The 101,796-nt window shown below is 39.5% G+C and overlaps 2 protein-coding genes across 5 annotated transcripts; one reads left to right on the forward strand and one right to left on the reverse strand.

Annotated features, from left to right (window-relative positions):
* Nucleotides 1-27,281: 27,281 nt before the first annotated feature.
* On the reverse strand, nucleotides 27,282-33,825 carry LOC131138139 (putative fibroblast growth factor 1). Of its 3 annotated transcripts, none has more exons than XM_078787601.1 (4): nucleotides 33,356-33,825; nucleotides 30,863-31,123; nucleotides 29,039-29,142; nucleotides 27,282-28,201 (listed from the first exon to the last, which is right to left on the reverse strand). In XM_078787601.1, exons 2-4 carry the CDS (start codon nucleotides 31,116-31,118, stop codon nucleotides 27,926-27,928), a joined length of 636 nt encoding a protein of 211 aa, XP_078643727.1. In that variant the 5' UTR covers nucleotides 31,119-31,123; nucleotides 33,356-33,825; the 3' UTR covers nucleotides 27,282-27,925. The 3 variants fall into 3 exon arrangements, with proteins under 3 accessions (XP_078643727.1, XP_057942789.2, XP_057942786.2); XM_058086806.2 differs by having other exon boundaries at nucleotides 27,283-28,201; nucleotides 33,255-33,374; XM_058086803.2 differs by lacking the exon at nucleotides 33,356-33,825 and having other exon boundaries at nucleotides 27,283-28,201; nucleotides 30,863-31,189.
* Nucleotides 33,826-35,664: 1,839 nt separating this feature from the next.
* Nucleotides 35,665-89,263, forward strand: LOC131138138 (rho GTPase-activating protein 26-like). Of its 2 annotated transcripts, none has more exons than XM_058086801.2 (25): nucleotides 35,665-35,931; nucleotides 36,006-36,260; nucleotides 61,706-61,801; nucleotides 63,279-63,340; nucleotides 63,441-63,512; nucleotides 68,397-68,498; nucleotides 68,561-68,671; nucleotides 68,801-68,905; nucleotides 70,466-70,595; nucleotides 70,706-70,806; nucleotides 72,351-72,445; nucleotides 72,617-72,695; nucleotides 73,175-73,211; nucleotides 74,321-74,386; nucleotides 74,592-74,666; nucleotides 75,228-75,312; nucleotides 75,593-75,651; nucleotides 79,552-79,657; nucleotides 80,657-80,816; nucleotides 81,352-81,496; nucleotides 82,972-83,197; nucleotides 86,531-86,566; nucleotides 86,640-86,750; nucleotides 87,857-87,948; nucleotides 88,029-89,263. In XM_058086801.2, exons 2-25 carry the CDS (start codon nucleotides 36,101-36,103, stop codon nucleotides 88,115-88,117), a joined length of 2,400 nt encoding a protein of 799 aa, XP_057942784.2. In that variant the 5' UTR covers nucleotides 35,665-35,931; nucleotides 36,006-36,100; the 3' UTR covers nucleotides 88,118-89,263. The 2 variants fall into 2 exon arrangements, with proteins under 2 accessions (XP_057942784.2, XP_057942785.2); XM_058086802.2 differs by having other exon boundaries at nucleotides 36,009-36,260.
* The last annotated feature ends 12,533 nt before the right edge of the window (nucleotides 89,264-101,796 follow it).

A 101,796-nucleotide genomic window follows, 5' to 3' on the forward strand; every position in this document is an offset into this window, starting at 1 on the left:
GCCAATCACAGGGCACATATAGACAAACAACCATTCACACTCGCATTCATACCTTTGGACAATTTGGAGTAAAAAAAAATTGGAGTCAAAAATTGTCAACCCATCGAAAATCTCAAGAGGTCAACAGTCTGACACGCTGTGTCATTATTCAAAGAACACATTACTAACAGCACTAAATTCATCACACAGCAACTTAACACTCAAATGATTCATTCATACATTCATTCATTTTCCACCGCTTATCCTCACGAGGGTCGCAGGTTGCCTATCCCAGCTGTCTTCGGGCGAGAGGCGGGATACACCCTGGACTGGTGGCCAGCCAATCACAGGGCACATATAGACAAACAACCATTCACACTCGCATTCATACCTTTGGACAATTTGGAGTAAAAAAAATTGGAGTCAAAAATTGTCAACCCATCGAAAATCTCAAGAAGTCAACAGTCTGACACACTGTATCATCATTCAAAGAACACATTACTAACAGCACTAAATTCATCACACAGCAACTTAACACTCAAATGATTCATTCATACATTCATTCATTTTCTACCGCTTATCCTCACGAGGGTCGCAGGGGGTGCTGGAGCCTATCCCAGCTGTCTTCAGGCGTGAGGCGGGATACACCCTGGACTGGTGGCCAGCCAATCACAGGGCACATATAGACAAACAACCATTCACACTCACATTCATACCTATGGACAATTTGGAGTCGTATATACTATTTAGCGGCATAAGAGTGTCATAATATGAGCACCTCCCAGTAAGATTCAATGCATGTAGAGTCATTGTGGACGTGTACAGAATATGTGATGATATATGACATGCGTATGCAGTATCATGTTCTGTTCTCAGAGTACTTGACAGCCCATAAGAGCCATAGCTCTTCGCAAGAAGACATCACGGATCTCTCCATTGGGGTCTCTCCGGGTGTCCCACTGAAGCAAACCAGTCGGTCATCCTGACATAGCTCGCGCGGCGCCTCAAACGTCTAAAAAGCAACCGAAAGGAATTCTCCAGAAGCGGAGAGAGTTTTCATTCCCTTCCTTCCTCTCCTCTACCTTTTTCTCCATATGGCAGCCATTTGTCTGGAGGAGGTCTGTCAGACATAAATAATAGGTTATGAAAAAACAGAAGGATGACGGTGGGGAGGGAGGTAGTGATGGGGGGTTCAGTGCTCTTCCTGAGGGACAGGGGTTCTCCGGAGGCCTGGTGTCCTTCAGAAGACAGACAGCAAGATGGCGGCAAGGGTGGAGAGATCAGGTCATTGTTGTCCAATGAAAAGCAAGGAATGTATAAGGATGTATATGTGCAGTCTTCAACAATAAGTTCCATCCATTTGTCATTTATAAACGCATTTATAAACTTTTAAACTCATATTGGGATATGATTATATATTTAACTGTGAGTGTTAAGTTGCCGTGTGATGAGCTTAGCGCCGTCTGTATAATGACACCGTGAGTCAGACTGTTATATTGAGTCACGACCACCCGCCATTTCCAAATAAGTCAATGACCATTTGTGGAATGATTAGACCAGGGGTCTCAAACACGCGGCCCACGGGCCAAATGTGGCCCGCAGGACACTAGTTTGAGGCCCCCGCCTTGATATGAAAGTTTAATGTTGATATGGATGCTGTATGGTATCATGTACCCGGAAAAAATTATTACGTTTGATTAATGTTCATGTTAAAGGTTAAATAACTGTTAATAGTTATCCTCCCTATCTGTGTGGAAGTGGTAAGTTTTTGGCTATTGAAGTTTAAAAGAAATAACTTGAAGGCTACCGTTTAGGTCGCTAGCTCTCTAGTTTGCGAGTTAGCATGTGTCTCAAGACCCTGCAGTTGCGCAATATGTTGTAAATAAAAAGAGTATAAATGTGACTATAGTCGTGTTTTGTCATGTCTACAGGGCTCTAATAATGCTTTGTTCATTTTAATATGAAAAAATAATTTGTCTACCCACCAACAGGTTTTATTTTGAAAACCTGATGCGGCCCAAGTAAATTGAGTTTGAGACCCCTGGATTAGACAATTTTAATGGTGTCTGTATTGGAAAAATGCTGGAATGTCCTCCAAAACATTTTGACCACAACTCATAGGGGACACCATAGGGGGTGTCCTCATATTTTTTTCACATACTTTTTTATGACTACTGACAAAATGCAAGCTCGTCCCTTTCCATGCAATCCCATTGACCTCCATGTAGCACTTCATTAAACGATCAGGAGGCCAGGCAGAGCCAGGAGGAATCGGGAGAGCAGAAGGAAGGACAAAAAAGGGGACGAGTGCTGAGCCAAGAAGACGAAAAACAACACATTAGGGTCTTCTCAAGTTTGCGTGCGTTGATTTTCATCTGAAACCAATTAGTTCCAAACCACGAAGACAACACGAGTTTTTACAAAACATCCTCGTCCTTCCTCTTCCCATCCATCCATTCATGTGTCAGCCTCTGCAGATCTCCGCATGCTCCCGATTCCCTGTGTGCCGTGCATGCTAGCACATGTGTGTGTGTGTGTGTGTGTGTGTGTGTGCACTTAAAGGCATTGTGATTAACATTCGCTCCAATTCGCTGAGGGACACGCATTCTAAGCCCTTCCTTCCTGCTTCGAGTGGAATTCTCATTAGTTGATAACTACTTTTCAAGAGACCGCTGCATTCCTCTGCTGGATACCAGGGGCCTTGCAGGACCCCACAACACACACACACACACACACACACACACACAAACATGCATCAGAGCGCTGACAGGCAGCGATACAAATGGATTCAGATACACTTTGCAAGGCTTGTAAATGTGATTTGGGACGTTTTTTTTTTTTTTTTTTTGGAGGTTCATGGTCCCTGTTGCCAATAAGCAGACCCAAAGTCGCAAATAATGTCAGCTGAAATCAGTCCCTTACTCCATCGTTTCCAAAAGAGAAAAAGTAAGGTCCTTACATGATAAAGGAGCGGAATTGACGGCCTCCTGTGTGACTTTTTAACTCATTCAATCCCAGACATTTTTAAAAAGCCGTGCGTCTCAGCACTGGACTTTTTTTTTTTTTTTTATGATTTTGACAGATTTTTTAAGGCACACAGAATATTGTGTTCTTGGGCTTTTTAGACATGAAAGTTTAATGTTAGTGCGGCCCGCGCAAGTTTGATATGGATGCTGTATGGTATCATGTACCCAGAAAAAATTATTACGTTTGATTAATGTTCATGTTAAAGGTTAAATAACTGTTAATAGTTATCCTCCCTATTAGTGTGGAAGTGGTAAGTTTTTGGCTATTGAAGTTTAAAGGAAATAACTTGAAGGCTACCGTTTAGGTCGCTAGCTCTCTAGTTTGCGAGTTAGCATGTGTCTCAAGACCCTGCAGTTGCGCAATATGTTGTAAATAAAAAGAGTATAAATGTGACTATAGTCGTGTTTTGTCATGTCTACAGGGCTCTAATAATGCTTTGTTCATTTTAATCTGAAAAAAATAATTTGTCTACCCACCAACTATATGTGGTTACAGAATATTGTGTTCTTGGGCTTTTTAGACATTGTATATACCAAAAGAAAGGTTCGACTTTCAGCCAATCACAGGGCAGATATAGACAAACAACCATTCACACTCACATTCATACCTATGGACAATTTGGAGTAAAAAAAATTGGAGTCAAAAATTGTCAACCCATCGAAAATCTCAAGAAGTCAACAGTCTGACACACTGTATCATCATTCAAAGAACACATTACTAACAGCACTAAATTCATCACACAGCAACTTAATGATTCATTCATACATTCATTCATTTTCTACCGCTTATCCTCACGAGGGTCGCAGGGGGTGCTGGAGCCTATCCCAGCTGTCTTCGGGCATGAGGCGGGATACACCCTGGACTGGTGGCCAACCATTCACACTCACATTCATACCTATGGACAATTTTGGAGTCGCTAATTAACCTAGCATGTTTTTGGAATGTGGGAGGAAACCGGAGTACTGGGGATGATATTGGTCCGATAATTATCGGTACCAATAATTATTGGACCGTTATCAGCATAAAAATGTAATACCAATAATTATCAGTACCAATAATTATCAGACCGATATCTGCATAAAAACACAACCTCAATAATTATCAGTACCAATAATTACCGGAGTTGAATTGTTGTTTTCAATAATTTGTCACACTCCCCCCTTCTTGCTTTTGCATATTGTAACTCATATTAAAACCGGTCATAAGATTTTGATCAGGTCTACATGTCCAATTAAAGTGATCCAACCTATACACCGCGCAGTGGAAGCCACATCATAGTTAGCGACCCAGACCATGAGCCTTGACTTTCCCCGTCATCTTCAGCACACCTCATTGGCCGTCGTCTGATGTTGACCTTGGTATCATAGCTGGATTAGACATCAAGTCTTCTGAGACTTCCAAAGAAGTGAAGAAATCTGAAAATACGCCAATGGCTGACAGAGAACAAAAGACATGCAAGTGGAAAAAAACGGAAGATAAGTGACTTTGGGATCTGGATGCAATGTCCCCCTTGTGCAAATATGAAAAAAGGTGCCGGGTGAGAGATTAGTCCATAAATGACCATCTGGGTCATATTGGTCTACTTCCTGTTCATATTGTACAGTCACCTCTGGGCCGCACCATCTGCCTTTATATGATAGATCGTGCTGGCTCTCGAATCTTTGGAATTCTCCAACAAACTCCAACAAATGTGCTCAAAGCGCACATTGACATTTTTCATGTGAGCACATGGAAATATTATTATTTACTTTAATAGTACACAATCAGTGTCCTGGTTATTATTACAGAGACTGATGTTGAAGGATCTGTGCAAAGGAAGCCAAGAGTGTTCAATGCTCCCAAGATTTCCCGGAAAAACCATCACCGGGGATGAATTAAAGCATCCCAAAAACAGGGGTGTTCAAAGTCCGGCCTGGGGGCCATTTGCGTCTCGCAGCTTGTGTTTTATTTTTTATTGTCCTGCAGCATATTCTACTCAAAAAAAGCAAATGAACGTTATGAAAACTTTGGACTCCACCGATACTACAAATGGTAGTATCGGTCTGATATGGTCTGATACTAAGTACTGAGCTACTATTGCTGATACCCATATATTTATCAACCTTTATTTGTGAACAATATTTAACACAATAGGCACATGAGTGATTAGCATGGTTAGCACAGTCAGGTGATCGGGAAGAAAAATTGTCCATAGGTATGAATGTGAGTGTGAATGGTTGTTTGTCTACATGTGCCCTGTGATTGGCTGGCCACCAGTCCAGGGTGTACCCAAAGATAGTGAGGATCATTCATTCATTCATTTTCTACCGCTTTTTCCTCACGAGGGTCACGGGGGTGCTCAAGCCTATCCCAGGTACACCCTGGATTGGTCACCAGCCAATCACAGAGCACATATAGACAAACAACCATTCACACTCACATTCATACCTATGGACAATTTGGAGTCGCTAATTAACCTAGCATGTTTTTGGAATGTGGGAGGAAACCGGAGTACCCGGAGAAAACCCACGGGGAGAACATGCTAACTCAACACAGAAATGGCCAAAGGTGGGATTGAACTTGAGTCTCCAAGCTGCGTGGCCAGTGCACTAACCACTCCTCCACTGTGCAGCCTGACAATGAAACAGTATCAACATTCATTCATTTTCTCCGGCTTTTTCCTCATGAGGGTCGCGGGGGTGCTGGAGCCTATCCCAGCTGTCTTGGCGTGGGAGACGTGGTACACCCTGGACAGGTCGCCAGCCAGCCAATCACAGGGCACATATAGACAAACAACCATTCACACTCACATTCATACCTATGGACAATTTGGAGTTGCTAATTAACCTAGCATGTTTTTTGGAATGTGGGAGGAAACCGGAGTACCCGGAGAAAACCCACGCATGCACGGGGAGAACATGCAAACCCCACACAGAGATGGCCGAGGGAATTGGAATTGAACCCTGGTCTCCTAGCTGTGAGGTCTACGCGCTAACCACTCGACCACCGTGCCGCCGACAGTATCAACAAAATAATCCAATTACAGTCGTCCCTCACTACTTTACAGTTCAATTTTTCCGACTTCACCAAAGATGACGTTCCTGTTTGTCTGTCCATCCATGTACCTGTGATTATGGCGTGGAGCCTCGCAGGGCTTTAATGGGCCACAGTGCTACCACCCACTTAGCTCTCATTCACTCATTTGTCTGGCTCCTTTCCCTCTCCAGGAACACTTCCTCTCAGCCTGTAAAATGATCACCGGACGGACGTACGACTGCTTGATTTGCCCCCCCCCCCCTGCTTTCCTTTCCATTCGTCTATTCCCCTCGTATTTTTCATTTGCTCCACCAGCTTCCGTCCCACCGCTAGTCAGTTGGTCAGTAGAACCCAAGTGTTCAAACTGATATCCCAAAGTGTCCACATTCTATGCTTTTTTGTGGGCCTGATCCATAAAGTTTATAAAGCTCCACATTACATTAGCACCTGTGACAAAAGCCCAAGTTATCAGCATAAAAACACGACATCAATAATTATCAGTACCAATAATTATTGGACCGATATCAGCATAAAAATGCAATATCAATAATTATTGGACCGATATCAGCATAAAAATGCAATATCAATAATTATCGGACCGATATCAGCATAAAAATGCAATATCAATAATTATTGGACCGATATCAGCATAAAAATGCAATATCAATAATTATCGGACCGATATCAGCATAAAAACACGACATCAATAATTATCAGTACCAATAATTATTGGACCGATATCAGCATAAAAATGCAATATCAATAATTATTGGACCGATATCAGCATAAAAATGCAATATCAATAATTATCGGACCGATATCAGCATAAAAACACGACATCAATAATTATCAGTACCAATAATTATTGGACCGATATCAGCATAAAAATGCAATATCAATAATTATTGGACCGATATCAGCATAAAAATGCAATATCAATAATTATCGGACCGATATCAGCATAAAAATGCAATATCAGTAATTATTGGACCGATATCAGCATAAAAATGCAATATCAATAATTATCGGACCGATATCAGCATAAAAACATGACATCAATTATTATCAGTACCAATAATTATTGGACCGATATCAGCATAAAAATGCAATATCAATAATTATTGGACCGATATCAGCATAAAAATGCAATATCAATAATTATCGGACCGATATCAGCATAAAAACATGACATCAATAATTATCAGTACCAATAATTATTGGACCGATATCAGCATAAAAATGCAATATCAATAATTATTGGACCGATATCAGCATAAAAATTCAATATCAATAATTATCGGACCGATATCAGCATAAAAATGCAATATCAATAATTATTGGACCGATATCAGCATAAAAATGCAATATCAATAATTATCGGACCGATATCAGCATAAAAACATGACATCAATTATTATCAGTACCAATAATTATTGGACCGATATCAGCATAAAAATGCAATATCAATAATTATTGGACCGATATCAGCATAAAAATGCAATATCAATAATTATCGGACCGATATCAGCATAAAAACACGACATCAATAATTATCAGTACCAATAATTATTGGACCGATATCAGCATAAAAATGCAATATCAATAATTATTGGACCGATATCAGCATAAAAATGCAATATCAATAATTATCGGACCGATATCAGCATAAAAATGCAATATCAATAATTATTGGACCGATATCAGCATAAAAATGCAATATCAATAATTATCGGACCGATATCAGCATAAAAACATGACATCAATTATTATCAGTACCAATAATTATTGGACCGATATCAGCATAAAAATGCAATATCAATAATTATTGGACCGATATCAGCATAAAAATGCAATATCAATAATTATCGGACCGATATCAGCATAAAAACATGACATCAATAATTATCAGTACCAATAATTATTGGACCGATATCAGCATAAAAATGCAATATCAATAATTATTGGACCGATATGAGCATAAAAATTCAATATCAATAATTATCGGGCCGATATCAGCATAAAAACACGACATCAATAATTATCAGTACCAATAATTATTGGACCGATATCAGCATAAAAATGCAATATCAATAATTATTGGACCGATATCAGCATAAAAATTCAATATCAATAATTATCGGACCGATATCAGCATAAAAACACGACATCAATAATTATCAGTACCAATAATTATTGGACCGATATCAGCATAAAAATGCAATATCAATAATTATTGGACCGATATCAGCATAAAAATGCAATATCAATAATTATCGGACCGATATCAGCATAAAAATGCAATATCAATAATTATTGGACCGATATCAGCATAAAAATGCAATATCAATAATTATCGGACCGATATCAGCATAAAAACATGACATCAATTATTATCAGTACCAATAATTATTGGACCGATATCAGCATAAAAATGCAATATCAATAATTATTGGACCGATATCAGCATAAAAATGCAATATCAATAATTATCGGACCGATATCAGCATAAAAACATGACATCAATAATTATCAGTACCAATAATTATTGGACCGATATCAGCATAAAAATGCAATATCAATAATTATTGGACCGATATCAGCATAAAAATTCAATATCAATAATTATCGGGCCGATATCAGCATAAAAACACGACATCAATAATTATCAGTACCAATAATTATTGGACCGATATCAGCATAAAAATGCAATATCAATAATTATCGGACCGATATCAGCATAAAAACACGACATCAATAATTATCAGTACCAATAATTATTGGACCGATATCGGCATAAAAATGTTATGCTTGGCTGAACCCCCCCACCCCCTTTTGCCACTCAGAAGCTGAAATCATGTTTACAGTAAAGTCTCATTATATCGATATCGGTTATAACGAATTACTACTTATTACGATACTATTTTCATTTCCCTGCAAATTTCTAGTCTTTTATGATATAATTAGCTCCGTTAGTACGATACCCGGTTATTATGATAATCCGGTTACTACGATGCCCTTTTCATCTCCCGCCAGCCAATTTGGTCTGCTTATATCGATACAAAAGCAGCTTAAATCAATCTTTGCTTAAGGATTTCAATACCAGGCATGTGTTTGGCCAGCTATGTGGGGCGGGTTGAGCATGACCTGTGAACCAGGAAGTGCGGGAATCGGTGTGTGTGCTGCGCTCTGGTGGTGGAAGTGTGAAAAATAAAGTTGACTGGAAGCAGCCGTTCGCCGTGTTCTTTTTTTGGTATTGAAATCCTTAAGCAAAGATTGATTTAAGCTGCTCGACATTGTTCTATAGTATAGAGTGCATTAGAGTGCATTATTGCCCACTTTTAATGCAGTTCGGCGCAGGATCGGATATATGGATAGTCTGGTTATATCGGTATTTTTTCCGACTCCCGAGAATATCGATATAACGAGACTTTACTGTATTTTATGTATTTTTGGGAGCTCGCATTGCTTGAAGAGAGAGCCCCCTTAAGACTAGAAATGAAATAATGTAATATTCATTCATCAGTGTGTGTGTTTTCATTGAGAAAAATACCCATGGAGCTAACACGCTAACACTATTACTATGATCTTCAGGCGTTACCAGGGAAACAAAGCTATATTTAGCTAAACACTGACATAATCTCCCCCATCTCTTCCACACACGCAGATAAATACACGCCCTCTCCAGCGTCGTCTTATTGAATATTCCATTTTTTTACTGTACACTATGTGCAGTTTGGGTCATTCCTGGTAATTAGGGTAGTGTACATTTTGGGGTCAAGAACTCTCTGAGAGATTTATAAGCCCCCCCTTCCCATCCATCCATCCATCCATCCATCCATCCATATCGGGAAACATGCTTCACTGTGTCAGGCGGCCAGTGCTTTCCGCCCGCCCACCATCCGATCCGACGATGCTATAAATAGACATGCATCCATTTATAGCCTGGTGACACGTTGTGATGCCGAGTGTGGATGACATGTCTCAGTCAATAGCTGTCACTGGAAATAGGATTATGTCTCCCAGAAACGGTGATTCAACCTTGGATGTTTTTACACAATCTCCTTATACTCAACTGAGGCTCAAAAGCAAGGAATTTATAGGATAGGATAGGTTTTCCTTTTTGGGGCCGCACGGCGGTCTAGTGGTTAGCGTGCAGACCTCACAGCTAGGAGACCTAGGGTTCAATTCCACCCTTCACCCTCGGCCATCTCTGTGTGGAGTTTGCATGTTCTCCCCGTTCTTATATATTTAATTTTTATGTTTTTTTTATGTTTTATGTTTATATCTTGGGCGGCATGGAGGTCTAGTGGTTAGCGCGCAGACCTCACAGCTAGGAGACCTAGGGTTCAATTCCACCCTTCACCCTCGGCCATCTCTGTGTGGAGTTTGCATGTTCTCCCCATTCTTATATATTTAATTTTTATGTTTTTTTTATGTTTTATGTTTATATCTTGGGCAGCACGGAGGTCTAGTGGTTAGCGCGCAGACCTCACAGCTAGGAGACCTAGGGTTCAATTCCACCCTTCACCCTCGGCCATCTTTGTGTGGAGTTTGCATGTTCTCCCCGTTTTTATATATTTCATTTTTATGTTTTTTTTATGTTTTACGTTTATATCTAGGGCGGCACGGTGGTCTAGTGGTTAGCGCGCAGACCTCACAGCTCGGAGACCTAGGGTTCAATTCCACCCTTCACCCTCGGCCATCTCTGTGTGGAGTTTGCATGTTCTCCCTGTTCTTATATATTTCATTTTTATGTTTTTTTTATGTTTTACGTTTATATCTAGGGCGGCACGGCGGTCTAGTGGTTAGCGCGCAGACCTTACAGCTAGGAGACCAGGGTTCAATTTCACCCTTCACCCTCGGCCATCTCTGTGTGGAGTTTGCATGTTCTCCCCGTTCTTATATATTTAATTTTTATGTTTTTTTTATGTTTTACGTTTATATCTAGGGCGGCACGGTGGTCTAGTGGTTAGCGCGCAGACCCCACAGCTAGGAGACCTAGGGTTCAATTCCACCCTTCACCCTCGGCCATCTCTGTGTGGAGTTTGCATGTTCTCCCCGTGCATGCGTGGGTTTTCTCAGGGTACTCCGGTTTCCTCCCACATTCCAAAAACATGCTAGGTTAAGTTGCTGTGTGATGAATTTAGTGCTGTTAGTAATGTGTTCTTTGAATGGTGACACAGTGTGACCTCTTGAGATTTTGGATGGGTTGACAATTTTTGACTCCAATTTTTTTTGACTCCAAATTGTCCATAGGTATGAATGTGAGTGTGAATGGTTGTTTGTCTATATGTGCCCTATGATTGGCTGGCCACCAGTCCAGGGTGTACCGATATCATCATACAAATGTGATATCAATAATTATCAGTATCAATCTGTACCAATAATTATTGGACCGATATTAGCATAAAAATGTAATACCAATAATTATCGGTACCAATAATTATCGGACCGATATCAGCATAAAAATGCGATTTTGATCATTATCGGTACATTTGTCATATCGGTGTTGGCTGATATTGGTATCGGAAATAGAGAATTTGACAATATCGGTATATCAGTTTTTGTCCAAAAAGCTTACATCGGATATCCTTTGGTATCCCAAATTTTTCCACTTTGAATCCACCTTAAATTTTCTTAGCATCCTCAGAACATTCTGACGGACCACATGAATGGGCCCTAATATTTGGAATGCACTCAGAATCTTTAGAATGCACTTAAAATGTCCAGAAATAATCTTTATTTACACAACATTCCGGCAAGAAGAAACAAAAAACACGGAAATTCAACTTAGCTCCAATAAAGATGTCTTTTTGGAACAGGTTGCTTATTTTCCCAGTGCTACTTTTTGGAAGTGCGCTAGCGCCTTCCTGTCCTGCGCCCTTGTGACCTCTGATGACTCTTTATGATGTGTGCATTGATGCATATGTTCCTATACATCAACAATTGTACGCTGTGGGAAGAAACATAGGCATCCGTTCACAGCTTTATTGTGATATGAAATAACACATCCAGCTTGTTTCATGTCACTTCCTGTGCAGACACACAGGCTACCTGGCGCCGGTGTGTGTTTTCGTACTTGAGCGCTGCAGTGATATAGTGCCATTAACTCTGACAACATAGAATGTGGATTATTATTTTAGGAAATATTGGGGAAATAAAATCTAAATTTTTCAAGGGGATATAATACAAATGAATGAAGTCCGTCTTGGTATTGGGTGATTTGTCGGGATAGGTATTGGTAGCATAAAACCTTGATTGGGGTTATGTTGATAATAATAATAATAATAATAATAATAATAATAATAATAATAATAATAATAATAATAATAATAATAATAATAATAATAATAATAATAATAATAATAATAATTTGTAATATAATCATGTAAACCAGGGGTCTCAAACTCAATTTACTTGGGGGTCACGAGCTTGGGTCTGGGTGAGACTGGGCCGCATCAGGTTTTCCCAAAAAAAAAAAAAAAATTTAAACGTCACTTTGGTTCCAAATTTCTACAATAAAAGCTCTGATAAAACGTTCCACTGTTCTCAAATATCTTAATTTTTATTTTTCTACACAAAAATAAGATGAAAAATAAATAAATCAAGAATAAAGAAAATCAATCAATCAGTAATAAATAAATATAATAATAATAATAATACAACAGCAAATAATAAAAACTTAAGAAACCACATATAGTTGGTGGGTAGACAAATTATTTTTTTCAGATTAAAATGAACAAAGCATTATTAGAGCCCTGTAGACATGACAAAACACGACTATAGTCACATTTATACTCTTTTTATTTACAACATATTGCGCAACTGCAGGGTCTTGAGACACATGCTAACTCGCAAACTAGAGAGCTAGCGACCTAAACGGTAGCCTTCAAGTTATTTCCTTTAAACTTAAATAGCCAAAAACTTACCACTTCCACACGGATAGGGAGGATAACTATTAACAGTTATTTAACCTTTAACATGAACATTAATCAAACGTAATAATTTTTTCTGGGTACATGATACCATACAGCATCCATATCAAACTTGCGCGGGCCGCACTAACATTAAACTTTCATATCAAGGCGGGGGCCTCAAACTAGTGTCCTGCGGGCCACATTTGGCCCGCGTGTTTGAGACCCCTGAGCTAAATGCTATAAACCTCAATATTTAACAAAGATTTTAAAAAATTAATTTGATGTGCCGCGGCACGGCGGTCGAGTGGTTAGCGCGCAGACCTCACACCTAGGAGACCAGGGTTCAATTCCACCCTCGGCCATCTCTGTGTGGAGTTTGCATGTTCTCCCCCGTGCATGCGTGGGTTTTCACCGGGTACTCCGGTTTCCTCCCACGTTCCAAAAACATGCTAGGTTAATTAGCGACTCTTACCACTTCCACACGGATAGGGAGGATAACTATTAACAGTTATTTAACCTTTAACATGAACGTTAATCAAACGTAATAATTTTTTCTGGGTACATGATACCATACAGCATCCATATCAAACTTGCGCGGGCCGCACTAACATTAAACTTTCATATCAAGGCGGGGGCCTCAAACGTAGTGTCCTGCGGGCCACATTTGGCCCACGGGCCGCATGTTTAAGACCCTTAATGTAAACCATGCAAACTTTTAACGACGAATTGAAAATCGGATTTGAATAAGAAGTCGGAATCCTGACCCTAGTGAAGGCGTATTTTCCGATCATTGAAGGATTCCCAATTTACATAGTCACTTGTATATTTATCCTAATGTTATCAACAGCTTATCAATATCTGCATCCAGTATGAGTTTTTACGGTCTGTCAGTCATTTTAGTGTGACCAGCGAGAGTGTGACTGACTCAACACTCAAACATCCTCATTTCCTCCCATTGTTTCCCCCCCAGCCAGCAAACACGCAATTGTCATTGAAACACAATTCACTCCGGCTGATGAATTTTCCTGTGAACATGTACTGTATTTCTATTTCCACCCCAAGTGACGTGAATAAGAGTTATTTTCTGCTCTTTGTGTTGTGTGTGACGTGTATAGCTTTTTGTTACACAACGTGGGCGGCTCATAAATAGTAATACAGAAGTACATTTGTCATTCAAGGACTTTTCACAAGTTTTTTTTTTACGTTGATTATTTACTTTGATTCAGCTTATGTCGTGTAAATATTTCATTCTTTATTTTTTTACAGGCCAAATGTGGCCCGCAGGACACTAGTTTGAGGCCCCCGCCTTGATATGAAAGTTTAATGTTAGTGCGGCCCGCGCGAGTTTGATATGGATGCTGTATGGTATCATGTACCCAGAAAAAATTATTACGTTTTATTAATGTTCATGTTAAAGGTTAAATAACTGTTAATAGTTATCCTCCCTATCCGTGTGGAAGTGGTAAGTTTTTGGCTATTTAAGTTTAAAGGAAATAACTTGACGGCTACCGTTTAGGTCGCTAGCTCTCTAGTTTGCGAGTTAGCATGTGTCTCAAGACCCTGCAGTTGCGCAATATGTTGTAAATAAAAAGAGTATAAATGTGACTATAGTCGTGTTTTGGTTAGGTTGCTAGCTCTCTAGTCAAAAACTTACCACTTCCACACGGATAGGGAGGATAACTATTAACAGTTATTTAACCTTTAACATGAACATTAATCAAACATAATTTTTTTCTGGGTACATGATACCATACAGCATCCATATCAATTCAGGGTTCAATTCCACCCTCGGCCATATCTGTGTGGAGTTTGCATGTTCTCCCCGTGCATGCGTGGGTTTTCTCCGGGTACTCCGGTTTCTTCCCACATTCCAAAAACATGCTAGGTTAATTAGCGACTCCAAATTGTCCATAGGTATGAATGTGAGTGTGAATGGTTGTTTGTCTATATGTGCCCTGTGATTGGCTGGCGACCGGTCCAGGGTGTACGCCGCCTCTCGCCCGAATCCTGACAGCTGGGATAGGCTCCATCACGGCCGTGACCCTCGTGAGGATAAGCGGTAGAAAATGAATGAATGAAATGAATGAATAGTGATTAGCACGCAGGCTTCACAGCTAGAAAACCCGAGTTCGATTCCACCCTCGGCCATCTATGTGTGGAGTTTGCATGTTCTCCGTGACCTCTGTGCATGATTGTCTTTACAAAGGACCGATTTTGAATACGTGTATTGTCTGATGGCGTGTCACTCCCACTAAGAATCGATCGTCGCTCATGTGTGCATAATAAAAACGCCAGCACAGCGTATATTTCCTCAGCCTGACCTCCTTTTCCGAGAGTCGGCCTAACGGGATTAAAAACACCCACCGCGGTGAAGGTCTGTTTCTAACGCACGCCATGTTAACAGAGTGTGTGTATGTGAGTGTGAGTGACAGCCACAGCTTGTGTGTGTGTGTGTGTGTGTGTGTGTGTCACAGGAAGTGATGTGATGTCATCATCTTATTCTCTCCTATCTTTTTTTTTTCATTCTTTCCCTCCTCCCTCTCTCACAGCAAGCACCCCCCCACCCTCCTCACCCTCCTCACCCTCCAGTCTTCCCATGGGCCCACAGGAGATGATAAGGTGATGTCATACCTCCGCTTCCTGGGGATGTGAGTAACTGTACACTGTGTGCCTTGGCCATTTTGGCCATAACAGTGACTGTTGTGTGTGTGTGTGTGTGTTGTAACAAGTGTTTTTATGATAAATATTACAAGAAAAAACATCAGAATATTCCAAGTATTAAGTTGAAGCCGTAATTGTGCAAAGAATAAGGTTGAAATATACTTAAGAAAACACATATAGTTGGTGGGTAGACAAATTATTTTTTCACATTAAAATGAACAAAGCATTATTAGAGCCCTGTAGACATGACAAAACACGACTATAGTCACATTTATACTCTTTTTATTTACAACATATTGCGCAACTGCGATGTCTTGAGACACATGCTAACTCGCAAACTAGAGAGCCAGCGACCTAAACGGTAGCCTTCAAGTTATTTCCTTTAAACTTAAATAGCCAAAAACTTACCACTTCCACACGGATAGGGAGGATAACTATTAACAGTTATTTAACCTTTAACATGAACGTTAATCAAACGTAATAATTTTTTCTGGGTACATGATACCATACAGCATCCATATCAAACATTAAACTTTCATATCAAGGCGGGGGCCTCAAACTAGTATCCGGCGGGCCGCATTTGGCCCGCGGGCCGCGTGTTTGAGACCCACTTTATAAGTTATAAGGGGCACTCGTAATTTTGAGTGTTAAGCGGTAATTGTTTTTCATTTTTATTCACGTACCCCCTATGGCAGTTGATGTACCCCTGGGGGTACACGTAATCCTACCTATACTATTATACTACTGTACTACCGTAATACTACCTCTCAAAAGTGAGCATTCCTATCTAGTGTATATAAAATACGTTATTAGAATGAATAAATTGACACGGGCCGCGTGTTTGAGACCCCTGATTTAAGGTAAGCTAGCTACCAACTCTATGCATTTGCGTGAAGTTGTCGTTGGTGCTCATGGGAAATGTAGTCCTCTATTTAGGGATCAACAAATAACAGATACATAGTCTTCACTTGTTATGTTATCGTCCATCAAAAGTGTGTGATTTGTGTCTAAAATGATAAATAACAGGAAAACTGTGCTGTTTTCTTTGTGTTTTCATTGAGTGGGCGACGGTCCCACTGCTGTGTTACGGCACAAGACGTGTTATTTCATTTGAGCGGAAGTTTGTGGCATTCATTTTTAGTCAAATTACAGAACATACTGGAACATGGAGTCTGAAAATAACTAAATCCCCGGGACAAAAAAAAGAAAGGGGGCAGATTTCCTCCTCCTGTTGTCCATGTAAGACCCGCCTGTACCCTCAGCCCCCGGGGGGGGGGGGGGGGGGGTGGAAGCAGCATGAAGCCGTAAAATAACATTGAGAGTGTGCCCGGAGCGGTTCCCTTATAAATCAAACATAATAGCATGCTGGCGCTGCAGTCCCGAGCCTCGGAGCTGCACTTTGAAGCGCCATCATGTGGAGCTGTCCCCTCCAACAAGAATAAAGCCGTGTTCGGCATGGATGCTTCACTTTAAAGGACAAACTCCGAGTTGTTTTAAGCTGGTTTGCTCTGCTCGGGCCGTCCGGCTTGTGCAGTGGAAAACTTGTGGAATTTCAAAACAACCAGAACCCCGTGTTTTCCTTATGTTGCTTTTTTTTTAAATACATTTGCAAAGGAGGTCAAGTTAAAGCTCCCACTTTCCATCACGCATGGGCGCGCACACCATATACACCACGGGTGTCCAAAGTGCTGCCACAGCTCATTTTTCATTAGCTCTATTAACGATAACTGCCACCTTTCATAATTGAAATGAATGGAAAAACGTAAAATAATCCACAGAAGCAGAAATATGGTTGTGCACACAAAACGTGTCATATAATGCGTGCAATCCCTCCTCCTGACACTTACTAGTGATAACTGCCGCCTTTCATAATTGAAATGAATGGAAAGACGTAAAATAATCCACAGAAGCAGAAATACGGTTGTGCACACAACACGCGTCATATAATGCGTGCAATCCCTCCTCCTGACACTTACTAGTGATAACTGCCACCTTTTATAATAGAAATGAACTGCCATCTAATAACTGCCACCTTTCATAGTAGAAATTAATGGAAAGACATAAAATAACACACAGAAGCTCACAGTATGGTTGGGTAGGCGACGCAAATGTCATATAATGAATGCAATCCCTCCTCCTGCCACTTACTAGTGATAACTGCCACCTTTCATAATTGAAATGAATGGAAAGAAGTAAAATAATCCACAGAAGCAGAAATATGGTTGTGCACACAAAACGCGTCATATAATGCGTGCAATCCCTCCTCCTGACACTTACTAGTGATAACTGCCGCCTTTCATAATTGAAATGAATGGAAAGACGTAAAATAATCCACAGAAGCAGAAATACGGTTGTGCACACAACACGCGTCATATAATGCGTGCAATCCCTCCTCCTGACACTTACTAGTGATAACTGCCACCTTTTATAATAGAAATGAACTGCCATCTAATAACTGCCACCTTTCATAGTAGAAATTAATGGAAAGACATAAAATAACACACAGAAGCTCACAGTATGGTTGGGTAGGCGACGCAAATGTCATATAATGAATGCAATCCCTCCTCCTGCCACTTACTAGTGATAACTGCCACCTTTCATAATTGAAATGAATGGAAAGAAGTAAAATAATCCACAGAAGCAGAAATATGGTTGTGCACACAAAACGCGTCATATAATGCGTGCAATCCCTCCTCCTGACACTTACTAGTGATAACTGCCACCTTTCATAATTAAAATGAATGGAAAGACGTAAAATAATCCACAGAAGCAGAAATACGGTTGTGCACACAACACGCGTTATATAATGCGTGCAATCCCTCCTCCTGACACTTACTAGTGATAACTGCCACCTTTTATAATAGAAATGAACTGCCATCTAATAACTGCCACCTTTCATAGTAGAAATTAATGGAAAGACATAAAATAACACACAGAAGCTCACAGTATGGTTGGGTAGGCGACGCAAATGTCATATAATGAATGCAATCCCTCCTCCTGCCACTTACTAGTGATAACTGCCACCTTTCATAATTGAAATGAATGGAAAGAAGTAAAATAATCCACAGAAGCAGAAATATGGTTGTGCACACAAAACGCGTCATATAATGCGTGCAATCCCTCCTCCTGACACTTACTAGTGATAACTGCCACCTTTCATAATTGAAATGAATGGAAAGACGTAAAATAATCCACAGAAGCAGAAATACGGTTGTGCACACAACACGCGTTATATAATGCGTGCAATCCCTCCTCCTGACACTTACTAGTGATAACTGCCACCTTTTATAATAGAAATGAACTGCCATCTAATAACTGCCACCTTTCATAGTAGAAATTAATGGAAAAACATAAAATAACACACAGAAGCTCACAGTATGGTTGGGTAGGCGACGCAAATGTCATATAATGAATGCAATCCCTCCTCCTGCCACTTACTAGTGATAACTGCCACCTTTCATAATTGAAATGAATGGAAAGAAGTAAAATAATCCACAGAAGCAGAAATATGGTTGTGCACACAAAACGCGTCATATAATGCGTGCAATCCCTCCTCCTGACACTTACTAGTGATAACTGCCGCCTTTCATAATTGAAATGAATGGAAAGACGTAAAATAATCCACAGAAGCAGAAATACGGTTGTGCACACAACACGCGTCATATAATGCGTGCAATCCCTCCTCCTGACACTTACTAGTGATAACTGCCACCTTTTATAATAGAAATGAACTGCCATCTAATAACTGCCACCTTTCATAGTAGAAATTAATGGAAAGACATAAAATAACACACAGAAGCTCACAGTATGGTTGGGTAGGCGACGCAAATGTCATATAATGAATGCAATCCCTCCTCCTGCCACTTACTAGTGATAACTGCCACCTTTCATAATTGAAATGAATGGAAAGAAGTAAAATAATCCACAGAAGCAGAAATATGGTTGTGCACACAACACGCGTCATATAGTGCGTGCAGTCCCTCCTCCTGACACTTACTAGTGATAACTGCCGCCTTTCATAATTGAAATGAATGGAAAGACGTAAAATAATCCACAGAAGCAGAAATACGGTTGTGCACACAACACGCGTCATATAATGCGTGCAATCCCTCCTCCTGACACTTACTAGTGATAACTGCCACCTTTTATAATAGAAATGAACTGCCATCTAATAACTGCCACCTTTCATAGTAGAAATTAATGGAAAGACATAAAATAACACACAGAAGCTCACAGTATGGTTGGGTAGGCGACGCAAATGTCATATAATGAATGCAATCCCTCCTCCTGCCACTTACTAGTGATAACTGCCACCTTTCATAATTGAAATGAATGGAAAGAAGTAAAATAATCCACAGAAGCAGAAATATGGTTGTGCACACAACACGCGTCATATAGTGCGTGCAGTCCCTCCTCCTGACACTTACTAATGATAACTGCCACCTTTTATAATAGAAATTAATAGAAAACCCCCAAATAATCCACTAAATCAAAGGTTCACAGTATGGTTGTTCAAGCATGCACTCAACATACATGTCATATAATGAATACAATCCCCCCTCCTGCCACTTACTAATGATAACTGCCACCTTTTATAATAGAAATTAATGCAAAGACGTAAAATAATACACAGAACCTTACAGTATGGTTGGGTACGCTACGCAAATGTCATAATGAATGCAATCCCTCCTCCTGCCACTTACTGATGATAACTGCCACCTTTTATAATAGAAATGAATAGAAAAAACTAAATAATACACTAAATCAAAGGTTCACAGTATGGTTGTTCAAGCATGCACTCAACATACATGTCATATAATGAATGTAATCCCTCCTCCTGCCACTTACTAATGATAACTGCCACCTTTTATAATAGAAATTAATGGAAAGACGTAAAATAATAAACAGAACCTTACAGTATGGTTGGGTACGCTACGCAAATGTCATAATGAATGCAATCCCTCCTCCTGCCACTTACTAATGATAACTGCCACCTTTTATATTAGAAATGAATTAAAAAAAAACAAAATAATCCACTAAATCAAAGGTTCACAGTATGGTTGCTCGAGCACGCACTCAACATACATACTAAATCAAAGGTCAAAGTATGGTCGCTCCTCTTGCCGTTTGCTAATGATAATTGCCGCTTTTCATATTAGAAATTAATAGAAAGACCCAAAATATTCCACTAAATGAAAGTATACCGTATGGTTGCTTATGCATGCATGTGACATCCACAACCACCACCTTGCATAACTGGGGACTGACCATTTCTGAGCCTGGTGACATCACAATGCGAAGTAGATGAGGGAATTTACTCTCATCACAAACTTTGGGTCATACTGAAGATTTTTCTCATTTACAGTCAGCCTTCATCTATTACCGTTTTCAAGCTACAATCTTTAGAAATTGAAGGGTTAACAATGAAGCGTGTTCATGTTAGTGCCGGGCCGCCCCCTAGGAGGCGCGTCCCCAGTTTGAAAACCCCTGCTTTAGAGTGAACCAGATGTTTGACTTTGAGCACATGGCACTCATTCAGGCACCGCTGCCATTCCACAGTGGCATCAAATGGACATGCAAGCCTGTGAGCCAAGCGCTGGCTGAACAAAGCAAAACAAAGCAAAAGGGCCAAAAACAACCGAGAGCAGATTCACGTCTCCATTGTGCTTCCATTTGCTGATGAAGAGCAGCTTTGCTAACCCTTTATGTCTTGATTGGGAGGCTGGTGTGGGTTAAACCTGTTGGCTCGGCTGAAATAGTAAACATGGCGGCATTGTATGGATTCAAAGTCTCGGGACACATGATCATCAGTTATCAATTAAGAGATGGACTCGGACCATCAAATCCCAGCCCATAACCAAAAAAATAACCAATTATTATGAATAGTATCATTTTTGCATTGCTTTGATAATACTAGTGGTAGTAATATCATTAGTTGTATTATAGTATATATATTGTAATATTGTATAGTATGGTATAGTATTGTGTTGTGTCGTATAGTATAGTGTATATATAATATAGTATTATAAAATAAAAATGTATTCATAAATAAAATGATATAATCCTTGCTGCTGAAAACAGCAATGAAGGTAATAGTCATCATAAATAATAATAATAATAATAATGATGATAATGATGATGATAATAATAATGAAGATAATAATAATAATGATAATTATTATTATGATTATATAATAATCATAATAATACCGATATAATAATCATAATAATAATGATGTTATTATTATTATTTATGATGACTATAACTATATGATGACTATAATTATTATTATGATTATTATTATCCAAATAAAAAACAATCTCACCATATAATAAAAAATAAACCTAAAAATGACTCATAGAAGAAGAACTATTTGGGGATTATTGTAATTATTATAATTATCATAATTATATTTATTATATATAGCATTATATTTAATGCAATATTTTACAACACATAAAAACAGCAATGGATTTTTATATTATACTTCATCTTTTAGATGATATATTGTATTAAGTAGTTTTCGAAAAATATTTTTATAGAACTATATATTGTTAATATAATAATTAATATAATTGTTATAATTATAACACTAATTATATTATTCTAAAATATTGTAATATTTTTAGAATGATGATATATTATTCATTACAGTAACACCATAATTACTTACTTACAATGTACTTAACTAATATTGTTTATATTATACTATTATTTATGTTCATGTATTTCTAGTATTACTTTTTGAACAAAGTTTGAAAAAAAGTTTCTTGATTGAAAACATATTTTTATATTGTATATTGTATATAATCAGTCATTATTTTATTTTTCTTGTGTGTCGAGCAGGGTCTGCTTATAGTGATAAATTTTATATTATTATATTATATATATTATTATAATATAATTATTATTATATATTTTATTATTTTATTATTATATAATACATATATGATTATATAATAATATATTATTATATTAACCATAGCCGTCTAAGTTGTTCATAACAGTTGATGTGTTGGCAAGATGCGTTTACATAACACTTAACATACAAGACAGATCTGTCATCTTGTAAAACACAATTCCGACCGTGACCCCTCTTTGGGGAAAGGATGTGATTCTCTTTCCATGGAATAAAGTCCTATTTTGGCCTCATGACGACGTCAGCAAAGCCCTGACACATAGTCCACTCCCCGCCATCTTTCTGTCTTGTAGTCTCCTTTATAAGGTGAAAAAAAAAGAAAGGTCCAGGTTTAACCTCTTATCTCTTCCTCTTGCTTTTCCTCTTCCTGTCATTCAGAAGATGAAAATAAAAAAGGAAGTAGAAGGGAAACATAGATCACTAAACAAACAGTGTGGACGACTATTTTAAGGCCAATAGCTCTCATTCCAGGCATCCCCAGATAGGACGCACTGTTTGACTTGTGGCCCTGAATGTGTCACTGCTCCACTTCCTGGCTCTTTTAGGCCACATCCTCCTCCTATGAGTGTGTGTGTGTGTGTGTGTGTGTGTGTGTGTGTGTGTGTAGACTAGAGGAGCAGCTATAATTGTAAAGCGGAATGTCTGATGCAAAGTGGCCTTTTCAAGTGGCCCATTGTCTGTTGACCTCTGGGGGTGACGCAGTGGAACAGCCAAGGTGATAAAAATAAAAAAAAGGAACACAAGACGTAAGATTCCTGCAAAGTACAAAGTGTGTCCACCCCTTAAAAATATAGAAAAAAATAATATAATATAAAAAAAATATTAATAATATAAAAATAGTATACCTAAATAGATAAAAAACAATCAAGCAGCATAACATAATTGTCTTTATCTAGCTCTGCATGCACTTTATGCACGGTCATACATGTTAAATACACATGTTGTGTTCAAGGAACTCATTCACGGTATTCATACTGGCTGAAGTGTTTACTTCTTACCGCTGTTACAACATCGGTTCTCTTGCTGCTGTGTTGTGCAATACAGTCATCCCTCGTTTATCACCAGATCTGGCAGTGATAGGTGAATATTTGTGTAGCCAGGGCAGAGAAAACCTTTTAAATAAGTTTTTTTTTAACATTATTACAGTCACCACTAAGCTCATATTACCTAATATAGTACATACAATATTATCTAATATAGTACATACAATATTACCTAATATAGTACATGCAATAACAGTAAATAAGACATATTGGACAGCAATGAGATACAACATAGACTCACATGTTAGCATTGGGAGAGTTTTCCAGACTGTGGCTATTGTCTCATCAATGTCACATTACTGACATTACATATGTCTTTGAATGCATCATCATTTTTACGTTTGAAAATGCTTAATTTAGGCTAAGAATATGTCACATTTGCTTTAAAATGTATATTGTTTTGGTTAATAATAGGTCAGCGTCAAGTGAAGGCACTAAATTTGAACGCTTAATTAATACAGTTGTGTTTTCCTTTAAATTGACACTATCGACTGCACGGTAATAAAGTGGTTAGCACGCAGGCCTCACAGCTAGGAGACCCGAGTTCGATTCCACCCTCGACCATCTCTGTGTGGAGTTTGCATGTTCTCCCCGTGCATGCGTGGGTTTTCTCCGGGTACTCCGGTTTCCTCCCACATTCCAAAAACATGCTAGGTTAATTAGCGACTCCAAATTGTCCATAGGTATGAATGTGAGTGTGAATGGTTGTTTGTCTATATGTGCCTTGTGATTGGCTGGCCACCAGTCCAGGGTGTACACCGCCTCTCGCCTGATGACAGCTGGGATAGGCTCCAGCACCCCGCGCGACCCTCGTGAGGATAAACGGTAGAAAATGGATGGATGGATGTTCATACTTGGCTGCACTGCGGTCTAGTGGTTAGCGCGCAGACGTCACAGCTAGGACACCATGATTCAATTCCACTCTCGGCCATCTCTGTGTGGAGTCTATGTTCTCCCTGTGCATGCGTGGGTTTTCTCCGCGTACTCCAGTTTCCTCCCACATTCCAAAAACATGCTAGGTTAATTAGCATAGGTATGAATGTGAGTGTGAATGGTTGTTTGTCTATATGTGCCCTGTGATTGGCTGGCCACCAGTCCAGGGTATACACCGCCTTTCGCCGGATGACAGCTGGGATAGGCTCCAGCACGCCCGCGACCCAAGTAGACAGGTGCAAAGATTTGGTAGTGGATTGCTGAGAGGAGCAAAAAGGAGTAAAGCAAAAAGACAGACGGATGTTTGAGAAGGCAGCGAGACAGACAGACAGACAGACAGGAAGGGCGAATAAAGAAAGATGGAAATGAGGAAAGAAAGAGCAGTAACAGATGAGAGAATGTCTCTTTGTGTGTGTGTGTGTGTGTGTGTGTGTGTGTGTGTGTGTGTGTGTGTGTGCATGCATGTGCGTGTCTGTTAGAGTGGTTGCAGTTGCCTGGTTCTTGGCTGCCGTCAGGCTACGGGACTCCCAGAGGAAGTCGGCCCTTGTTCAGTTTACAGTGTATGATTCCCTTCCTGCCCTGCACAGACCCACAGGCCAACGGCCAACCTACATTTGTGTGTGTGTGTGTGTGTGTGTGTGTGTTGGGGCCCTGTCTTCTAAGGGAGAGGTCACAGGTTGCATAACAGTCAATGTTTGTCAACCAACATCAGCATGTCGGCACAGTGTCCTCATATAGGATGGATTCACCTTGTACTTGTTGGCTAATCATATCCAATGTCCACATTCATAATTATTGGCTCGGGAGGTAGAACCGGAAGGTTGGCGGTTCGATGCTCGCCCGTTCCAGCCAGTGACTTTTGATGTGTCCACTTCTCCTCCGGTGCTGCCCACAATGGTGTATGAATAGGTGTTTCCGTCAGGGCAGCTGTGACTACAGGTGTAGTTTACCACCACCGGTGTGAGGCTGAGTAGCAGTTCATTTATTCATTCATTCATTTTGTACCGCTTATCCTCACGAGGGTCGCAGGGGGTGCTGGAGCCTATCCCAGCTGTCTTCAGGCGAGAGGCGGGGTACACCCTGGACTGGTGGCCAGCCAATCACAGGGCACATATAGACAAACAACCATTCACACTCACATTCATACCTATGGACCAGTGGCTAATAGTCTAAAAATAAAGAATTCATTTCAAGAAATGCTGCAAATGTTTGACAGACAGTATGAACGGCCTGCAAGAAAATACGTGTCACAAACGGCAATTCCACAACTTCACAGAGTGAACGATGATTGAGTGCAATATTTCCTTTACTATATCATGATATGGTATCATAATTTTTGGATTATTAATATTAATATATTTTTTGGTCGTATTCAACCACAAAACAGTAATTCATTCATTCATTTTCTACCGCTTATCCTCACGAGGGTCGTGGGGGGTGCTGGAGCCTATCCCAGCTGTCTTCGTGCAAGAGAGGCGGGAATAACCCTGGACTGGTGGCCAGCCAATCACAGGGCACATATAGACAAACAACCATTCACACTCACATTCATACCTATGGACAATTTGGAGTAAAAAAAATTGGAGTAAAAAATTGTCAAAGAGGTCAACAGTCTGACACACTGTGTCATCTTTCAAAGAACACATTACTAACAGCACTAAATTCATCACACAGCAACTTAACACTCAGATGATTCATTCATACATTCATTCATTTTCTACCGCTTATCCTCACGAGGGTCACGGGCGGGGATGCTGGAGCCTATCCCAGCTGTCTTTGTGCAAGAGAGGTGGGGTACACCCTGGACAATTTGGAGTCGCCAATTAACCTAGCATGTTTTTGGAATGTGGGAGGAAACCGCAGTACCCGGAGAAAACCCACGCATGCACGGGGAGAACATGCACACAGACATGGGCGAGGGTGGAATTGAACCCTGGTCTCCTAGCTGTGAGGTCTGCGCGCTAACCACTCGCCCACCGTGCAGCCCTAGGAGGGGTTCACTTCATTGTAAAGTACTTTAGGTGCCTTATGTAAATAATCAAATCCAACAAACTGCATGTACTTGTATAAAATATCTATGACAAATTTATATATATGTGTATGTTTTATATAGATATATATATGTTATATGCTAAAGTGCATATAACCTCCAACCATCTCTAAACAACGTCACAGCATTTCCTCCTCAGTCTTTTTCCTGGCAGTTTGAGGCCGTGTTCTCTTTCAGCTGTTCCACATTAAGTGTGGATTCGATGAAAAAAGGCTGTGCTTCCAAAAAGCGCTGTGAAGAATTCCTAGCAGGGGTGAACAGAGGTCACTTGTTTGTCTCTTAGCAGGCAATCATCTGTAATAAGTTTACATGACCGATATTATATATGATATTATATATTATGTACAAAAACGCATAAAAGAAGCCATCTTTCACGAGCTGATCCTTAAAGCTACATAAAACCTTATAATGTGTTTGTCCTGTTTATAACGATCAATTCCATCGTGTATCGGTTTCATTTTTAACCTACATACCTTAAGTGTGTGGTACTGCTGCGAGTATTATGTATGATTGTGTGTTTACCACCGCAAACAACACATTAGTGTAAATCTTTTCATGAGTATAAAAGATAAAAGTTAGAAGTTTCGTAACAGGTTGAAATGGGGCACTTGCAATTTAAGGTAAAGCAATGCTGCCCTCTGGTGGTCAGCGGAAAAAAACAGGAAACTCGCTGCACTCATATAGATTTTATTAATGTATTCAAGTACTACACTACAGCACAATATAAGTTAAATAAAAACGTGTACAGTGGAAAAAATAAACGTATAAACTTTTATTAGTCACGAATTAATATTATAAATAAAACACATTTTTATAATGTCACAGTAAAGTACTATTCAAGATTCTTTTTGGAGCCTTTTGGACACTTTTAAATAAATGCTGCACATCTGTATATCATAAAATATTATTGTAATATCATTATCTATTATTGTATAATTGTGTTGAAACGAATACAGAAGAAGCAGCTGTATGTAGCAGATGTACACTTACAGTAATGCTGTATTTTGAAACATTAAAGAGTGGGTATATTGTTAACTAACACAAAAGCAGTAAAACCACATGAAGTTGTGAAGTTCAGCACTACATAAGAAAATCAAACTAACATATATTTTGCATATATTTTAGCCATCGTTAGCCATAATGCTAAATGCTATTCACATTACTTTTTGCTTGGGTCAAAACAATGTATGATTGTTATTTGTACTAAGTCGCCAGGACCTTTCCTGTGTCTGCTTTAGTTCAAGTAATGGTTCTGTGGTTATCATCACATTTTGTGCAAAAAGACCACAAATACGTCGAAATTGTACCACTTCTGCTGTGTTTTGACTTATTTTTGTGGGTTAAAAAGAAACATGACTGTCAAAATACTTTGAATTTATCTTATGTTGACTCTTTATCTGACTGACCCTGAGGGTCTTTTCCGTGGAACATGGGCGGCGAGCAGACACAGACGCCGCCGTCATTGACGTCATTACTCGCGTCCGCCGACAAGGGCAAGAACAAGATGGCCTTCTGACCCTGGTCGGTGTTCGGTCCCAGTTTCGGTTTGCCGTTCCTCTTCAGCGCCACGTACCAGTTGTATTTCTTGGAGCAGTACGTGTTGTAATTGTTCTCCTCGTATTTCTCGTGAAAGTAACACTCATCGTTGAGGGTGAGCTGCAATCACCACACAGGGAGGATAAACATCACTGATTATTACTATACTTGTCATCAAGTTACTCACAGTGTATACAGAAATGGATGACTTAGTATGAACTTGGAAAATAGCATCCTGTTGGCGTCATACTAGTTTATGTACTCTATGATATACAGTAAACACATATCACCAAATACTACATTTAAATATTAGTCAACGACATCCAACATCCAAACCTACATGGCCCTGAGTGGAAAAGTCAACCAGAATAGTCAATGGGTCATTTGCGGTAAAACGTAAACATCAACATCACGTGATACCGACTTTTTTCCGAAGTTTTTCTTTCATTTGTTGGAATAACTCCATATTGCCAGTTTTTCATCTGTCCAGTCTTGAAATTTAGTTTGAATCAAAAACAAACTTTGCTTAGTCCAGTGCCGATTCACTGGCCTCCATTTTTAAAAGTGAAGAACGTCTGGATCTGCGTGTTACGTCATATCTGAGCATGCGCTGAAAGAACGCAAGTAGCTTTCTCTTACACACAAAGAAACACTATCAGGCCTACAGCACACGCCCATATAAGGAAGCCCGTCAATCTGTGACATCACAAATCGCCAATTTTCGAACCCCCTCTGAAACCGAGCGTTTTGAGCCATCCCAATCTACAAACTTCACTTAGGACTACATTTATAGGTCCAAAAAGTGGAAAAAAAAGCATAATAGATCCGCTTTAAAAAGTGCATTATGAGTTCAGTTGTGTTGGCACTGACTAATATTTAAATGAGTTTGATGATATGAAATATTGAAGTGTGACAACCATGCAAAAAGATAAGAAGTCAACACTTTGTTTGACTTACTGATCCATAGAGGCTCCCTTTAGTGTTCATGGCCAGGTACCTTCCCGTGTTTTCACCTGTCACCACCACCACTCCGGCACTCACAGCCTTCAGCCTCAGGATGTCTGAACAACAGGTAGAATATTTGACATATGACATTTGACATTTTTAAAAATAGGCTCAAGACCCACTTATTTAATTTAGCTTTTAACTCTTGCTCCTAGTATACTCTTTTGAACTTGACTTTTATCTAATGATTATTTTATACCCTATACCTTTTATTTTGGATCTTAACCAAATGTTTTTTATAGTTTTACACATGCTTATTTTAGTTTTTATTAATGTTCTTATATATTTCATTTTTATGTTTTTTTAAATGTTTTATGTTTATATCTAGGGCGGCACGGATAGCTTAGTTTCAGGGAAATATCAGTACCCAACTAAAAGGGAGAAAACCAACTTTTTGTGAAAAGATAAATTTCAAGTATAATCTCCACTTTAGGGCGGCACGGCGGTTGAGTGGTTAGCGCGCAGACATCACAGCTAGCAGACCAGGGTTCAATTCCACCCTTGGGCCATCTCTGTGTGGAGTTTGCATGTTCTCCCCGTGCATGCGTGGGTTTTCTCCGGGTACTCCGGTTTCCTCCCACATTCCAAAAACATGCTAGGTTAATTAGCGACTCCAAATTGTCCATAGGTATGAATGTGAGTGTGAATGGTTGTTTGTCTATATGTGCCCTGTGATTGGCTGGCCACCAGTCCAGGGTGTACGCCGCCTCTCGCCCGAAGACAGCTGGGATAGGCTCCAGGATAGGCTCCAGCACACCCCCGCGACCCTCATAATTTTTGGATTATTAATATTAATATATTTTGTGGCCGTATTCAACCACAAAATATATTAATATTAATAATCCAAAAATTATGATACCATATCATGATGTAGTAAAGGAAATATTGTTCACTCTGTGAAGTTGTGGAATTGCCGTTTGTGACACGTATTTTCTTGCAGGCCGTTCATACTGTCTGTCAAACATTTGCAGCATTTCTTGAAATGAATTCTTTATTTTAGAAAATGAATGAATGAATGTTTATTTCTATATATACTTTCTATAATCTTATTTTACGTTTTTATATTTCTTATCCCATATATCCAGTGTTTTTCCTCAGTGGGGGCTCTATGCGCTTGGGGGCTGTCCTCGGTTGGGGGCTGGGGTTTGTCTCCTCTCGTGGGGGCTTACCGACTTGGGGTGGCTGGGAGCTCTGTGGCGGTGCCCCACTGCAGCGCTGCGGGTCCCCTGCCTACCTGTTGTGTGGTGCCCCCCCCCCTGAGTTGCGGCATCATGGTCTGGGCCGTGGGCAGCCCCCGGCGCAGATGGGAGCGCTTCCTGAACTAGTTCCTCTGTACTCGGGCAAACAAACTTTGTGTGTGTGTGTGTGTGTGTATATGTCTTGTTGTTGTCTTTCTCTTTTTTTAAACATGTAAAGCACTTTGTGCTCTACAAATAAAGTTTGATTGATTGAAGTTTGATGGTGTCTCTGCCGTATGACTCGCTTTCTGGGGAAAATCTACTTTGACGCAAAAGTTAATACTCACACTGGAAGTAAATCGACACCATTATTATTGTCGAAATAAATAATTGCGATGACATCATGGTCTAGAGCCGCAATGCGGATTCATTGAGGGAAAACATTCCGATATGTACTGTCACAAACTAACTTTTGTGGAAAAAGTATTGGGACACCTAAAATAGGGATGTCTAAAGTGTGTCCCATGGGCCATTAGTGTACATTAGTACAGATATAACTACCTAACAATACAAATACATAACAAATAATGAACGTTACCATAGGGGTCATTGTCCTGCCGGCCTCCATTCACACTCCCATCAGGCAAGATCCTCAGTTGGTGCCCTCCGCTCCTACAGTACAGCCTGGTCAGGGTCCGGGTCCCTTGCCGGGACATGTCGAGAGAAGGTTTAGGCAGCGCTATCACGTCCTTGTCAGACATCCTCTCCAGGCTTCGTGGCTCAGTCGAGACACAGTGGTGCTCCTGCGGCTGAGATGTTGCCAGAGTAGACGCACACCCTCCAACGGCGCTCATGTCACCTGGGGGCGCGTTTGAGACAAAACAGGAAGTTAGGATAAACACCTCCTTTTTTATGCAGCAGTACTCTCCCCCTTTTTGCCCTCCTGGATGAACATTCCGCAGATAAATAAATAACTAAACAAATAGAACAGTTCCAGATGGGAGTGATGTAACTTTCACATAAAGTTAGTTAAAAGAGCCAGACACGACACCACAAAGTGAAAATGTTGTAACGTTGTGCAATCTTTTTCTTTTTTTTTTAATTCTGAGCAAACATGACAAGGCATTACACTCCATTGAGTTTTCAGCTAGCAGTCAAAAGTTCTGACACATCTTCTCATTGAATAACATTAGAAAGTGTCTACAAACTTTTGACTCATAATGCATGTCAAAGGTTTTGACACATTTTCCCATTGAATAACATTAGTGTCTCCAAGTGAATAAATTACTTGGATGTAAAACAACCTCTTTTGTGATGTTTATGTTGTAGTATAGTTCATTCATTCATTTTCTACCGCTTTTCCTCACGAGGGTCGCGGGGGGTGCTGGAGCCTATCCCAGCTGTCTTTGGGCGAGAGGCGGGGTACACCCTGGACTGGTCGACAGCCAATCACAGGGCACATATAGAGAAACAACCATTCACACTCACATTCATACCTATGGACCAGTGGCTAATAGTGTAAAAATAAAGAATTCATTTCAAGAAATGCTGCAAATGTTTGACAGACAGTATGAATGGCCTGCAAGAAAATACGTGTCACAAACATCAATTCCACAACTTCACAGAGTGAACGATGATTGAGTGCAATATTTCCTTTACTATATCATGATATGGTATCATATTTTTTGGATTATTAATATTAATATATTTTGTGGGCGTATTCAACCACAAAACAGTAATTCATTCATTCATTTTCTACCGCTTATCCTCACGAGGGTCGCGGGGGGGGGGGTGCTGGAGCCTATCCCAGCTGTCGTTGGGCGAGAGGAGGGGTACACCCTGGACTGGTGGCCAGCCAATCACAGGGCACATATAGACAAACAACCATTCACACTCACATTCATACCTATGGACAATTTGGAGTGGCCAATTAACCTAGCATGTTTTTGGAATGTGGGAGGAAACCGGAGTACCCGGAGAAAACCCACGCATACACGGGGAGAACATGCAAACTCCACACAGAGACGGCCGAGGGTGGAATTGAACCCTGGTCTCCTAGCTGTGAGGTCTGCACGCTAACCACTCAACCGCTGTGCCGCCCTAAAGTGGAGATTATACTTGAAATTGCTTTTCTCCCTTTTAGTTGGGTACTGATATTTTTTTATTATGTTCTTCCTAAAGAACAGAAAACAAAGTGTTTTTTTTTGTGACGTAAGATGAGAGTCTAATCTTTCTTTTGGTAGGTTCCATGTTGCTGTAGCCACAGAACACAAGTATTCTGCGTGCCTTGAAAAGTCAGTCCAAATCATCTAAAATGGCCGATACTGGAGGTATTGTCTTTTGAACAATGGCTGGGATTGAATGAGTTAATGAGTTAAACAGGGTGTGGTTTTTTTTTAAGCCAATCTTCCTCAAAATTTTCATGAGTTCTATCAATTTTGGATAATATCCTAACCAAAAGTCAGTTCTTTGGAAAATGTTCAATTCCATTGGCTCCAAAAAAAAACTTCTGAGTTATAGTTGAGCTGAGGTATGTTTTATTTTTGAGTGTGAATGGTTGTTTGTCTATATGTGCCCTGTAATTGGCTGGCCACCAGTCCAGGGTGTACCCCGCCTCTCGCCCGAAGACAGCTGGGATAGGCTCCAGCACCCCCCGCGACCCTCGTGAGGAAAAAGCGGTAGAAAATGAATGAATGAATTAATGAATTTTTTGTTGTGTTTTGTGATAGCTATAACCCGAGAATCCTACTTCTGGTAGCTTAGGTCAAAGGTCAGTTGCTACTTGGTGACTGCTGATTTTGAACAACATCCGGTCTTGGATCTTGAAGCATCAGGGTCTACTTCTTTTCTACTTACGTCCAATTTGTCGGGTCCCATTATGAGTATTGTGTATTTTTAAGCGGCTGAGCTTTTAAAAAACTGTGTTTTTTAATTTGATACAAATTAGCACAAGCTAACAAAAGCGCCACATCCATGCAAATATGTCCTACCTGTGAGAAAGTTACACAATGGAGCTCCAGGTGAGCCAGCATTGTAACGATAATAGTCCTTCTACATGACAGAAATGAAGCGTCTGGAGTGGACACCTCACCTTCTTCTTACGTTGCAAGCGCTCAGTTTAACAGGTCCACGTCAAAGACTAAAAATGACCACGGCAGAAGAGAGAGAGGCACTCTGACATGGCGTACGTGACTCAAGCAGGCCAGTGCAGCGCCGCCTGTCTGACTGGGTGCTGCCACATTCTTTCTGCCCTTAGTGAGCAGTCACAATATAAAACATTTGGCACTAGGACTTTGACTCCATTTCCCACAATTCCTCCCCCCCAGAACACCAACAATGCCTTTGTCACCGCATACTTTGGAGCAGAATCCCGTCAACAGCTGCTGTGATCATATTGGATATCGGTGTAGGAGGATTAGTTTCATTAATCCGAAAATAAATGTTGGTGCTTAATGCGTAACTCACCTCACGTCCTTTCTCGTGATTAGTCATCATTCTAACTAAGAGGTGCTTGAAAATCGTCAAAAAGGGTGGGAAGTCGGTGCAAGAATGCAACGCCAGTCATTTGCTACAAATAGATACTAAGCTAATACTTATCTTGTGTAGCTGTAAACACTACAATAAAGGGAGGAATAAAAAAACCCAATACATATTAATATTTTTTTAAAGGATAAAATCAATCCAGAAGGTCCACTTTTATGTAGGTTTGTTGCAATGGATCTATTTTTTTTTTGGGGCATTTTTTGGTTTTGTTAAATGTTTTTGCTAGCAAGATATGTTTGGATGAATGGTATTTCTATTTTTTGAAGAAAATCCTCTATATTAATACAGTATTGCTGTTTGATTATAGTTGTTAATATTCAAATATCACTGTCCTCCGTGTTTTCATGTTTATAGTTTATTGTATTTGTATTTATTAATGCACGTATCTTATACTTAACCGGATATGACGTTTATGACTGTGGCACATCTGCGCATGCGTTACGTGTATTGCGTCGGTTTTTACGTAGGGTCACACTTGGTGAATAAAGACGCTATTAGCCTATTAGCCTGCTATGCTAGCGACATCTTTTAGTAATATATGTAAGTCACCCAATATATTACATTTATGAAGCGTGGTTATCCAACATTTATGTTCATTTAAAAAATAGATACAGCACATTATGTTTCAGAGTATTACGTAGGTCTCGGACATGCTAAGAACCGATCAAGCATCGCTTAGTGTCAAACGTAACAATATTGATTGACACACCAGATAGACATCCTCTCAGTGTAGGTGAGCAAAGCTCTTCCTTTATCCCCAATTTATTGACCAAAAGCCGAAATAATCACTCAAAAGTAAAAATACTTTTTTTTTAAATTTCAGTAATTTATGCCGTAAATCCGTGTGTGTCACTGTTATGGAATGAATAATATTAAAAGCGTTTTGTCGTCTTATTGCCAACAGATGGTGCCACTTAGCTGTAAAGACGCTCAAGCCCGAACCTGTTAGCTTTGGCTATTATGACGTCATCACTGCCTTCCCATAACAAGTGGATTTCCCACTGTGGGCAGAGATTGTCTCTGCATAAGAAGCTGGAATTACCATGAAATGGATGATTATTATTTTTTTTGCTACTGTGCATCGTAACAAACCCAGTATATAATATTGTTACTTACTTGTGGTTGTTTTGATTGCAATTGTTATTTAGCAACAATGACAAAAATAGACCCGATGTTTACTGTTTCAGACAGAATGGACGTTGGGGGCAAACAACAATAAAATGTTAGCCCTTTTAAGAGAGAAAAATACTGTTTAGTGTTTTATATTTAGGCAATGAAATAATGTTATTTTAAAGCCCAGAATAATTGAGGAGGTCTTCAACTGTGTGACAGTGACAAGGACACCGGGTTCAGGGATGGTACAGCTTGAGAAAAATTAAGAAAAACATAAAAAAAAACTGTTCAGCAAAACATACATTGAGTGAATAAAGAAAGTCAGCAGTCGAGTGTAGGGTCTCGGGAAGCCCCCCATTCTTATTATTCCCTTTAAAAAACCCTGGTCTAGAATGATGATCGTCATGAGGATGATGAGTCAAAGCTCTCGTTTGATCGAGTTGACTTTTGAATAGTTCTTTATATTACACTGTATAGCCATATGTCGCGAATTGTAGCATATACTTTTGTCATTCTGACAAACACCAGGCTAAAATAGGCTGTTGAGAAAAATTAATATATATTATTATAACAGTATAATTGCGGAAATACTAGAAAAGTGTAATCAGAGTGAGAGTTCTTCACGTGCTTTGCATCTCTTGTCACAAGCAACCCCTCCCCCGCCAGCTTGTCAAAGCTATCCGATTGGACACGAGAGACGTCAATCAAACGATTTGCAGCGTAGCGGTAGGTTGACCGCGATGTGTTGAAGCAAAGCCTGCAAGGAGCACTTCTCCACATTGACGGGTCCCAGTCTTGTCGTGTTAGTGGCAGCCTCCCTCCCCGCCCTCGTCGCCTCTATCGGACTGTCCGGTCCAAAATGACTCGATCGAGAGGACTGCACCACCGGTTTACATGAGCATCTGGACTCTATTTTGCCCAACAGAAACTTAACTTTTGCATGTGCTTTAACTGGATGTTGGACCATCAAGGATCTTGAATCGTCTATCTTGGGGATAAAAGGTTATGCAGGTAGGCTCCCCCCCACCTCATTGGATAACATTCCCCTCGCCACGTTGTTTAATCGGATTTTACATCACTCCCAGCAGCCCCTATAGCAAGCCCACGGCAAGGGATCACTCCTCCTTGTTCCTCCCGGTCCCCATCGCTCTGAGCTTTTCTAGCCGGCCTCACCAAGCAAATGAAGATGGGACTGCCCGCCCTGGAGTTCAGCGACTGCTACCTGGATAGTCCACAGTTCAGGGAGAGACTCAAATCCCACGAACTGGAGCTGGACAAGACCAACAAGTTCATAAAGGAGCTCATCAAGGACGGCAAAGCGCTCATCCAGGCCCTGAAAAGTAAGTGATGATCGCAGTTAGAAGCCATGAATCATTTACATCCTCATTACTTTGTGGGCAGGTGGTGTTTACATTCATTAGCACAATATTAGGTACACCATCCAATCCACAAGTGCTGTTTTTTTTCTACAAATATGTCAATAATGTAAAAAAAACAAGTACCGGAACCTGAGGCTCAGAGCTAAACCTCTTCACATTCAATGTCCAGCAGTGGTGTAGGCAAGTTCATATACTGAACTACATTATAATAGAGCTTTTATTAAGTAAAAACAAACAGCAAGACAGTGGACGTATCTGAGGCTCAGAGCTAACATCTTAACATTCAGAGACAAAATCCAACCAAATAATGTAGATGTTACTCTGCGATTGTTGTGAAGAAAAATAAGCACAACATCGTGTAAAAGTAGATGATGGGGATCCGTTGGTATCGTTTGGTATGCTAGCTTTGCCAGTCGGGGGGGGGGGGGGGGGGGTGTTTCTCAATTCTTGCTACCAATTCTGGAGAAACTTGAGGCTCAAAGCTATAAACGTCTTTATGTTCAGGGGCACACCCAAGCTTCCCACCAACTTCCCAGAGTCGATACACATAATACACTCATTTGGATAAGGGTTCTTTGTTTTCTGGTAGAAACCTGAGGTTCAGAGCTAACATCATAACATTCAAAGACAAAATCCAACCAATTAATGTAGATGTTACACTGCGATTGTTGTGAAGAAAAATAAGCACAACATCATATTACATGTACCATACAACATATACAACATATACCGTTGGTATCGTTTGGTATGCTAGCTTTGCCAGTCGGGGGGGGGGGGGGGTTTCTCAATTCTTGCTACCAATTCTGGAGAAACTTGAGGCTCAAAGCTATAAACGTCTTTATGTTCAGGGGCACATCCAAGCTTCCCACCAACTTCCCAGAGTCGATACACATAATACACTCATTTGGATAAGGGTTCATTGTTTTCTGGTAGAAACCTGAGGTTCAGAGCTAACATCATAACATTCAAAGACAAAATCCAACCAATTAATGTAGATGTTACACTGCGATTGTTGTGAAGAAAAATAAGCACAACATCATATTACATATACAATACAACATATACAACATATACCGTTGGTATCGTTTAGTATGCTAGCTTTGCCAGTCGGGGGGGGGGTGTTAATTCTTGCTACCAATTCTGGAGAAACTTGAGGCTCTAAGCTATAAACGTCTTTATGTTCAACGTCCCACAGTTGATACACATAATACACTCATTTGGATGAGGGTTCTTTGTCTTTTGGTAGAAACCTGAGGTTCAGAGCTCAATCGTTTCATGTTGAAGAATGAGCATGACATCATGTACAAAATACACATCATGATTGCTAACTACACTCAAACCCAATACTAGTTTCTGCTGTAGGTGTATAGAGTATTTGAATATTTCTAACCACGGGTTCTCTCTTCTTGGGGACTTCCTATTCAGTCAGAAGGTGCAGTCTTTGGACTGTATCTCATGTTGTGGCCAGTGAGAGTACATTATAAGGCAGATGGGATGCCACAGTGTCCGCTCATGTGAGTGTGGGAGTTTGTCTTAAGTGCTCTTGCAAGCATCGAAGGTGTCAGAATGCGAGCGATCGCTGTGTCTCTTTGACGAGCTGTCGGCGTGTACTGTATGTGTTCCCATCAGCTTCTCCACGGAGACATCGGCTCTGTGGATATCAGATGTTCATGAGTGCTTGGTATGTGCGGGAGAGTGTAAAAAGCCTGACTTTCTGTCAGATGTCAATAGAGTTTGAGCCGCAAACGAGCTGCTAATTGCTCTTCGAAGTGGATTTCGATGTCGACTTGTCAATTTGTAGAGCGGTGTAAATGTCTTGCATGTATATTGTGAACCCCACATGCTAACTTTGCTATCCAAGGGGAACCTCACTCCATTCAAAAATACAAACTGACATAAAACTGAACTTTCCAGCTGTGTTCTTTCTTTCCTGTTTGTTCAATTGGTGAGATCTGGAAAATCCAGAATGAGTAGCCATTGTGGTTTTTCTGTTTCTCTGGCAGGGTCAGCAAACATGTTGTGTATCATTTCCCACCATGGGATTACATAGTAGCCTCAGCCTTAGCTTTTCCACATACTTTATGGCCACTACATCTTTAAATTGTGTTTTCTGGACCCAATCTAGGTCAGTGCTGCTTTGTCTTCATCTGGGACTGCACGTGTTTGTAATGCCGTGCACATTCATGCACACATGTTGTAAATATGACTAGAGTGCATTCCTAAGGCCTTTCTTATGAGTGCTAAGGCTGTGTGTGTGTGTGTGTGTGTTGACCCTCTGTGAAGTAAATGGAACAACGCCTTAAGATGGATAATAATGTTTATTGTGGTTAATTGGTTCCATACCTGATCGTGATAAATGAATAACTGTGAAGTAGGAAATCATACATCAAATATGTTTGTAGTTAGAGCAAAGGGAAACCTTTTTACAACCTTTGTCAGGAGTTTTTAAAAATATTATTAGAGCCCTCTAGACCAGGGGTCTGAAACACGCAGCCCGCGGGCCAAATGTGGCCCGCAGGACACTAGTTTGAGGCCCCCGCCTTGATATGAAAGTTTAATGTTAGTGCGGCCCGCGCAAGTTTGATATGGATGCTGTATGGTATCATGTACCCAGAAAAAATTATTACGTTTGATTCATGTTCATGTTAAAGGTTAAATAACTGTTAATAGTTATCCTCCCTATCCGTGTGGAAGTGGTAAGTTTTTGGCTATTTAAGTTTAAAGGAAATAACTTGAAGGCTACCGTTTAGGTCGCTAGCTCTCTAGTTTGCGAGTTAGCATGTGTCTCAAGACCCTGCAGTTGCGCAATATGTTGTAAATAAAAAGAGTATAAATGTGACTATAGTCGTGTTTTGTCATGTCTACAGGGCTCTAATAATGCTTTGTTCATTTTAATCTGAAAAAAATAATTTGTCTACCCACCAACTATATGTGGTTTCTTAATTTTTTATTATTTGCCGTTTTAAAAATAATAATAAAATAAATAAATAAAATAATAAAAAATAAAAATTACGATATTTGAGAACAGTGGAATGTTTTTATTGTAGAAAATTGGAACCAAAGCACTGAAAAAGTTTGTATATTTTTCTGTTTTTAATAAATGCGTTTTTTTTTTTTGGAAAACCTGATGCGACCCAGCCTTGCCCAGACCCTAGCTCCAGTGGCCCCCGGGTAAATTGAGTTTGAGACCCCTGCTCTAGACATTAACTAACACCCCTATAGTCAGTTTTACACTGGTACTATCGAATATAACAGACAGAATAAGAGTAAATACGGCATTTAGGCCTGAGGGGAACTGTACTCTTCCACTGTGTACCACCTCCGTCATTGATGTAGTGACCTGGGTTCGAGTCCCAGGGTGGTGCAACTTGTTTTTTTTTTGTGAGGCTCATTGGTCAGCATACAAACCAGCTACTTGTTGCACCACATTTTTCTTCAAGAGTTGAAGCTACTGTCAGAATAGTTGACATTTGCGAAATGTATACACCAGGACCTTTAATTACAAGAACCTCAATTACAGCATACAGCGTTTCTGTGCACACATTTTTGCGGCACTTGTGCACCTTCGCTTGCGGGCCAGTTTAAAAACAGCCCTCCAGCCGACCATTAACACTGTCTTGATAATGGCTTTGCCTTGTTGGCCCGTACTCTTGACTTCAAACTGAACCTTTTAAGAACTTCTGAGCAAGGGTTGACTTGAGTGTAAATGACGAAGGTAAGAAAGAAGGAGGTGGGGAATTCTGTGCCCTTGTTGCACTCCTCGTGCACCACCTCTCACCTTCCCTCTGGACTTTTAGACCTTTGTTTCTCAGCAGCCACCCACTGAGCTAGTTGGTGAGTTATATGGAGGCTAATAGCAACCAATGAGTAGTGCAACTGTCAACCGTGGTGATGGATGTGGGCCTTGCACACTCGTGCACACTGCACCATACCCAATTCTTAATTATGGCGGTCTTTTTTTTAAAGGTCCTCCCCAGCAAAATAGTACACCCTGTGGGGCAAATGTAAGAAAGAATACAAGGATAACATGGATTTATTTTTCATCCTTTGAGGGAATAAGGAATCTAGGCTGCTGTGGAGGAAAGAAAAGGAAAGGGTGTGTGTATCTACAGAATGTTTGTGTGTGTGTGTGTGGGTTTAAAGAGTAATATTCCGCATTTCAAGCAAGATCTTACATTTTCTTCCCACTGTATGTGCATTTATTATAATAAAAGTGCAGTCACTGTAGGCATGCATGTGTTTTTCATATGTGTGTGTGTGTCGTCACTGCAGTGGGGGGTTGGTGGTCTTCCTCAATGTGACGTAGTCTGCAGGAGAAAGAAAATAGGGCACTACTAAGCCCTGAGCTGGTGCTATTGTTGTCTTGTATTTGTGAACACACACACACACACACACATAATGTGATGAAATGAACTCATTATGGTGCACATGCAAATAATAGTGGGAAAAAAATGGCCGATTCTGAATGGTGATTTATTCCCAAAAGAATAATAAATGATTTAAAATGACCAGCATCAATAGAAAGACTTGCACATATTTCCCTAATTGATATTATAGCTGCAAAGAAGGCACTCACAGGCGTTTGGTTGCATGATCAATTATTTAAATGTGGTATGATACCTCCCGTGATGTTGGTGTAGTGGTATTATGCTTGTGTTCTCGGTTTGATTCCTGATGTGCATTGAGTTTGAGTATGCTCCGTACCCAAAGTCTTGATTTGTTGGACTCCTTGTGTTAGCACTCCCATCTGGGCTGGAGTGTTGAAACGGGTTGGACTGGGGCTTGGCGTGATTGCAAGCACAATATTAGCAAGCCTATCGCCTGTTTTGAATGCATGTAATATGAATCCACTTAAACTGGGGTCCCAAAAACTACTATAAAAACATAACAGATTTGTATTTTTTTCCAACTTTATTTGCTTAGATCTCTCAGTCAACTTGAATTCTAATAAAAAAAAATAAAACAAACATAATAATTGTATGATTTTAACCCTCTAAATGCCAATTTGATGCAGTGATGCCACTGTTTTTATTGTGAAAAATACATACAAAATGAAAAAATATTAACTAAAGGTACCTTTATTTGGACAAAATATAATGATGACAACAGAAATAGCTCATAATAGTTAAATTTTTTGGCAGTACAATGCTGATGATGTATTATAAAAAAAAACATTGGAAGTTGCTGGATATCAACTTTTAAACAAAACTCTTATTAGCTATCATGATTATATCTGTCCAAACAAATTCATCAGGCATTAAAATTGATCAATAAACTGAATAAATAAGGCTGGTCTAATATTGTTTTCCATGACTGTATATACAAATTTGGCCTGGTGACCTTAGAGATTAAAAAATTATAATAAAAAATATTTTATTAAATTATTTTTTTTGTAGCAAAACTTAAGTTATGAGCAAAAATGGACAAATAAGTCCTTGGGGACCCCCATCTTGCCGTTATATCATCTTGTTAGTAAATATTTCAGTCTGTGGGCTCATATTCAATTCCAAAAGCCTAGTGCTGTGACAGTGACTCAGCCACTTACACATGCTCTCATTTCAGTGCACCTAATCATGCCTACCTTGTTACCACAGCAACCATATAGCGATGTCAGCACTTTAGTCATTTTTAATTGGTGGTCCCTAGTCAGCTGATGGCTACAGTTTAGTCATAAAAACATTCAGCTGCACTTTTATTGCAGGTGCTTCTTGTTAAATTGGTGGTTGGTAAAATGAGTGTACGTAGTGTACTTTACTAACATGATAGTATTTTCAGCTGTTTCTGCGTTTTACCACAAGTGAGACAACAGAGAACCTGGTAAAAGGATTATACGTATGTACACGACATGCTTTTCCCTTTGCTTCCACTTTCTGTCTATTTATGTTTGCCATTTGTGTGAGGTTTTTTTTTGAACCACTGGTAGGGTCAAAGGTTACTGCAAAGTGCAGGAGCATGTGTGTTTGGTTTTACCTTCCATCCGTATGTTGTCACAAGACTTTGTTTTCTGGATAATTTTATACATGACTGATTTACGACAGGGCTGCGCGGTGGAGAAGTGGTCAGCGTATAGGCCTCACAGCTAGGAGACCCGAGTTCGATTCCACCCTCGGCCATCTCTGTGTGGAGTTTGCATGTTCTCCCCCGTGCATGCGTGGGTTTTCTCCTTGTACTCCGGTTTCCTCCCACATTCCAAAAACATGCTAGGTTAATTAGCGACTCCAAATTGTCCATAGGTATGAATGTGAGTGTGAATGGTTGTTTGTCTATATGTGCCCTGTGATTGGCTGGCCACCAGTCCAAGGGTGTACCCCGCCTTTTGCCCGAAGACAGCTGGGATAGGCTCCAGCACCCCCTGCGACCCTCGTGAGGATAAGCAGTAGAAAATGAATGAATGAATGAATGAATGAATGATTTGAGTGTTAAGTTGCTGTGTGATAAATTTAGTGCTGTTAGTAATGTGTTTTTTGAATGATGATACAGTGTGTCAGACTGTTGACCTCTTGAGATTTTCGATGGGTTGACAATTTTTGACTCCAATTTTTTTGACTCCAAAATTGTCCATAGGTATGAATGTGAGTGTGAATGGTTGTTTGTCTATATGTGCCCTGTGATTGGCTGGTGACCAGTCCAGGGTGTACCCCGCCTCTCGCCCGAAGACAGCTGGGATAGGCTCCAGCACCCCCGCGACCCTTGTGAGGAAAAAGCGGTAGAAAATGAATGAATGAATGAATTACTGTTTTGTGGTTCAATACGGCCACAAAATATATTAATATTAATAATCCAAAAATTATAATACCATATCATGATATAGTAAAGGAAATATTGCACTCAATCATCGTTCACTCTGTGAAGTTGTGGAATTGCCGTTTGTGACAGGTATTTTCTTGCAGGCCATTCATACTGTCTGTCAAACATTTGCAGCATTTCTTGAAATGAATTCTTTATTTTTAGACTATTAGCCACTGGTTAATTGGCGACTCCAAATTGTCCATAGGTATGAATGTGAGTGTGAATGGTTGTTTGTCTATATGTGCCCTGTGATTGGCTGGCCACCAGTCCAGGGTGTACCCCGCCTCTCGCCCAAAGACAGCTGGGATAGGCTCCAGCACCCCCGCGACCCTCGTGAGGATAAGCGGTAGAAAATGAATGAATGAATGAATGATTTACGATATAGTTTAGCACCGTATTACCTGGAGTGTGATGACTACCAAAGAATCAGAAATAGTATTTATTGAAAACGTCACTGTTTTAGCTTTGCTAGCTTTAACAAATTCCAGTCACACTCAAGTCTGCAATCATGGACATATTGATACTGTTACTCTTGATTTGCACCCAAAAACTAAAATTGTAATACTGTATAACAAATACAGGGGAAATGTTGAGATATTTTTAATTGTGTCATAGAAAATAATTGGAATCGCATCAATTCAATCCTGAATCACAGAACTTTTTAACATTCTTAAGCAGTGTTTACACTAGCACGCATTTTTGCCACCACATTGTGCCGCAATATTGTTTGCACGACAATAAGGGACAATCAAAATGTGGAACTCCAGAGAAGAAGCTCAGAAAGGAAGTGCAGAAAGAGCAGGAAGGAGGCATAAACTAGAAAAAAAGGAGGCACAGACAGTGTGGGAAAGAAGATTTCGGCATTATGATTACTTGTTGCTCCAAGAGTGGTGGATAAAATTAACCTATTCACATGAGTCACACTTTGACACGCATGCGTTCACCTTGCGTTCACGACTATGAGTAGACTCGCTTACTTTACTATAGCTTGTAAAAAGACAGCAGAGGAAGCCGAGGTGATTTATCCGGACCTCTCACCCTTTGATTTTGCTGCTTTGCCCGTCAAAGCCCGGAGGTGCAAAGAGAAAATGAGAAAACTCTCAGCCTTCAGTGAAGAAGCGAGAAGGTGCGGCTCTCATCTGCATGCAAGGAAAGAAAACCTCAGGCCAGTTTGAGAGCTGATGGCCCAGACTTGCAACAAGAGTATCTCTAACCTGCATACATTCCCATGAAAGCTCTGCAGGTGGGGCTTGGATGGAACACAAATACTGCACAACAAGTACTCACATGCAAACAATAATAATCATTTTCCATCCACATCAAAGTAGAGCCGCTTTGACGTGGACTGTAAAATGCTTCAAATTTGCGTGGGAACGGTTTTCTTTTATGGCAATTTTGCAGGATCTTTATGCTGCAATTCAGCAAAAAATGCTTTCACGACTTATCGCCGTGGTAACTAAAGTGTACAATCTTAAACCCGCTCTTAATGGTAACAAAAGTTCACCCAAGTCAGTGAAAAAACAAACGATTACAACAACATTTTGGATTTTTAGAAGGTGTGTCCAAACCTTCTTTGACAGTTGTGAATGACTTCTTCATTGGTGAGCATCATAACCCCTTAGTTTGCTAACATGCTAACAACTTTGAGACACTTTTGTATTTGTGTGTGAGTGACAGGGAGAAAAGCTCAACTCGCGTTTTACCTTCCCGAAAGTTGTTGGCTGACTCTGCTTCATTGGCCACCATGATCTTAATATTAGCATTGAGATTCCTCCTTTGAAACACATTTTTCAAGTGGGTCGGGTCACTAGTGTGTGTGAGTGAGAGGAAGAAAAGATCCGACTGAGTTTCTTAACTCTGCTTCATTGATCACCATTATCTTAAAATTAGCCTCTGTTTTTTTTTGCTAACTTGCTTAAAACCTTCAAGACATGTTCAAATTGATTCAGGTCATTGGTCTGTGTGAGTGGCAGGGCGAAAAGCTCTGATTCGGTTTCTTATAACTGGTTCGTTGATCACCATTATCTTAAAATTTGCCACTGTTTTTTTTTTGCTAACTTGCTTAAAACCTTCAAGACATGTTCAAATTGATTCGGGTCACTGGTCTGTGTGAGTGGCAGGGCTAAAAGCTCTGACTCTGAAGCTTCTCGCCAATTGTTTGCTAACTGCGTCATTGCTCACCGTAACCCCTTTGTTGTTTGCTAACAACCTTTGAGACACTTTTTTCAAGTGGGTGGAGTCATTCGTTTGTGGGAGTGACAAGAAGAAAAGCTCTTGTTTGGTTTCTTATAACTGGTTCGTTGATCACCATTATCTTAAAATTAGCCTCTCTGTTTTCTTTTTGCTAACTTGCTTAAAACCTTCAAGACACGTTCAAATTGATTCAGGTCACTGATCTCTGTGAGTGGAAGGGCGAAAAGCTCTGACTCTGAAGCTTCTCGCCAATTGTTTGCTAACTGCGTCATTGCTCAATGTAACCCCTCTGTTGTTTGCTAACAACCTTTGAGACACTTTTTTTCAAGTGGGTGGAGTCATTTGTTTGTGTGAGTGACAGGAAGAAAAGCTCTGATTCGGTTTCTTATAACTGGTTCGTTGATCATCATTATCTTAAATTTAGCCTCTCTGTTTTTTGCTAACTTGCTTATAACCTTTGAGGCACGCTCAACGTGATTCAGGCCACTGGTCTGTGTGAGTGGCAGGGCGAAAAGCTCTGACTCTGAAGCTTCTGGACAATTGCGGCATTGATCACTGTAACTCACTGTAACTCCAATGTTGTTTGCTAACTTGCTAACAACCTTTGAGACACTTTAAAAAAAAAAAGTGGGTCACGTCGCGAGGTTGTGTGAACAACCGGAAGAAAAGCTTGGAGAAGTTTGACACCATTTGTTGAATTACGTGTATACATCTCTAGACAAAGAATGTAAGACCTTAATGCTGCCTTGAATTAGTGCCAATGGGTTGTTTATGTTGTATTTTTTGTGGAAAAAAACATGGACATGCATGTTTTTCATTAGACGGCAGTAATATAAGTATTTATAAGTGTTTATAAATACTTATAAGTGTTTTTGCTTATTTTCTCCCCTTGACAGGCTTTGTGTTGGTAGTGGTAGCAAATAACACGCGTTTGACTGTGACTAAATCAGACTGAGCACGTGCCCGCCGGGTGGGCTTGAAGGGAAGACGCGTCCCCGCTGCTGCCAGAGGCCAACCCAAACAAACCGCAACCCACTGGCATGGAGGCCTACATTGTGTGCATGCGTGCATGTGCGTGTGTGTGTGTGTCCATCCGTTTTGTCCCGCCTGCTCCTAAAATAACGCCTGCTAAGAATATTTAATCCCCATTTTACCACACCATCTACTTTGCCTTATCACACCCCCACACATTCACACACACACACATAAATATATGTACGTTCATGCAGGGTTCATTTCAGGGTGGTGATGTAAATCCAGACAGCTCAGTTTTAATGGTGTAATCTGGTGGAAGTGTGTGGTGATGTTGGGGGCGGGGGGCAAAGCTGCATTGCTTTGATGGAGTACGGGTGGGGATCTTTTAATAATGCGTAGGGGGAGGTTTGTGCTATTATTTATTCATATAAATGAATGATTTGCATATATATATTTCCCCCCTTGGAATTTATCAGGTTGTTTTTGATACACCAATCCAGGGCTGGAACATAACTTAAGAGTTTTGTGGTTTTAGGCAGCAAATCAAATGATGGCACAGGTGAGTGAATCACATTGAATCACCCAATAACTTGTGTTGTCATTTATTATTTAATAAGCACAATGTTTATTCAAATATGAATGTACTTTTATTTATCAAGTCTCTTGACAAACAACCACAAGAAATGATAACAATTTAATCTTTCTTTGAGATTCTCATGTGATGCCACAAAAATTAGATGATATCATTATGGCGGTCTTTTCATTTTACATGGGGCAAGTAGTTCTCATCTTAAGGATTCCCCATGGGCAAGTCATTTTTGTTTTTAATGTAGAGCCCTGTTTTTGTTAAATTCACTAAGTTGTACTGCTAACATGTCCCACTCAGGGTTTCCCGAAACATGCTGGACTTTGTATCTCCTGGTGCTTTCTGAAAGGACCTCATTGCACAGACTTGAGCCAGCAAGCAGCAGCTCCTGGTCCAGACGCCCTCGGGGGTTGCAGTGATTTAAAGTGACACAGTTACAGCTAATGGCGCTATGGGGAGATAGACTATGCAGCATAGTCTTGTACAATACGCTTGTATGGTGACTGCATCCTAACTAAGCGTGCGATGGTGCCTTCAGGGCAGCTTTGAGCCTCCCTCTGAGAGCATGAATTAGAGGAGGGGGGTGGTTGGAGTGCTGTACATGTCATAAATTTGATGTAGTAATAAAACCAGCTAATTAATAGTAGTTTAATCGTCTCCTGTTGGGCTCTTGTGCACTATTCTTTGTAACCATTGTAATAGAACACAGTTGAATGAATATTACTAGATGGCGCTCTCGTAGCTGAGCATGAATATCTTTATAGAGTCAACTGTGCTTCTCGACAGCTTTGCCGCTCTTCGCTTGGAGCTGCAGCAGGTGTCGAAGACAGCTCGTTCTCATGCATGCATGAGTGTGCACACAAGCGTGAACACACACATGCTGAGGCACACATTTGCCATGGAACTTAGCTGTGCCAAATATAACCTCAAAAAATGCCTCAAAACATCCCAAAGTATGATACAGTGTAGTTATATTGCTAATTTAATATCAACCCATGTCCAGTTTCCGTCTGGTGGGTTGCTAGGCAGACTGGCAAATGTCAGATGGCATTGGAAACTGATGCCTTGCCAGTGTGCAGTCAGCAGATACTGTACTGCTGGCTTTTAGGCCACCGCGTGCTTTCCATGTATTGCAGTGAATGCACACAGAAGTCACCATTTGCAGTTTTTATGTTAGCCAATTAATTAGCTACCCGTCAACAAGTACTGTTTATTTCCTCTGCCTTTGTTTCAACAGTGTTCCCATTCTGTCTTAATGTTGGGATGTGGGATTTACTTCCTCATCCTGTTCTTGTTTTAGGACTTCCAGTTTTTATACTTCCCAAGGACAAAGAAAGTGACCAGGGAGCAAAAAAAATGCTCATATTGTACGCTTATTCTTACTTCTCTAATCATAGCCGGGATGTTTATTTGATGTTCAAAGACAATGCGGTGTTTAAAGCGGCCAATAATTAAAGAGATGCCGATAGTTCCAAACTCATTATATATCTTCTTCTTTCTATTTGGGCTTTTCCCTTCAGGGATTGTCACAGCAAATCAATCTCCATCCAACCCTGTCTTCTGCATCTGTCTCTATCACACACCAACTACCCTAATGTCCTCCTTCACTACATCCATAAACCTCCTCTTTGGTCTCCAACCTGGGAGCACTAAAGGCAGCATCCTTCTACCAATATATTCACTATCTCTTCTCTGGACATGTCCCAAACCATCTCAGTCTGGCCTCTCTGACTTTATCTCCAAGGTCTCTAACATGTAATGTCCCTCTGATGTACTCCTTCCTGATCCTATCCATCCTGGTCACTCCCAATGAGAACCTCAGCATGCTCATCTCTGCTACTTCGAGTTCTGCTTCCTGTCTTTTCCTCAGTGGCACTGTCTCTAGACCAGGGGTCTCAAACTCAATTTACTTGGGGGCCACTGGAGCTAGGGTCTGGGTGAGACTGGGCCGCATCAGGTCCCCCCCCCCCAAAAAAAAACGCATTTATTAAAAAAAGAAAAATGAATAAACTTTGCTTTGGTTCCAATTTTCTACAATAAAAGCCCTGATAAAACATTCCACTGTTCTCAAATATCTTACTTTTTATTTTTCTACACAAAATAAGATGAAAAATAAATAAACAAATCAAGAATAAAGAAAATCAATCAATCAGTAATAAATAAATATTATAATAATAATAATAAAACGGCAAATAATAAAAACTTAAGAAACCACATATAGTTGGTGGGTAGACAAATTATTTTTTTCAGATTAAAATGAACAAAGCATTATTAGAGCCCTGTAGACATGACAAAACACGACTATAGTCACATTTATACTCTTTTTATTTACAACATATTGCGCAACTGCAGGGTCTTGAGACACATGCTAACTCGCAAACTAGAGAGCTAGCGACCTAAACGGGAGCCTTCAAGTTATTTCCTTTAGCCAAAAACTTACCACTTCCACACGGATAGGGAGGATAACTATTAACAGTTATTTAACCTTTAACATGAACATTAATCAAACGTAATCATTTTTTCTGGGTACATGATACCATACAGCATCCATATCAAACTTGCGCATACCGCACTAACATTAAACTTTCATATCAAGGCGGGGGCCTCAAACTAGTGTCCTGCGGGCCACATTTGGCCCGTGCGCCGCGTGTTTGAGACCCCTGCTCTAGGCCAAACAACATATTTATGAAATAGTATATCACACAACATGGCAGTAAAAAAAAACAATGTTGTTATCACGGCAAGGAACAAACTGCTTAGCCAGCTTTAACATTTTGAAGCACACGTAGAGGCAGATAAAGCTGCTGCATGATGAGCATATGTTATGTAGTGACTGCCAAAATGACACGCGGAGGTTTCCTCCAGCCGCATCTGTTAATGCCAGTGTTTTTTTGTTAAATCTTTCATTTTGCCTTCAGCTCAGTTTTTCTTTGGCTTTTTGAATGCGTTGGTGTCAGGGTCAGTCATGTTACTGTATTTTAGTTTTATTACATTTTATTATGCAATCATTTTTAGTTGCAGTTAACCATGTTAAAATATTACTCTGTTTAATACCGGTTTTATGAAGCCACAGTTGCAGTCTGGAACTGATGCATTTATGTTACATTATTTATTGTAGGACATATTGGAAGTCAGCTCGTATCACAGAACGAATTGGATCATGTTGGACTTTGAATGCCGCACCCGTACATCAAACTAGGGTCATGAAAGAGTGCTCACATTCTCACATGTGCTTTTATTTCACTGACAGTGTTCATCACTTTACTTGTCATTATATTGAGCTATTTAAAGACATGAAAAAGTGGAACAGGATGTCACATTCCTTTCTACCACGGCCGTTGTGTCGGCCAAGCTGCAAAAAAAATGTCTCTTTTTGTCTTCCATGCTGTCAGGAGTCCCTAAGACAGGCAACTTTTCTTCCAAGTTTTTTACAGCTTTTGTACCTCCTTTCTTGTGTCTTGTAAATCGATTCACAAGGTGACAGTCCTTCTCCTTTTGTCTTCTCTGATAACTTCTGAGAACTGTACAGACGTCTTCAGTCAGCTATGGTGGGGCTTGGGCTGCTTGCTGGCAGACATTACTATAAAGGTTTATTCAAGTTTGGAGTGAGGGTTTCTGTGTCTCCCACAGTACTGCAATCTACTTGTGGTGTTCGGTTGCGGGAAGGCGGGGAAATGTCATTGTCTCATTTACATAATTGGCTATGACGCAAAAACTCTGGCGAGATTGGACATTTTCAAAATCTCTAGAGCAGGGGTCTCAAACTCAATTTACCTGAGGGCCACCGGAGCTAGGTTCTGGGTGAAGCCGGGCCGCATCAGGTTTGAAACAAAACCCCAAAATGCATTTATTAAAAAAAATTTTGACTCTAATTTTTTTTTACTCCAAATTGTCCATAGGTATGAATGTGAGTGTGAATGGTTGTTTGTCTATATGTGCCCTGTGATTGGCTGGCAACCAGTCCAGGGTGTACCCCGCCTCTCGCCCGAAGACAGCTGGGATAGGCTCCAGCACCCCCTCGTGAGAATAAGCGGTAGAAAATGAATGAATGTATGAATGAAACATTTGAGTGTTAAGTTGTTGTGTGATGAATTTAGTGCGGTTAGTAATGTGTTCTTTGAATGAAAATGAATGAATGAAATGTTGACAGTATTGAATTATCATTGTAGTGTCTGGTCAAATTCCGAATGAATGATATGTCTCACTATTAGTGTCAGCCACAGTGCTGTTTGTTGTGTAGCTTCTACATGATCCTGTGTTAGCATTGTGAACCAACCGCTGCCGATTGCCTCCCTCACATTTAATCTGGTCAGTCAGCACTGTGTGTACTTTACAGGGATTCAGTGTCGCCACCAGTTATTTGAATCGTTTTGCTGTATTTTTTGTGCGCGCTGTCTGGGACAGCGTTCAGGCTTATGTTGGGTGACGGGGAGGAAGTGGATGGAGGCTATTTTGGAGACTGGCTCTAATCTGGTTATTGTGGTTTCCACGCTCTCACTCGCTTTTCTCTCTGTGACACTACGCCATGGATGCTGGTAATGTGTACAACTGAGTGGGACCTTAGCAGCAAGCTATGACTATATGGGTCAACATGAAAATGAGCCAATCCGCATTTTGAGGATATATAGCATGTAAAAGGTCCCCTAGGAGAAGTACTCTTTATACCACATAATTTTGATTTAATATGGACAATAATCTGCTGCACGGCGGAAGACTGGTTAGAGTGCAGGCCTCACAGCTAGGAGACCCGAGTTCGATTCCACCCTCGGCCATCTCTGTGTGGAGTTTGCATGTTCTCCCCGTGAATGCGTGGGTTTTCTCCGGGTACTCCGGTTTCCTCCCACATTCCAAAAACATGCTAGGTTAATTAGCGACTCCAAATTGTCCATAGGTATGAATGTGAGTGTGAATGGTTGTTTGTCTATATGTGCCCTCTGATTGGCTGGCGACCAGTCCAGGGCATACACCGCCTCTCGCCCGAAGACAGCTGGGATAGGCTCCAGCACCCATGCGACCCTTATGAGGATAAGCGGTAGAAAATTAATGAATGAATGGACAATAATATGTATTGATCCACAATGGGTGTGCAACCTTTATCATCATGTAGAATCATCAAACTTTAGCACCATGCTCTGCCCATATCATACAGTAAAAACTAAAAACATTCATAATTTTACATCGCCGAACTGTCCAGAATACCTTCTTCTTCAAATATGGTCGATTTTGGAAAATTAGCCCATCCATACCGGAACATTTGAGCAGCTCTTGAGGCTTGGCATGGGATTGATGTTGACAAAAGATATTGACATGTAAAGCACTAGAACTTTATTTCAACTGATGTTTTACATCATGGATATTTTTCTTGCTAATTTTTCTCAAAATGACAATATCACTTGTCGGCCACTTTTTGGCACATGGTCGTTCACTTGAAGGCCAAGTGAGATCATCCTGCATTCCTGCTGTGGATCTTTCCAGAGGCAGCTGGCGGTCCGCAGGGCGATTTTACCCCATAGGCTTCTCTTTTCTAAAAGAGAAGAGAGAGGGAAAAAAAGGAGAACCCTCCCTTGTTGTCTGCGTTGGCTGTGTCAGCAGCAGGCGTGGCAGAAAATTCCAAAATGAGGGCGGGAGAGTGAGGTCGAAGGGGGCTAAAGAGAATAGATCAGGGCAGGGAGCGGGGGGGGGGTGTGGTGATAGTGTGGAAAACAAACGACACACAAGTTGATCGAAAACAAAAAGAAATGTGTAGACCAATGTAGATTGTATTTACATAACATAAACAGAAAAAGAAAAAAAAATGAGCCACAGAAAGCAAACTTCCTTCTTACTTGTGGTGTCATGGCCTCTTTGTGCCCGTTGCTAGGATACCAGAGTTATTTGGCCTGGGACAAGAGGAGGGAGAACATAAAAGCCTCAATGATGTACAATGTTTTTTTCCCCCCATTCACTCCCACTGCAGATAATGTCTATTTGCTATACTCAATGACATAGTTCATAAGTCCCAAACACGGCTCAAGTCCACTATATTTGCCTTTTGACAAATGAATCATTACCTTAATTCCCGGTTTATAAGCTACTACTTTTTTCTTAAACCCTGCAGCTTATACAGCGGTGCGGCTAATTTGTGGCTATATTTTTTTTTTACTTCAGAAGTACTACTAATGATAGTAGTAGTAGTTGCTCTTTCTTTGGCGGGAGCCAAATCAGTGAACTCTCTAGCTCAGGGGTCTCAAACATGCGGCCCGCGGGCCAAATGTGGCCCGCAGGACACTAGTTTGAGGCCCCAGCCTTGATATGAAAGTTTAATGTTAGTGCGGCCCGCGCAAGTTTGATATGGACGCTGTATGGTATCATGTACCCAGAAAAAAATATTACCTTTGATTAATGTTCATGTTAAAGGTTAAATAACTGTTAATAGTTATCCTCCCTATCTGTGTGGAAGTGGTAAGTTTTTGGTTATTTAAGTTTAAAGGAAATAACTTGAAGGCTATCGTTTAGGTCGCTAGCTCTCTAGTTTGCGAGTTAGCATGTGTCTCAAGACCCTGCAGTTGCGCAATATGTTGTAAATAAAAAGAGTATAAATGTGACTATAGTCGTGTTTTGTCATGTCTACAGGGCTCTAATAATGCTTTGTTCATTTTAATCTGAAAAAAATAATTTGTCTACCCACCAACTATATGTGGTTTCTTAAGTTTTTATTATTTGCCGTTTTATTATTATTATTATTATATTTATTTATTACTGATTGATTGATTTTCTTTATTCTTGATTTGTTTATTTATTTTTCATCTTATTTTGTGTAGAAAAATACAAAGATATTTGAGAACAGCGGAATGTTTTATCAGAGCTTTTCTTGAAGAAAATCAAAACCAAAGCAAAGTTTATTCAATTTTCAAGTTTTTAATAAATGCGTTTTTGTTTTTTTTTGGGAAAACCTGATGCGGCCCAGTCTCGCCCAGACCCTAGCTCCAGTGGCCCCCAAGTAAATTGAGTTTTGAGACCCCTGCTGTAGCTTGTCAGTTCATTGGATATCAATATAACAGTCTGATCTTGAAAAGACCGCTAAACTCACACTTAACACATAAAAAGTACACCTAATAAATATACAAACATATACCAATACGAGTAAAAAACAAACTCTCAACGTTTTCCCATAATGCACTGCATCTAAGCAGTGCATTCATTGGTGCCTACGGGGGCTCTGCAATGACGTCAGCCTCCCTCCAGGTCTCTCTGACTCCCTCTGTCTGTCTTTGCTGCTCAGTACAATACGGAGTGGAATGTACATAGCTTCCTGCAAAAGTGCCACATTAAAGCTAGCAGAGCTAACATTTATATAGCTGTTATACCGGACTCACCAAAGCGTGCTAAATATTCTACATTATGCAGCTGTGTGTACTTTCATACAGCAACATGATAGCTTGTTTCCTGTTTTGGTGTTATGTATAAACTTGTGGGGTAGGGACAATATTTTTCAACCACAGCATAAGAGAAGTGAGTGTTTCTTGTTGTTTCATACCGTGGAATACTATTTTTTTTCAGAAAATCAACACAGTAAATAGGCGGAACAAATTTCCCAGAGGCATCCAGTGTCGCTTGACTTGAACATTTTTAACCTTGGAGAAACAGTAAAACTTTCACAGGAGCAAGAGCCATAAATCCCCTGTGACATTTGTGGTGGCCTCCCAGGTTTGTTTTGGATGCATGACCCCCCCCACCACCCCTGTCCCTCATTTGGTGTAACTCACTACCTCTCCAGCTTCCGCCTGTTTTTGATACAATTCCTGCCCCCAGTTCATTCTATTTAGGACTTTTTTGTCATTTATGGCCACTTTTTGTTTTCCGGCTTTTTATGCTCATTGTTCAATCGGGTTGTGTTGGTTTGTGACCGCCATTTATTGAGTTGAGGGTAACCAAAGTATGACATTCATTCTTCTCTGTGGTGTGTGTGTGCTCCAAATGTAGATTGTTCTTTCTTGATGAAGCAAATGAAACAATAACAAATCATAGCAACCTGCTCACTTTCCACCCAGATGTGATGGGAGCCATCTGCTGCACAGATAAAAGGAGTGTTTCCATTGTGTGTGTGTGTGTGTGTTAGATTTGCTTTGTCAACCGACATGCTGTGTCATGTGTTGGCCTCTGTTTACGTTTATAAGTGAATCCAAATGTGGGCCATTTTTGTGCTTCTGTTTGGTCCTGCTGTCTGTGTTCTGTTTTTCTATGTGTGTCCACTGCAAGGAACTACTATCATGGTTTAACACACCCATAACTACCAAACACAGTTTTCACACCATTGTTATCGTAAATATAAAAAAATACAACCATTTTTAAAGCCACATGCTCCAAATTTACTTGTCATGTTTAAAGGTTAAAATGCATCTTTATTCATTTTAATTCGGTTCCACATGTGATTGAAGATGGGCTCAGTGGAAAAGTCCCATTACCTCATTTTGTTTGTTATTTAATAACTGTAGCCGAATCGTGTCATTGAGCTGCACCCAGATGCTCCAAAAGCTTCATGACAAATGCAATAAACATTGCATTTGTACATAATTGACCTCTATAGTTTATTTCTGATACAACTTGCACATGGCTGCATGGTGGTCGAGTGGTTTGCATGCAGGCCACACAGCCAGGAGACCCAAGTTCAATTCCATTCTCGGCCATCTCTGTGTGGAGTTTGCATGTTCTCCCTATGAATGCGTGGGTTTTCTCCGGGTACTCCGGTTTCCTCCCACATTCCAAAAACATGCTAGGTTAATTAGCGACTCCAAAATTGTCCATAGGTATGAATGTGAGTGTGAATGGTTGTTTGTCTAATATGTGCCCTGTGATTGGCTGGCGACCAGTCCAGGGTCTAAACTCGCCTCTCGCCCGAAAACAGCCGGGATAGGCTCCAGCACCCCCTGCGACCCTTGTGAGGATAAGCGGTAGAAAATGAATGAATGAATGTATGAATGAATCATTTGAGTGTTAAGTTGCTGTGTGATGAATTTAGTGCTGTTAGTAATGTGTTCTTTGAGTGATGATACAGTGTGTCACACTGTTGACCTTTTGAGATTTTCGATGGGTTGACAATTTTTGACTCCAATTTTTTTTACTCCAAATTGTCCATAGGTATGAATGTGAGTGTGAATGGTTGTTTGTCTATATGTGCCCTGTGATTGGCCGCCTCTCGCCAAGATAGGCTCCAGCACCCCCCAGCGACCCTAATGAGGATAAGCGGTAGAAAATGAATGAATGAATGAACTTGCACACGTTGCAACTTTAATTCTCATGCTTGTGGTTAAGGAAAATGTAGTCGCAGATGCAGTGCAGTTCCAACTTTTTACTGGCTAGTTAATGTGGGGATCATAGTTTTCTATACACCCTAAAGCTAACTTGGAGCCTTCAACCAGAACCACAGTTCCCCAGTCTTGGCAGCACTCATGCAACCCCAATTCAAACTGCTAGCGCATGCTTGACTGGTGACGAGACGCAACTATTTTGGTACTCATTTGCGTTGTCAGATATTTTTCCATTGGATATTAAATCCTGTATATACTGACATACCAGCTGTGCACGGACAACTCCAAAGTATATCCACGTTTACCTACTATGGTATGGTCTCTTGGGAAGATATAATAAAATGCTTACTGAAATGGCGTATTAAAGTAACATGGCATGAGCTGCTACTGCGTTCTATAAAACATAATGTACTGCAGTTTCTTTCAGGGCTGACATTCAACCATTCCCGATTATGCCTCCCAGTTATTATTGACTTACTCACACATAGTAATGATAGCGTGTATAATATGATGATATATAACCATGATAGTTTTTCGTCATTGCCCTATAAAAACTGTGATTCTGTTGCAAGCCAAAATTCCAGATGTTCTAGTAAACAACATTAGAGTGGATGTTCTGTTGACGGCTCGGCTGATAAATTGTATCTCAGCTGTTTCTGCTGCGTGTGTGTTTGGCGGCAACTCGTCTTGATGACATATTTATTGCACCATTTTCAACTCTGGAAGGTGATGAAGTAAAAAAATTCCCCTCTCCCGCTCCTCATTTCTTTGCTTTCTCAGCTCCTAAAGTGATTTTATTGCGTCTTGAGCCAACTAAAGCTTACGATGTGCTCGGAGGGCATGGATAAGGTTTCTCTTGCGACACAGTAATTTATTAAAGTGACCTCTTCTTTCTAAAATGCATGCTTTTATACCATGTGGGTAACACCTGCCATGCCATAATATATCACAGGCTAAACAGGCGCTCTTGTCATGCACCTTTAACCTTGGCACAGCCATACTAGAATGAGGGAATAAAGTAAACATTTCCGAGTCATTCTGCTGTTCTCCAGCTGTGTTTCTGCATCACATTATAGCCAGATGAAGTTCTTGACTTATGGCTGTGTAACAGGATCATCATTGATGACATGTTAGTCTCCACTGTGGTCGCAAGAAGACTGTTGTTTGTTTGTCGATGTGCAACGACCCAGCCGACTCCCATAAAGCTGACTGGGCAGAATAGATGAAACCAAGGGTGACCTTTTCACCTCCTAACCTGATTAGACCAAGGCGGTGCTTCACAAAAACGGCCTTTATTTCATCAGTCACATTCTTTGGGAATTTTCAGAATGAACTGTGGTTTAAACCAGGGGTCTCAAACATGTGGCCCGCGGGCCAAATGTGGCGCGCAGGACACTAGTTTGAGGCCCGCGCAAGTTTGATATGGATGCTGTATGGTATCATGTACCCATAAAAAATGATTACGTTTGATTAATGTTCATGTTAAAGGTTAAATAACTGTTAATAGTTATCCTCCCTATCCGTGTGGAAGTGGTAAGTTTTTGGCTATTTAAGTTTAAAGGAAATAACTTGAAGGCTACCGTTTAGGTCGCTCGCTTTTCATATGGGGCGGCACGGTGGTTAGCGCGCAGACCTCACAGCTAGGAGGATCAGGGTTCGATTCCACCCTGTGTGGAGTTTGCATGTTCTCCCTGTGCTTGCGTGGGTTTTCTCCGGGTACTCCGGTTTCCTCCCACATTCCAAAAACATGCTAGGTTAATTAGCGACTCCAAATTGTCCATAGGTATGAATGTGAGTGTGAATGGTTGTTTGTCTATATGTGCCCTGTGATTGGCTGGCGACCAGTCCAGGGTGTACCCCGCCTCTCGCCCAAAGACAGCTGGGATAGGCTCCAGCACCCCCGCGACCATCGTGAGGAAAAGCGGTAGAAAATGAATGAATGAATGAATAATTTTCATATTATTATTATAAATTTCATACACTAAACATTGATGAATACACTCATGCTAACACCACATGAGAGATGCCCCGCCTGGTCCAGCAATTACAGCGCACTCAACGAAGTGATATATGAGTCCAATGGAAAGAACACTCATGCCTCCTCATTTCAAACCAGTGTATACTATGTTTATTTTCCCATCAGGTTATTACATATTGTTGCTTTAAAGCTCTTGAGCAAATGATGCTTTCCTGTACATCTGTTGTTTCCTGTTTTGCCAGCAAATTGTCATGAAACATATTGACAGGTTAAAGCAGGGGTCAGGGTAGAAGCCATTAAAATTATGGTTTCATTACTTTTTTAGCAGGAAATATAAAAGTCCCCCACACCCCCACCCTCTCTCCCCCTTTCAGTGCCTTTTTGTGAAGTTCAGTTCTCACGTTCTGCTTAGCTGCTGGGGCTAGCAAATGAAATCTACCATTGTCCTCATGGAAGGGTTACGTTGGTGTGATTGTGTGTATAAGCGAGGGTCTGTGCTACACTGCCTTGTTAAAAAAAAAAAAAAAAAGTTTCTATTCACATACTGCAGAGTTGGAGCCACTGTTGGACATCCTGTTGATGTCACAATGTCACACAGACCCATTCTTTTGACTTCTGGTGTGTGTGTGTGTGTTAATACACACGGTTGTACAGTGTACAGTGTGTAATTGTGTAGCTTTTTTGTGTGTGTGTGTGTGTGAGCAGGACACCTCATTCCACTCACTCAAATGTCCTTCACGTGTCATTGCTGACAAATGGGGCTGCCATGTTCACGGCTGTGATTATGGATACCACCGGGGGTGCTAAATTAAAACTAAATAAAATTAAAAACTGCTATAAATTATAATTTTAAGTGAAATTTTAATTGAAGAAATGTTTAAAACAATGTAAGTTTTTTACAAATGGGGCTGCCATGTTCACGGCTGTGATTATATGGATACCACCGGGGGTGCTAAATTAAAACTAAATAAAATTAAAAACTGCTATAAATTATAATTTTAAGTGAAATTTTAATTGAAGAAATGTTAAAAACAAAGTAAGTTTTTACAAATGGGGCTGCCATGTTCACGGCTGTGATTATATGGATACCACTGGGGGTGCTAAATTAAAACTAAATAAAATTAAAAAGTGCTATAAATTATAATTTTAAGTGAAATTTTAATTGAAGAAATGTTTAAAACAATGTAAGTTTTTCAGTACCTCATTACGCTGCATGTCAAAACAACAAGTTCACTGTTTTTTTTTTTTTTCCATCGCCATTGAGTGATGCAATCAAGATCTCAGAGGGAGCACAACAAAGTCGTAATTCACGGTGTTGGTAACAAATGGAGATGAACATGCTGATGTTGTAGAATAGTACTTATACAGTGCTCTCACTGTATACATAAACAACACAGTAATTATACACTTACAGGCCAAAACATAACAAATTCTACCTTTCTAAAGATAATGCTGATTTTTGACGGACAAGGGATACTCATTTAGCAGACGTAAGGTAGACATAAAGAAAAAAAAGGTACTTTCTGCTCTTGTGGCGCTGAGAGGAGCTGTCAGTCACAGGAAACAGAAGATGAAGCAGTTAAGAGATAGCGGCCAAAAAAAAAGAAAAAAAAAAGCAAGCTTTTGGGGGAGTGGAGTGAGGAAGATGTATTGTGTTTCTCACTTATTACATCAGCCTTGCAAGAGGTCGCTCAAATGTTCTTACCTGAAATACGGCGGGAAAAGTTCAAGTTGAGGTCAACAGCCTTTGACACAGATATTACAACTCTCTTTTTTATTTTTTTTAATGTTAATACAGGTTGCTTATGAAGACAATAACCAAAAGAATAATTCACTTTGGTTAAAATGGACCTATAATACTCATGTTCTGCCCTTTGTATTGAGTTATGGACTCCTATAGAGCAGCTACACACAATAACCCGCACGGAAAGCTTTCCAGATCTCACAGAATTTTAATTTATTCCACCCACGAGCTGCCTCCAGGCACGCCCATCCTGCTGTGATTGCTCACGCTCAGCTTGTACACGCCCATATAAGGAAGTCACCTGCTGGATGGAGCTGATGACATTTATAAAAAAACAGAAAAATGAATAAACTTTGCTTTGGTTCCGATTTTCTACAAGAAAAGCTCTGATAAAACATTCCACTGTTCTCAAATATCAAATATCTATAACTTTTTATTTTTCTACACAAAATAAGATGAAAAATCAATCAGTAATAAATAAATAAATATAACAATAATAATAAAACACCAAATAATAAAAACTTAAGAAACCACATATAGTTGGTGGGTAGACAAATGATTTTTTTCAGATTAAAATGAACAAAGCATTATTAGAGCCCTGTAGACATGACAAAACACGACTATAGTCACATTTATACTCTTTTTATTTACAACATATTGCGCAACTGCAGGGTCTTGAGACACATGCTAACTCGCAAACTAGAGAGCTAGCGACCTAAACGGTAGCCTTCAAGTTACTTCCTTTAAACTGAATAGCCAAAAACTTACCACTTCCACACGGATAGGGAGGATAACTATTAACAGTTATTTAACCTTTAACATGAACATGAATCAAACGTAATAATTTTTTCTGGGTACATGATACCATACAGCATCCATATCAAACTTGCGCGGGCCGCACTAACATTAAACTTTCTTATCAAGGCGGGGGCCTCAAACTAGTGACCTGCGGGCCACATTTGGCCCGCGGGCCGCGTGTTTGAGACCCCTGGTCTAAAAAGCGTTGCGGCAACACACAGGAGCATCCTGGCCTGCAACAACTTCCTGTCATGTGATTGGCAACAGGAAAGCACTGCAGTGAAGGTGACCTCGTCTTGACTTTTTATGGAAGGGAAGCCTAAAAAGAACAAACAATATTAAAACCATAACATATCTAGCATGCTGCTATCTTTATACGGTGGTCATCTGGAATTATGAATTAAATATGGACACCCAATTTTGAACTCCTCATCTTAGCAAGACTGTCAATAATTGGATCCTTGCATCTTGTAGGGAACAATTTGGGGAAGGTTCTCCTCTGTTCCCCAGTGCACCAACCAATGTCAATAAAAGCATATTTAGATGAGTTTGGTGTGGAACAACTTGCACAGAGTCCAATCACACGTCTTATGGGATGCATTGTCAGCAGGTCCTATCTCAGGTTCAACATCTGTGACCTTTGACCGCACAAATGTTTTCACTTCCTGTATGTGCAGTGAACACATGGTCAAAGAGTTTGCTTCGTATGTGGAAAAATGTTATTATAATGTTGTGTTTTTGATGTTAGAAAAGTGCCGAATGAGCAGAATCTTATAAATATTAAACATCTGAACCGTAGCTTCTCTTCTATTGTACCCAAAATAACCATTTTTTCACCACTTTTCTAGTATTTAATATTACAGACATCAAATTACACAATTCCCAGCCAACAAGGTGTACCTTTTTGATTTTTTTGCAGAAGCTAGCAACCCTACAACTTTAAGTTAGGGGCCACTGTGCAAGCAGAGCAAAAAAAAAAAGTTAGTTTGGATCCCTGAGGGCCGTCTTCCATGCCAATTCATCCTAACTTGTCCCTTTTCTTCTCCGTTGTTTCAGGTCTGTCCACAGCCAAGAGGAAGTTTGCCGACTCTCTGAATGATTTTAAATTCCAGTGCATCGGGGATGCTGAGACGGACGATGAGATATGCATAGGTGGGTTCTAACACTGTTATAACAGTTGTACAGTTGTTGTATCCAAACAGTCAAAATTCCGGACTTATTTGATTCTTTATAATGAAAATCTGGAAAAACCTGCTGAGTTGGACCCAACCCTGACAAACATGGATGTCAATGCTATTGTTTTGCAGAAGAATGACATAATTAGTCATTTCATGAACTCACCAAGGTCGCTTTTGGTGTCTGTGGAAACATGCAAGCTCTAGTCACCACACCCTGTGTGTGTGTGTGTGTGTGTGTGTGTGTGTGTGCAACTATACACTGTTGTTGTTTGACTATCTCTAGCTGCAGTATCTTCCCTCAACAGCTTGCAGGCCTTCACTTAAAAAAAAAAAGTTAGTGTGCCTTCTCTTTTACAAACAATTATTTTATCACACCCCAAAATTTTATTTTATTATCACAAAATTATCACAAAATTTTTTAATAAAAATTTATTAAAAAATTATTTCCATTTTTCACTTGACTATGCCCTAGTAATAGTCAGCGAATATGCATATGGCCATTATTTAATTGAAAAGAAATAACATACAGCTGGTCCAAAAGATATTATGAATTATTTACAATTATAGATAAGATATTATGTTTATTTTTGTGTATTTTTCATTATTTTATTTTTCATTAATTTTTGTTCATCTATTTAATGATTAGTATATTTATAATTGTTCATTTTATATGTATGTAAACAAATATATACAGTCCCTCGCCAGTGTACAGTTTGAATATCGCACCATCACTATTGTTGTTTTTTTTTAATTTATTAATAAATTATTTCTATTTTTTACTTGACTATGCCCTAGTAATAGTCAGCGAATATGCATATGGCCATTATTTAATTGAAAAGAAATAACATACAGCTGGTCCAAAAGATATTATGAATTATTTACAATTATAGATAAGATATTATGTTTATTTGTGTGTAGTTTTCATTATTTTATTTTTCATCAATTTTTGTCCATCTATTTAATGATTAGTATATTTATAATTGTTCATTTTATATGTATGTAAACAAATATATACAGTCCCTCGCCCACTGTGCAGTTTGAATATGGCACCATCACTGTTGTTGTTTTTTTTAAAATTTATTAATAAATTATTTATATTTTTTACTTGACTATGCCCTAGTAATAGTCAGCGAATATGCATATGGCCATTATTTAATTGAAAAGAAATAACATACAGCTCCAAATCCCACTTTTTTTCCATATCCCACTTTGTTTGACGGTCCTTGAACGCACCATAGCCGTGTGCGTGTGCCAACGCTGCACAGATAGACTTATACTTATATTTTTCCCTTGGTCTCAAATGCTGAGTGTATACTGTAGGTGACTATAGGGGTGTTACTTCATGTCTAGAGGGCTCTAGTAATGTTAAAACACATTTAGAAGGTCGTTAACAGGTTTTGGTGTTTGCAAATATCATTAATTCTATCCCTCTTTCCTTTCCACCCCCAAAGCTAAATCTCTCCAGGAGTTTGCAGCAGTTCTACAAAACCTGGAAGATGAGAGGACACGGATGGTAGGTCACCCCAATTCGACGAATATAGACGATACGTGCTTATTCATTGGTTTTGCCGCATGATTTGCATGCTTGCTTTTTGCACGGTGTGTGTCCTCAGATTGAGAACGCCAACGATGTGCTCATTATGCCTCTGGAGAGGTTCAGGAAAGAGCAGATCAGTGCCGCTAAGGTAAGACAGCGAGGCCCCCCCACCCCCCTCCCCCCATCAATAACATTTACTGCTGCTACACGCACACTTGTACTGTACATCAGCGTCCATCTCATTCATCAACAAATCAATAAAACACCCTTTTAGTCTTTTCCGCTGTTGGAAACCTGACCTGACATCCGCTTTTGCTAATATTGTTATGTAAGGCAGGAGTTTACTGTGGCCTTCGATACCCACCACAGAATTTAAATGTAAGTAAAGAAAATTAGAAAACGTGTAGGATTATAGCCCATATGAATACGATACCCATCCGACCTCCAGTGGTGTCAATGATAGCATCACATGACCTCTTTAGGAGATGAAATAACAACACAATGCTGTCATAGTAACCCAGTAATTCCATGATGATGGTGGTGGTGGTGGTGGTGGGTGGGGATCCCTGGTGATTAGTATATTTGTAATTGTTCATTTTATATATATATGTAAACAAATATATACAGTCCCTCGCCACTGTGCAGTTTGAATATGGCACCATCACTGTTGTTGTTTTTTTTTTACATAGCAAAATGCAATTTAGGTTATTTTACACTCACTTGGAGGCAGGAAAATGACTTTTATATAATTAAATGCAGTGTGGTGCAATTTTTCATGAGCTGGTCCAAAAGATATTATGAATTATTTACAATTATAGATAAGATATTATGTTTATTTGTGTGTATTATTCATTATTTTATTTTTCATTAATTTTTGTTCATCTATTTAATGATTAGTATATTTATAATTGTTCGTTTTATATGTATGTAAACAAATATATACAGTCCCTCGCCCAACTCTGCAGTTTGAATATCGCACCATCACTGTTGTTATTTTTTTTTAAATTTATTAATAAATTATTTATATTTTTTACTTGACTATGCCCTAGTAATAGTCTGCGAATATGCATATGGCCATTATTTAATTGAAAAGAAATAACATACAGCTGGTCCAAAAGATATTATTAATTATTTACAGTTATAGATAAGATATTATGTTTATTTGTGTGTATTATTCATTATTTTATTTTTCATTAATTTTTGTTCATCTATTTAATGATTAGTATATTTATAATTGTTCGTTTTATATGTATGTAAACAAATATATACAGTCCCTCGCCCAACTCTGCAGTTTGAATATCGCACCATCACTGTTGTTATTTTTTTTTTAATTTATTAATAAATTATTTATATTTTTTAGTTGACTACGGCCTAGTAATAGTCTGCGAATATGCATATAGCCATTATTTAATTGAAAAGAAATAACATACAGCTGGTCCAAAAGATATTATGAATTATTTACAGTTATAGATAAGATATTATGTTTATTTGTGTGTATTATTCATTATTTTATTTTTTTCATTAATTTTGTTCATCTATTTAATGATTAGTATATTTATAATTGTTCGTTTTATATGTATGTAAACAAATATATACAGTCCCTCGCCCACTGTGCAGTTTGAATATCGCACCATCACTGTTGTTATTTTTTTTTTTATTTATTAATAAATTATTTCTATTTTTTACTTGACTACGGCCTAGTAATAGTCTGCGAATATGCATATGGCCATTATTTAATTGAAAAGAAATAACATACAGCTGGTCCAAAAGATATTATTCATTATTTACAGTTATAGATAAGATATTATGTTTATTTGTGTGCATTATTCATTATTTTATTTTTTTCATTAATTTTTGTTCATCTATTTAATGATTAGTATATTTAAAATTGTTCATTGGTGACATCCTGTCATAGTAAGTATTAAGGATCGAACTATTAAGGATCGACCGATACATCGGCCGGCCGATATATCGGGCCAATATTTGCGTTTTTTCGTAGTATCGGTATCGGCTGATACGCGCGTAGGTTCGCCGATGTATTTTTCCACCGCATGATTTACAGTCAGGCATTGCAGAGGACCCCGCAACAAAATTTTAACTACGACAGAAATGTTTTGCACATGGTTGAATATTTCTTCCTTTTAAAGTTGATAATGCCGTTTAAATGTGTCTTTAAGAAAAGCTGAATCGTACTGTGTTCAGTGTTTACATTTCAATAAATATTTGGTTAAACATGAGACCTGTAATATTTGTTATCATGGTCATTTTTTCATGTAAATTGAGGGATCAAAAGCAGTATCGGCCACAAATATCGGCCCAAGCAAAATCGGCCATCGGTTAAGGGTGATGGAAAAAAATCAGTATCCGCATCGGCCCCCAAAAAAACTATATCAGTCGATCCCTAGTAAATATACATCATTGTGTCCTCTAAAACATTACACATGATCGGCACTGACAATTAGCTGTTTTTAATGGTGCTCTGCTTTGCCTTTGCGGAAACATGTTTCAACCCCCCCCCTCCCTCCTTGCCGCCCCCTATTTCAGTTACTCTTCTATGCTCATTAGCAATGTGACCCAGAAGAGTCACCGCAGGGGGTTCCTCATATAGCGTATACGCTTAGACAGCACCCTCTTTTGATTGCGACGTCAGCGGTCAGATTAAGAAGCCATCGCACGTAATCTCTGTGAACGCTAATCCGAGTTTAGCCCTAAAAGAAGTGACATCTTTGCCCGGCATACTTCTCACCTTGCTCTATAACGCCTCTCCCCCCCCACCACCCCCACCGACCTTTGCAGCATTTGATTCTAAATATACTTACTATTTTGCGTCAAGGTGAATTCATCAGATTTCTACCACATTTTAACATCATTAGCCGCCGTGCTAATGTAAAAAGTAGAGCTGATGATAAAAAAAATGGAATCAAATTAATCTCTTTTTGAATTAATTTGGATTAATCGCCATTTAAAAGTAGAAATATGCAGTTTTACTGCATTTAATGAACAAAAAGCTAAACGACTGGATACAATATTATATATATTTGTATGTATTAACAGCTCTAAATGAGCTGTTCACCCAACAACATGTGAATCACATTTTAAACGCGTTATTATGAGCCATGATGGGTTGAATTATTAGATCTTAAACTGATTTTTTTATGCCATAAACTACTAAAATATTTATTACTTATTGCTGTCCAGTTTGGAACCACCCTGATTGGAAAAACCAGTATAGACTAGTTACAAGCATAGACCAGCATACGTTGTGTTTTTGTGCTGGTATGCTGGTCTATGGTGGTTTTTTGCAGCAGGGCAATGAACACCGATAAATTAGGAACGACTGTACCAACATAGTAAGTGGTGATCATCTCTCACAAATATTGGACAAAAGTATTTGGACACCTGTGGTGTATTTATTGAGTTAGGCTCACTTGGCTATACCTTATACCTTATACGTATACCTGTTGTTCTTTCAGGAAAAAGTGCTGGTGTTAAAAATATATTTTTAAAGGAAATATTCACCTCCCCTTAACAACTAAACCAAATAACTCAGCTTTTTTCTAGCCTTTATATTCCTGCATTTAGTCAGCATAGTACAGTAATTGGAGGAGTAATGAAGTCAGTCTAGGAAGACATTGCCCCCTGCTGCCTGATTTTGGAAGTACAGCAAATTCAATCCCATTTCATTCTAACTAAATGACAACTCTTTAATAGTCTGCCTTTCATTATATATGATTATCTCAATAGTAGTAATGTGTTCTCCAGCCGTTGTCCGAGCCTCTTCCTCCTCCTGTTAAATCGACTTGGGATACAATACATGTTTTAATTGCATGGCGTCATTTTATTGCTTTGACTTGGCTTGACCTAGGGATTTTTGTATTTTGTTTCTGTGGACAATAATGTATATCCGAGCCAGCAAAGGCCGGACGTGCCCTTAACACCTCCCCAAGGAGGCGTCCAGGAGCCACCTCATCTGGCTCCTCTCAAGACCCGAGGTACTTAAAGTCCTCCAGTTGGGAGATGAACCATAGACTCGGAGACTCGGAGGTTAATTAATTAATTCATTCATTAATTTTCTACCGCTTATCCTCACGACGGTCGTGGGGGTGCTGGAGCCTATCCCAGCTGTCTTCAGGCGAGAGGCGGGGTACACCCTGGACTGGTGGCCAGCCAATCACAGGGCACATATAGACAAACAACCATTCACACTCACATCGCTAGTCGCTAATTAACCTAGCATGTTTTTGGAATGTGGGAGGAAACCGGAGTACCCGCATGCACGGGGAGAACATGCAAACTCCACACAGAGATGGCCGAGGGTGGAATTGAACCCTGGTCTTCTAGCTGTGAGGTCTGCGCGCTAACCACTAGACCGCCGTGCCGCCCTTCATTCATTTTCTACCGCTTATCCTCATGAGGGTTGCGGGGGTGCTGGAGCCTATCGCAGCTGTCTTCGGCCAAGAGGCGGTGTACACCCTGGACTGTCACAGGGCACATATAGACAAACAACCATTCACACTCACATTCATACCTATGGACAATTTGGAGTCGCTAATTAACCTAGCATGTTTTTGGAATGTGGGAGGAAACCGGAGTACCCGGAGAAAACCCACGCATGGGTAGAGATGGCCGAGGGTGGAATTGAACCCTGGTCTCCTAGCTGCGAGGTCTGCGCGCTAACCACTCGACCGCCGTGCAGCCTGCAGATTTCATGATATTGTAAAATGCAATACTGCAATACTGTATAATATGTTGTCTTACATTCTGGTATCTGTACACTTTATCACTTTATATGTCAGTTAAAGGCAGCATTCATGACACAGTCCATTATTTAATAGGCAGCTGTGTTCCCCCGAGGAGCAAAGCGTAGTAAATCACATAGCAGCCCATCCAAATGTATCTTACGCTCTTCCTCAGGATTGCAGAATCTGCCACTTTTTTTTTGAATCACACGCGGATCTCACGGAGCTAAGTTGACAAAGAGTGTGCCGTGTGTGAGGTCACATCATGTCAGACTGTTTATCTTCTGTTTCAGGAAGCCAAGAAAAAATACGACAAAGAGACGGAGAAGTACTGTGCAGTACTCGAGAAGCATCTGAGTCTTTCAGCAAGAAAGAAAGAGTCCCATCTGCATGAGGTAAAATGTTACGTGGTAGCTGATATTTTAAGGGTACTAATATTTATTTATACTTTTTGCAGGCGGACAACCAGGTCGATCATGTCCGGCAGCATTTCTATGAGGTCTCTCTGGAGTATGTCTTCAAAGTGCAGGAGGTCCAAGAGAGGAAGATGTTTGACTTTGTGGAGCCGGTAAGAATCTTCATTTTGTATACTTTATTACTCAATAGCGTGAATCAGTATGTTCAAACTTTTGGTGCTCACTTTGCAAAAAATAGGTACATGATGCATGAAGCTTGTCCATGTTTGTTGCTCCCTCAGCTGCTGGCCTTCCTTCAAGGCCTCTTCACCTACTATCACCACGGCTACGAGCTAGCAAAGGACTTCAACCACTTCAAGACGGACCTCACGATCAGCATACAAAACGTAAGGTTTTGCTCTTTTGGCATGTATGGCACGGGGTCATTTATTGTTTATTCTTTCCCTTTCCCATCTTTTTCCTTTGCCGCCGACTTTGTGTTTTTGTCTTTTTAAATGCCAGCCATTTTCCAAGAACAACCCATCCAGAACCGGCCATTTTAGACGATTTTGACTGATCTTTCAAAGCACACATAATGAATTATTGTTATTTATTCTAAATTATTTATACAAATTACTCTACACTGTACATTGTTGTTCATATTTGATGTAATCTATTTATTATTTATTGTTTATTGTTTATTATTTATTATTTATTATTTATTATTTATTATTTATTATTTATTATTTATTATTTATTATTTATTATTTATTATTTATTATTTATTATTTATTATTTATTATTTATTATTTATTATTTATTATTTATTATTACACGGGAGCCAGGCAACGACATTTCGTTGGCAATTTCACTGCTGTGTTATTGTGCAATGGCAATAAAGAAAGTCTATGTCTATTTATGACTTTTTCTGTTACTAATCAGCAGTAGAACATAGGAAAGTTTCAGGTAAATATCAGTTCCCAACTAAAAAAAAAAAAGAAGAGATAAATGGCTTTTTGTGAAGATACATTTCAAGCAAAACAAGCTCAAATATGTAAACTATACCACAACATACAAAATAATATCAAATTATTTACAAATAAAACACCATGAACTACTACTTTGTGTTTTCCCCTTTTTAAATGCCAGCCATTTTCCAAGAACAACCCCTCCAGAACCGGCCATTTTAGACGATTTTGGCTGATCTTTCAAAGCACACATAATAAATTATTGTTATTTATTCTAAATTATTTAAATTATTTGTACAAATTACTGTTTACGCTGTACATTGTTGTTCATATTTGATGTAATCTATTTATTCTCCACATTTCTCCACATTCTCCATATTTATTATTTATTATTTATTATTTATTATTTATTATTTATTATTTATTATTTATTATTTATTATTTATTATTTATTATTTATTATTTATTATTTATTATTTATTATTTATTATTTAGATATGCCTTTATTCGTGCCTCAGTGGGGAAATTTGTATTGCACAGCAGCAAGAGTACAGAGTCAGTTAAGCAGTACAAAATACACAATATAGAAAAATAAACAATATAAACAACCCAAGTATTAACAAAATCAACAGTTTTTCCCAGAGTTATATACAATACAGTATGTAGATAATATGAAACGTTATGAGATGAGATATATGACCAGTCTATTATTTATTATTTTATTATTACACGGGAGCCAGACAACGACATTTCGTTGGCAATTTCACTGCTGTGTTATTGTGCAATGACAATAAAGAAATGTCTATGTCTATTTATGACTATATAAACATGGAACAGTTTCTCCGGGTACTCCGGTTTCCTCCCACATTCCAAAAAAACATGCTAGGTTAATTGACCACTCCAAATTGTCCATAGGTATGAATGTGAGTGTGAATGGTTGTATGAAACATCCAATAACAAATGAGCTATGCTCATTTCACTCTCTTTTGTATTCCACAGACGAGGAATCGTTTTGAGAGCACTCGATCCGAGGTGGAGTGTCTGATGAGGAAGATGAAGGAGAATCCACATGAACATAAGAGCATCAGCCAACACACAATGGAGGGATACCTCTTTGTGCAGGAGAAGCGTATGTACCAACACACACTGTACTTCTTCTGACATAATCTGACAGGATATTTGTCCACAATTGTTTGATTTCCTGCCCACGGCTTTTAAACGTAATGTTTTTCCCTTCAGGTTCATTTGTGTCAAGCTGGGTCAAGTACTACTGTACGTACCATCGGGAGCCAAAGCGTGTCACTATGGTTCTATTTGACCCGAAATCAGGTGGAAAAATGGTGAGTATGTTTTTTTTTCCTCTTCCGTGCATGTCACAATACCACAGCATCACAAGCAAAAGCATTGACTCATCCACAGTAAAATGTCAAACTTTGACTCATGCAGCGCGGTGTGGTGTGGTGTAAACACATACCTGTAGAGACCCATTCAAAAGCGACAATCATCCAAAAGAGGAGCCTTGAAATAACATAAATACTGTACAGTACGTACAGTACGTGCGGGGCATGATTCCAAACTGTGGTCGGTTTTCACCCACGCGCCGGATGAGACGCGGCTGAAGCATGTTTAGGCTGATTTCTGAAGAACAGTGTGTGGAAAGATTCAGAAAGAAAGATAGGACTGTGTAAAACAGGGGTCTCAAACACACGGCCCCAAACACTAGTTTGAGGCCCCCGCCTTGATATGAAAGTTTAATGTTAGTGCGGCCCGCGCAAGTTTGATATGGATGCTGTATGGTATCATGTACCCAGAAAAAATTATTACGTTTGATTCATGTTCATGTTAAAGGTTAATAACTGTTAATAGTTATCCTCCCTATCCGTGTGGAAGTGGTAAGTTTTTGGTTATTTAAGTTTAAAGGAAATAACGTGAAGGCTACCGTTTAGGTCGCTAGCTCTCTAGTTTGCGAGTTAGCGTGTGTCTCAAGACCCTGCAGTTGCGCAATATGTTGTTTTTTTGTATATATGTTTTTATTATTTGCCGTTTTATTATTATTATTATTATATTTATTTATTACTGATTGATTGATTTTCTTTATTCTTGATTTGTTTATTTATTTTTCATCTTATTTTGTGTAGAAAAATAAAAATTAAGATATTTGAGAACAGTGGAATGTTTTATCAGAGCTTTTATTATAGAAAATTGGAACCAAAGCGAAGTTTTTAAAAATTTTTTGTTTTTAATAAATGCGTTTTTCTTGTTTTTTTTTTTTTTTAAAACCTGATGCGGCCCAGTCTCACCCAGACCCTAGCTCCAGTGTCCCCCAAGTAAATTGAGTTTGAGACCCCTGGTGTAAAAGGTTCAAATCCCAGAAGCCTTGTTGGGAAGGTTTATTTAGTTGACGCTCAAGGCTCAACTAATTTTTAACCGAATATTATTTAAGCTGTGTGCTAAGCTAAGTGTCATGTTTTGTTTTTTTTTTATTACCCACCCTCGGCCATCTTTGTGTGGAGTTTGCATGTTCTCCCCAGTGTATGTGTGGGTTTTCTCCGGGTACTCCGGTTTCCTCCCACATTCCAAAAACATGCTAGGTTAATTGGCGACTCTAAAAATTAAGATGGGAAGTCAAAGAAAACTTCCAAAAGTGGAATATTCCTGCGACAAACAGTGGAACTTCCAATCACAAATTGATTTTAGCAAGCAGATACCCACAGTAGCCCACTGTGTGTATATTTGCTGACGTCTAAATTAGATTATATACAAATATAAAGTAAGTTGTGACAATTCCTAGGTTTTGGAGATGAATTTATTTTCATTGTACATGAAACTGTTTTTGTGGGTTCACGTTGGTAAAGCACCAATTTCTAAGTCTTCTGTTCTTCAGGGTGAAGAAGAGACCTTCATCCTTAAGTCCTGCACCAGGAGGAAGACAGACTCAATTGAAAAACGGTTCTGCTTTGACGTGGAAGCTGTGGACAGGTGAGAGTGTAATTACACCAAATAGACACAAGGGGGTGGTGACAATCTGATTGTTTTGAAGTCTGGTGAGAGACTTTCCTGTCACGTTGGCCATTGGTTAGATATGATTGATTTGAATGATATTTTCTTTAATCTTATTTGTGCTAATCCATTTGAATTTTGTGTTTAAAGGCCGGGAATGATCACCATGCAAGCTCTATCCGAGGAAGACCGCAGGTTGTGGATGGAGGCCATGGATGGGAGAGAGCCGGTACGTTGCCAAGGTTACCAGTGTGTTTTTATATGACGCAGATATTGAGATGAGATGGAGCGGGACGAAACATCCCTTGTGAAACTAAAATGAACATTTTTATGGAGTAAAAAAAAAAAAACACATTATGTATCGCACGTACAGCAGTTGACAGGATTTACCATGCCTGGTTAAAACAACTACTACAGTATTTGTAGCCACTCAGTGAAGTGTGTACACCAGAACCTTTCCATTTCCATGACAACTGAAGTTAAAAAGACTGCCAGCAATAAAAGAAAGTGGCATTAATGGCTTTACCTTTTTTTTTTTTTTTTGCATTATCTAAACCCTAGTGAGTGCATTAGTGCATTTTAAGTTAAAATTAGCTACATTGATGTAGTAGAATTTAAAGCTTCAGAAGTGGAATGGTGAAATCTCGCTGCACCCATTATTATATATATTTTTTAAATGTCTAAAGATGATTTATGTTCTTTTTGTAGGTGTACAATCTCAATAGGGACAACCACACAGAAGGAAGTAAGAACCTTTCTAACTTTCCTTGTATTGAACACCTTTTAAACTCTGGATGACCTTAATTTGACTTTTAATGTTGTTGTTGTAATATGTGAAAACATTACTCCATATTTTTAGTTCTTCATTCGTTCTTCATTAGTTCCTCAGTAACGACTGTTTTTGTGTACCTTGTACTTAAAGTGAGACCCCACAAAAAATTTAACTTTTAAATAGTATTTTTTTTTATTTTAAAACATTAAAAAATGAATAATACATAATAAAACATAATAAGAAAACTATACAATAATACAATGCTAACAATTAGCATGCTAGCACCAAAAGTGCCAAGAAGGCATTCCTACATCATGCCGTGTATATATAGGCCTTTAGATGTGAGGAATACAGCTAAAATGCTAACATGCTAACAGTTAGCATGCTAGCACCAAAAGTGACAAGAAAGCATTACTATATCATGCCATGTACATATAGGCTTTTAGATGTAAGGAATACATCTAAAATGCTAACAGGGATACAGCTAAAATGCTAGCATGCTAACAGTTAGCATGCTAGTTCCAAAAGTGCCACGAAAGCATTCCTATATCATGCCATGTACATATAGGCTTTTAGATGTAAGGAATAAATCTAAAATGCTAACAGGTATACAGCTAAAATGCTAGCATGCTAACAGTTAGCATGCTAGCACCAAAAGTGCCACGAAAGCATTCCTACATCGCACCATGTATATATAGGCCTTTAGACGTGAGGAATACAGCTAAAATGCTAACAGGTATACAGCTAAAATGCTAGCATGCTAACAGTTAGCATTCCTACATCATACCATGTATATATAGGCCTCACAACAGGACTAAAATAGCCAAAATTCCAACATGCTAACAGTTAGCATGGTGTCACATAGCAAGATAGTGTACTAATACGAATTCAATATTAAAAAGTGCTATAATGTTTTCATAAATAATATTTTTACTTCACGATAAAGTAGACAAAAATACAGTAGTTACTGAGGAACCGAAGAAGGGAAGCCATAGTGAGCTATAGGGAGCCTATAGATTGTATAATTGTTGTTGGTATTCACTGCCCTCTCTTTTTCCCTGCCCTGGTTTTCTCTTCACTAGTGGCCCAGCTGGATGTGATTGGGTTCAACGTGATGAAAAAATTCATTTATGCAGTGGAGACTCGAGGTAGAGTACAACCCATGCTATAAGCAACACAGCCTATAGAATAGCTTTACATTGGTATATGGCATTGAGCCCCCCAGTCTAATGCGGCTATTGGAGTTTTTGCAGAAGGAATACAAACTGCTATTCCGGTGGACCTCGGCTGTGAAATATGTTGAGTAAAATGCTTTTATGCTCGCTTTTAGAATTCTTTTCACTCCTCTTCCAGGTATCGACGAGCAGGGTTTGTATCGAATCGTCGGCGTCAGCTCCCGCGTTCAGAAACTATTGAACCTCGCTATGGGTAAGCGTAAAGAACACCCACTTTCATACACAATGGTGTCTGTTTTTGCCTGTTTGTGTGTGAACATTAAAACACAACCAAACATCACAACTCATCAACATCAAACCTTTTATTGAACGTGTATGAAGAAGTCTTCCTCCAACTGTTGGTGGTCCACCAGTCATTAGTGATTACATTTCAAATGTACCATTGAAGCTTGCTTAATTGTGGTCAGCACCCATTGGCTTTATCTACCTCTGCATGCGCTTTAAATATGGCTACTCAGCTGTTTGTGTTAAACTGACCGTGCTGTTGAATGCTGCCTCATCAGCTTGCACCTCATGGAGATCACAACATTGGTTCTGTTGCCGCTGTGTTGTGCAAGCTATTTGTGTAAAACCCATGCATATTAAACTGACCGTACTGCCTCTGCAGGTTACACCTTATGGCGATAACAACATCGGTTCTGTTGCTGCTGTGTTGCAATGTACTCATTAATAAATGACCGCTGTCTCATGCTCTCCAAATCATTAAACCATCATCATTAAATTGTAATGCTGTTTGTGTTTGTTTGTCCGCCAGATCCAAAGACGTGTGCTGATGTGGAGCTAGAGAACCCAGAGTGGGAGATTAAGACCATCACCAGCGCTATCAAGCACTATCTCAGGTTAGCGTCAAAAGGCCCGTGCAAGAGGTCCTTAGTATAGGAAGAATACACGTGGTATGTTGTTATTAATTGTCTTCTCGCAATATGCAATCTATGTTATTGACTTATATAAGACAACCCCTCTTTTTTTCAACAGTCAAATGTCAGATTTAATGTCAGCTTGTTAAAATTAGCATCGCCATCTTTTCAGACCAGCAATTCTCTGCCTTTATCTCATTCTTCAATTTCACCTGACATTCTCACTTTTTTTTTTTCTTTGTTGTTTTTTTTTTTTTTGAAGGATGCTCCCCGGCCCTCTCATGACATATCAGTACCAGAGGAGCTTCATCAAGGCTGCCAGTGAGTGTTCATCCTTCACAGGCTTAAATGTCACTCTGTCATCAGTGTTGTGCACTTGAGTCAGTTGGCTATAAGGTGAACTACATGTACGTCTTATTTTACAATGGACCCACTGAGTTCAACTATTCCAAATATTTATTTCCCATGGGAAAGTATGTCAAGGTACACTTAAAGACTAATTTAATTTAATTTAATTTAATTTAATTTAATTTAATTTAATTTTTTATCAACTCCTTTTAATCTATTTTTGGGTCTATGTTATAGGTATAGGTTATTATAAAAAAAAAATACAAAAATGCCACTAAAATCCAAACCCACCTGTTGAGCAAAAGTTTCTTATGATTTATTTGACGCATAGTTCCCAGAAAAAAATTCTGATTGAACTCTCACGTTTACCACTTTTGGGGTCTTTGACTTTGGAGGGCCCATTGTATACGTACATTCAGTTTTGTTAATAATAGTAACAATAATACACACAAAAAGAACTTCATTGTACCCTTCCGGTATGGTACCACATTTATATATCAAACATATTTGCAGTTAGAGCATAGAAAACATGTTTATGACCTTCTAAATATGCATTTTTAACATTATTAGAGCCCTCTAGGCATGAAATAACACCCCTATAGTCAACGTTACACTCATATTACCTAATATAGGAACATAAAATAAGACATAAGATATAGTAAGAGACTCACACCCGCCATGTTTGATTATTATAAGCGACTTTGGCTGACTGTTTTTGTAAAGTTTCATGTGAGCTAGACACTCACTGGCAACACTGACACACATACCCCAAGTCTAAGTTTGTTTGACTTGGCATGCTTACTACATACTTATATAGTCGTAATACTTGTGTACTTTATGTACATTATAATTACACATACACAGTCAGTCTTTGGACACAGGCCTTTGTGTTTGAATGTGTGAGTATAGTACTGTATGTATTCTGAATCCCGTATATTTGTACTTGAGTTCATTTAAGAGGCACGTCAACGTGTGCAGGGTTTCATCCTTTCTACTACCTAGATGAGGTTGCCATGTGTACTATACGCTTACCAAAAAAAAAGAACAGGCTTCACTACACATCTGAACTCTTTCAATACCAAAGACGTATTTATTTACTTACTTTTTATAGTTGTTTAGATATTTGAGCTGTCACAAAAGCAAAAAAAAAGTGAAAGTTATGTTTGAAGTGTTTTATTTTAGTCAGGAACTGATATTTTCCTGAAACTTACCTATGTTCTACTGCTTTTTATACTTGTTTAGATATTTGAGCTGTCGCAAAAGCAAAAAAAAAAAGTGTCAAAGTGAAAGTTATGTTTGAAGTGTTTTATTTTAGTCAGGAACTGATATTTTCCTGAAACTTACCTATGTTCGACTGCTGATTACTAAAGAACAGAAACAGGTAGAAACTGTCTTTTTTTTCCTGATGAAAGACGAGAGTCTAATCTGTGTGTTGGTCGGTTCCGTGTTCATATAGCTATAGAAGATCAGTCATAATATAATGTCTATGTTAAGTATCGTAAAATGTGTTTTTATTCTTCAAAAAGCTCAGGTGGGGGTGGCACTAACTTTTTATAGTTGTTTCGAAATTTGAGCTGTCACAAAAGCAAAAAAAAAGTGTCAAAGTGAAAGTTATGCTTAAAGTGTTTTATTTTAGTCAGGAACTGATATTTTCCTGAAACTTACCTATGTTCGACTGCTGATTACTAAAGAACAGAAACAGGTAGAAACTGTCTTTTTTTTCCTGATGAAAGACGAGAGTCCAATCTGTGTGTTGGTCGGTTCCGTGTTCATATAGCTATAGAAGATCAGTCATAATATAATGTCTATGTTAAGTATCGTAAAATGTGTTTTTATTCTTCAAAAAGCTCAGGTGGGGGCGGCACTTACTTTTTATAGTTGTTTAGAAATTTGAGCTGTCACAAAAGCAAAAAAAAGTGTCAAAGTGAAAGTTATGCTTAAAGTGTTTTTAGTCAGGAACTGATATTTTCCTGAAACTTACCTATGTTCTACTGCAGATTACTAAAGAACGGAAACAGGTAGAAACTGTCTTTTTTTTCCTGATGAAAGACGAGAGTCTAATCTGTGTGTTGGTCGGTTCCATGTTCATATAGTTATAGAAGATCAGTCATAATATAATGTCTATGTTAAGTATCGTAAAATGTGTTTTTATTCTTCAAAAAGTTCAAGTGGGGGCGGCACGGCGGTCTAGTGGTTAGCGCGCAGACCTCACAGCTAGGAGACCAGGGTTCAATTGTGTCTGATTTTGTTTACATTCATGCTGTGGTGTTCAAGGGCGCTTTTTTTCCACTCCCAACGTATAGCCGTATATATTTTATTTTCACTAGCAAGTCACATCCGGAAAAGGTATCCTGGGGTGAACTCTCAGCCTTGGCTCCTCCTCCTGTTTTACATTCACTCCCCGCTCAGCCCACAGGCCCACAGGCCCACATCTGGCTTCTTTCTTCTCCTCCTCGAGTTTCACACGGGCCACGCTCAACTGCTCTTCAATGTCAGCAATGGGCGGCCAGCTAAAAAGGTGAAACAGTCCAATGGAGCAGAAGAAGAGAGAGCTGGTGGGGAAAAAAATGGGTGGAGCCACCTGGATACCTGCCAGAGGTGTGCTGTGTTCCAAAAGTATTGGTACAGAAGGTCCCACTCTCACCGAAACCGATGCCAACCGAGTTAATCCACTTCCAGAAAACTAAAACTGTTATCATGGGTCTCAAACTCAATTTACTGAGGGGCCATTGGACCTAGGGTCTGGATGAGACTGGGCCGCATCAGGTTTTCCAAAAAAAAAAAAAAACGCATTTATTAAAAAAAAAAAAAAACTAGAAAGAAATAGCCAAAAACTTACCACTTCCACACGGATAGGGAGGATAACTATTAACAGTTATTTAACCTTTAACATGAACATTAATCAAACGTAATAATTTTTTCTGGGTACATGATACCATACAGCATCCATATCAAACTAGCGCGGGCCGCACTAACATTAAACTTTCATATCAAGGCGGGGGCCTCAAACTAGTGTCCTGCTGGCCACATTTGGCCCGCGAGCCGCGTGTTTGAGACCCCTGATATACATAATACACTTTCACCCTCAACGAAGACGTGATTCTTGTGGCAGCGATTTCAACACCACTTCCCTCTTTTGTCATGAGTTATTTCTTGAGTTCAGCAGTGTTTCAAGATTTTAACTCATTGACTTCCAGCCATTTTTAGAGAAGAAAGTTTTGGGGCGTTTTTGCTGAACTTTCAAAACCCACAGAATATTGGGTTTTAGGACCACATAAACATTGTCGAACTTTTTTTTTTTTTGATCAGAAAAAAAAGAGTGTGATTGTAAAGACGCACACAAGAGAGTACGCATTATTTGACAGGAGCTCCATGCAGACTTAAGGACCATCGGGTTGAACCAAAGTATCACAGTAGTTCATTCCAGCTCATTATATGTAAGTTTTTATGCAAATTGATTTTAATAATGACTTCAATGCATGAGAAACCAGAAAACCGCTCCCATTGAACTTCATGCTCATGTATTAATAGTACATTGCTCACCAGCAAGAGAACCGATGTTGTAATAGCGATACGGACGTAAGTTAGCATTAGTACCAGTGATGAGTTCATTGTCAAAAAACAACATCGTAAATATATACGAGGAGCCTAACCAACATTTTAAAGCACACAGAGAGGGAGATATGATATGATAGTAGAGGTAATCAAATATACATCAGGAGGTCGCCTACAGCCACAGCTGTTATGCCAATGGTATTTATAGGTAGACATTTCTAAGTGTTCACTTTTCAACTATGTGTAGATAGCAAGAAAAGATCTCAACTTCCATTCCGAGTATTTATTTATTTATTCTCCCGCCCATGTGTTTTCCAGAGTTGGACAACCCAGAAGCCAGAGTGAAAGAGATCCATGCTTTGGTGCACCGGTTGCCTGAGAAGAACAGGCAGATGTTGGAGATGCTCACCAAACATCTATCCAAGTAGGTGGAAAAAAAAAATGTATTCAAACACAAAGCCATTGCTGTGTTCAATACTGTAGGCCATGGGTCTCAAACATGCGGCCCGCAGGACACTAGTTTGAGGCCCCCGCCTTGATATGAAAGTTTAATGTTAGTGCGGCCCGCGTAAGTTTGATATGGATGCTGTATGGTATCATGTACCCAGAAAAAATTATTACGTTTCATTAATGTTCATGTTAAAGGTTAAATAACTGTTAATAGTTATCCTCCCTATCCGTGTGGAAGTGGTAAGTTTTTGGCTATTTAAGTTTAAAGGAAGTAACTTGAAGGCTACCGTTTAGGTCGCTAGTTCTCTAGTTTGCGAGTTAGCATGTGTCTCAAGACCCTGCAGTTGCGCAATATGTTGTAAATAAAAAGAGTATAAATGTGACTATAGTCGTGTTTTGTCATGTCTACAGGGCTCTAATAATGCTTTGTTCATTTTAATCTGAAAAAAAATAATTTGTCTACCCACCAACTATATGTGGTTTCTTAAGTTTTTATTATTTGCCGTTTTATTATAATTATTATTATTATATTTATTTTTTACTGATTGATTGATTTTCTTTATTCTTGATTTGTTTATTTATTATTCATCTTATTTTGTGTAGAAAAATAAAAAGTAAGATATTTGAGAACAGTGGAATGTTTTATCAGAGCTTTTCTTGTACAAAATTGGAAGTTTTAAAAATTTTTTTGTTTTTAATAAATGCCTTTTTTTGTTTGTTTTTTTTTGACCTAAGCTCCAGTGGCCCCCAAGTAAATTGAGTTTGAGACCCCTGCTGTAGGCCATTCAGAGAGAATAGTCTAATTATAACAGGCATTATGTGATGTTGGCAGCACGGTGAATGTGTTTATCACATGCGTTCATTTTTGTGTTCCAAATATGCCCCATATACTTCATATCATATAATATCATGCTAATTAGCCCACAAACCCCAATAACAGGCCATAATAAAAAAAATATGATATTTTCAACAGTGTGGCCAATCACCACCAGCAGAACCTGATGACGGTCGCCAATCTGGGCGTGGTTTTTGGCCCGACTCTCCTCCGCCCCCAGGAGGAGACGGTGGCGGCCATAATGGACATCAAGTTCCAGAACATCGTAGTGGAGATCCTCATTGAGCATCATGAGAGGGTAAGATAGGTGGTGAGATTCAATTCTCCCCAAGAGAATCTGAGCTTTTCTTCCTGTCACTCACATACGCACATACACACATTGGAAAAGAGTTAAGAATTATGAAATTATTTTTTGTGAAATCTATCACTTATTTCATTGATAATGAAACCATGATTAAAAAAACATGTCTTCTAAAATAGGGGTCGTCTTATATCCTTTGACGTGTTTTTTTATGTAGTTTTGCAAGAAAACAAGCGCTTTATAACAACATTTCTAGTAAAGGCTTTTGTTCAGTCGATGCAAGTGTCGTAGCGCTGTTCTCTCCTGCTTCGAGGTTCTGCTTACAGGTGTTGCCATAGCAACGACACAAAGCAACAAATAAGACACAGCATTGAGCGCACATCTTGCTTCGCTGCTGAAAGACGCAAACCAAAACACACACAAGTGGATTGCACACCGTGTACACAGTCGCACGCAGTCCCACGTAATACATGTGCACAATAGACATACTAAAAGACCACGGAGATTGACAGCATCTTCAAACGTCATGCAGATATTCAAGGACGTGCCGACTTCTTCTGGAGGTTCAACCAACATGCAGGCCAACCTTTCGAGGAGGAGGAGCACCGACAGTAAAGCTCCGTCCTGCAGCGAACGACCTCTCACGCTCTTCCAGACGCCAACACATTCCCTCAAAGGTGAGCTGGATGAGTCATTTGCTACTTTTTTTGCATCATCAGCATTGGAGGCTTAGGGAGTAGCGCGCAGGCCACACAGTGGCGTTCGATTCCCTGCTCGGGCATCTCTGTGTGGAGTTTGCATCTTCTCCCTTGTGCGTGGGTACTCCAAAAAATTGTCCAGTATCTATATGTGCCCTGTGATTGGCTGGCGACCATCCCGCCTATCATCCAAAGACAGCTGGGATAGACTCCAGCGACCCTAGTGAGGACAAGCGGCATAGAAAATAAATGAATGAATGACCATCCTACCCAAGCACGGCAAAGAGATAACAGATAAAAGGCTCCCAAAATGTTGAGTTTACATAGCAAAATCAGATCCAGATCATATTTAGTTTAACGTTGCAGTTTCTGACCCTGTAAGGTTCATTCATTCATTCATTCATTCATTCATTCATTTTCTACCGCTTATCCTCGCGAGGGTCGCGGGCGTTGCTGGAGCCTATCCCAGCTGTCTTCGGGCGAGAGGCGGGGTACACCCTGGACTGGTGGCCAGCCAATCACAGGACACATATAGACAAACAACCATTCACACTCACATTCATACCTATGGACAATTTCTCCTAGCTGTGAGGTCTGCGCGCTAACCACTCGTACGCCGTGCAGCCAGTAATAAAATTATTTTTTATATTGAAAAAATGTAATAAAAATAAGTAAATTAATAGAAATCAAAATACATCTAAATTGATATTTTAAGTATTTTTAAAAATTATTATATGTATAATGTCAGTGTTTTTTGTAGATTTATTTTTTGGCAATATTCATTAATTCATTCATTTTTTACCGCTTATCCTCACGATGGTCGCGGGGGTGCTGGAGCCTATCCCAGCTGTCTTCGGGCGAGAGGCGAGTACACCCTGGACTGGTCGCCAGCCAATCACAGGGCACATATAGACAAACAACCATTCACACTCACATTCATACCTATGGACTATTTGGAGTCATCAATTAACCTAGCATGTTTTTGGAATGTGGGAGTCAAACCGGAGTACCCGGAGAAAACCCACGCATACACGGGGAGAACATGCAAACTCCACACAGAGATGACCGAGGGTGGGATTGAATTTGGGTCTCTTAGCTGTGAGGTCTGCGCGCTAACCACTCGACCACTGTGCAGCCCCACCTAAAAATTCCATGAATTTAAAGATCATATTGCTCAATCTGGATCAGAACTGGATAACATTTGGTCTGAGTCAGTACAACTTGTGAAAATTTGACTTACAAGATCAAACTTGGGACCTTCTTTACTCTGGTTGACAAGTTGTTCCAGTTTCAAAACGGATTGTCCTATTGATAGTTATGTAAACAGAATTAGGCTCAAACTAGTTTAGTTCTGATTTTTACAAGCAAAGTCACATTTTAGCTCCAGAATGTAGCTGCTCTACAATAAAACCAAAATATAGCAAACCTGATACACACCCTTTTCTGACTCACAGATAATAAATCAGTTTTGGCCGGGGAAGGTGAGAAGAGGGACAGTTTTGTAATCACCGCGGCGGGCGAACAACAGCCGGCTGTCTTATCGACCGGCAACTGCAACAGCAGCAGCAGCAGCGGCGGCAGCAGCAGCAGCGGCGGCAGCAGCCAAGGTCGGACGCCCAGACACAGCCTGATCAGCAACGACGGAGAACACAGCGCTCGGCAGATCCGGCCCAGCTCACTGTGAGTACCGCACAAATAATGACGGAAGTCTGAAGGTTGAGCTCAGCACTACTTTGTGGGTTGCTAGTTCAGGAACACCAACTCATTATTAATATTAGGCGAATTAGCATGGTAATTGGGGATTGCTTTTATTTTTATTTTTATTTTTATTTTTATTTTTATTTTTATTTTTATTTTTATTTTTATTTTTATTTTTATTTTTATTTTTATTTTTATTTTTATTTTTATTGTACTGTATTCATTTTTCAAGAATACATTTGCTTTTTTAAATTTACTTTATAAAATAACTAGTTCCTTAATATTTTCCCTGCAAAATGTTAACTTTTTGAAGGAAGAAACGTGTTTTTCTTGCTATTATTATTATTATTATTGTACTGTATTCATTTTTTAACAATACTAAAGCAATGCTAATTAACTCAGAGACATTTAAGCATTTGCTTTTTTAAATTTACTTTATAAAAGGACTAGTTTCTTAATATTTTCCCTGCAAAATGTTAACTTTTTGAAGCAAGAAATGTGTTTTTCTTGCTATTATTATTATTATTATTGTACTGTAGTCATTTTTTAACAATACTCAAGCAATGCTAATTAACTCAGAGACATTTAAGCATTTGCTTTTTTAAATTTACTTTATAAAATGACTAGTTTCTTAATATTTTCCCTGCAAAATGTTAACTTTTTGAAGGAAGAAACATGTTTTTCTTGCTATTATTATTATTATTATTATTATTGTACTGTATTCATTTTTTTAAGAATACTAAAGCAATGCTAATTAACTCAGAGACATTTAAGCATTTGCTTTTTTTTATTTACTTCATAAAATGACTAGTTTCTTAATATTTTCCCTGCAAAATGTTAAAACTTTTTGAAGGAAGAAACGTGTTTTTCTTGCTATTATTATTATTATTATTATTATTATTATTATTATTATTATTATTATTATTGTACTGTATTCATTTTTTAACAATACTAAAGCAATGCTAATTAACTCAGAGACATTTAAGCATTTGTTTTTTTAAATTTACTTTATAAAATGACTAGTTTCTTAATATTTTCCCTGCAAAATGTTAACTTTTTGAAGGAAGAAACGTGTTTTTGTTCCCAGTGGGGTGTTTTACATAAGCTACACCAAGACATAAAAGAGAAAGTAGAGGGAAACTACAGCTTTTATGCTTTTATGCTTTTATGCAGTGTATCAGATGTTTGGACGGATTTATGAAATGAACTCTTCTGAACTGCTGAAAAAATGCTGTGGTTTTCTTTTCTCACCCGGGGCAGCTTCTTTTTTTTTTATGTTCGGCATTTAAGAAGAAAAAAAGAAAAGAAAGTTCAGACAATGATAAAGCCAAACCAAACTAAAATTAAAACTAAAAGTAAAAGAATCTCCATAGTAACAAGATGTTTTCAATGAAACCAACTTCAGAGTCAGCAGGTTCTAACGTGTTCTTTTGCCTCCAGCTGTTATCAAAACATAGTAGGTGTGTCTTCATATTGTTCTTTAAACCGCAACCATCAAAGACCAAAGATTAGATTTTTCCAGAAGTGGTCGATAAGAAAAGATAGACTTCTGTTCGGTGACCGGCGGCCCCCTTAATGCAATATCTGTTGAATGAGTTCCTTTATGGGACCGGGGGGGCCCCGATACACACGTCATGAATGTGGGTTTGTGTTCCCACTTTAAATTATGGGCAACGCAGACAAAAACTGCTGCTTGTCCTTGTTTGAAAGTTGAAAAGAAGCACATCGCTTCTCCTGTGTGGAAATAGTCCTTCTACGTGAGGCATATCAGTATTAGACAGCATTGTTATTGTTATAGTGGGCCTTAGGCTGGCCCCAATAAAAGGCCTCTCCAAAATGTAGTTTTTTCACATAGCATTATGCCACAGGCTGCAGGGGTGTCCACCAGAGCTGTTGCCCATTTCGGAGAATTTGGCAGTACATCCAGTACATCTTCACCTTCGAAGATGCAAATATTTTTGCATAACCAAAGAATTTCTGCACATATATTGTGAAAAGGCTGCACGGCGGATGAGTGGTTAGCGCGCAGGCCTCACAGCTAGGAGACTCGAGTTCAATTCCACCCTCTGCCATCTCTGTGTGGCGTTTTCTCCGGGTACTCCGGTTTCCTCCCACATTCCAAAAACCATTCCATTCCATTCCATTTTCTTCCGCTTATCCGGGTCCGGGTATGAATGAATTAATGAATATTGCCAAAAAATAACTCTACAAAAACCACTGACATTATAAATATAATAATTTTAAAAAATACTTAAAATATCAGTTTAGATGTATTTTGATTTCTATTAGTTTACTTATTTTTATTACATTTTTTCAATATGAAAAATAATTTTATTACTGGTTAGCGCGCAGACCTCACAGCTAGGAGAAATTGCCTATAGGTATGAATGTGAGAATGTGAGTGTGAATGGTTGTCTGTCTATATGTGCCCTGTGATTGGCTGGCGACCAGTCCAGGGTGTACCCCGCCTCTCGCCTGAAGACAGCTGGGATAGGCTCCAGCACCCCCTCGACCATCGTGAGGATAAGCGGTAGAAAATGAATGAATGAATTAATGAATATTGCCAAAAAATAAATCTACAAAAACACTGACATTATATATATAATAATTTTTAAAAATACTTAAAATATCAATTTAGATGTATTTTGATTTCTATTAGTTTACTTATTTTTATTAAATTTTTTCAATATGAAAAATAATTTTATTACTGGTTAGCGCGCAGACCTCACAGCTGGGAGAAATTGTCCATAGGTATGAATGTGAGTGTGAATGGTTGTTTGTCTATATGTGCCCTGTGATTGGCTGGCGACCAGTCCAGGGTGTACCCCGCCTCTGAGCTGGGATAGATTCCAGCATACCCCCACGACCTTTGTGAGGATAAGCGGTAGAAAATGAATAAATATTGGGGAAAGCTATGAAAATATGGCAGCATGGCTGCAGTAAAGAAAACGTGGTTGCCAGTCGCGTGGATAAAAACATGATTCATTCTCCCTGTGAGGCTTGTTTCCATTCCTTATCCTATACATGCTGTCATTAGGGGCAAATGGCAGCCCGCTAATACGGTCAACGCGGCAAATGAAGTGGAAGTGTGATGGCGGTACGTGTGGGCGTGTTCCACTGCAAGTTGACTGATTGTCTTGTCAGTCAAGCAGATAGGACATCACTTTGATCCAATCAGCTCTGAAAATTGTCTTCACCTGAAAGGAAATCTGTTCAAGAATAAGGAAGCTAGTAGCCACATTTGTAACAATAACAAATATTGATTTGAAAAATGATTCCGTATGAGATTACCACTTTGTTGTTTTGTGTTTTCAGGTTGAACCCCAAAAGTCGTAGCAGTATACCAGCCTGGTAAGGAACTGTATTTCCTTATGGTAACTCTAACAGTGTAGGACTGTTTGTAATAATATCCACTTATCCATAGTGCATCGTCCTCCAGTCCAAACTCACCACGTTCTCCTTCATGGCCCATGTTCTCGGCGCCGTCCAGTCCTCAACCGATATCCTCAGCCTCTAGTGACTCCTCCCCAATCAGGTTGGTTTACGATGATCGTGGTGTAGAACAGGTAATTGGGTTATAACAGGGGTCTCAAACTCAATTTACCTGGGGGCCACTGGAGCTAGGGTCTGGGCAAGGCTCAGGTTTTCCAAAAAAAAAATAATAATAATAATAATAATTTTTATGTAGTATTTTTTATTTATTTATTTATTATTTTTTATTTATTAAAAACAGAAAAATATACAAACTTTTTCAGTGCTTTGGTTCCGATTTTCTACAATAAAAGCTCTGATAAAACATTCCACTGTTCTCAAATATCTTCATTTTTATTTTTCTACACAAAATAAGATTAAAAAAAAAAAAATCTAAAATAAAGAAAATCAATCAATCAGTAATAAATATAATAATAATAATAATAATAATAATAAAACGGCAAATAATAAAAACTTAAGAAACCACATATAGTTGGTGGGTAGACAAATTATTTTTTTCAGATTAAAATGAACAAAGCATTATTAGAGCCCTGTAGACATGACAAAACACGACTATAGTCACATTTATACTCTTTTTATTTACAACATATTGCGCAACTGCAGGGTCTTGAGACACATGCTAACTCGCAAACTAGAGAGCTAGCGACCTAAACGATAGCCTTCAAGTTATTTCCTTTAAACTTAAATAGCCAAAAAACTTACCACTTCCACACGGATAGGGAGGATAACTATTAACAGTTATTTAACCTTTAACATGAACATTAATCAAACGTAATAATTTTTTCTGGGTACATGATACCATACAGCATCCATATCAAACTTGCGCGGGCCGCACTAACATTACACTTTCATATGAAGGCGGGGGCCTCAAATTAGTGTCCTGCGGGCCACATTTGGCCCGCAGGCCGCGTGTTTGTGACCCCTGGGTTATAACAACATCATGATGTGGAAGTCGACCTGGGATACTGAAGTTGACCTGGGAGTACTTAGAACTATAGGGGTGCTATTTCATGTCTATAGGTCTCTAATAATGGTAAAAACTGCATTGAAACAGGTTTTCTATTGAATCCTAATTGGAACCTTACCTTCCAACACTAATACTTCGTAGTAGCGTTCGCTAACATTCATTCTTGCCGTCATTGTGTGCAGTAGCTCAGGCAAGAGAGCTCGAGCGCTGTACGCGTGCAAGGCGGAGCACGACTCCGAACTGTCCTTCATCGCGGGCACCATCTTTGACAACGGTGAGTCACGCCTCGTTCTTCTTCCTCCATTGATTTCTTGTAACTTCCATACTCTTCTTCTGACTCTTCTGACTCTTTAGTTCACACCTCCAGAGAGCCCGGCTGGCTGGAAGGAACGTTGGATGGTCGAATCGGACTCATACCGGAAAACTATGTGGAGTTTTTATAGTGCAGGGACCACACTGGACTGGACTATGACGCAAAACTGGACTGCAAAAGGAGGCATACCCTAAAAGACCTTATCTATTAGTGGGATTTGACTTTGGCTGGGATTGGATTGGATGCATGGATGTGACGCATGCACAGAGTGGAACGGCATCCTGGAGTTGCACTGGAAGTGGGAAAAAAACAAAAAGGATCCTCTTTGGTTCCAGCTGTTATTGGATTAGTTTGGATGGCTTCCCAAGTCTTTGTGAAGATGTCATAAGCCTGGAATGTGTGTGTGTGTGTTGGGGGGGTGGGGGTGGGGGGGGTGATATACTGTATGTCAGCTTCTTCTTCCTCCTTCCTGTCTTCTTGAAACTGCACTGTTGATCAAGATCTTCTCTCAGAAATTGGGCAATATCCAGTGCCCCCCCCCCCTTGCTGTGTGACAGGGCAGAGCAGCAGGAGGTCATCAATTTTTTCAAACAAGCATCTTTTTTTTTTTTTTTTAAGAATTGGAAGCAATCATCTCTGCTGTGTGAAAGGGGTAGTCCATGATTTTTTTTTATAATTTCTGTTTGAAAGGTTTTCTGTGACAAAATGAAAATAATAATAATAGTAATATGTGAACTTTTACAACTTGTAATTTTACACACAATAAATATTCCTAAAAAAAAATACACGTCTTTTTCAAATATATTGACATACAATGAACACATTTACAGCACAATACTACTAATAAGCTATTTGTTATTAATTATTATTATTGTCACAGACATCCTTCCGTAACGCTAAGAATATATGAAGTTAACTTTGAATTCTGTGTCAAACGTCCCGAATAAAGAAATCCGAGCTGCTCTGCCACGTTGCCGTATGAACCTGACCTTTGCCCTCCCAGGTTTTCAACCAGGAGCCTAAACACGAAATGTCAATGTGAAACGAGACTACTTTTTATTTATGAGACATTCTTGAAGATGTAATCTGAAGGGAGGTGTTTTATTTGACTTTATATGCTAATTTTTAATAAACATGCCATTTTTATATTTCTATTCTTTGCATATTAACTTTCTTTATTCCATCTTTGATGTGTTTTGTTTATTTACAGCCTTAAAAAAAATCATCTGAGAGATTTTGTTGGAATTTGCAGAATTAAAGATTAATGTTGCTGGAGCTTTTTGGATTCTGGATCTTTTTTAATTGTTGCTCACGCTTATTACCAACAGTCAGGGTCGAGTCAAGTCTTAAGTCAGAGGCTTGAAATGTTCAAATCCTTCAGAAGCACTGTTTAGAAACTGCGACTTGCCCGCCACATCAGGCCTGCCAAGCATCATTTCCACATTCCCTTTTTTATACCTTTTTTTTCCACAAAATCACCAAATTCAAAATCTGGCATTTTATGCCATTTTTGGATGCTTCTGGGTCCCCTGTTGAGTGTGTGTGAGGTTTCCACTTTTATTTTTGACAGAAAAATGCTTTAAAAGCAAGTTGAAAAAAATGAAAAAAAACGACATACTAACCCCTTACGTTTTTTGTCAAAAATCACCAAATTCAAAATCTGGCATTTTATGCCATTTTTGGATGCTCCTGTGTCTCCTGTTGAGTGTGTGTGAGGTTTCCACTTTTATTTTTGACAGAAAAGAGCATTAAAAGCAAGTTGAAAAAATGAGAAAAAACGACATACTAACCCCTTACGTTTTTTGTCAAGAATCACCAAATTCAAAATCTGGCATTTTATGCCATTTTTGGATGCTTCTGGGTCCCCTGTTGAGTGTGTGTGAGGTTTCTCTTGTTTTTTTGACCAGAAAAGTGCTTTAAAAGCAAGTTGAAAAAAATGAAAAAAAACGACATACTAACCCCTTACGTTTTTTGTCAAAAATCACCAAATTCAAAATCTGGCACTTTATGCCATTTTTGGATGCTTCTGGGTCCCCTGTTGAGTGTGTGTGAGGTTTCCACTTTTATTTTGACAGAAAAGTGCTTTAAAAGCAAGTTGAAAAAAATGAAAAAAAACGACATACTAACCCCTTACGTTTTTTGTCAAAAATCACCAAATTCAAAATCTGGCATTTTATGCCATTTTTGGATGCTTCTGGGTCCCCTGTTGAGTGTGTGTGAGGTTTCCACTTTTATTTTGACAGAAAAGTGCTTTAAAAGCAAGTTGAAAAAAATGAAAAAAACAACATACTAACCCCTTACGTTTTTTGTCAAAAATCACCAAATTCAAAATCTGGCATTTTATGCCATTTTTGGATGCTTCTGGGTCCCCTGTTGAGTGTGTGTGGGGTTTCTCTTGTTTTTTTGACCAGAAAAGTGCTTTAAAAGCAGGTTGAAAAAAATGAGAAAAAACGACATACCCCTTACGTTTATTGTCAAAAATCACCAAATTCAAAATCTGGCATTTTATGCAATTTTTGGATGCTTCTGGGTCCCCTGTTGAGTGTGTGTGAGGTTTCCACTTTTATTTTTGACAGAAAAGTGCTTTAAAAGCAAGTTGAAAAAAATGGAAAAAAAACGACATACTAACCCCTTACGTTTTTTGTAAAAAATCACCAAATTCAAAATCTGGCATTTTATGCCATTTTTGGATGCTTCTGGGTCCCCTGTTGAGTGTGTGTGAGGTTTCCACTTTTATTTTGACAGAAAAGTGCTTTAAAAGCAAGTTGAAAAAAATGAAAAAAACGACATACTAACCCCTTACATTTTTTGTCAAAAATCACCAAATTCAAAATCTGGCATTTTATGCCATTTTTGGATGCTCCTGTGTCCCCTGTTGAGTGTGTGTGAGGTTTCCACTTTTATTTTTGACAGAAAAGAGCATTAGAAGCAAGTTGAAAAAAATGAAAAAAACGACATACTAACCCCTTACGTTTTTTGTCAAAAATCACCAAATTCAAAATCTGGCATTTTATGCCATTTTTGGATGCTGCTGGGTCCCCTGTTGAGTGTGTGTGGGGTTTCTCTTGTTTTTTTGACCAGAAAAGTGCTTTAAAAGCAGGTTGAAAAAAATGAGAAAAAACGACATACTAACCCCTTACGTTTTTTGTCAAAAATCACCAAATTCAAAATCTGGCATTTTATGCAATTTTTGGATGCTTCTGGGTCCCCTGTTGAGTGTGTGTGAGGTTTCCACTTTTATTTTGACAGAAAAGTGCTTTAAAAGCAAGTTGGAAAAAATGAAAAAATGAAAAAAAAACGACATACTAACCCCTTATGTTTTTTGTCAAAAATCACCAAATTCAAAATCTGGCATTTTATGCCATTTTTGGATGCTTCTGGGTCCCCTGTTGAGTGTGTGTGAGGTTTCCACTTTTATTTTTGACAGAAAAGTGCTTTAAAAGCAAGTTGAAAAAAATTAAAAAAAACGACATACTAACCCCTTACGTTTTTTGTCAAAAATCACCAAATTCAAAATCTGGCATTTTATGCCATTTTTGGATGCTTCTGGGTCCCCTGTTGAGTGTGTGCGAGGTTTCCACTTTTATTTTTGACAGAAAAGTGCTTTAAAAGCAAGTTGAAAAAAATGAAAAAAAACGACATACTAACCCCTTACGTTTTTTGTCAAAAATCACCAAATTCAAAATCTGGCATTTTATGCCATTTTTGGATGCTTCTGGGTCCCCTGTTGAGTGTGTGTGAGGTTTCTCTTGTTTTTTTGACCAGAAAAGTGCTTTAAAAACAGGTTGAAAAAAATGAGAAAAAACAAAAAAAAAACGACATACTAACCCCTTACGTTTTTTGTCAAAAATCACCAAATTCAAAATCTGGCATTTTATGCCATTTTTGGATGCTTCTGGGTCCCCTGTTGAGTGTGTGTGAGGTTTCTCTTGTTTTTTTGACCAGAAAAGTGCTTTAAAAGCAGGTTGAAAAAAATGAGAAAAAACGACATACTAACCCCTTACGTTTTTTGTCAAAAATCACCAAATTCAAAATCTGGCATTTTATGCAATTTTTGGATGCTTCTGGGTCCCCTGTTGAGTGTGTGTGAGGTTTCCACTTTTATTTTGACAGAAAAGTGCTTTAAAAGCAAGTTGGAAAAAATGAAAAAATGAAAAAAAAACGACATACTAACCCCTTATGTTTTTTGTCAAAAATCACCAAATTCAAAATCTGGCATTTTATGCCATTTTTGGATGCTTCTGGGTCCCCTGTTGAGTGTGTGTGAGGTTTCCACTTTTATTTTTGACAGAAAAGTGCTTTAAAAGCAAGTTGAAAAAAATGAAAAAACACGACATACTAACCCCTTACGTTTTTTGTCAAAAATCACCAAATTCAAAATCTGGCATTTTATGCCATTTTTGGGTGCTTCTGGGGCCGCTGGTGAGTGTGTGTGAGGTTTCCACTTTTATTTTTGACAGAAAAGTGCTTTAAAAGCACGTTGAAAAAAATGAAAAAAAACGACATACTAACCCCTTACGTTTTTTGTCAAAAATCACCAAATTCAAAATCTGGCATTTTATGCCATTTTTGGATGCTTCTGGGTCCCCTGTTGAGTGTGTGCGAGGTTTCCACTTTTATTTTTGACAGAAAAGTGCTTTAAAAGCAAGTTGAAAAAAATGAAAAAAAACGACATACTAACCCCTTACGTTTTTTGTCAAAAATCACCAAATTCAAAATCTGGCATTTTATGCCATTTTTGGATGCTTCTGGGTCCCCTGTTGAGTGTGTGTGAGGTTTCTCTTGTTTTTTTGACCAGAAAAGTGCTTTAAAAACAGGTTGAAAAAAATGAGAAAAAACAAAAAAAAAACGACATACTAACCCCTTACGTTTTTTGTCAAAAATCACCAAATTCAAAATCTGGCATTTTATGCCATTTTTGGATGCTTCTGGGTCCCCTGTTGAGTGTGTGTGAGGTTTCTCTTGTTTTTTTGACCAGAAAAGTGCTTTAAAAGCAGGTTGAAAAAAATGAGAAAAAACGACATACTAACCCCTTACGTTTTTTGTCAAAAATCACCAAATTCAAAATCTGGCATTTTATGCAATTTTTGGATGCTTCTGGGTCCCCTGTTGAGTGTGTGTGAGGTTTCCACTTTTATTTTGACAGAAAAGTGCTTTAAAAGCAAGTTGGAAAAAATGAAAAAATGAAAAAAAAACGACATACTAACCCCTTATGTTTTTTGTCAAAAATCACCAAATTCAAAATCTGGCATTTTATGCCATTTTTGGATGCTTCTGGGTCCCCTGTTGAGTGTGTGTGAGGTTTCCACTTTTATTTTTGACAGAAAAGTGCTTTAAAAGCAAGTTGAAAAAAATGAAAAAAAACGACATACTAACCCCTTACGTTTTTTGTCAAAAATCACCAAATTCAAAATCTGGCATTTTATGCCATTTTTGGGTGCTTCTGGGGCCGCTGGTGAGTGTGTGTGAGGTTTCCACTTTTATTTTTGACAGAAAAGTGCTTTAAAAGCACGTTGAAAAAAATTAAAAAAAACGACATACTAACCCCTTACGTTTTTTGTCAAAAATCACCAAATTCAAAATCTGGCATTTTATGCCATTTTTGGATGCTTCTGGGTCCCCTGTTGAGTGTGTGCGAGGTTTCCACTTTTATTTTTGACAGAAAAGTGCTTTAAAAGCAAGTTGAAAAAAATGAAAAAAAACGACATACTAACCCCTTACGTTTTTTGTCAAAAATCACCAAATTCAAAATCTGGCATTTTATGCCATTTTTGGGTGCTTCTGGGGCCGCTGGTGAGTGTGTGTGAGGTTTCCACTTTTATTTTTGACAGAAAAGTGCTTTAAAAGCACGTTGAAAAAAATGAAAAAAAACGACATACTAACCCCTTACGTTTTTTGTCAAAAATCACCAAATTCAAAATCTGGCATTTTATGCCATTTTTGGATGCTTCTGGGTCCCCTGTTGAGTGTGTGCGAGGTTTCCACTTTTATTTTTGACAGAAAAGTGCTTTAAAAGCAAGTTGAAAAAAATGAAAAAAAACGACATACTAACCCCTTACGTTTTTTGTCAAAAATCACCAAATTCAAAATCTGGCATTTTATGCCATTTTTGGATGCTTCTGGGTCCCCTGTTGAGTGTGTGTGAGGTTTCTCTTGTTTTTTTGACCAGAAAAGTGCTTTAAAAACAGGTTGAAAAAAATGAGAAAAAACAAAAAAAAAAACGACATACTAACCCCTTACGTTTTTTGTCAAAAATCACCAAATTCAAAATCTGGCATTTTATGCAATTTTTGGATGCTTCTGGGTCCCCTGTTGAGTGTGTGTGAGGTTTCCACTTTTATTTTGACAGAAAAGTGCTTTAAAAGCAAGTTGGAAAAAATGAAAAAATGAAAAAAAACGACATACTAACCCCTTATGTTTTTTGTCAAAAATCACCAAATTCAAAATCTGGCATTTTATGCCATTTTTGGATGCTTCTGGGTCCCCTGTTGAGTGTGTGTGAGGTTTCCACTTTTATTTTTGACAGAAAAGTGCTTTAAAAGCAAGTTGAAAAAAATGAAAAAAAACGACATACTAACCCCTTACGTTTTTTGTCAAAAATCACCAAATTCAAAATCTGGCATTTTATGCCATTTTTGGGTGCTTCTGGGGCCGCTGGTGAGTGTGTGTGAGGTTTCCGTTGTATTTTTTTAACAGAAAAGTGAATTCTATTATTATTGAAGTTAAAACATCCAGTCACTGACAAAGAGCGATGGTTGGAAAAAACAGTTGACTTTATTGTGTAATACGCCTCAACTCAAATCACTTCTTCCCAGCCAACCAAACAACAAGAACAGATAATTCAACATTGAATCAAAGAGGCCAAAATATCGACAAGGACGACAGAGGAGGTTTACTCCACAAGTTAGAGATTTTTTTTTTTTTTTACTCTCCCCGCTCCAAACAAACATACATTGTGTTTGTCTTTACATCAGATGACATTAAAATGAACAAAACAAGACTAAGCCAAACTTGATCCGCCCTTAAAAATCTTTAAAGATAACATTTTATTTTATTATACAAAATAGATTTCATACAACATAGGCTCAAGGAGGCCGTGGACAGCACACTCAGTCGAGAGGAGGGGCTTAGAGCGGCGATGGAGACGATGACGGCAGAACTAAAGGCATATGTGGACACCAAACTACAACATTTTGATCAAGTTGTCGTAGCCTGCTTGAAACGCCGAGATGCAAGGTGGGACGAAGCACTTAAGAAGACCCTGACCAAGAGTCGCCTGCCTTGGAGACCTGCTAGCTTCTCCACCCCTGCACCTCCAGCGTCAGGCAGCAACCAGCCACCCGCCATCGATGCCACCTTTCCCAGTCCGCCGGCGGTCACAGCGCGACCCCCTATAAGGATGGAGTTTCCCCAGTTTGGAGAGTCCAGGAGTTCTGCTGATGTAACAGAATTCATTGAGCAGTGTGAGAACTTCCTGGCTCTCAGGCCTCTGAGTGATGCCGAACTGGTGGGAACCCTCAATGCCGTCCTAAAGGGACCTGCACGGAGCTGGTGGTTGGCTGCCCGCAGTAAAATAACATGCTGGGCTACCTTCAAGCAGTCCTTTCTTGAGGCTTTTTTACCCACCGACTACCAATCGGAGATCGAAGAGCAGCTCCGTTCCAACGTGCAAACCCCCAATCAATGTCTGCGTGACTTTGCATACGATTACCGCGCCCTGTGCCTAAAATGGAGACCTGACATGGTGGAAGAGGAAATCGTGCGGCGCATACTCGGTGCCTGTAACCCGAGGCTGGCCAGCGGATTGCGGGGTATCGTATCCACAGTGGACCAGATGGTTAAGGTTGGCTCCCTGATTGAGAGGGACTGGAGTAACACCAAGGACTATTGGAGTCGTGTACAGCAGGCTAACCCAGTGAAAAGGCCGGGCAAGAAGGCGGAGCAGGGGTCAAGCCGAGGCACAGCAGCTGACCTCGCCTTTGCAGTGGGAGAACAAGCACTGTTGGTCGTGCCTGTAAGCTTGCGAGGTTCGCATGGGGATGCAGTCCTTGACTCGGGGTGCTCCTACTCCCTGATGAGTCACTCCTTGTGGAAGGCGATAAGGAAGGAGGGGGAAATCCTAGAGCCAAGCGGAATTCCAAGGTTCATCATGGCCAATGGGCAAGAGAACAGGGCCCTTGGAAAAGCCACCCTGCTCCTCACCCTGCAGGACTTCCACGGCACCCTGATAGTACATGTGATGCCTGACAATCATTTGTGTATGCCGCTGCTCCTAGGTCTTGACTTCATGGCCCTGACTGAGATAACACTGAAACCTCATCTCCGCAAATATGCTATGTCAGGTGGGAAGGAGTTTAGATTTCTCAACAAGACCCGAGATAAACTCCACTGGAGTCATACTCAGTCTTCTGTGAATTTTTACATGGCTGTTGTCGAGGAGCCCAAAAGCCACCCATCCAACATTCCGTTCCTTGAGGCTCAGCCCGAAGTTGTGAGGCCGCTGCTGCAGAAGTGGCCAAACGTTTGGACTGAGACCACTGGGGCCACCCGGATCATTACCCATAAAATCAGGACGACCGATGAGGTGCCGGTGAGGCGGAGGGCTTACAGGGTGTCCTGCCAAAAACAGCAAATAATCGGAGAGCAAATCAAAAAAATGTTGGCCGATGGAGTAATTGAGCCATCAACATCGCCGTGGGCATCTCCTGTAGTGCTGACTCCCCGGAAGGATGGGACACCCCGGTTCTGCGTGGATTACAGGGGCCTCAATGCCAAAACACTGCATGATGCGTACCCCATGCCCCTGGTCCATGAGATATTGGAGTCTCTGCTCGGCGCCACCTATTTCAGCTCCCTAGACTTGCAGAGCGGATACTGGCAAGTGGCCATGGATGTGGAGTGCAAGCAGAAGACTGCCATGACCACCCACCTTGGCTTGTTCCAGTTCAAGGTTATGCCTTTCGGACTGCGGAACGCCGGGGCTACCTTCCAGCGGTTGATGGAGACCGTCTTGGGTGAGCTGAGGGGCAGGACCTGTTTTGTGTACATTGACGATATCATTGTATTCTCGAAGACAGAGGAACAACATCTCCGCGACCTTCACGCTGTGTTTGCAAAATTACATCAAGCAAACCTAACGCTCAACGTAAAAAAGTGTCACTTGCTCCAACGCCAGCTCACCTTTTTGGGACATCTGGTTTCCGGGAAAGGGGTGGAGGTGGATCCAGCTAAAATCTCGGCTATTACTGCCTACCCGCCTCCAACTGACCTGAAAAGTCTCCAGAGGTTTCTGGGGTTGGTGGGCTGGTACCACAAATTCATCCCCAGGCTGGCTGACTTCGCAGCGCCCTTAAACCATCTAAAAAAGAAGGATGTGCCTTGGGAATGGAGCCCAAGCTGCCAAGAGGCCTTCAACCACCTCAAAGCCTTGCTGCAGTCACCGCCAGTCCTTGCTCAACCCCATCCACATGTCAGTTTCCAGGTCCACTGTGATGCCAGCGACGTAGGCCTGGGAGCTGTCCTGATGCAGGGCGTGGAAGGCGAGGAACGGCCCATTGCTTTTGCCTCCAGAGCCCTCCATGGTAGTACGTTAGTACGGAAGTACGTTATTCCACTGCGGAAAAGGAATGCCTGGCTGTTGTTTGGGCTGTTGAAAAGTGGAGACACTTCCTTGAGGGGACCACCTTCGACGTGTTCACCGATCACAGCGCCCTCTCATGGGCATTCAACTGCCCCAAGACGTCGTCTCGGCTTACACGGTGGACTCTGAGGCTGCAAAGTTTCTCCTTTAGGGTCCATTACAAGAAAGGATGCTGCAATGTGGTGCCCGATGCCCTGTCCCGTGTACCCCAGTCATCAGAAGGGGAAGTATGTCTAGCCGTCCCGAAGAATTACTGGTTGGACCTCCCCGGTACGCTCCAAGACATTGCGGAAGCCCAGAAAATGGATCCAACTTGCCTGGAGTGTGGACCATCGGTTGACCATCCTAAGCCGGGACGCATCCACTATCAACTTCAACAAGGTGTGTGGTACAGAGGAATACCATCAAAGCACGGTGGCTTCAAGTACCAACTCGTAGTGCCTGGTGCCCTGGTACCGCTGTTCCTGGCCTACTTCCATAACAGCCCCTTCGGTGGCCATCTGGGGAGGACAAAGACCCTCCTAAAAGTTCTGGAAGTGGCTTGGTGGCCCACGGTCCGAGGAGATGTTTGGAGCCACGTCAGGGCATGCAGTACATGTCAACAGTACAAAAGCCCTAACAGCAAGCCTGCCGGACATCTTCAGTCCCCTGAGGTCAAGGCCCCTGGGGAGATGATTGGAGTGGACTTCATGGGGCCATTCCCACTCAGCAGGGCCCGGAACTCGGTACTGATGGTGGTGGTGGACTACTTCTCGAAGTGGGTGGAGCTTTTTGCACTGAGGGATGCTAAAACCCAGATAAGTTAAGGGTGGACACTATAAATGTGGTAGACATGAAGCCCTATTACGGCCCCGGTAAGCCGCTGGCTGGGGGGGGGGGGAATGTAATGGCCACAAAGTCCATCAGCTGAGGTAGTGGGGTCCATAAGTGCGTTGCTACAAGATACTCAGCTGTAAAAAAAAAAACTACTGTCATGATCTGTGAACGGGGGAACAGGTACAGGACCATATATACAAGCATCATCATCATTATCATGCATCCTCCTCATCTGCAAGAGCGACTGCAGTGAGCAGACTCGCCTGTAGGTGGCGAATATTTAAGGAGGCTCTTCCAGCGCGCCAGGGGGGGTGGAGGAAGAGAGACAATTGTGACGTCACACACGCAAATGGATGCTGAGAGCCGGCGTTTTACCCACGAGGACCAACTTTGTCAAGCGACACCTGACGGGATTTCCTTTTCCCTCCTGGCTTGAGCGATTGGACCGTGGGCAAGGTTCCGGACCCGGGATCGGACGGACAAGCGGATGCGTGGTCGTGAGTGGAACCGCGGCTTTCGCCACTGTTTTGTGAATGAGCACTGACTCTTCGGGAACTTTTGGACACTTGCGGGGTGGGGGGGTAAACTTTCGGGATTAATTTGGGTGTTTCATGATTGTCTTTGTTGCCGGGTGGGATGTTTAGTTAGTTAGGTTGGTTGGGAGGGGATGACATGCGGGGTTGTTTTGGTGCAATTAAACTGCCGTGGTGTGGCTACCCAACATTTTCGACAGTCCTTCCTTTTTCTTACAGCTGATATCCGCTCCCCCCGTGACCTTCCCTTTTTGCGTTGTAGCCTCGTACCTCTATAGGAGGGCGCGATCGTTACAACCAAATTCAAAATCTGGCATTTTATGCCATTTTTGGATGCTTCTGTGTCCCCTGTTGAGTGTGTGTGAGGTTTCCACTTTTATTTTTGACAGAAAAGTGCTTTAAAAGCAAGTTGAAAAAAATGAAAAAAAAACGACATACTAACCCCTTACGTTTTTTGTCAAAAATCACCAAAATCAAAATCTGGCATTTTATGCCATTTTTGGATGCTCCTGTGTCCCCTGTTGAGTGTGTGTGAGGTTTCCACTTTTATTTTTGACAGAAAAGTGCTTTAAAAGCAAGTTGAAAAAAATGAAAAAAAACGACATACTAACCCCTTATGTTTTTTGTCAAAAATCACCAAATTCAAAATCTGGCATTTTATGCCATTTTTGGATGCTCCTGTGTCCCCTGTTGAGTGTGTGTGAGGTTTCTCTTGTTTTTTTGACCAGAAAAGTGCTTTAAAAGCAGGTTGAAAAAAATGAGAAAAAACAAAAAAAAACGACATACTAACCCCTTACGTTTTTTGTCAAAAATCACCAAATTCAAAATCTGGCATTTTATGCCATTTTTGGGTGCTTCTGGGGCCGCTGGTGAGTGTGTGTGAGGTTTCCACTTTTATTTTTGACAGAAAAGTGCTTTAAAAGCACGTTGAAAAAAATGAAAAAAAACGACATACTAACCCCTTACGTTTTTTGTCAAAAATCACCAAATTCAAAATCTGGCATTTTATGCCATTTTTGGATGCTTCTGGGTCCCCTGTTGAGTGTGTGTGAGGTTTCTCTTGTTTTTTTTTTGACCAGAAAAGTGCTTTAAAAGCAGGTTGAAAAAAATGAGAAAAAATGAGAAAAAACGACATACCCCTTACGTTTTTTGTCAAAAATCACCAAATTCAAAATCTGGCATTTTATGCCATTTTTGGATGCTTCTGGGTCCCCTGTTGAGTGTGTGTGTGGTTTCCACTTTTATTTTTGACAGAAAAGTGCTTTAAAAGCAAGTTGAAAAAAATGATAAAATGAAAAAAACGACATACTAACCCCTTACGTTTTTTGTCAAAAATCACCAAATTCAAAATCTGGCATTTTATGCCATTTTTGGATGCTTCTGGGTCCCCTGTTGAGTGTGTGTGAGGTTTCCACTTTTATTTTTGACAGAAAAGTGCTTTAAAAGCAGGTTGAAAAAAATGAGAAAAAATGAGAAAAAACGTCATACCCCTTACGTTTTTTGTCAAAAATCACCAAATTCAAAATCTGGCATTTTATGCCATTTTTGGATGCTTCTGGGTCCCCTGTTGAGTGTGTGTGAGGTTTCCACTTTTATTTTGACAGAAAAGTGCTTTAAAAGCAAGTTGAAAAAAATGAAAAAAACGACATACTAACCCCTTACGTTTTTTGTCAAAAATCACCAAATTCAAAATCTGGCATTTTATGCCATTTTTGGATGCTCCTGTGTCCCCTGTTGAGTGTGTGTGAGGTTTCCACTTTTATTTTTGACAGAAAAGAGCATTAGAAGCAAGTTGAAAAAATGAGAAAAAAACGACATACTAACCCCTTACGTTTTTTGTCAAAAATCACCAAATTCAAAATCTGGCATTTTATGCCATTTTTGGATGCTTCTGGGTCCGCTGGTGAGTGTGTGTGAGGTTTCCACTTTTTATTTTTGACAGAAAAGTGCTTTAAAGGCAAGTTGAAAAAAAAACAAACAAAAAAAATGACATACTAACCCCTTACGTTTTTTGTCAAAAATCACCAAATTCAAAATCTGGCATTTTATGCCATTTTTGGGTGCTTCTGGGGCCGCTGGTGAGTGTGTGTGAGGTTTCCGTTGTATTTTTTTAACAGAAAAGTGAATTCTATTATTATTGAAGTTAAAACATCCAGTCACTGACAAAGAGCGATGGTTGGAAAAAACAGTTGACTTTATTGTGTAATACGCCTCAACTCAAATCACTTCTTCCCAGCCAACCAAACAACAAGAACAGATAATTCAACATTGAATCAAAGAGGCCAAAATATCGACAAGGACGACAGAGGAGGTTTACTCCACAAGTTAGAGATTTTTTTTTTTTTACTCTCCCCGCTCCAAACAAACATACATTGTGTTTGTCTTTACATCAGATGACATTAAAATGAACAAAACAAGACTAAGCCAAACTTGATCCGCCCTTAAAAATCTTTAAAGATAACATTTTATTTTATTATACAAAATAGATTTCATACAACAGTTTTTTTTTTTCAGTGTGGTGGAGTTTCATCCGGCTCTGCTAGATTTACACGTGGAGTCCTACCTTTTTTAAAATATATATATATATTTTTAAAGTGACCAGTTTATCCTCTCAGCAAATATAGAAGAAAGCCAAAGCTTGGACGTTTAAAAAAAAAAAAAGATAAGAAAATAAAATAGAGATGCTACTAAAAATGTAACTGAACACGTCTGTCATATTTTTTTAATTTGGTCACTCTTGATAAAACCACAACATCTGATCGGCACCCCCCACCTCCCATTCACAGACTAAGCCCTCTCCGGTGTGGGATCAAATATTTA

Source organism: Doryrhamphus excisus, linkage group LG21 (genome assembly GCF_037039965.1).
Source record: "Doryrhamphus excisus strain RoL-2023G ecotype Guam linkage group LG21, RoL_Dexc_Guam_v1.1, whole genome shotgun sequence".
In the NCBI taxonomy this organism is placed as follows: domain Eukaryota; kingdom Metazoa; phylum Chordata; class Actinopteri; order Syngnathiformes; family Syngnathidae; genus Doryrhamphus; species Doryrhamphus excisus.

What these genes read in the sequence shown, in the direction of transcription:
- LOC131138138 (XM_058086801.2), top strand. Translation starts at nt 36,101, where the DNA reads ATGAAGATGGGACTGCCCGCCCTGGAGTTCAGCGACTGCTACCTGGAT. An exon ending in AGCAGATCAGTGCCGCTAAG is followed by an intron (nt 63,513 to 68,396) that starts GTAAGACAGCGA and finishes CTTCTGTTTCAG; the next exon opens with GAAGCCAAGAAAAAATACGA. An exon ending in GACGTGGAAGCTGTGGACAG is followed by an intron (nt 72,446 to 72,616) that starts GTGAGAGTGTAA and finishes TTGTGTTTAAAG; the next exon opens with GCCGGGAATGATCACCATGC.
- LOC131138139 (XM_078787601.1), bottom strand. Translation starts at nt 31,118, where the DNA reads ATGAGCGCCGTTGGAGGGTGTGCGTCTACTCTGGCAACATCTCAGCCG. An exon ending in GCAGGACAATGACCCCTATG is followed by an intron (nt 29,143 to 30,862) that starts GTAACGTTCATT and finishes CCTGTTGTTCAG; the next exon opens with ACATCCTGAGGCTGAAGGCT. An exon ending in AAGGGAGCCTCTATGGATCA is followed by an intron (nt 28,202 to 29,038) that starts GTAAGTCAAACA and finishes TGGTGATTGCAG; the next exon opens with CTCACCCTCAACGATGAGTG.